The sequence below is a fragment of the Oryctolagus cuniculus genome, chromosome 2 (assembly GCF_051225735.1).
Source record: "Oryctolagus cuniculus isolate XC-2025 breed Fujian yellow rabbit chromosome 2, ASM5122573v1, whole genome shotgun sequence".
Taxonomy (NCBI): domain Eukaryota; kingdom Metazoa; phylum Chordata; class Mammalia; order Lagomorpha; family Leporidae; genus Oryctolagus; species Oryctolagus cuniculus.
The window spans coordinates 161,322,472-161,442,927 of record NC_142868.1 but is presented as its reverse complement, the minus strand read 5'-3'; the positions used below and the strand labels follow the sequence as shown (position 1 = coordinate 161,442,927).

General features: G+C 48.7%; 4 protein-coding genes across 13 annotated transcripts; 2 read left to right on the top strand and 2 right to left on the bottom strand.

Annotated features, from left to right (window-relative positions):
• Nucleotides 1-21,932: 21,932 nt before the first annotated feature.
• ATP6V1E2 (ATPase H+ transporting V1 subunit E2) lies at nt 21,933-22,930 on the bottom strand. The gene has a single exon (XM_051842950.3). The coding sequence runs from the start codon at nt 22,839-22,841 to the stop codon at nt 22,161-22,163; it is 681 nt and encodes a 226-aa protein (XP_051698910.2). The 5' UTR covers nt 22,842-22,930; the 3' UTR covers nt 21,933-22,160.
• Nucleotides 22,931-41,840: 18,910 nt separating this feature from the next.
• On the top strand, nt 41,841-78,042 carry RHOQ (ras homolog family member Q). 4 transcript variants are annotated; one of them, XM_051842945.3, is made up of 5 exons: nt 42,084-42,743; nt 43,211-43,269; nt 68,324-68,488; nt 68,740-68,835; nt 72,251-78,042. In XM_051842945.3, the coding sequence occupies exons 1-5, from the start codon at nt 42,602-42,604 to the stop codon at nt 72,404-72,406; spliced, it is 618 nt and encodes a 205-aa protein (XP_051698905.1). In that variant the 5' UTR covers nt 42,084-42,601; the 3' UTR covers nt 72,407-78,042. The 4 variants fall into 4 exon arrangements, with proteins under 4 accessions (XP_069925278.2, XP_089183826.1, XP_089183827.1 ...); XM_070069177.2 differs by lacking the exons at nt 68,324-68,488; nt 68,740-68,835; nt 72,251-78,042 and adding an exon at nt 53,457-54,016 and having other exon boundaries at nt 41,841-42,743; XM_089327700.1 differs by lacking the exons at nt 68,324-68,488; nt 68,740-68,835; nt 72,251-78,042 and adding an exon at nt 43,587-45,293 and having other exon boundaries at nt 41,878-42,743.
• Nucleotides 72,498-109,219, bottom strand: PIGF (phosphatidylinositol glycan anchor biosynthesis class F). Of its 7 annotated transcripts, none has more exons than XM_008254442.5 (7): nt 109,080-109,217; nt 108,216-108,311; nt 107,337-107,581; nt 105,123-105,214; nt 103,388-103,504; nt 83,545-83,653; nt 72,498-72,890 (listed from the first exon to the last, which is right to left on the bottom strand). In XM_008254442.5, the coding sequence occupies exons 2-7, from the start codon at nt 108,229-108,231 to the stop codon at nt 72,777-72,779; spliced, it is 693 nt and encodes a 230-aa protein (XP_008252664.1). In that variant the 5' UTR covers nt 108,232-108,311; nt 109,080-109,217; the 3' UTR covers nt 72,498-72,776. The 7 variants fall into 7 exon arrangements, with proteins under 7 accessions (XP_008252664.1, XP_089183829.1, XP_008252665.1 ...); XM_089327703.1 differs by having other exon boundaries at nt 105,123-105,210; nt 109,080-109,132; XM_051842949.3 differs by having other exon boundaries at nt 72,582-72,890; nt 83,541-83,653.
• Nucleotides 109,220-109,351: 132 nt separating this feature from the next.
• CRIPT (CXXC repeat containing interactor of PDZ3 domain) lies at nt 109,352-117,402 on the top strand. The gene is made up of 5 exons (XM_002709887.6): nt 109,352-109,437; nt 111,126-111,191; nt 111,845-111,899; nt 116,058-116,161; nt 116,500-117,402. The coding sequence occupies exons 1-5, from the start codon at nt 109,422-109,424 to the stop codon at nt 116,562-116,564; spliced, it is 306 nt and encodes a 101-aa protein (XP_002709933.1). The 5' UTR covers nt 109,352-109,421; the 3' UTR covers nt 116,565-117,402.
• The last annotated feature ends 3,054 nt before the right edge of the window (nt 117,403-120,456 follow it).

Here is a 120,456-nt window from a genome sequence, read left to right as displayed (position 1 = left end):
TGCTGCATAATTTAGAGTCTGGCTTGTTTAGACTTAATTAGCCAGAAGAGCAGCAGGTGCAGGGTTGGTAGTCAGCGCTTATAAGCACTCTCCAGGGGCTGGTGGGCTTTCAAGAGTGCAGTTTGGACTTTAGGTTGGCAAATTTCTTTTGAGATTTATTTATTTATTTGAAAGAGGTACAGAGAGACAGAGATCATCCATCTGCTGGTTCACTCCCCACGCAGCCACAACAGCCTGTGCTGGACCAGGCCAAAGCCAGGAGCTTTATCCAGGTCTCCCACGTGGGTGGCAGGGGCTCAGACACTTGGACTGTGTCCTGCTGCTTTTCCCAGGTACATTAGCAGGGAGCTGGATTGGGAAGCGGGGCAGCTGGGATGTGAACTGGCACCCATGTGGGACGCTGGCACTGCAGGCAGCAGCTTTACCCGCTGCACCACAGTGCCAGCCCCCATCTTGCAGATTTCTTACACTTTAGCAGGAGGGAAGTGCAGATAGTGCCAGGAAATAGGCGTTTTTGTTCCTCAAAAAGAGCAATCGGGTGGCATCAGAAGGCCTGGGTTCTAGGGCAGATCTCTGCAAACCGCCACAAGTTGGAACGTCAGACCCTCACAGAGTTGTGTGACGGTGCAATCGGGGTGCAAGTGCATGGCACGGGTGGAGCTACACAGAACCCAGGGGCATTAGCAAGAGATGAGCAGAGAGTTGAAGGGATTGCTGGCCTGAATTTCAAAGACCCAGGAGAGGTGGGGAGGGCTGGCTCCAGAATGTGAGAGGCCTGACGCAACAGGGCCATGGGTGCGGGGTGGCGGGAGGGGGGGGTGCCTCGTTTTCAGCGTATTAAGAATTCCAAGGTGGTGACAGCAGAGAAGTGAACCAGGGCCCAGTGCCGTTGCTCTTGGAGCCAGCCCTGGTGGTGGGTCCATGGTCTGCTGCCATCCTTCTTAAATCCCACCCGGAAAGAGACTGCTGTTGGTCCCCACTCCTGCAGGAGGGAGGCGCAGGTCCCTTGCGTATTGAGGGGTTTGGGGTGATGGGCAAGGAGCCCCTCACCTGCCCCCAGCTCTGGAAGCAGGGTCTGGCTGGGCAGGAGGCCGCTCTCAGCATGCAGGTCACACTCTGGGCCGCCAGCTGCTAATCAAGAAGCTAACAGAAGCCCAGGTCTCCAAGTTGGTGGCATTTCCTCTCCCTCCTGGCTTCCGCCCCAGCCCCATTCAGCTGACCGTTTTCCTCTGGACTAGAAAACCCAAAAATAGGAGAAGAAAGCCGTGCTTTAACCCCCCTGAGCCTCTTGTATCAAATGACACAGCCACTTTGCCTGTGACTTGTCATCAAAGGAGCCTTTGTAAGGTCCTGGGGCAGAAAGCCGGCTTTGGAAGACAGCCACCGGGAAGCCGCGCGGCGCGGGCTGAGCAAGGAGACCCTCGGTGGAGGAGGGCGGGGGCCGGTTTCAGGAGCTTCCCTCCACCCCAGCGCCTCATGCTTGCTCCCAGGACTGCTGTCTCCCAGCACACCGCTCTGAAGAAGGCCAGAGCCGCTAACAGGGCTGCTCCTTGGGCCACCCCATTGCTGGGCACCGATAGGGAGTCCATGGGTGCTTAGGGAAGAATGAAGAAGCATCAAATAGAACCACACAGTGGGCAGCCCAAGAAAGGCATCTGATGGAGGCTTCTGAAAAGGGGAAACCCCGGAGGGTGGCGCCCTGCCCATGCACCTGTGTCACCTACTTCATGCCACGGCCGCACTAGGTAGGGGCACAGTCCCCAGCCCTACTTCTTAATCCACTGGGGCCACACTAGCGAAATGCACAGCCTGGGGGTCCTGAAACAACCAGCACTTGTTCTATCACAGTGCTGCAGCAGACAATCCAAGGTCAAGGTGTCGGTGGGTGGTTGGTTTTCTTATGAGGCACCTTCTCCCCATGTTCTTCTAGATTGAGGCTTCCTTTCTCATCACGTCCTTAAAGGCCCTGTCTCTGAGGGCCTGCGTGCTAGGACCTCAGCCTGTGGGTGGGGAGGGGAGATGCACTTTGGCGAGCCATCCCCGCCTTGCAGGGGCGAGCACAGCTTCAGAGCGTCAGGACTCGCCTGAGTGGACACAGCCGGACGGTGGCAGAGACGGAGCATGGCCAGGGGCTGAGAGCTGATGCCAAGGAAGCTAAGACACCTGCTCCGCCTTTGCTGTCTGGGCTGTGGGTGAAGTTGCAGGCCTGCCCCGGCTGCAGACATGGAGCGAAGCGTCCGTGTCGTTCACTGGGCCCAGCACACGTCTCTCCACCTGCACAGCTTCAGTGTTTTCTGCTTCTAATCCTACCCTTTTCTTCTAGACAGTCTCTCACTTTCCCCACCAAAGGCTGAGGACGACAACGTCCTTGAGAAGGGACAGGAGGTGTGAGTCCTCACCCACTGCTCACCTGTTCCACACACCTGTCGCCACTTTGAGTGGCAGGAGAGCCATGCTCCAGGGCCCGGAGAGTTTCCTCTGGCCCCCAGCCCCCTTCTCTATGAAGCACCCACAACACAGGTGAGTGAGCATAACTACACCTAGGGGATCTCCCTCCTAAATCGGCCGGGCCCGATGCCTTTTCAGGAGACCAGCAGGCCAGGACTCGTCCTGAGACAGGAGCAGTGCGTGACAGAAGGGGAGGATGATCAGATGAGAAGAACAATTTCAGTCCATTCTTACTGGCTTTCACTTCTGGGAAATGTCTATATCCCCCATCCACCAAGCCCCTGGGAACCCAGCAGGCCAGAGTGAGTGCCTAAAAATTGATGAGATTTGATTGGAAGACTTGGAAGCACAGAGTGTAAAAAGCTCACCTGCTCTCAATTGTCAGATCAACGTCAAAGGAATTCCAGGTGACTGCCCTAAACTCACCACACACATTGTAGGATAACCCTGTGCTGTGGCATAGTGGGTTAAAGCTAGCATCTGTGATGCCAGCAGCCCCTATGGACGTCGCTTTGAGTCCCGGCTGCCCTGCTTCCAGCTAATGGCCCGGGAAAGCAGCAGAACATGGCCCAAGTGTTTGGGCCCCTGGCACCCTTAGGGCACCTGGATGACGCTCTGGGCGCCTGACTGTGGTCTGGTTCAGCCCTGGCAGTAGCAGCCATTTGGGGAGTGAACAAGCAGACGGAGGATCTCTCTCTCTCCTTGTCTCTCTCTCTCTCTCTCTCTCTGTCTTTCAAGTAAATAAAATAAATATTTTTAAAAGAAAAAAAGCAAATCAGTTGAGGTGGGGGTTAGAAGCTTGAGTAGTGGGAGAGCTCAGGCAGCTGGCTCACCATGGGGAGGGGCTGGCATTGCGATGCCGCTGGTTAAGCCAACACCTGAGATGCTGGCGTCCCTGTCACAGCACAGTTCTGAGGCCCAGCTGCTCCACCCCCAGTGATGCGCCTGGGAAAGCAATGGAAGACGGCTTACATGCCTGGGCCCCTGCATCCATATGGGAGACCCGGATTCATTTCCTGGTTTTCGCCTGGCCCCGGCCCTGGCCCTGCCCCAGCTGTTGTGGCCATTTAGGGAGTGAATCAGCAGATGGAAGATCTTTTTGTCTTCTCTCTGTCATTCTGCCTTTCAAAAAATAAAATAAAATCTTGAAAAGCGGAGTGGGAGGGATGCCGGCCAGATACAGCTACAGGAGAGGAAGAGCCAGTGAGGCAGGCAGCCTCCTCACCTCCCTCCCGCCCACCCACCTTCACAGTGGGAGATGCAGGTGCCAGGTCCCGTTCAAGGGCATCCAGCATGCAGCGTTCTGTGTGATACCTGCCGGGGATAAATGTTGGCTTGATTTTCTTGACTCGCTCCATGAACCCAACAAGTCTGCAGGCCCCTAGCTCACAATCCCTGAACTTGAGGTGTTATTTCCTCCATGGAAGGGTCTCCGTTTCACTCAGAGACCCACGAGGGGCAGAGGTTCCTCGAACAGGAGACACTCGGGTGCACAAATAGCAGGTGGCTCACCCCCAGCACTGTCTGGGCAGAAGCTTCTTCCCCTCAGAAACGGCCTCACCTTGAGGTGTTTCAAGAGACTGATTTCTAAATGCATTTCCAATCGGGTTAGAGTGGCAGAAATCTAATTTTCATACAACTTCTTAAAGGAAAATGGGAATTTAGTAAAGCCTGCATCAAGATTAAGGAAAGTGCACAGCCTAGGGGCAGGAAAACGAGGTGGGAGGGAGGTGGAGCTGGATGCCCAGGCTGAGTGAGGTGGGGAGCCAGACAAGACTGGAGGGGCCTGGGGCCCTAGCGGAGCTGGAGCTGGAGAGGGAAGAGGAGGAGGGAGCATCATTAGTCGCCATGGTGATAGAAGAACAAGGAAAGAGGGAGAGAGCGTGAGGACCTCAGGGAAGAGCTACGTTGTTTTGCCGCCTACAGCAAACTCTCTCTTCTCTGTCTGGGCCCCTGGTCTGTAGCTCCTTGGTCTTGATTCTGACTCTGTGCAGCCCAGCTGTGAATAAATGACTATGAAATTAAGTCAAGGATACTTGGACCCTAAGCATGGGGTTGCTGAGTGGGCACCCGCTTAGGGAGACGCTGGATTTCCAAAAGCCTTCTTGGATTCAAAATATTTTCTCCACCGCCCTGCCATTAAGTCTGCAATTCCTATTAGGGCAGCATTTCTTGGACCAAGGCTTTATTCATTTCTGTTATAAATCTCCATTAGGAGGAACAATATCTCGGCTATCAGTTTCTAGAACCTCGGGAGGATGTAATTTATCACACGCAGCTGAGATCTCAGCTTCAGCCTGGGCAGGTCCACGCCCAGGGCCCCGGCACAACTGAGTGTGTGCGATAAATAAGCAGGGGTGTGGGGAAAGGCAGACCCCGGATGGGTGAGTTCCCAGGACAGTTCCAGTGACCTCTGCCATGTGTGTCCAGCAGGTAGCTCCCCCCAATTTTCTTTTGGGGAGTTCTTCCAGGTAAGTTCATATACACTAAAAGGTGGGCCCAGGACAAAGCCCTCACCCACCAAGAATTCCATCTTGTGGCCAAGACAATTGGTTCCTTGGTGAATGTCTGACCAATGAATCTGAAACCTGGGACTTTTGCTGGAACTCTGGGGAAAGAGAACCTTGCTTTCCCCTGGGAACTACAGTAGCGGAATCCATGTCCAGAGTCCCTGTGGTCATCCTGTTCCACTTGGGATGAGCAAGCCTGAAAATAAAGCAGACGCTGACAAAAACAGAGCAGGAGAGGAGACACAGACCTGAGGGCTGGGGGGGGGGGGGGGGGAGGTGTGTGAGCTCTTGATGGAATGATCTGAGCCCCTGGATCCCGAAATAAGAGGCATCCCTAAGCTCCATGGCTCCTGCTCTTCCCGTTAGTGTTGCCTTTTTTTTTTTTTTTTTTTTTTTGAACAGGCAGAGTGGACAGTGAGAGAGAGAGACAAAGAGACAGGTCTTCCTTTGCCGTTGGTTCACCCTCCAAAAGCCATCGCGGCCGGCATGCTGCGGCCAGCGCACCGCGCTGATCCGATGGCAGGAGCCAGGTACTTATCCTGGTCTCCCATGGGGTGCAGGGCCCAAGTACTTGGGCCATCCTCCACTGCACTCCCTGGCCACAGTAGAGAGCTGGCCTGGAAGAGGGGCAACTGGGACAGAATCCCGTGCCCCGACCGGGACTAGAACCCGGTGTGCCGGCACCGCAAGGCAGAGGATTAGCCTAGTGAGCCGCGGCGCTGGCCTAGTGTTGCTTTAAATTGGGTTGCTGTCAATGGGACCAAGAGATCGGAATCACGCGAGGGCTTTCCCAGTGTATGTACTGGCACTTGAGCTTACAACAGCTGATAGAAGACATATATCCTGGCGTCGGTTCTCAGCCCGTTCATTGGAGAAAGATGTGGCAATTAACCTAGGCGGGGGAATTTGAGAGACACTGAGATGAAGCAGAGCTCGGGAAGGGAGCCATTTCCCTAGTTCTTGGGAGAACACAGCCGTGTTCTAGAACCATGAAGGCATGGGGCATGGGTGGAAGTGCCAAGGGAGTGGTGGCAGGAGCTGAGGGGGACACCAAGTGGGAAGTCCACAAACAGCAGTATGCAGGGCACTGCCAGCATGCAGAGCCCTGTGCCCTTAGGAGGATCCAGGGATCCAGGGAGGGTCTGCAAGCAACCCAGATGCCCATCAGCTGATGGGTGGATGAGTGAAGTGTGGTGAAACATTCCCTGGCAACAGAGAGGAGTGAGGTGCTGATTGCTACCACAGCATGGTTGAGCACGGAAAACGCTATGCCAGCAAAAGAAGCCCATCACAAAAGCCTGCAGGGTGTGTGGCTCCATTTACAGGCACATCGAGAGACAGAGCGGTGGTTGCCTAGGCCTGGGGGAGCAGGACTTTGGGGTGTCAGTTAAGGCACACGTGGTTTCTTTGGGGTTGCTGAAGTCTAAACTTGTGCGCTGTGGCACAGTGGGTTAAAGGTGCAGCCTGCGGCTCTGTCATCTCATGTGGGTGCCTGTTCGAGTCCCAGCTGCTCCACTTCCGATCCAGCTCTCTGCTATGGCCTGGGAAAGCAGTAGAAGAATGGCCCAAGTCCTTGGGCCCCTGCACTCACGTGGGAGACCTGGAAGAATCTCCTGGCCCCTGTCTTCAGATCGGCCCAGGTCCAGCTATTGCAGCCATCTGGGGAGTGAACCAGCAGATGGAAGACCTCTCTCTCTCTCTCCCTCTCTCTCTGTCTTTACCTCTCTGTAACTCTCTCTTTCAAATAAATAAATCTTTAAAAAAATAGTCTAAACTTGATTGTGGTGGTGATTTATACTAAAATCCATGCAACTATACCCTTCAAATAGGTGGATCGTATCTCAATAAAGTTGTAACAATAACAAAAAGGCTCCTGGGGTTCCTGCCCAGGCTGTGTGTGGTGAGGCAAGGGCAGGGGCCCTGTAGCAGCTGCCACTCTGGAAAGCACAGCTGCCCTCAGAATGGGGCAAGAGGTGATGGGGGGGGGGGCAGAGTTAGATAGGGTAGATGAGCTGGAATTCCTGTCAGCCCTGCATTGTAACTCCGCCCCCTTATCTGTCCATCTACTATGCCCACCTTCCCATGATGCACCTGTCTCATCCAGGACCAGGAAGGAGGAGACACCATGACGGCCACATGGAAGTTAAACTCCCCACGGAGGCACCATGAAAATCTCAAAAGGGTTTATGCACACTGAACTCTACCCATTTCATATATTTAATTACGGTGCCACCCCCTGCCTCATAAGAGAAGGGCCTTCCTGCTCTGGCCTTGTTGCCCCCCTCCTCAGAGGTGACTCTGGTCCGTTCATGAAGAGCATCTCCCCGTGGGGCTGCCCACACTCACGTGTGTGTGTGTGTTTCCTCTCTCTCTCTCTCTCTCTCTCTCTTTCAAATAACTCCTGCTCTCACTTGTGCACTGTATTATGCCTCTGCTTTGAAACCTTATCTTGGTGGGGGTGAGAACCTGGAATAAAGGCTAAGATGCGCAGGCCCATAACAGAGGGACCTTGCTCTGGGCTGGTGTTTCCTGTGGCCTCACCCTTCCCCACAGGCAAGGAGTCTGCGGGAGCCCGTGGACGTGTTGATGTCCACCCATGCTCACACATCCTCCTAGGCCACTGGCTGGCTGTAAGAGACACTGAGATCCCCCACCCCAGAGCTTCTTCCCCAAGTCCATGCTCCCTGGAGCAGATGGAGCAGCTGGTGAGAAGCTAAGAGGTAAGCCTGGAACATAGATATGCAGGGAGGAACACCCATGTCAGGCCCCACAAAGGTAGAGGGAGAGCTGGGGGAGAGTGGAGGAGAACGGGTGTCTCAGTCTGATCACTGTTGTGGTGTCTGAATACCCGAGACTGTGAAATTGGTCCAGATTGGAACTTTCTTTGGTTCATGGTTCTGGATGCTGGGAAGTCCAAACACCTGTGCCCACTCTGCTCAGCACCTGGCTAGGGCCTTCGGGCTGCACCCTAACATGGCAGAAGGCCCCGCACGGCAAGACAGAGCAAGTCGCTGGCTTGGGTCTCTCCATCATCTTACAAAGCAACCAATGCCAGGGCCAGTGCTGTGGCACAGTAGGTTAAAGCCCCGGCCTGCCGTGCCAGCATCCCATATAGGTGCCAGTTTGTGTCTCGGCTGCTGTTCTTCTGATCCAGCTCTCTGCTATGGCCTGGGAAAGCAGTGGAGGATGGCCCAAGTGCTTGGGCCCCTGCACCTGCATGGAAGACCTGGAAAAGCTCCTGGCTCCTGGCTTCGGATCAGCCCAATCTGGCCGTTGTGGCCATTTGGGGAGTGAACCAGAGGATGGAAGTCTCTCTCCCTCTCCCTCTCCCTCTCCCTCTCCCTCTCCCTCTCCCTCTCCCTCTCTTTCTAACTCTGCCTCTCAAATAAATAAATCTTAAAAAAAAAAAAAAAGCCACCAATGGACCACAGGGCCCCTCCCATAATCCTAGTTACTTCCCAGAGCCCCCTTCCAGATGCCATTAGCACTTACCGCACCTGTGCTTTAGGGCAGGAAGCTCAGTGAAGCCCCGTAGCAGGCATGGACCCCGGGAACAGGGGAAGGGGCTGGGAGGGCCCTGCAGCCAGCTCTCCCTCTCCACCACGTTGCGGCCTGGCCATCTGAGGAGTGTAAGACTTCAATTCAAACTTGACCTTCCAGCTAACTAGCAGGATTCCCTTGCCGAGAAAGGAGGCTGGAACACTGCAGTTTGTTCGTTTTCCTTATAATTGCTCCGTATTTAAACCCATTGCCTGTGGGCCTCCCTTGGTTTTCTTGTCCTGGGTCCCCACACATATCAGGGCTCACCTTCTGGAAGTTGTCGCACTTAAGAGAAAAATCTATCTGGGCTTTTCTTTCTAGTGGGTCGTGGTGTGAGGTTTTCCCAGGCTGCATTCACAGACTGGGGAGACACAGGTCATAGATTCCTTGTCCAGGCTAATGAGAAAGCTGACGCTTGGCTGCCTGCAACCTTGACCTTTAATGATTCCTCTCAACAACATCTTCTCAGCTCAGTGCCAAGACTGGGCATGTAAGGAGGCAGGGCGGGAAGCTGGGGTGGTTCTGGGAGCCACACAAAGGCTCCATGGCCTTCTGACATGTATCCCTCTATACAATACGTAATAGAGTCCAGCTGGCCAGGGATTCCTACCGCAGCAGCCACGGGCCAGGCTACCAACAGATGGCAGAGAATCAGCTTTGTTTTCCACCTCCTTCCAGAACATCCACAAACCCCCCAGGCCAGAGGGAGGGGCCTCCACGAAGTTTGAGAAATTACCCTGACACTGAAGTCATTAAAACACAATTTTTTAAAAAGCCACAATTTAACTTAAGGTGCAATACAAAGTATTTTCAAGACTAAAGATCATCTAACCCAGAGTTTCTTTCTTTCTTTTGAATATTCATTTATTTATTTGAAAGAGAGAGAGAGAGAGAGAGAGATCTTCCATCTGATTCACTCCGCTGGGCCAGCAGAAGGCACAAGCCAGGAGCTCCATCTGGGTTTCCCACGTGGGTGGCAAGGGCCCAAGTATGCGCCATCTTCCACTGCTTCCCCAACACATTAGCAGGGAGCTGGATCGGAAGCGAAGCAGCTGCGATCCAAACTGGTGCTCTGATCTGGTGAGTTGGTGTCCCAAGCAGCGGCTTGACCAGCTGCGCCACAACACCAGCCCCCAGCCCAGAGCTGGTCAGCCTCAGCACTAGTGATATTTTGGGCCAGATAATTTTCTGCTGTGTGCGCTGGGGAGGCAGGGCATGCTGTCCCGTGCACGGTAAGGTGGCTGCTGCATTCCTGGCCTCTGCGTGCTAGACACCATAGCAGGCTCCTTGCCCCAGCTGTAGTGACCAAAACCATGCCCAGGCACTGCCCAAGGTCGCCCCTGGTTGAGAGCCCCCCGCTCTAGTCCGGTCCCTGTCTCCCGTGGAGTGACGAATGCCTGTGACTCTGTACTGCGGGAAGCCACAGAGCAGGAGGTGACATGGGGCTGCAGGAGCCTGACCTCAGGGAGGAGGTGGTGGCATCTGAACTGGGCTTCTAAGGACAGGGAGGACTTGGCTCCTGGTGAGGATAGCACTGGAGGCAGCTGCAAGCAGCAACAGCATGCCCCATTCAGGCCCAGGCCGTGCAAAGACAAAAGGTGTCCGGCTCAGCAGAGACGTGGGCGCTGCAGTCCGGCCCAGCCTCCCCTGGCCACGCCGTGCCCCCCAGGCACTGGGGGCGTCTGTCCCCTGGAAGAGGAGCCTGTGTCTTCCTACAGAGGTGTCTTGTGCTCCCCCCCTGCTGGGCTCATGCTGCTGCGGTTGCCCCAAAGAGGGCCTTTTTTGAATGACATAAAGGCGCCTCAGAGGCCAGCGCAGGCCCCAGGAGGGGTACCCTGGGACAGCAAGGAGGAACAGGTCAGCAAAGTGGGGGTCGCAGGACTGAGTCCAGCTGACGCCTCCCTGTTCCCCTCCTGCCCTTCGGGAGCCCTGCCAGAGAGAATGAGAAGTGGGTTCTCGCGAGAGCTCCAGTCAGGGTGAACCAGAAGGAGGAGGCAGGCCCTGACAGGACAGTCTGACCCGGGGCAGACCGGCGGCTGCACGTGTCTCTGCAGTGACACGAGAGCCATCACAGAGAAGGCCACAGCCCGCAGGTCACTCTGCCCGGGGCCCCTTCCCTGCACCCCCGCCCCCTCACCACCCTCCCTCTGCTCTCCCACTCAGCAACTGGCCTGTAGCACCCAATGACAGGCACCCTGGGCACATGTCATTTTGTTCATTTCCAAAAGGTGCATGATTTGGCTCAGGTCATTTTACAAGACTCAAGCAAGTCCTCAGCTTCCATGAGGGCCCTGTGGTGCAGGTGGCCTGGCTGTGCACACGCATGTGATGGTCCTGCCTCGTATCACTGTCACCTTTCTCCCGGCTCCTACCCATCCCAAATCTTGCCCGGTGCATTGGCTTGGGGGCCAATGAAGGAACAACCCAGACCCTTGTGCCGATGTTGAGAACAGGAGTGTGCAAGTCAGGTGGCTTTTGAATCTGCCTTCGTTGAAAGCGGAGGAGACGCAATGCTGCTCGTCACTGAGAGGTGTTTCATCTACCCCTATGATTTTTGGGCTGTAACTCTAAAGGAGTTTGTATCATTCATTGAGTGACATTGCTCTCAATCAAGTCCTTGCATTCCTTTTGTAGGCAAAGGGAGAAGTTTCTGAGCTCAGCTCTTATACCAATTAAAAAAAAAAAGCTAGATTTCACGCTGACCCTCGACCCCTCCCAGTAATAAATAGCATTCATCCAAGGTTGTGTGAATTAATGGGGATGGGGAAAGTCTCATCTCCTTTAAGAGATGCCTTTCAAATTAAATTTTATTTTTATGCTTCTTTCTTATCTACTGTAGTTTATAACAGTGTTTGTTCTGATTGTATACTGGTACAAATCCCCAAGCAAAAAAATTTTTTTTAATTTATTGGGGCCAGCACTGGGGCCTAACAGCCTGCAGTGCCAGCATCCCATATGGGTGCCGGTTCAAGTCCTGGCAGCTCCACTTCCAATCTAGCTCTCTGCTATGGCCGGGGACAACAGTAGAAGATGGCCCAAGTCCTTGGGCCCCTGTACCTGCATGGGAGACCTGAAAGAAGTTCCTGGCTTCTGGCTTCGGATCGGCACAGCTGTGGCCAATTGGGGAGTGAACCATCAGATGAAAGACCTCTCTCTCTCTCTCTCTCTCTCTCTCTCTCTCTTGCCTTGCTGTCTCTCTCTGTGTAACTCTGACTTTCAAATAAATAAATAGATCTTTTAAAAAAATTGATTTATTTATTTGAAAGGCAGTTACACACCCATACACAGAGAGAGAGAGACAAAGAGATATCTTCCATTCCCTCGTTCCTTCCCAAATGCCTGCAACAGCCAAGGCAGGGCCACGGGAGAGCCAGGAGCTTCATCCAGGTCTTCCATCTGGATACAAGAGCCCAGGGACTTGGGCCCTTCCACTGCTTTCCCAGGTGCATTACCAGGGAGGTGGATTGGAAGTGAAGCATCCGGGACTCAAACCAGAGCCTATATGGAATGCTAGTGTCGCAGGTGGTAGCTTAACCCACTATACCACCATGCCAGCTCCAACAAAATGTCCTTTAATGTCTGGAGTTTATGGTCATAGCAAATGTTTAAAATGAATTCACTTTATATAGTTTTGCTGCAGAGAAGTACAATGGGGGATATATGAAAAACTTTCAACCATAAATATACACAAGCTAAAATCCTGAAGGGGAAGTGAAATGGAAATGTAAGTTTAAGTAGGAAAAAAAAAAAGAAAGATGAAATGTGTCCAACACATTCATGTATTTTTAAAAAGGGATACTGGTGGGATCCACTCACTCTAGTGTTGCGTTTAGAAACATATTTCAGAGTACTGTAACAGTTTTATTTCAAAATGTCAATATTTGCAATATACAAGAAAGGAGATTCTGTGGAGCCAAATGTTTGAGCCTAAAAATGTATAAAAGGGGGTATACCAGTTTCCAAAATTCCTTTAGGAGTCTGCAAGAACATTTACAGCACCAGGATCAGAGGGCTGGCGCTCCAAGGTGGGTGTGCCTGGAGTGGGTGCAGGATCAAGGGTTGCAATGTCCCTGGGTCTTTAGGGACCCAAGGATACCTCAGAGCCAGGGGTGACTCTCCTTGGCACTGGGCTGGTGGGATAGCAGCCGTGGGCTCCCCACCCCCCACCCCCTGGGTGCCAACACTTCCTCTTGCCAGTTTTGTTTGCTTCCTTGTTTTATTTTCAAAGTTCCTCTAAAATCCCAGATGCCCTGACAAATCAGACAGAGCCTTGTTCTGTGCTCTGCCAGCCTGCCTCACCTCTTCCTTCTTCCAGGAAGCGCTCTGAGCCAGCGCCCCCAGCTCCCCTCAGCTGAGGGTCGCTAGGGCCCAGCCCTCACTGTGTCCCCAGCAGCAGGAAGTGGAGCAGCCATAAGCTGCTTGCTGCTAGATGAGAAGCCAGGACTGTAGCCAGAACAGAGCCCCTGGCTGCACTGGGCCAACACTTGCTACTGGCATGATTACATTGTCTCTGGCTTCCCAGCTGCAGGAGAAGCTGGGCTCCCTGGGAAGCGGGGAAGAGTTCCCAAGCCCCCAGGTCCCCTTTAAGTAACTTGCCAACTTGTGGTGATGAAATCACCCTCTCTTCCCTCCTTCCGCTGCCTTTGGGTCCGTCTAGAGCTGTGAGGTCATGCTCAGACCACGTGACCGCTGGCACATCTGTCAACTGTGATACAATTACTAAGACAGCCGGGGAGCTCATGACATTCAAACCTGCTTTCTCCTCCTCCTCTCCCTCTGCCTCCTGCCAGCTCCTTTCCTACCAAGGGATCATCTCAAAACTCTACGAATCTGAAAGGAATGCTACAATTTAAGAAAGGAGGGACGCAGGGGAAAAGTCCAAGATTGGGCTGGCTGCTGCAATTGGAAAACCAAGCTTTAAAAATCCTTTCTAGCAAGTAATTTAGTAGATGTAGTAAGAGACTTTTCAAATGCATTATAATTTAACCTGTTAATTACAGTTCAGTATGCTTGAGTATAAAAGTTATCCAAACAGGGACAAAGGCTCAGGTACGTAAAATTCATTGCCTTATTATTGAAGCTAACAGAATATCTGATGAGACTGACTAAAAGAACAACATGCAGTCCTCCCTCCTTTCCCACCGCGAATCGATTCCAGAAGCTCCAGGGACGCCAGTGTCCTCAGCTGTCGAAGCCCCTGCTGGGAAATTCGGTGGCATCTGCGTATAACCTGTGCACATCCTGCTGTGCACTCTGAGTCCCCTCTACATTACCCGTAGCGCCTAAACAGCACACACAGCTGTTATACTGTATTGTTTGTGGAGTGATGATGAGGAAAAAAAGCCTCACTATGGACACAATTTAAAATATATATATATTTTTTTTTTTTTCAGGGTGGGCATTGTCCCACAGCTTGGGACTCTGCATATCAAAGTGCCTGGGATCAAGGTCTGGCTCCATTTCTTTTTTTTTTTTTTTAAGAATTATTTTATTTATTTGAAAGACAGAGTTACAGAGTCTTTAGAGCCAGAGAGATGTCTTCCATTTCGCTAGTTCACTCCCCAAATGACTGCAGTGGCCAGAGCTGAGTCGATCCAAAGCCAGGAGCCAGGAGTGTCTTCCAGGTCTCCCACATGGGTGCAGGGGCTCAAAGACTTGGGTCATCGTCTATTGCTTTCCCAGGCCATTAGCAGAGAGCTGGATCGGAAGAGAAGCAGCCGGGACTCCAACGAGAGCCCATATGGGATGCCAGCACTGCAGGCTAGGGCTTTAACCCACTGCGCCACAGCCCCGGCCCCTGGCTCCATTTCTGACCCAGCTTCTTCCTAACGTGCACTCTGGGAGGCAGCGGATGAGGGCTCAGGCACTAGGTCCCTGCCACTCATGTAGGAGACCTGGATGGAGTTCCTGGCTCCTGACTTCAACCTGGCCCTACCTGGCTGTGCGGGACATTTGGGGAGTGAACCAGCAGATGGAGGATCTCTCTCTCTCTCTCTTCTCTATAACTCTTATAAATAAATACATGCATACAAACATACATACCTTGAATTTCTCTAACATTTTTCTATTGCAATAAAAATTATTTCACCGAGTTAATAGGCAGTATCAAAATCAGCGTGGAATGCGTGGGAACCTCTTTAACCTTTTTCAAGTATTTTCTGTTTTATCTCATTTCACTGCCAAAAGACCTCACCAAAAGTAGGCATTTTTCTCTCTCGCTTCGCATAAGGGAAAGTTAAGGCACAGCAAGGGTGAGTGAGTTACTTAGAGTAAACTCGCAAATGAATGCCAACCCTGGAACTAGCACTCAGGCCTGAGTGTGCCCTACAAGCCACATGACTCCTGCATATAAAGGGCGGAGTGGCTCTGCTATTAAGTCCCCAAACACTGGGATCCCAGTGCGGATTCTCTCCAGGGGTGAGCCGGGGGCAGGAAGCTCGCCTTAGTCTTGCTCTTTGTCTTCAGAGGGGGACCGCCTAGGGCCTGAAGCATTCCTGCCACACCCCCAACCCAGCACCCACACACACAGCCACCCTTGTCCCCTTCCTGGGAACATGCCCTGCCCCTGGAGAGAGAGGCCAGCCAGATCTGGAGTTCACCGGCCCTCACACCCTGCCCAGGACCTCAGTGGGAAGAGCAGAAACCTCCCCAGAGCCAGGGTGTGCCACAGGCCAGCAGCTAACCAAACCAGTGCCAGTGAGGCAGTCCAGGCAAACAGATCAGCAGAGGTCAAGGGCAGGTGATGACCAGGAAGCCAGCTGGGAGGCTGGAGGACTGGGGAGACCCAGGGAATTGGAACAGAAAGCAAGGGCACTGATGATACAAAGCAAGTAGGGAGAGTTCAGCCCAGATTGGACAATTCTGCTGGCAGGGCAGAGTCAGTCCCAGTGAGAACAGTGGGTGGGGATGCCTGGGCAAGTGATCTGCTCACCTGAAGGACTTCTGCCAATACTGCGTTTCACTGGGGTGGCAACCGTGGACCCTGCTCTAGGTAAGGCACAGGACAGCATGGCCCCCCGTGCTACGTACATGGACTTTTCAGGGGAAAAGGGAAGCTTGCCCTGCATAGAGCCTTGCCCTGGCCCCGCCGCTGCCCCGACTTTCCTGTGCCTGCAGAGATTTCTCCGGAGCGAGGAAGGCAAGGGTCAGGTGTTGTCTTTCTTTGGGCACCTGACAAAAATGTGTGCATGATAGGATGAAGTCGTATGCCTTCCAGGCCTGCAAGCTCTCCGTGGTTTCCCCCGCCCTTAGAGTAAATTCAAATTCCTTAAATGCCCCCCACCAGCCCCAGCCCGGCCAGATCCAACCCAGTGCTGGCTTTCTGCACCCAGCTCAGCCAAGCCCCTTTGCTCCTCTTTTTGATCCTCAAAGCAGCTTCGCTCTTTCTGCCCGGATGCCCTTGTGGTTTGCGCGTTGCTCTGATCTGAACATTCATGTCACTCCCAGATTCCCAGTGTGCTAGTGTCGGCCACGGGGCTTGGGAGTGAGTCGAGGTCGTCAGGGCTCTGCCCTCTTGAGTGGGATCAGAGGAAGACGGCTGGGGGAATGGGGTGGGGACGGAGGTCTTGTTCACCATCTGTGAACGTGGAGCCTACCAGTGCCCTGAGCTCCTCCAGACAGCGAATGATAAATTTCTGTTTTTATCAATTACCCCCATCCAAGCTATTTCGTTACTGCAGCCCGAATGGCCTGAGTGTGGGACTGGTGGTTGCCTCTGCCTAGAATACCTTTCTCACCTCCCAGTCTCCCTCTGTCCGCATGCTGTGTTTGTGGCTGGCTCCTTCTCATCCTTCCATGCAAGCGAGAATTGGGAAGAAGCCTCTCTGTGCATGGGTCATGGAAGGCCTTGCAGAGCATAACTTCTCCCCAGCACACAGATCAACACAAAATCCTCCGCTGTCCACTTGGCCAGTGTCCCCTCCCCAGCCCTGACCCATTCTCCCGGTGCTCCCCGCCAGCCCTATTAGAATACTGCTTTGCAAAGACTATGACCTTGACCATCCAGTTCACCAGCACGACACATGGCCTGGCCCAGCACCTGACACCTGGAAACCACTCAGTAGATATTTGTAGAATGAATGAATGAATGAATGAATGGCTCTGCTGATTTCAGCGTAACCATGGGAAACCCAGGGAGCAAAGACAAGAATCTGCAGATACTCCCTGTTGTTCCCCTGACATCAGTGGAGGCCCAGCCCAGTTTGCTTCTGCTTTCTCCTCTCCTCTCTATTCCTCTTGCTTTCCTTCACCCCTCTCCTTGTCTTTTCCGCTGACATTCAGCGGCACCTGTCCTGAGCCAGCCTCGGGCTGGGTGCTGTGTGCTGGATGCCCCCTGCCCACCCACTCAGTGTGCCCCAGGGCCCTGAGTTTGCATGGTCTTTTCCTGTCACCCATAGCACTCCTTCTCTGCAGGCTTTTGCTGTGACCGAGCCCCGGGTCGGAGCACCCTGGGAAGTGAAATGAAGCCCTCGCCAAGGTCCCCGCTGTGGCCATGCCTTGGCTGTCGTACGTGTCCTGCCAGGAGCCAGAGTTCTCATGCTTCCTCAAAACATCACATTTTTCATAAAATGATGACAACCAGTCTTTCTGGGCTTCTCGTTAGTGGTCTCGGGAGCCCTATGAGCCTATTCCAGCCCTGGGTTCTTCCTGGCTGCCGCTGGGCTTCAGATTCAAACCCACATTCAGCTCACAAGGCCCCTTTGAGCTGTAAACCTTCTAACATCCCCAGGGCCTGAAGCCACTCAGGTGTCTTTGAGCTGTAAACCTTCTAACATCCCCGGGGCCTGAAACCACTCAGGTGTCGCAGCAGACATGGCAAATTGAACAGCTCCCTGGGGGTGCTCACCCCTCCCCCCCCCCAGTGATGGAAGAATGTACTCAGGGCCATCACTCCCAGGAGGAGGAGGGTGTGGGTGGCTGGGCTAAGGGTCTGCCAGCACTGTGTCTTGGGGGGTCTCCTTATGCTGTGTGTACAGAAAAGTGGAATAACCTACTGCCCAATGAAAGCAATGCTGAGCTGCAGGTCAAGACGGCCAGGGACGAGTCAGGAAGTCGGCTGAGTAGCTAAGACAGATAGCCACGGCCCACATTGGATGCCTGGGTCCAGTTCCCGCTCCAGCTCCTGACTCTGCCTTCCGTTAAAGCAGACCCTGGGTGGCAGGCAGTGATGCCCCCAGTAATCAGGTTCCTGCTACCCACAGGAGCGTCCCTGCTCGTGGCTGCAGCCTCGGCTCAGTCCTGGCCATTGTGGGCATTTGGGCAGTGATCCAACACATGGGTGTTCCCTGTCTCTCAAATACATAAAACAAAAATTATTTTTAGAATAAGAAGGCTCCTGGGAGAGCTGTAAGCCGTGCAGGGAAGTGTAGTGTAGGTGCAACGAGGGAGCGAGGATTTGTCCACGGTAGCACAGAGCATGGCGGGGCAGACGTAGGGGGATGGACGGGTACTTCCCGGTGCTGTCAGTCACAGGTGTCACTTGTGAGACCATGAATTGGGAGTGGCACAGGGAAGAATACTACAGGGAGCACAGGAAGGGCTCAGAGACCTGAGCGACGTCTCCAGCGAGTCCAACAAGGGACCACGGTTACTGCCCCCTGCCCCAGACTAGGCCTGGGGCAGATGTGCCCCCCGTTCTGAGGTCCTCCGATCCCAGGGTCCCAGAAGAAGCCCTGCAGCCTTTGGTGTCTGCAGGTCTGGGCTCCTTGCCTTCTCGCAGGTCCCACCTGGTGGGCGCAGCTTCTCCTACATCTCTGGCTCTGCAGGCAGCACAGGATGGGCGCTAATGCTGCAGTCCTCCACCTAGCTACCTGCGGCCCAAACTCATGGTCGGGGAGGCAGAGGGCAGTCTCTGTGTAGGACAGGGGCCTCCCCCGTGCTACCCCCCCCCCCAAGGAGTGAGCCTGCAGCAGTCATTGTCATTGTCAATGTGTGAAGAGCCTCACAGCTTCCCTTGCACCTCTGGAGGAAGTGCTAATGAGGAGAGCGCAGTGGGGAAGGGTTGTGCCTGCCCGCGGCTACAACAGTTTGTTCATTGGGCTGGTTGGGACCAAGGAGCTTACACAAGGAGCACACCTTGCAGAGGGCAAGACACTCCTGGAAAAAGAAGGAACACACCCACCCACCATCACATCAGTCAGCCCACAGAAAGTGCCTGGGGCAAGCACTCCTAAAGCAGACTCCCAGAGATGCCTGACCCCAGAGGTCAAGTGTTGTGTTGGGGGCCACACATGCATACAGGCAGAGCTGTGCCTCTCCTACAGCTGAGACACCCCAGGAGGACACGGAGCAGGCCCAGGCCCCCAGCACAACTTCCTACTTTTGCACCATAGTGCAAAGCAAAGCCACTCCTCCCATTTGTTTCCCGGGGAGGGCGGGGATGCAGTAACTCCCTCAGCCTGCCCAGGAAGGCACTCACTGGACTGAAGTGAGTCGGGGGGCAGATCCGGCCTTGGGCTCAGGCCTTTCCCCAGGAGCAGTGAGAAGAGTTTTCTTGTCTAGAATGATCCCTGGAATACAAGGCACACACCATCCCCCTGACCCCCATCTTCTAGAATTGTCCCTTCCTACGGCCAGCTCTGGGCTCTGTGGTCCTCCACATTGCAGGCAGGGCCAGGCCAAGACAGAAGGCAACAGCCACTGACGCTTGTCCAGGCCCTACCGCTTGCACCTGCAACTCCAGGCCCCAAGACAGCAAGGCCGCAGGGAAGAAGAAAGACTGGAGGAGCTGCCTCTAAACAGACAAGGGAAGGAGCCAGGGAGACAAAGCAGCTAAAGGCAGTGCCCGAGCAGTGCTCAGAAGGGCAGCCCGAGGCCAGGGACTGCGGCAGGTCAGGGCTTGATGAGCCACTGGCGCAGTGTCGCTGAGGGGTCGAGGTGCATGAGTCAGCTGTGTCACCATGATGATGCCGCTGCGACACCTAAACAAGCAGGAAAGGTTTCTTTGGAGCTGCACAGTCCAGCCCAGGCAGGCGCCATCGGCCTGGGCTCTGATGATGGCCTCCTGAGATGGCACAGAGCTTTGGGGGACAGAGGGAGTGCCCGCAGTGGACAGACCACGTGGTGGCTAGGAAGCAGAGAGAACACTTGTGCCCCTCTCGGGCTTTTAGCCAACCCTCTCAGTAGACTGCCTCCGAGGGCACGCCCCCAGTGACCGGGGAGGCCTCCCACTCAGCACACCTCCCAACTGGGCCAAGTTCCAGTCTCCTAGTACCATTAACTTGTGACTTTGGGCACCAAGCCTTTAACACATGGGCCTTCCAGGAGGGGCGGCGGGAACGATCATCCAGGTTGGTAACAAAACCTTAGCACATGGCGAGGCTGGAGCCTGAGATCCACCAGGTGGGGAGGCTGGGGAGGTGGGGATGGGGAGACAGAGACACAGGGGGCAGCTCCAAGAGAAATATCTGGAGAACGCAGAGCAGCTTCCGTGGGACTTAGGGGAAAACTCACCCCACAGGCACCAGCTACGCTGCCCAGAACACTTTTCACACAACCTACTTGACTGCTCATTTTATGAAAATGAGTTCCTATCAGGGCTGATAATACTCAGAGGCAGGCTCAGAGGGCCAGAGCAGGTGCAGGCCAAGGGGCTCAGACACTCTTGGTTACAACAGGAAGTGGGATCTAAGCCCCCAGCAGGGCAGGCAATGATGCCCTCTCAGCAGAACGGATGCAAAACTTCTGAGTGGCGTGGGCCACGCCACACACGCAGGCCCTGCTCGCCTTTCCATTCTCACCGACGACCGCTTCCTCCTGCCTTTTCACCCTGCGCTCCACACGGTTCCTCTAGCACTGGCCGCTCCCCCACACCTCAGGGACTCTGCACTTGCTCTCTCCCTTTAGCCTGGAGCGCCTTCCCTAGCTCAATTACCAATACCCGGGAAACCTCCTGTGACCCTCCCCGTGTTTCCCGGTGTCTTCCGTCAGCACCAGACCGGCCTTTACCACGTGCTCTGCTTATCTGTGACTGCAAGGACAGGACCAGATAACACTCTTGCCTGTAGCTCAGCTCCCAGTACAGTGCCTCACTGACCACTGGCCTTCAGAAATGGTCACTGAGCAACTCAATTCCAAGATGAAAACAGCCTGCACAGAAGATGCCCTCCAGGGAGGCTTCCAGCCCACAGAGACCTTGCTTCCTCCAAGAACTTCCCCAGACACCAGCTGACCCGAGAGGACACCTGGGCCTGTGTTGTGGCCCAGCAGGCCAAGCTGCCGCTTACAAAGCTGGCATCTCACATAGGAGCGCCAGTGGGAGTCCCGGCTGCTCTGCTTCAATCGAGCTCCCTGCTAATGTGCCTGGGAAAGCAGCAGAGGAGGGCCTGAGGACTTGAGTCTCTGCCACCCATGTGGGAGACCTGGAGGGAGTTCCTGGCCCAGCCCTGGATGTTGTGGGCATTTGGGGAGTGAACCAGCAAATAAGAGATTTCCCTCACTTTCTCTCTTCTGCAGTCTCTTGACTTTGCATGGTGTTTATTTGCTATTCAATGTCTTCCTAAGTAAGAAAAACTGAAAATGTTAACTGACTAGCATGAATGTTACCATTCTTTTTTATATAGCACAATGCCCATATGCTGATGACAGAAATGGCATCATCTGAGTTTCTCGGCTTCTCTAAGAGGATGCCTCCAGCTGGCTGGGAGAGAGGAGCCCGAGTGCACCCAGCCATGCACTGGCCACTAGGCACGGGGATACTCTATGGCATCAAGTCTGATGCCTGTTGCATTCCCCTGCCCATCAGCTGCCTGGCCTAAGCCCCAACGGCTGGGCCGGGATCAGAGGATAGTGGGGCACTGGCTACTGCACAGCACACAGGGGGCTCTCGGGGTCTTTAAATCTCCACTCCAGGATGTGATCAGATCTGGCAGGAAACAGTCTCACCCTCCCTGAGTTGCCTACTGAATGTGCCATGTAGTGGCCAGCCTGGGTAGGGATGGCCACCATTATGGCTGGCCCTCAGACTCTTGGGGCGCACACACACACACACCCTGTGACCCTCCCCTGCCAGAGGCACAGGGTGTGATGTTCACCAGGTGAGACAAGGGAGGACTGGGCCTCAGGGCTCCCAGGAGCTGGCAAGCAAGGGCTTCAGGCGTCACTACCACACAGGAGCCCAGATCCAACCTCTTGATGCGTGCATGCTCCAATGTCCCATCCGGGCTTCACTTCCAAAACACACGCCCAAAAGTAAAGTCAGGACTTGCAAGGCAGTGGCTACCGAGCATTAAACTCCAAGTAATGGGCCCTTCTGCGCGTGCACCCCTGTGTGATTGCCCTGGCCCCACATCCATGAGGTTGGCCCTGTATACATGAGGAAGACCTCTGCTCCTCAAGAAACCACATACGTGTAGGTGCTTAAGTGAGACCCAACCCATCCCATGCATATTAAAGAAGCCGAGAGCACCCGGAACCGCAGGCCAAGACTGCCCCTCCCATCCCACCCACAAAGGCCAGGCTGACAACGGGCGGCCTCAGTCCCTTCATCTCAGACTGCAGGTTGGACCACAAGCCGCGGCACGGACGGGTAAACCGGCATCTGATTCCTGAGCGTGCATTTGAGCTTTATTCCAAAGTTCACACTAGATAATGTTCCAAGAGCATCTCCTAATGGAAGACAGGACGACATCAGAGTGTCAAAGAGGATGACACTTGACCTTCACCTTAGATAAAGAACTTCCTGTTGGCGTTGGCTCCGAACAAGGCCGTGCGTATTTCTGGCATCTGTTCCTGGGCTGACAGATCCAGCCGACTCTCCAGGGTATTGGACACCTTTATTCTCTGGTCGCTGCTGTAAACCTCCACGCCTCCAGCTGCGCTCGCGGCCAGGTGGGCCTCTTGATCCAGGTGAACCTCCACAGGTTTTTGGCAGACCATCACGTACTGGGAGACGGCTTTCTGCACCGCAGCCTGCACCGGCAGCACGTCCTGGGGCCTGCAGCGCACGATCACCACGGGCTCCAGCAGGCGGAGCAGGGCTTGCAGCGTGAGCTTATCCAGAAGCCCCTGGTAGACCTGCGGGTCCTCCACAAGCCTGCCAAGTCTCAGCTTCGCATCACTGAGCAATTCTGAGATGAGGTCATCCCGGGCTCTCAGGACCCTCAGCCTGGCCTGATTCCTCAGGGTGGACATCTGGATTTTCTTCTGCTGCTCTATCTGCCTCTCCTTCTTCTCGTAGTACTCCATGATCTTCAGCCTCTGGGTCTGCACGAGGCGTCCTTTCTCGATGTTGAACTCTTCCTCGGCCTTGGCGTCTATTTCCTCTGACTTCTCGTTGGCTTCCTGCTCGATGAAAGCCATCATGTGCTTAATCTGCTTCTGCACATCAGTGTCACTCAGGGCCATGGCCGTCCTGCAGAGGAGGTGGAGCGAGAGCTGGTGTGCCTCTGCTCCCTTCCGGTTAGGGCAGAGTTTCAGCAGTGTCTCCAGATTCTACTTCCTCAGCTGTGGGTGCACAAGAGGGAGAAAGAGAAAATCAGAGCCCATGGGCAGGAGTCCCGAGGACCACCTAGACACCCCTCGTTTCGCAGGGGCTCAGAGAGGGAACGCAACTGTCCAAGGCCATAGAAGAACAGAGGTTGGAAGCCGGGTCTCCAGCGTTCCCTCCCTGCCACACTCACACTCACACCATCTCTTTTGTCCTCAAATGAGACGGTTAGGGCCAACCTGATCCTGGCAGTGGTAGCCTAAGAATCAGGTAGCAAGCCAGAAAGATGGCAATACCAAATCAACCTGTAAATGAAAAGTATAGACACATTTTGAGGCTAGAGGACTGGGAGAGTCATTAAAAACAAAACAAAACAAAAGCTGTGGCCAGACAGGCTGTCTGGAGGTGGAAGAGTTTCAGGAGCTTGCACATTGCATAAAGAGGTAGAGTACTGCTAGGCAGGTCATGGAGCCTTGCAGAGAGCTGGGAAGTAGGAGAGGCTGACAGCAGTCTTTTCACTGAAGTGGTTTTGAAACCTTAACATAATACATCTCAATCACCAGTGGAGCCTTTAAAACCCACCCACCCCCACCTAGTCAATCAGAATCTCTACAATAAGGTCTAAGATTCAGAATCTTAAAGAGGCTCCCTGGAATGCTCAATGAGCTCAGGAAAATGATGCATGGATAAAATGACAACAACCATAAGGAGGGAGAATATACAAAAGAGCCCAGGGCCTGCCTTTGGTCCAGCGGGTAAGTCATCAGCTGGGATGCCCATCCATATCATAGTGACTGCTCCAAGTCCTGGCTCCTCCACTTCCGATCCAACCTCCTGCAATGCATAGCCTGGGATGCAGCTATGATGGCGCAAGAACTTGGGTTCCCACCACCCATGTAAGAGACCCAGATTGAGTTCTGGGCTCCTGGATTCAGCCTGGGCCAGCCTCGGCTGTTGCAGGCATTTGCGGAATGAACCAGTAAATGGAAAACCCATTCTGGCTGTCTGGCTGTCTCTCTCTCATTCTTTTTATCTTTCAAGTAAAAACTTTGAATATGAAAATGAACCAAATTTTGGAGCTGAAGAATATAATACCTGAATGGATATTAACAGCAGACTTGATCAGGCAGCAGAAGTTATCAATGACCCTGAAGACAGGTCATTAGAGATTATCCAAAGGAGGAAAAAAAGTGTGAAAAAGAGTGGAGAAAAGGCAAAGGACACACAGAACATCATCAAGTAGACCATTATATGCATAATCCGAGACTCCGAGGGAGGAAAGAGAAAAAGGTCACTTTCAGGGAATTATTGGCCACAATCCCCCCAAATCTGGGAGGGAAAGTGTGTGATACACTGCATTAACAGAATAAGGACTGAAAGTCAGATCCACAGATGCAGAAAGGCACTTGACAAACTCAACACTCTTTCATGACAAAAAAAAAAAAAAAAAAAAAAAAAACAAACAAAAAAAAAAAAACTAAGGCTAGAAACTATCTGAACATAATAAAGGCCATATATGGAAATTCCATAACTAACATCTTATTCAATGGAAAAAACTGGAAGGTTTTCCTTTAAGATCAGGAAGAAAGCTAGAATTCTCACTCTCGCCACTTTTATTCAATGTAATATTGATGTCCTAGGTAGAGCAAACAAGCAAGAAAGGAATTTACATGACATTCAAAATAATAAAAGCATAATGATTTTTTTTGCAAATTACATGATATAGAGAACCCTAAAGATTCCACCAAAAAGACTTGCTAGGAATAATAAGCAAATCCAGCCAAGTTCTACATTACAAAATCAATATGTAAAACTTCATTATGTTTTTTAAAAGGTTTATTTATTTATTTGAAAGGCAAAGTTAAAGAGAGAGAGAGAGAGAGAAAGAGATTTTCCATCTACTGATTCACTCCCAAAATGGCAACAATGGCCAGGGCTGGCCCAGGCCCAAGCCAGGAGCCAGGAACTCCAATTGGGTTTCCCGTGTTGGTGGCAAGGGCCCAAGCACTTGGGCCATCCTCCACTGCTTCCCCAAGCACATTAGCAGGGAGCTGGATTGGAAGCAGAGCAGCCAGGACTTGAACCAGCACTAAATGGGAGCATGTGTTGTGGGTGGTGGCTTTATCTGCTATACTGCAACGCCAGCTCCAGTTATGCTTCCATACATTCATAGACAACTTAAAAAGAAATCAAGAAACAATCCCATTTACAGTAGTATCAAGAAGAATAAAATACTTGGGAACAGATTTAATCCAGATAGTGAAAACTTATATTTTGAGAACCAGAAAACATTCCTGAAAGAAATTAAAGACATAAATGAATGGAAAGACATTCCCCACTCATAGACTGGAAGACAATATTGTTAAAATGTCCATATTAGCAAAAAAGGGTCTACAGATTCATTGTAATCTCTATCAAAATTCCAATGATATTTTTGGCAGAAATAGGGAGAAAATCCTAAAATTTATATAAGACCACGAAAAGAACCCCAAATAGCCACAACAATCTTGAGAAAGAACAACAAAGCTAGAGAGTATCCACTTTCTATTTCAAAACATATTACAAAGGTTAAGTAATCAAAACAACGTGACTAGCATAAAGACAGACAGACCGACCAATGGAACAGAATGAAATGCCCAGAACTAACGCACAAATGATTTCAGCAAGAATGACAAGACAACACAATGGTGAATGGATAACTCTTTAACAAATGACGTTAGAGAACTCAGTAATTGTATGCAAAAGAATGAAATTGAGCTGTTATCCTATATAGACACAAAAATCAATTCTTAAATTCTTAGACACAAAACCTGAATGCCATGAAAGTCCTAAAAGAAAATGTAGGGGGAAAGCTTTCATAACGTTGGTCTTGGCAATGAGTTCTTGGATATTACAGCAAAAGCGCAGACAAGAGAAAGCAAAAATAGGCAACTGGGATAGCATCAAATTAAGAAGCTTCAGTGGAGGCAAGCAAGACACACAGTGAAGGGGTTATCTGTGGAATGGGAGAAAGTGCTTGCAAGCCATATACATGACAAGAGGTTACTATCCAGAGGATGTAAGGAACTCCTATAATGCAATGGAACAGCAGACAAAAACCAACAATAACCTGATCAGGAAAATGGGCGAAGGCCCTGAGCGGACATTTTTCTGAAGAAGACACACCAGTGGCCAGCAGGTGCATGGGAAGATGCGCAGCATCTCTACTTGCCGGGGAAATGCCAGTCAAAACCACAGTGAGATACTGCCTCACTTCTGTTTGGATCGTCATTATTCAGAAAAGAAAAAAGAACATAAGAAGTGTTGGTGGGGCCGGCGCTGTGGTGTAGCAGGCAAAGCTGCTGCCTGCGATGCCAGCATCCCATATGGATGCTGGTTTGAATCCCGGATGCTCCACTTCTGATCCAGCTCTCTGCTATGACCTGGGAAAGCATTAGAAGATGGCTCAAGTGCTTGGGCCCCTGCACCCGCGTGGGAGACCCAGAAGAAGCTCCTGGCTCCTGGTTTCAGATGGGCCCAGCTCCCGCCATTGTGACCATCTGGGGAGTGAACCAGTGGATGGAAGACCTCTCTCTCTCTCTCTCTCTCTGTTTCTGCCTCTCTCTAACTCTGCCTTTCAAACAAATAATAAATCTTTTTAAAAAGAATGAAATACCAGTGACTCAGCAATCCCACTTCTGGGTATTTATCCAAAAGAACTGAAAACAAAATCTCGAAGAGATATTTATGCACCTGTACTCATCGCACCATTATTCACAATTGCCAACAGATGAAAACAACCTAACAGTTCACTGATGGATGACTAGAAAATACATAGTGTGTAGATACGAGGGAGTGTGATTCAGCCTTCAGTAAGAAGAAAATTCTGTCACATGTTACAATGTGGGTGCACCTTGGGAACATCATGCTAAGGGAAATAAGCCAGTCATAGACAAATACTGCAAGAGCACCCTTGCACGAGTTGTCAAACTCATAGCAACAGCAAATGCAAAGATGGTTGCTAGTGGCCAGGCATGGGGGAGTAGCTGCTGTGCAGTGGGTACAGAGCTCCAGGCACATGGGATGAGAGCGTGCCAGTGATCAAAGTGCGTACAGCTAGCGACGCTGTACTTACTGTATGCCTAAAAAGGTGATGAGAAGGGAGATTTGGTGTCATATGTATTTATCACAAAAAAAAAAAAAAGAGGGAAAAGGATCCTGTCCCAGAATGATGTACTAGTATCACACTCTGAGCGTGGTAGAGAAACAAGCCAGGATTGTGACGAAGACCAAAGCTCTTGGGTTTCACCTAACAGCTGCTGCTGGAAGTTAATAAGAACATCATTTAGCCTGTTCCTTCCCCATTATTTTAGGAGGTACTTGGGGGGAAAAAATCTACAATTATGTCAATATATTAAAATATTCTCTGCTCCTAAATAAGACAAGTCAATGAGATGGTGGAGTGGGGATGTCCCCAAGGCTCCTCCATAACTCTGCTGATCACTCTCCTTCTGTGAAAGCAGAGGGGACAAGACGCAGCATGTGCTGGGTTATGTGGGTAGAGGAGAAAACACACCAGACAGACCCTTACCGGCCCCCAGCCTCCAGCCCGCCTTGGCTCTGGCGCCGGGAGTCTGCAACAGAATGTGGAACTTGGAGCACGCACTGGAACCTGGCACTGTTGCCTCCTTCTTTGTGCAGACGACCCTCACAGTCCGACCAGGCGGCTTAAATCCACGGCCAGGCTGTCGCTGGGGGAGGCTGGCCAAGTCTGCCAAGAAGAGGCCAACAGGGACTTTCTTGGCACCTGGGCTGTGGCTGGGGGCTCTCCTTGCACGCCCAGAATCTTAATGAATTTGGCACATGGTGGACTTCAGGTCGGGGGTGGGCTTGCCTTAATAGATATGTGTGTGTACCCAGACAGCTGGTTTATTGATTTACTAATGAAAAATACAGCTGTCGTGTTGGTGTGTCGCGGTCTCTGTTTTTTGAATTTGGATGGTGCAGGGAGCCAAATCCTATGGTTGTTTGATGAGAAACAAACACAAGCAAAATTCACCAGGTGGATAAGGTGGATACCCACCCCAGGCACTCCATCGAAGAGAGAGGGCACCTCTCTGTGTCCATAACAGGCCTTAAGGGGGCGTGGTCTCCTGCCGTGGAGCTGGAAGTCACGTGCTGGTTCTGCACTGACCATTTGTAGGCCCCTTTTCCTCATTTACATAATGGAGATAATGCGTCCACATCACGGGATTATTGTGCAGATGAAGTGGGAGAGGTGAGCGGTTAGCACAATGCTGGGCACATAGTTCGTCTTCCCACCTGGGATTGGCCTTACCATCATTACTGTGCCTTCTATCACCTCTTCTCTGCTCTGGTCTCGTTCCTTGTGCAGAGATCTGATTTCCACTCACTAAAGTGGGAACACATCCCAAGCTTGCTTCCTGTGTAAAACTTGGAGCTCAAGGGACCCACCCTCCTAACACTCCATAGCACCTTTGCCCACGTCCTTGGTGATGGGAGTAGGATGGAATCGTCTCACAGCCCACCCTCACCCCTGTCCCACCCTCTGCAGTGCCCCCTCTCTGCACCCCCACTAAGCAGTTAGTACAGGGACTAAAGGCAGCTGCTGGGCGGGGCGGGATTCGGATCAAGGACTGAGCAAGCAAGTGTCTCTGCAGGCTCACGGGTGGCTGTGTAATGTGTCTGGCAGATGTAACTCCCCGTCTGTCTGGGATGGTGATTACGAGCCCACATAAGCCTGTGGCTCGAGCAAAACAACACAGCAAACCCAGAAATGTGAAACACACATGTCTGCCCTTGCCTGAGGGCTCAGATCCCCGCACTCCACAGAGGCAGGCGTGTGCTCTGAGCCACGTCCACCCTGCCTGAGTTGGGGCTGGGGGCAGCAGGGACAGCTGTCCGAGCCAGAGCCCCACCCCCACAGCTACTCAGTACCATCAGCTCTCTTCATAGTCCCGCCCCCCACCAACACATCAGCCAAGTCCTGTTTAGCATCTTTAGTTCCATTTCTTTGCTCAGCTAAAACGCTTGGCTCTGCTTGCCTGCACAAACTAAACCCCACCCGCATGTCAGGCTTCGCTGAAGTCCTACCGCGTCCTTGGCCCCTACGCGCCTCCTCACTCTTCCCCCAAACAACCACAGCATGGTCTGTCTTCCGGGTACAGTTCAGCTGGATTCAGTGCCATTGCTTCTTCCAGCTGTTTTGCTTGCTCCAGCAAAGTCCTGGGGGGAGTGAGATGTCCACTCCTGAGCAGGGGCTGGGTGTACAGAGGTGCTAGCTAAACACGGTTGATTGGATGAAGGATTTGGAGTTGGAGAGAGGACTTTCTTTTAGTTTGCCTTTTTTTGTTATTGAAATATAATACACATTGGATAAAGTACGTGGAACAAAGTATATGGTTTAATGAGGCAAATACCTAAGTCAAGAAAAAGGGCAGTGTCCATGTCTCAACCCAGAGAGCCAGTTGAGACACACTGGGTGTGAGAATAGGGGAGCCGATTGCAGCTGAAGTGAGGACGGCCACCCGGGAGTATGGACTCCAGTGGCTCCTAAATGGCCTGCAAGGGGTTTGCTCTCACAGACAAAACAAGGGACCAAAGAAGGGGTGACAGCAAGGTGGTGGTTGCAGCTACTTTGGTCTATACGAAATACACAGACAGCTGCTCAGGGACTGCTTCCCTTGTGTTGTACAGTCCCGGGGACAGACCGCGAGGAGCCGGGATAAGCGCTGCTCAAGGCATTTGTCACACCCAAAGGCATCACCTTGCCGGAAGAATGGTTTGGTTGCGATTAGACACCCTTGGGGGCCTGGTGGACGTGAGTGAGACCTCACCGCTCACGCTGCTCTGAGCCAGCGGTTTTAGGAGCCTGTCTTGTCTAACTTCAAATTCCTTCCTCACTGGCTTCCCAGGAGCCCTTCCATCTGTCCTTGGGGAAGGAGACATTTCAAGCCTGGTCACTTCACACGCAGGTGCAGGAAGGGCCCCGAGAGGAAGTGTGAGTGGGGAGTGTCCCTGCTGGGGACTGCAGCACCCTTAGCACCGTGGCGAGAGGGGGCGGCAGCAGAGGTGCGGGGCGGGGGGTGGGGGGCGCGAAATGTGCCTCTCAGCCCACAGCCCTACACAGAGGGGTGGGACATGTTCCCCATTGGAGAGAGAGTGAGACAGAGCAGATGGGGAGAACACGTGGACATGGTGGCAGTGAGGCGGAGGAGGATGCAGTGGCCACATCTGCAGACATTGCGGTTCCACTGGAGAAGGCTGCAAAGGTCAGGCTGAGAGCTGGGGCTTTAGGCAAAAGGGCCATCAGAGGCTTCCGAGCAGGGTTGTAAACTGACCAAACCCTGGTTTAGAACCAGTAGTACAGAGGTGGCAGAAGCAGGGAAGTCCAGCCATAAACCAGATGCCAGAGAGAGACTGGACGTGGATGAGGGCTGGCACCAGAGGCATCGGGAATGGAGGAGGAGATGTGGCACAAGACCCAGGTTCTGGTCCTCACAGGGCAGAGCAGCCGGCTGGGGTGAAGGGCTGTGTGCTGTGCTCCCCCAGGAACTAGCCTGCGGTGCTGGAGAAAGCCAGAGCCAGAGAGTTCCTGTGGTCCGCACAGAAAAGGAGACCCCCAGGGAGAAGATCAGAGGCCCTGGGAAGCTTCATCTCTGCTTCCGTTGCCAACAGCAAGGGGCCACACACAGTTTTAGTCCAAGAACTCCACCCTGGAAGCTAAGCGGCTTTGGGGTTTTGGTTCTGGCTGGAGAAAGCAAAGGCCACAGGGGCAGGCATGCGATCTCCAGGAGAGAGCTAGGCAGGGAAAGACACATCGCTCCAAAAATAACGTCCACGAAGTGTCGCAGCTTCTCCTTCCACATCCACAGGGAGGCTGCTTCAAAGCAGGGGTGTTCTCCCCAACAGCAACACACTTCCTACTCGCAGAGTTATGTTTCCAGGGGAATTTCCCCCTACTCCCAGAAAGGCCCTTGGGTTCCATCCTTTCTTATCTAAAGGGGCAAACACCACCCGGGCCCAGGCCATCTCTGCCTTAGAGAAGGTAGACTTGTGGTTTTTCAGAGAAGCTAGAAATCTCATTTAAAAAATAAAGCCCATCTATCATTTTGGTGTATTTGTGTTAAAATACACATGTAAAACATTGCATTGCCTTGAACTCATTTATGTATTTGTGTATGTGTGTATGTGTGTATGTATGTATTTGAGAGACAGACAGAAATAGAGAGGGAGAGAGCTCACATACTCTGGTTCTCTGGTTCATTTCCCATATTCTTGCAACTGGCTGGGGCTGGAGCAGGCCAAAGCTGGGAGCCAGGACCTCAATCCAGGTCTCCCATGTTGGAGGGGAGGGAACCCAATGACTTGAACCATTACCTGCCACCTCCCAGGGTGCACATTATCGGAAAGCTAGCATTGGAAGCAGAGGCCAGGACTGAAACCCGGGTGCTCCAACACGGGATGCAATAGTCCCAACTGGCATTTTAACCAGTAGGCCAAACACCTGCTCCCAAATCTTGCCATTTCAACCATCTGCATGTGCCCAGCTCTGCAGCATTAAGTGTATTCATTCTGCTCTGGCAATCTCCAGAACTTTCTCATCTTCCTAAATGGAAACCCTGCCCACTCTCCCCAGACCCCAGCTCTCAGCCACAATCATTCTATTTTTTGTCTCTAGGAATTTGACTAATCTAGCATCTCACGCAACTGGAACCATGCAATATTTGTCCTTTTAGAGTTAGAAACATGCCAGGGGATTCCAATTCAACCCCATCAAGGTAGCATGTACAACGCCATCTCACTAGTCAAAGTGATCAGTTTCAGTTCCCAATTGATCATAATGAAACGATTGAGAGTCAAAGGGATCACATAAACAAGACTAGTGTCTGCTAATACTAACTGAATTAACTGAAAGAATGATCCAACATGGGAAGCAGGATACACAGCAGACTCATAGAATGGCAGATGTCCTAAACAGCACTCTGGCCTCAGACTCAGCCCTTAAAGCATTCAGATCTGGCTGAAGAGCCCATGGGAGTATTTCAGGCAATTGAAAGCCAAGACACTCTGGCAAAAAAAGAAAAAAAAAAAAACCCTAAATGAAAGATCTCTGTTGAGTGAGATCCCAGTGGAAAGAACGGACCATCAAAGAAGGAGGTACCTTTCTCTGAAGGGAGGAGGGAACTTCCACTTTGACTATGAACTTGTCTAAATAAGATTGGAGTTGGCGAACTCAAAAGGCTTCCATAGCCTTGGCAACCCATGACAAAAGCCTAGGGTGATTACTGATGCCATAAACAAGAGTGTTAATTGTTATGTCAACAACAGGAGTACCTGTGCACTTACTCCCCATGTAGGATCTCTGTCCTTAATGTGTTGTACAATGTAAATTAATGCTATAACTAGTACTCAAACAGTACTTTACACTTTGTGTTTCTGTGTGGGTGCAAACTGTTGAAATCTTTACTTAATATACACAAATTGATCTGTATATAAAGAGAATTGAAAATGAATCTTGATGTGAATGGGATGGGTGAGGGAGCGGGAGATGGGAGGTTTGCAGGTAGGAGGGAAGTTATGGGGGGGGGGGGTAAAAGCCATTGTAATCTAAAAGCTGTACTTTGGAAATTTATATTTATTAAATAAAAGTTTAAAAAATGTCCTTTTTTCACTGGCTTATTTCACTCAGCATAATGTCTTCAAGGTTTGCCCATGTCACAGCATGTCCTAGAACTTCCTTCTTTTCTATAGCCGAATGGCATTCCCCTGTATAAATACACCACATTTAAAAAAATCCACTCATCCAACAGGAAAGATTTATCTAGGCTGTTTTCCACCTTTTGGTGAAAAATGTTGCCAGAACAGGGGTGTACAAATATCTGTTGAAATGCCTGCTTGCGGGCCAGTGTTATAGCCTAGCAGGTAAAGCTGCAGCCTGCGACACAGCATCTCATAGGGGCGCTGGTTCGTGTCCTGGCTGCTCCACTTCTGATCCAGCTCCCTGCTGATGGCCTGGGAAAAGCAGCAGGAGATGGCCCAAGTGTTTGGGCACCATACCCATGTGGGAGACCTGCAGGAAGCTCCTGGCTTTAGCCTGGTCCAGCCCTGGCCATTGCAGCCATCTGGGAAGTGAATCAGCAAACAAGATCTCTTTCTCTACCTCTCTCTCTCCCTTTCTCTCTGTAACTCTGACTTTTAAATAAATAAAACAAGGCAGAGTGGATAGTGAGAGAGAGAGAGAGACAGAGAGAAAGGTCTTCCTTTTGCCATTGGTTCACCCTCCAATGGCCGCCACGGCTGGCGCACCGCGCTGATCCTAAGGCAGGAGCCAGGTGCTTCTCCTGGTCTCCCACGGGGCGCAGGGCCCAAGCACTTGGGTCATCCTCCACTGCCTTCCCGGGCCACAGCAGAGAGCTGGCCTGGAAGAGGGGCAACCAGGACAGAATCCGGCACCCCGACCGGGACTAGAACCCGGTGTGCTGGCGCCACAAGGCGGAGGATTAGCCTAGTGAGCCACGGCGCCGGCCTAAAACAAGTCTTTAAAAGAAACAGGAAAAGCCTTTAGGGAACATTCCCAGGAATGGAAGTGCTGGACCACATGTGCTGTGGTCTGAGTATTGGTGTCCCCCATGAAGTTCATATGTTGAAACTGAACCCCCTTCTCCATAGCACTAAGATGTGAGGTGGTGAGGTTATTAGGGCAGAGCCCTCACGAATGGGATCAGTGCCCTCTAGGTTAAGTTCAGAACAGTCTGTTTGCCCCTCCCTGGAAGGCATCCTCCATGGGGAACAGGCCATCGCCACACGCTGAGCTCCTCGATACCTTGATCGTGGACTTCCAGTCTACAAAGCTGCGAGACCCCGGGCCAGGGTCTTTTGTTGTAGCAGCCTGAATGGCTAGGACAATCATGCTTTGAGCCCCTCCATGCCATTTTGCACAGCAGGTGCCCTATTTTACTGTCACATCAGCAGTGCCCAGGTTTTCCAGTTATCTCCACACCCTTGCCGATGCTTGCTATTTCCTGGCTGTTCGTTGTTCGTTTTCGGCTTTGGTTATAGGCATGCTAATGAGTATGATGTGGTATGTCACTGCTGTTTTGGTTGGTCCTGGCAATCACATGCTTATCGGCCATTCACATGTCTTCCTTGTTCAGTGTCTACACAGGCACTTTGCCCATGTTGAAATCAGACTGATTGTTTGCCGTTGAGCGGTGGGGGTTCCTTATCTTTCTGTGATCCTGAGCACTTGCTCCAGCTTCCAGCCAGGGTACTTAGCAAACAGCCCTGTGAAATTATTCTGCAGCAGCAGACACGAAGCCTAATGGAACAGGAAATCTAGAATTCATTCCAGTAGTAAGACTAAGTATGGCTTGGTCAACCTTTTTTTGGTTATAGGTATACGCTTATACACATGCATATAAGGATATCTCAAAGAATTCATAGAAAATGTTTATTTTGATGCAAACATTCTGAAATCCATGCATAGTTTTTCATAATGTCCCTCCTCTGTATGATATTCATACGTGGTTTACAGTAAAAAATGCACTTGCTGCTGTGATTCGCAGCACAAAACATTGGAAAAATCACTGCCCTACGAGTTAGCTGGAAACACCCTCCTTAGGGAGCAGTTAAGCCGCCATCTATCTTTTAATATTTTTATTTATTTATTTGACAGGTAGAGTTACAGACAGAGAGAGAGACAGAGAGAAAGATCTTCCATCTGCTGGTACACTCCCCAGATGGCCACAATGGCCGGCGCTGCGCCGATCCGAAGCCAGGAGCCAGGTGCTTCCTTCTGGTCTCCCATGTGGTTGCAGGGCCCAAGGTCTTGGGCCATCCTCCACTGCCTTCCCGGGCCACAGCAGAGAGCTGGACTGGAAGAGGAGCAACCAGGACTAGAACCCGGTGCCCATATGGATGCCGGCGCTGCAGGCAGAGGATTAACCAAGTGAGCCACGACGCCGGGCCCCTATCTTTTTTTCTTTTACGATTTATTTATTTGAAAAAGCAGAGTGATAAAGAGGAAACGATGGAGCAATATATCTTCCATCCACTGGTTCCCTCCCCCAGTGACCACAATTGCTAGAGGTGGTCCAGGCCAAAGCCAGGAGCCTGGAACTCTAACCAAGTGTCCCATGTAGGTGGTAGTAGTCTGAAGACTTGGGCCATCTCCCATTGCTTAATCAGGTGCATTAGCAGGGAGCTGGATCAGAAGTAGAGCAGTGAGGACTCAAACCGGTCCCCACAAGGGATGCCAGTGTTGCAGGCAGTGGTTTAATCTGCTGCGCCATAATGCCAGCCCCAAAGCAACCATCTATGGTGACTTAATAATAATGGATGGTTTTATGCACCCACTCAATCCACTCACCAAAGTATTTGCCTCAAAACCAGGCATCCTCTAAGATGGGGAAGGGGTGGGGAAGAGCGTTCTGAGAATCTGGCTGCATGGTGCATAAGCAGTGGATATGGTGAACAGTTACTGAGCACTGTGCTGGGTGGATGGGAGGAGCACTCATAGATGAAATTAGTGCCTTTATAAAAGGGTTCAGAGAGTGAGGTTGACTTATCTCGTTTGCCTTTCTACTACATGAAAACAGCGTTCATTTCTTCCCTTCCAGAGGACACAGAGCAGCCCCACCAGACACAGAACTGCCAGACCTCTGACCTTAGGCTTGAGACAGTCGAACTGTGAGAAGGAAATTTCTATTATTTTTAAATTCTCCAGTCTGAGGCATTTTGTTGTCATAGCAGAAACAAACCAAGATAACCTTCAAATGATGCTACACCACTTAACGCATAATGTAAGGGTTTCACAAGAATATACTTCTATTTCTGTTTTTCTATCCTGTGTTATTGTTGTTCTAAATTTTACCTCTACATGTGTTTTAAGCCAGGCAATATATGGCTATTATTTTTGCTTTAAATGGTTAATTATTTTCTATGGAAATTTTTAATAGGAGAGAAATGTCTCCTGTTTATCCGTATATTTACCGTCTCTGGTTCTTTTCATTTCTTTGCATAGATCCAAGTTTCCATCTGCTGTCATGATCTTTCTACCGCCAGAATTTCCTTTAAAGTTTCTTGTAGAGTAGCTCTTCTTTAAGCCTTTGTTGTCTGAAGAAAACGCACACACACTTATTTTAACCTTCAATTCTGAAGGGTAATTTTTGCTAGCTATAGAATTCTAGGTTAGCAATGCTTTTTCTTTCTCTAACCACGTACTGTAAAGATGCTATTCCATTAAGTTCTAGCTTGCATTGTTGTTGAGAAATCAGCAATTATTTCTATCTTTGTACCCCTGTATATGTTGTATCTCTTCCAGATTTTGCACCCCCCCCCATTTGTTACTGCTTTAGGGATTTAATTATAAAGCGCCTTTCTTGATGTGGCTTGCTTGTGTTCATTCTGCTTTGAGTTTGCCGAGCTCCTTGCGTCTGTGAGTTAGTAATTTTCATTAAGTTTGGAACATTTTTGGCTATTATGTCCTCAAGTCATTATCCCAGTCCCTATCTAGGGCTCTAACTGTATGTTTTGAATCATTTGATACGGTCTTATAGGTCATTGAGGTTTTGTGTTCCGTTCTCTGTGTGTATGTGTTTTGTTTTCAGTAGTTGCTATTGCTAAGTCTTCAGTGTCAAAGATATTTCCTTCTACAATGACCAATCTGCTGTTATGCTCAGATAGTGAACTATTCATTTCAGGTGTTGTATTTCTAAACGGCAGAAGTTCCATGTGGTTCTTTTTTTGTATCTTTCATTTCCTTCTTCACTGTATTCATGTGTTACGACTTGTGTGTATTTTAAATGCCCTTTTAAGTCCTTGTCTGCAAATTTCATTACCTTCTTCATTTCTGAGTTTCTGTCGATTACTTTTTTTTGTTACATTTCCCTCCCTATTTGCATGTCCAGTAATTCTCACATTCTGAATTCTACATGTTGAATGGTATCGTCCTTTAAAGAGGCTGAAATTTGTTTGGCTGCCAGTTATCACAATAGTGGATGAAATTTTTTTTTTTTTTTTTTGAGGCTTATTTCGCAGCCATGTTGCGGGGATGTCTAGAGTTAACCCTGCTCTGGGGCTAATTTAGCTCTTCTTTTAAGGGGGATTCCATTGAATTCTCTGGACATTCGAGCAGAGCACTTCACTCTGGCCAGTTGAGACTCCACATCTCCCAGTCCTATGAGCCCTGGGACTCCATCAGCTCCCAGCTCCCTGGACGTTCTTTGCCTCGCATTGTGGAGTTTCACCCTAAGCATATGCAACTTAGAACTGTGCAACGGACTCAGAGGAATCCCAGGGGCCATTTTTGCTGCTATATGCCCCCCACCCCCGACACTCTGACTTGAAGTTCTCCCCAGCTAGCTCCTGTACTCGACAAGACCATCCTTCTCTGCTTGGGCTCACGGCGCCAGCACTCAGGAACTAGTACCAGCAGAAAGAGTAGAAGGAGGGATTAGCTCTTTTTCCCCTTCTTTCAGTCCTGTGCTATGTGCTGTCCTATATCTGAAAACAGTGGCTTTGCATATTTTATGCAACGTTTGAGTTGCCTACATTAGAAAGGTAAATCTAGTATCGTTACTTGGCATGGTAGAAGTGGAAATCTTGACTCTCTATATGAAGCACATACAATACCGGGCTCTGCTTCTGCAACCCTTCTCAGGAGGCTGGGCTGCAAGCCAGAGAATCCATCTATGGCTGATTCAACAGGCATTGTAAAGGAATCACGAGTAGCCCACTGGATTGTGGGACGGCTAGAGTAGCTGTTCGAGACAGGAACAGTGCCCATCTGCCTCAGGAGCTACTCTGATGAGAAAACCACTCTGGCACTATTACTGTCACCCAACTGCAGTCAAGCCACATGTACAGTGGTCACTTCTACACTTGACCTTAGCCAAAAGGCCGAGACAGGGGTCACTTTTTAACTAGGAACTCCGTTTTACCACCATCATCACGGCCACCTGCCCCGCTGTGCCTCTTCTCGCATTAAGAACTGAACTGTATCCCTACCACTGAAGCTGTGACTTGCAGGAGGCTGCCCTGCATTGATGTCTAGCTTCACTAGCTCTCAGGTCTGACAAGGAAGGCCAGAGTCCGTAACTTCCAGCTGCTTTAAAGGATACTCTTGGCCAGCGCTGCGGCTCACTAGGCTAATCCTCCGCCTGTGGCGCCGGCACCCAAGGTTCTAGTCCCGATTAGGGCACTGGATTCTGTCCCGGTTGCTCCTCTTCCAGTCCAGCTCTCTGCTGTGGCCCAGGAGTGCAGTGGAGGATGGCCCAAGTGCTTGGGCCCTGCACCCGCATGGAAGACCAGGAGGAAGCACCTGGCTCCTGGCTTTGGATCGGTGCAGCACACCGGCCGTAGTGGCCATTTAGGGGGTGAACCAACAGAAAGGAAAACCTTTCTCTCTGTCTCTCTCTCTCTAACTCTGCCTGTCAAAAAAATAATAATAATAAATAAATAAAGGATACTCTTTTCTTCTCACCAAGACTTAGAGGGTAGGAAAGCTCTCCAGCCTCAGAACATGGCTCTTACACACAGGAGCCAGCCCATCTTCCCCAGAGGAGCGCCTGCCCCAGAGAGTGTCGGGTGGTCCTCTGGCACGCTTAGTACAGCTGCACTGAGTACCATCACTAATGTCAGTTCTGGAAGAGGGAGCCTCGTCCCGGCTCCTTTGGAGCTTAGGGAGGAAGCGGTCCATGCACTTCCTCTAAGGAAGTGGCCTCTCCACAGCTGAGCAATGGGTGGCAATGCCAGGGGTCACGATGGCTGGTCTTCTCCTGACGTCCACTGCAGCAGAAGACAGTGAGAAAGGAAGATGTGAAAATAGTGTTTAGGGTGCTTGAGCCAAAATCCTCAGAAGCTGGGGCATGCTTAGGAGTTTCTGGTGGGCAATGACCAGAAAAACGGATCTAGATACATTCTAACTGGAAATGAAAACCAATGAAGCCAATCTCACTGGCTCTGTCATTCTGATCATCAGGGACCACTGACCTTCAAGAAATGGCTGCGATGTTTACACCATTAATACCTTAGTCCAAAACCCTTGTACAGTGCAGCGTCCACGACGTCTGAGCCCTGAGAGAGGACGATGCAAGCAGGCAGCTGGCGGTGTTTGCAGTGGGAAGAGACGGAAGGAAGGGAAGGCACAGGCATGGTGCTATGAAGGCAGGCAAGGGGCAGTCAGAGAAGCTCTGGGAGCAAGGAGCCTGCATCTGAAGACGCCAGGCATGCGGGTGAGAAAAGCAAAGAGGAGTAGGCAGGCCCAGAGCAGGATGCCAATCATCTTAGCCGCCTTCTAGAAGGAGCTTCAGGGAGGGAGCAGAGGTCAGGAGATAGGGTTCAGAGTGAGCAGGACCCCTGGGCTGAAAACCAACTGACGGAGATGTGTAATGAACCTTGGATGTCTCCTGGATCTTCCTCACCTCCCTCTCTGCCCCCCACCCCTCTTTCTCATCTCCCTCTCTCCTAAAGTTCTTTCTTTCCAGGGTCTTGTGGGGGAGGCTGTGGATCTCTGGTGAGTATTACAAGGATATAATGGGTAGATCTGCCACCCTCTGTGCAGAAGCTATACAACCTAGTTTGGAGGGGGGCCAATCAGGATGGTCCCAACCCATTGTCACAGTGATGGGATAGATAGCAGAGACAGGCCTAAGGTAACAGCCACTTGACATCATGCTGGCCACCACGATGGGCTCAGGGCTGAATTAAGTAGTGTATGGGCCAGATTTCTCGTCCCATAGTACCCTGGGCCCTAGTCTATGGTGCACAGAACGCCCAGCCTGGGTGGGGTCCTGAGTTTACCTTCTCATGGCTTTCAGCTGGAGGGCTGTGGCTGCACCACATGGCTCCCAATTAAAAACAAGCAAGGTCCCCACACCACTCAGCCTGCTCTCTGCCCACCCTCTTCCCCCCGCGCCCCCCCCCCAGCCCAACCCCTACAGGGATCTAACTTTGCCAGGCATTCCTGTCTTACTCCTGGTAGCTTCCTAAGGTGCAGGCCCAGGCCACGGCTCCCGCAGCGCCCTCCTCAGCACGCCCAGAGCTGCGGAGGAACGGCGCCACTGCATTCCAGAAGCCTGGGCAGGGTTCTCCAGCACAATGCTGAACACCCTGGATGGTGATCGGCCGCTCACACATCGGTTCCTGTCCTCCTTCCCCGGCTCCGGGGACCCTGGCCTGCCAGCTCTTTGCCCCTGCCCAGGAATGAAGCCGGGCAGATAGCGGCTTTCAATCGATGCTTGTTAAATGAAATACTGAAAGGGAACAATGAGGAGGAAGGAGGCGGTAGAGGGAAAAAGAGAAGAAGGCTAAGTAGCAAGTTCCCCGTTCTGGCACAGGCCTGGGTCTGCTTCGGCATCTGCGGTTACAACAAAAGGAAAAAAAGCAAGCAGAAAGCCTCGGAGATACTTAGAAAGGAAGCTGCTTCCTGCCCTTGCACTCCCGACTTCTGAGAACTGCCTTTTCCCATTTGAGGTGTTCATTTCTTTGCCCATGGGAAAGTGAGGCTGCTGTTGGGATGCTTCCAGTGTTCATGGGCCCGGGTGGGGGCACCCCAGGTCGCCTCCTCTCCCCATCCCACAGTCATACTGGGTTGTCACCCCCACACCGGGGGGAGGGGCTGGCAGTCTGGCTGTGTGGCATTTCTGTGGTCCAGAGGAACGAGGTTGCTGTCACCAGTGAAGTCACCCTGCATGATTCATCCTGCACACGGCCTGAGCTGATATTCCCAGAGCGGCTCCTGGAACTTCCAGAACTGGGAGGCCCTGCCCAACGAGCAAACATTTACAGCTGAGCAGTCTGAGGCCCTGAGAAAGGAAGAGCCACATCCCGGGCAACGCTGCTAAGCCGGGCGGAGCCGCGGCCAAATGCAGCCCTCCAGGACGGAGTGCCCTGCCCCAGGCCCTAACCTCTCATGACCCACCCCACCTTTCAGAACAGGAGTCAAGGCCCAAAATAAAGGGGCAGGTCCCCTTCTCTTCCCCTCTAGGAAGAGTGGAGAAGGCCTTGACCCTGACCCGACTCCTGCCTCCCTCGATGGGTCGTTCAGAATATACAGAGTACCTTCCAGACTCACTGTCCCATCTAAAGCCGCAGTGCAAACGCTCACACGCAAATGCAACGGGCTGGTCTGGTCCGATGCTCCGTGTCCGTGTCAATCGACAGGGAACTACCAGAGATCCTGGAAGTCTTCCTGGGAGAGAGGCAGTCTGAGCTGCTGAGGCCTGGGAAGCAAGGGCTGGGGGCCTAACAGTGGGATTTCCCAAAGTCGTGCACCGCAGGACGTGGGCTGCTGAGTGGCCGGAAGCCTTCGGATGCCCACTTGGCCGCTCCGGGCGGGCGTCGGTTCATTCGCCGGCCCCACATACCTCCAGGCTGCCTCTCACCCTAGCGTTTTCCGCGCACAACCGACGAAAGGCAACGTTTCTCCCAGGTCAGCAAGATGGAGGTGCGCGCGCGGCGGCCGCGTGGAGGGCAGGCCTGACCCGCAGTGCGGTGTGGGCCAGACAGAGGGGCAGAAGCCGCCGCCCCGACGGCAGGCCGGGTCCTGGAGCGCAGGGCGGGGCGCTTCTCCGGGACCACAACCCAGTCCGTTCCTTGAAGGGCCGCTCGGGACGGAGAATGGCGCCTCCAGGGGGAGCACAGGTACTGGGGCCAGAGCCAGCGGGCCTCCCTCTCCTGGCTGGTTGGGGGCGCGTCAGGGGTTCGACTGCTACATTCCCCTTCCCGCCAGCTCCTTAGCAAAGGATTCACGCTTGCGGTGCGCAAGGTGTGGGGTGGCGGTGGGGGTGGCAAGCGAGAGAGTCAGGGTCCTTCCTTCCCAGTTCAGGGACCCCACCCCCGCGCTCCGTTAATTTTTCTAAGCCCCTCGGTCTTCCTGATTGCTAGTTTCGTTGCGCATTTAGAAGCCAATAGGATGGCTGCTGCCTTCCGGGTGCAGTTTAAATACAGATGGATAATTCTGCATGACTTAATTGCGTCATCGTTGAAGTCGTCGTGGTTCCCCAAGAGGCCTCCGCGTCTTCTCCCAGCAACGGGGCCTTTGGACGCTTCTGAGCGCTGCGGGCACTTGCGCGAGGAGCCCTGGGCCCCTGCCGAGCGCTCCCCCGGCCCCTCCTCCGCGCCCTCCGCCGGCCGCGCCGGAGTTAGGCTCCCGGGAGCCGGCAGGGCCGCGCGGCGGCGGCAGCGGCGGCGGCGGCGGCGGCGGGGCGCGGGCGCGGAGCCGGCCGGCGCACTCGCAGGAGGCGCCTGGGCCCGCCCTCCTCGGGCCGAGCCGGGCGGGGAGAGCCGCTGGCCCCTCCCCTCCGCCGCCCTCCCCAAAGTTGCCGTCTCCCCCGGGCCCGGACAGTCTTATGATCCAGCGGATCCTCCCGGGGAGGCCGGGCCGGGCAGCGGGCGCGGGCGCGGGCGCCGAGCGGCGGGGGCAGCAGGCGGGCGCGGCGACCCGGGCCGGGGCGGGGATCCGCGCGGGGAGCGCAGCAGCGGCGGCGGCAGCAGCGCCCCGGGCCCGCCGCCCCCTCCCCTCCCGCGAGGGGAGCCGCTGCATGGGGCCGGGGGGGCGACCCAGCTGCGCCGAGCGGCGGCGACGGCGGCGGACCCCCCCGGCGGGCGGCGGCTGAGCCCGGGGCCGAGGCGGGGTCTCCGGGGGGACCATGCCCGGAGGCCGGCCGGCAGCAGCATGGCTCACGGGCCCGGCGCGCTGATGCTCAAGTGCGTGGTGGTGGGCGACGGGGCGGTGGGCAAGACGTGCCTGCTCATGAGCTATGCCAACGACGCCTTCCCGGAGGAGTACGTGCCCACCGTCTTCGACCACTACGCAGGTGAGCCGGGAACTGCTGAGTAAGGGCCGCTCCCGCCGGAACTTTGGAGCAACTTTGGCCGAGCCCCCCTGGGCTCCCCCGAGCCGCTCCCGCCCCTCCCCCGCCGCGCGCGGCCCCGGTGGCCCTGCACCCCTTGGCCCTGCCTCCAGCCGCCCCGCGCCCTTCGGCCCGCGCCCCCCACCCCGCTCGGCGCCCTGGGCCGACCTCCTTGACCTTCCCACCGCCGCCTCCCTCTGGCCCCGGGCTCTGGGGGAGACGTGGCCACGGGACTCTGGAGGAGGGGTGTGGGCAGCTTGGGGGCCACTTCACGGGGAGCCGGGTGCAAGGGGAGAGGGGTGACGTCTCCCGGGGCAGCGCCCACGTGCCCCTGGCCGGCGGGCAGGGGAGGGTCCCGGCGGGGAACAGACTAGCCGCCAGAGTCCAGGTCATTTTGAGCCTCTCTCCCCACCCCCACTCTGTCCTTGCAGTCAGCGTCACCGTCGGGGGCAAGCAGTACCTCCTGGGACTCTATGACACGGCCGGACAGGTGAGTGGCCTGGGCCTCGGGCCGGCAGCCCTCCCGTGCCCCGATCCCGCGCGCCTGCGAAAAGGCCCTGGAGACTGAAGCTCTGGGCGGGAGGGTGTGTCTGCGAGGGGCTCCCTCGGCACCGGGCTTCAATTCTTTCGTCCAGTCAGCAAATTAGGAAAACGGACACAAAAGCGCGCCCAGCCCAGCCCACCCGTGTGGGAGCCCCCGGGCTGCGAAAGTTTTCGCCCGTGTGGGTCTTGTGTGGCGCCCGGTGTTGGGTCCCAACTCCTGTTGCAAAGTGGCAGCGGCCAATCCCGAAGCGCCCTTATTTTTAGTTGCAGCTGACCAGGTCTGCCCCTCGCAGCCTCTGCCTGGTCCCTCATTGGTGAGTGGTCGGCCTGCCCGAGGAGCCTGATTGGTGAGAAATGGCATCATCGAAGATGATGGGAAGGCATTTGGTCCTGGTTATGTTTATTACAACATCACTGCACCCTGGGACTCCAGTGGCTGAACACGTCATTTGTGTTAGCAGAGGACCACAGGGAGACAAGCAGAGAGACAGCAGCCGCCTGGCCACTCCCTGGGGTGGGCGGAGAGGCGTTCAGTGTGAATCTTGGAGGAAGAGCCCCCCTCCCCGCTCAGCCCACCCAGGTGACTTTGCCGGGTTTCTCTGGGAGAGACGACTGAGGAGGAAGAAAATGGTACGCGTCTCCCTTCAGCCTCTGGCGACTCTGCAGAGGGGGCCAGCCTTGTCCCTGCCTGTCCAGTCCCAGCTCCACCCTCTTCCCTGGCCACACACGTATTGGTGTTGATGATGAAGTTTTGCAGAATCGGCGCTGGGATCAGACCGAGGAGTCAGACAGAAGTTTGCACGCTCATGCAGACTGGCTTCCTGGAGGCCATGTGTGCAGCTGAAGGGCTTACGCAGATCCTGTAGTCCTGCTATCTGATGAAGAAAAGGAAAGACAGAACCCTTGTGCAGTGTGCAGTGTGCTGGGGGCGTAGCGTGGCACACACCAGGCACCCAGGAAAGGGAGTGCAGTGTCTTAGCTTGCCTGGATGTGGCACTCAGCACTGTGGTACTAAGTGACAGTCTGGGTTGGGTTCTGAGAAACAGCTTGTTGGCCGGAGGGGTGCCTTGCGGTGCCGTCTGGGGTCTCAGCTGGCAAGCTGGAGACCTGAGCTCTTGGCGCCTTTCCCTGAGAGGGCCCAGGTTGTGCGCCCCCCAGGGCCTCCCGCTTTGGTTGCCTGCCTTATAATAGTTGTTACTTCTACCTTCATCAGAAGATGTGGAAGCCAAGAGGCAGGAAACCAGCTTCTAAGTGGTATAGCTGATAACCACGCGGTCCACATTAGAAGTTGACCAGAAGGAAGTTTTGTCTGTAATTTTAACTCTTCTCACCACCTGCTCTGCTGCAGCCCCTGTGCTTATCACCATGGTCGTCTTTGGCCTGTGGGACCTATTCCACAGGGTGTGTTATGTGGGTCATCCTGCCTGCAAACCCAACTAGTATTTCCTGGAGTCCCTTCTGGGTATCAGGCATGGGGCAGCCACGTGCAAGTGCTACCTGCGTTACTCTGTAAACCACTCTGCGAGATACGTGGGATCCCATTTTTGTAGATGACAGAACTTTCTCAGAGAAGCTACGCTGCTTGCCTGCTGTCACACAGCTGCTGAGCGTGGGGGCGGGTCTAAATCTGCTCCGGTTTGCTGTGGTTATGCGTTATGCTTATAGGCGTTCATGGTCAGCTGTCTCCACGGCTCGTCAGATGGTTCGTGTGCCCATGGACACGGCACCTGGCATCATCACGGCTGTCTTTTGAGTCAGGGTCATATGCCAACTTTCCACAGCAGAAAAGTCGAATCTCAAGAGTCATGAAGTTGAGCCCACTCAAAACCTGAGCATAATCATGGAAGGACTGTGAGATGTCTACCGGCTAGGCTCAGCCTCTTAGTAAGGCTCGAATGGACTGCTTCTACCCACTGGTGGGACACCTGCTCTTGTGGCCAAGGTGTGTGTTAGGTCCCCTTGGCATTTCTCCCAGCACTTGCACTTTTTTTGCTTTTGATCAGAGTTAGTAATTTAATTCACCTTTCAGCAGTTGAGGGTTTGTTCATGATGAGCAAACTTAGTAATGATGAGACCACCTGGCAAGTGTCGACCTAATACCATATGTAAGTACCTAGTACTGTGCTGAGCTCCTGGGGAATGCAAAAGAGTAAGCTGAAGATAGGGATCTGCCTCCCTAATGGCAGCATAGGTAGAAGTGTCTGTTAGGTGTGTCAGGTAGGAGATTCCTATGTTGTACTTGGTCATTAGGACTGCATGCCGCTATGAATCAGTAACAATAATGTTAAATAAATGCACATCACATATATATACAAATGTGTACACAGGTACTTCAAAAAGTTCATGGAAAATGAGGTTTAAAGAAAAGTTTAGGGGTAAATATTTGGCACAGCAGTTAAAGCTTCTTGGGACAGTTGGATTTCAGAGTAGCTGGGTTTGAATCTCAGCTCCACTTCTGATTCCAACTTCCTGCTCACATGCACCCTGGGAGGCAGCAGGTGATGGCTCAAGTACTTGGGTCCCTGCCACTCACATGGGAGACCTGGATTGAGTTCCAGGCTTTTGACTTTGGCCTGGCCCAGCTCCGACTGTTGTGGGCATTTGGGGAGTGAATCAGCAGCAGGTGGAAGATCACTCTCTGTCTTCTCTGCCTTTCATATAAAATGAAGATAATAAGAGGCAAATAAAATAGAGATGTTTATCTTGTACAATAATTCTGAAATTCACATATAATTTTTTTCTTCATTCTTCATAATGTGTGGAAAATTTTAAACCTGATGGGTAGCCGTGGGGTTAGAACCAAGCAAGTGTGGGTTCCGGTCGCAGGCTCCAGACCTGGGATTCTAGCTGTTCCTTACTTTCTGTGTGATCTATCCCAGATCTATGGAGCTAGCCCAGTCTCCACTGCAAGCTTGGAGGCTGGCTTAAATGCTTTCACATGTGTGAAAACAGCTGCGCCCCCCTCCCCCCCCATTCTCCAGGCATACGAAATATTGCAGTAGATTATCCTGGTGCACTGTGGGGGCGGGGTCACAGGTGGAAGAGGACAGTGCACTATGCCTGGAAGGAATAGGAATTCTGCAATGCCAGCCCCTAGAGCCTTTCCAGCACAAGTGGGGCCAGCTTTCCTAGCCTACACCTCCCATGAAGTAAGAAAAATCGCCAAGAGTTCCGGGTTGAACGTGAGAAATGCGTCCATGTGTAAGTTTCCCTGTGGTTCTACTTTCTGGGAGGAAAGCGACTAGGGGAGGCTGGCCGCACTGGAAAGCGCTTCCTTTCTTTCTAAGACGTTCAAGTGGACTCCCAGTGTTTCCACAACAGCAACAGCGGCTCCCTCTGGCTGGGGCCTCTTGGCCTCATGGTAGACCCTCGTCAAGGTCAAAGCCACAGGCCTAATTTACGTGTTCGGCCAAGGGATGATTACAGTCGGTGACCTTTTGCCTTCCAGAGCAGGCTGCGGTGCACTTGACCTCTGCTGCCGTTAGCAGGGGTGTGGGGAGGGTGCAGAGTGTGGGGCTCAGGCCCTGAGCTTTGCTGTGCTGGGGACATCCTCCAGGATCCCCAGCATGCTCAGTGTGTTGCCGATCCCAGGGAAGCCCTCCCCGTCTCTTGGCCTAGCCCCCGGGTGGTCCAAGGTCAGCGGGTGACGTGACAGTTGGTCTGCCGTGCATTTCAGAGTGGCACTTTGCTCCTGGCCGGGGGCCTTGCGGGGAGCGCTGGCTTCCTGCCTGGGCCTCTGCACTGCTTCTTCTTTCAGCGTGGGCTCTGCAGCAGCCCCAGTGTCTGCTCAGGGAGGGCCTGGGGAGGCGAGGCTTCCCCTCCTGCCTCCGTGCTGTGGGGAGCGAGGGGAAGTGGGAAGAGCTCTCCCTCTCTGTCCAGACAGGCCAGCAGGGAGCTGCCTGGCAAGCTGTGGGCTCCAGGCCGACCTCTTAATCGTTGGCAGGAAGGCAGAACTTGCTGCCCTGGAGAGGGGAGGACCGAAGCCCAGTTTATCTTCAGCCCCAGAGTGCCCGCCCCCAGGAGCACGTGTGCTGGGTTGAGTTAGGGATCCCTGGAGCTGCACACTGGGCCGCCGCCTCGGTGTGTGGAAGTTCCATGTGCATCTTTTGGGCACGCCGTTGCTATTTCTGTCCACTCAAACGCACAAGTTCAGGGATGCGTGCACGAGAGCTATAAATACCCTTTACTCCAGTGTCCCTGGGCTGGCTTCTGCAGCCATGATGAGGGAGATTTGTTTCACACTTGACGCGGCCCAGCAGCTGCGGGCCCTCTGGGTGCCCAGGCGGTGCTTCCCCTACAGAAGGGAGCCTGTTCCTGCACGCCGCACCGGAGGCCTGGCATGATGGGCAGGGGAAGAGGAAGTCGGGAGGGCGTGGACTTCTGGGGACCAGACAGAGAAGTGCTCAGGAAGCAGGGTTTCCCTCGTTGGGAGAGGACCTGCAGGAGACCTTTGGCAGAGGGATTAAGGAGTGCCCAGGGGCCCCAGGAACAGGGGCTGCAACAGGTAGGATGTGGGCGCAGAGCAGCCCGGTTTCCCTTAGAAACCTACTGCAGACCTGTGGTCTTAGGTGCATTTTGCTAACCTTTTAGAAATATTTATATCCGTAGCCCACATGGCATCCATGGGAGTGCTGGTCTCTTCCTGTGCCTGGGAAGGTGGGTGGCCTCTGCTGCTCCCCAAGGCCCTGGCGCCCCCTCCTGGGTTTGGGATGTGGGTCCCCTGGGCAGGGACTGCAGCAGGAGGCAGTGCCCAGCAGCTCTGGTTGGCCCCTGGCTGTGCCCCAGCCCGGCCCTTCCCCTCCTAGGCCCCTTGATTGATTGGCTTCTCCACTGCAGTGGAGGTTTGGTGGGATTTCCACTCTTGGGTGGTGGGAGGCATGAGTGTGCCAGGTGCGCCGTGTCTCAGACACAGGCCTTAGTATGTTTCTGGGGACCTCTTGCTCCTGATCTCCATGGGAGAAGGCAGGTTGGCAGTGGAGCATGTGGGTTTGGGGTTCTCCAGGTGGACTTTGAATCCCAGCTCTGCCTCTTGTAGCTGTGAGAGCATGGGCCTGTTTGCCCTCTGTGTGAGAAGGAAGTGGTCTCAACCTTGTGAAGGCGACTGTCAGAATTAGAGATTGTTCGTGTAGTGACCCCATGGCTGGGGCCCCTCAGTGGCAATGAGGCCCAGGCCTGCTTGGGGGCTGCAGGCCAGTTTGGTTCGGTTGTTGTTGATTCAGTTCCCGCTTGGTGTTTTCACCCATTCTGGTGGCTGGGATTGTAGGGGGTGTGGGGGGATGGGGTGGGATGGGGATAGGGGGCCACTGTACTACTGGGAGTGCTCATCCTGTGAAATCCAGGGCTGTGTGGTCCCATATCGGACGTGGTGGCAGGGAGGAACTTGGAGGAAGGTCCAGGCATGCAGGAAGAAGCAGGTGGCAGTGGCACACTAGTGGCCAGCGTGAGTCCCTGTTTGGGGCTGCCTAGGTCCAACTGCAGCTCTCCACTTCCTAGCTGGAGGCTTGGCCTCCCCAAACCTCAGTTTCCTTATCTGTAAAATGGGACTTACAGTCGTACCTCCGTGTTGGGTTGTTCCAGCTCCCAGCCCAGAAATTTGCTCAGTGTGCAGGGCATGGACTGTCCCTTCCAGCTGGAGCAGTCTCACTTCTGTCACTCACCCTGTGCGCCCTGCCTGCCCTGTGCTTGTCTGCACCATCTGTCTCAGCTTCTCTGTGCGCCGTGAAGTGGAGGTTTGGGGCAGGTCATGGGGCAGGAAGGGCAGGCTTGGGGGCATCCCCCATGCATCTTTCTGGGGCTCCAGTGCCTGCCATGGTGTCAGTCTAGGGAGCAGGCTTGATAACTGATTTATGGAGTTTTTCACCCAGTGATTGACAACTTAGTAATTAGAGAGAGATTGATTTTAGTAGAAGGAAAAGAAGGTGGGGGAAGGGCTGTATTATTGTCACTGCTGCTTTTCGAACAACTGATGGGAGCCATGAGCCAGCTGCCTCTCAGATGCATCTGCAGATGCCTGGACTCGCCTGCCCTTGCCTGGCCTAGGTAGACATTGGGGCTTACGGACAGCACACTCAGTGCTGAGTGGTGGTTTTGCTGAGTGCATTGCGTGTTGCGTCTGGTACCTGCTGGAGGCCCCACACCTGCTCCGTAGGTGCAGGGAAGAGGTGTTTGCCTCGTTTTGCAGGCGCAGGGAGCTAACAGGACTTTCTCCTGGCCACGCAGCCCTCTGACGCTGAGGCCTGGGCTCCTCATGTTAAGTTGTTCTGGTCGTCCGGCCCACGGGAGACGCCTCCTTTCTGTGGCATGTATTCCGCTGTAGCAGGAATATGTTGTGTTCCTCAATGGACGAGTTCAGAGAATGGCTTCCTTAGAGGCTACCTGAATGGATGGGGCTGTTGGCAAAGGGACTTCTATGAGAACTTTGCTTTCTTCTGAAGTTAAGGTGCTTTGTCAAGTTGTCCGTAAACCACCATGCCTTCTGCCAAGGTGGCATCTGCAGCCATGTTGCTAATGAGTGGTGGAAGAAGCTCTAGCCCGGCAGGGGCAGCGGGGGGATGTCCTGTGTTGAACTGTAAGGGAACCCTTGGTGTCCCCTCCCTGTCCCTGTGGCTCCCTCTGCAGCCTTGACCTGACATCAGCTTATTGTTAATGGGTCTGCCGGGCAGGGTAGCTTTTGCCTGCAAGTGGCAGGTGCCTCTTCTATCCCAAGGAGCCATGCAGGCCTCTTTCCTCCCTCTAAGAGTTTTCATGTTTAGGGGAAAGCCTCCTCTTAAAAAATGTGCATCCCTCCTTCACCCGAATATTTCCTGAATAAACCCCAAAACTGTCACTGCCCCCTGCTGCCGCTTGTCTGCCTTCACGGGCCATCCCTCTGTCCCCCGCCCACGTGGCTCCCAGATCCTCCTGGATGGGCTGTTTCCCACGTTGACTCTCGAGCCTAGATGAGAACATGCATGCAGCCGGTCAGCAAACATTCCCGACATCCAATCTGGGCTGGAGCCTGTGCCAGGGACAGAGGTTACAGGGGGGTCAGGTACAGGCCCTGTCCCCAGGAGCTCACAGAGGCGCAGTGAAAGGATTGGGTCAGGAGTGGGCGGAGGGAGGGCAGCTGGGGGGCCCTGGGGAGATGGACTGCTAATGAGAGCTCAGTTCAGTAAGGTGCCCTCCAGGTGGGTTCCAGGGAGAAAAGGGGCTTGGGCTGGATGCCGAGGTCTACCGGATGCTCATCCATCAAGGGTTTGCACCACTGCCCCGGCGCTCAGAGTGAGGTCCTCCAGCCAACATCTGTCTCCCGGGAACCTGGTCGGAATCCCGGCTCAGGTTTCACCCCAGATCTCCGCAGTCGAAAACTCTGGCACTTCCACGCGATTATGGCTTCCAGACTGAGATGTCAGAGCCGCCGGGTCAGTGATGTGCACTTAGGTGGCAGCCTGCCCCGTGCACTCCTACCCTATACCCTGAACCCAGCGCTCAACATGGAACCCCCTCTTCCTGATCCTGTGAAACACCACTCCCATACACCCCCATTCCTGATTCTTTGCACGTGGTTGGGACTCTGTATTCGCTGGTGTGAACTGAATTAGTCAAGGGGGCTTCTTCCCCAGCCCGCCTGGTAGACGTGGGCCTCGGCACTCTCAGAATTACATGAAGCATGCTTGGCTCCATCTGCATTCTGTGTCTGGCCTAGGGCTATGCATACAGTAGGCTCCATGGGTATTCCTTGATGTAGCCTACCACCAAGCCATCTTCTCTCCTGCACCTTAAGCAGCCAGTCAGGAGGCCTGGCTGTCACTGCCCCTGAGCAGATGGCGGGTTGGTGTGTGCTAAGTTAGTTCCAAAGCCTCCTCTTGGTACTGAAGCTCCCCAGGTGGGCTGGGAAGAGTGGCTGGGGGAAGAGCAGGGGCTGTGGTTCTCAGAGCTCCCCACCCTCCGCACCCTGCTTCCCTGGCTGACCTGGGCTTCCGATGTGCTTGTCTCCCTCTCCCTCCAGTCATCCAATCCACCCACCCCTTTGCATTTTTTCTTTCTTTCTTTTGTGCAAACTTGTTCCAGTCTAGAAAAAGCATCCTCTTTCAGATGGGGTAGTGGTTGGGGTTATCCCTGTAAGTGAGCAGGCTCAAGCGTGCCCTGGCTCAGGGCTGCTGCACAGAGAGGAGAGCCTCAAAGAATTCCGACGTCCAGTCCACTTTCCATCCTCGCGCTGCAGCTGGCTGACCGATGGCCGCCTCCCCCCACCAACTGGCCCGGGGCTTGCACTTGCTGCCTGCCCTGCAGGGCCAGGGAAGGGACTGAAGGTAAGGAGGGCACAGAAGAGGGAGCCAGGTCCCCGCTTCTCAGGTGGCAGCTGCAGGTTTTCCGCTCGGCCACTGAAAGGGAGAAGGTGGCCCAGGGCTGGGGCCACCTCCACTGTGCCTGCAGCCCCCTGCAGCTTGAGTCTCTGGATTTTCCCTGAGCTAATTGGCTCCCGGCTGTGCGTAAATCTTTACTCCCTACTCCGATCGCGGGGTCCCAATGGGAGACTGCCCATGGCACACAGCACTTGGCATGAGGTGTGTTGGATTTAGAGGGGGCTGTTGGCGAGATGACCCTGTGACTGTATCCCCTCTGCACTGGCGTTCTCTCAGCTTGTATGACTTGAGTAGAAGTTACCAAGGGGCATTCAGATCCGGTCCATGAGGTTATTTTTTTAAAGATTTTATTTATTTATTTTAAAGATTTTATTTATTTATTTGAGAGAGTTACAGACAGAAGGACAGAGAGAAAGGTCTTCCATCCGCTGGTTCACTCTGCGAACGGCCACAACAGCCGGAGTTGCACTGATCTGAAGCCCAGGAGCCAGGAGTTTCTGGGTCTCCCATGTGGGTGCAGGGGCTCAAGCATCCAGGCCATCTTCTACTGCTTTCTCAGGCCATAGCAGGGAGCTGTATCAGAAGAGGAACAGCTGGGACTCGAACCAGTGCCCATATAGGATGCTGGCTCTGCAGGCAGAGGATTAACCTACTATGCCACAGCGCCTGCCCCACAAGCGTATTTTAACGCATCGCTCTTTTACACGCAGTGGGAGAGGCTGCAGATCTGGATAGACTGTTGGCTGTGGGCAGGTGCTGTCTCCAGTGAGCCCAGGCCTGTGGGAGTCCTCTGTGTATGGTTCATGTGTGACGCCTATGCATCCAGGGTGGCCTGTGGCCCTCTGTGACAAACAGGGAGTCAGGGATGTGGTGGAATGGCCAGCAGGCTGTGCTTCTCCTTGATCGGGAGGGAGACCCCGTGCCTCCTGCTGCCCAGATAGGCCTCAGCGTCTAGGCAAGCCTATGTTAGCGAGAAAGTGATTACTTGGAGGACTAAACACTTGATAGGCAAATTTCCTTTTCTAAAAGTCAAGATGGAAGTCACAGCATATGTTCATCACCTGCTCCCCAGAGAAACCCCCTGCCCATTAGCAGTCTCTCCCTTTTTCTCCCTCCACCTCCACTAATCTCCGTATCTGTGGATTTGCCTCCCGTGGGCATTGCACAGAGATGGAGTCATGCACACTGTGCCCTGTTGTGTCTGGCTGCTTTCCCGTATTGTGTTCCCGAGGTTCTTCCATGATGTAGCACGTGTCCACGTTCCATTCCTTTTTATGCCCGAGTACTTCTCTGTCCTTTCTATTTCTGGCATGGCCATTTCCCCCTCCGCTCTCTGGAAGGGTTTCTGGGGGCTCCCAAGACGAAAGTGAAGCTCATTTCTCGTGCTGCCTCGGGCCCTGCTCGGGGAGGGCTGGGGGCTAATCTTCCCTCTGCCCCCTCCCATGCTCTTGTTCTGTCCACGCCTCTGTCAAGTGGCGAGTGGGACGCATGAGCAGTCAGAAAGCTGCTAGACTACCTGACCACCTGGCCAGGACCTCTCAGACAGACGGGGCTCCCGTGGGGCCACCCAGGTTAAACAGAATTTTATTGGAACCACGTTTACTCGTAAGAGATCCAAGTATAAATGAGGTTGCCAAAGGGTTAATCTACGTGGCCCAAGGGGAATAAGGGACAAAAGACATAAACCAATAGTTCACAAAAGAAGAAAAGCAGCATCCAATGAAAACATGCTATGGAAAAATATGCAAATAAAGTGGTTTTTTTTTTTCAATTGATCAAATTGGACCAGATGGAAGAAATTGAAACCCGGAAGACAGGAGCGGGAATGCTGCCTGCTGTGTTGCTGGGAGCGATGGCCGACTCTCTGAGTTTGGAGGCTGGCTGGGCAGAGACCCTCGGGTCTGCAACGATCCATTTCTGTGAATTTATGCCAAGTAGACAATCAGAGCGCACAGATTTACAGAACATGGTATTGTTCCCAGTGTCATTTATGGCAGTGAGGAATTGTAAACACACTGGTATGCGGTATAAAGGGGACTTATTAAGTCATAGGATGGTGTGTATTAGAATAATAGCAGCCTTTAATATCTGTGCTTTCAATAAATATTTAAAGGAACGTGAGGAGGCTAAGGTTGCATTCAGTGTGGAAAAAAAGCAAGAGTAAAGCTGTATACTTCGGCGCAACTGCAGCCTTGCAGGACGAGCACACATCTGATACACAGAGGAGCAACCAGGACAAAGGAAGCCGGTGTTACAGTGGTGCCTGAGGTGGTCAGCAGAATCATTTTAGACATTTCTTCTTTCCACTTTGTTTTGTTCTCCCCCAGTTTAAAAAAAAAAAAAACCAAACCCTCATTTTATTTTTTAAAAGATGTATGTGCAGACGGCTTAAAGAGACAGCAGCCCTATGAGGTCCTATGGGAAGAAAGGAGAGGTCCTCGCACTTCCCCTGCAGGAGGGTAGGTCCCTCTGCCCGGGGACACCGTGCACCTCCCGCCGTGACCTCAGCTCTCTTCGCCCCGAGCTGCGCGGTAGTTTCAGCCTGAGCAGGGATCCGCGTTCACGCCTATGTGGCCGTGTCGTCACCGCTGAGCCGTGTGGTGTGTCTGCTCTGCCCTTCTTGCATGACTTCCTGTTTCTCTGGAGTTAGGATGATCTCGTTTCTTTCCTGGCTCAGTCTTCACTGCATGTCTGACTGTTTCGCCCTCAACTCGCCCCTCCAGGCCACCAGGCGTACCCAGTGTTCTGTCAGTTCCTTCTTCCTGGGGCCAGCCCTGCCGAGCCTGCCAGCCAGCTCCAGGCTGGGCTGGTGCCTCCCCCGCTGCCCAGCCGCGACCCTGGGGTTCCCTGTCATCGGGCTTCTCTTTGCCGCTGTCTCTTCTGGTAGATTCCTGTCTCCAGGCTCTCCTGTCTTCTTGATTTATTTCCTCACCTTGGTGGGAGTGGGCTTCCTGAGAAAAGATTAATTGTAGGCAAAATGTTTGACGCTGATTATGTTTAAAAATGTGATTTCCGGGACCAACCCTGTGGTGCAGCAGGTTAACGCCCTGGCCTGAAACGCCGGCATCCCATATGGGCACCGGTTCTAGTCCCGGCTGCTCCATTTCCAATCCAGCTCTCTGCTATGGCCTGGCAAAGCAGTAGAAGATGACCCAAGTCCTTGGGCCCCTGTACCCATGTGGGTGACCAGGAGGAAGCTCCTGGCTCCTGGCTTTGGATCGGTGTAGCTCCAACTGGGGAGTGAACCAGCAGATGGAAGACCTCTCTCTCTCTCTCTGCCTCTCCTCTCTCTGTGTAACTCTGACTTTCAAATAAATAAATAAATCTTTAAAAATACATAAATAAATAAATAAAAATGTTATTTCCTTATACCTGATTGAAAGTTAGAAAATAGATCGGAAATTATATATTTTTTTCTTCAGACATTGTCCTGGCTTCTGTTGATGAAACGGAGAAGTCCCGTGCCCATCTCATCCTTGTTCCACCATCAGGAGCCCGTTTTTCTTCCCTGGATACTTTGGGGGTCCGCCGCTGTACCCTCATGGGCTTTGGGGTGGGGCGTGGTTGGCCGTGGAGGCTTTGCCGTCTGAAAGTCCACGTCTTTGGGTTCTGAGGCGTTGTCTCTGTTTGTTCCTTTGATTTCTTCACTTCCTGTCACCCCCATGTTCTGTCAGCCTGGAACTTGCAGTTTCTGGGTCCGGGGCTCCTGGAACACGCCCGTTTCCTGTCTCTCTATGCCTTTCTTCCCTTTCCCTGTGCTCTGGGGCGCCTTCCCGGTTGTATCTTCCACCCCCTCTCTTCCGCGTGATTCAGGTTTTAATAGCGTGCGGGAGCCTTGCCTGTTCCCTGGGTGTTTGGTTTTAACCGCGTCTGGGTTTCGTCTGGTTTGTTTTGCACGGAGCATCTTCGGTCCCCTGCGACTCTTCTCTCGTCTCCATCTCTGTTCTTCAGGTAGCCCCTCCTGGCCACGAGAGTTGCAGCCAGGTGTGAGAGAAGCCGGAGCCCGCGGGGGACCCTCGGCCTCCCCAGGGGTCAGGGTTTCTCAGTGTGGCCCCGTTGACGTTCATACTGTAGGATGTTCTGCTGTGTCCCTGGCCCTTTCCCACCAGGTGGGGCCCCTCCTCCACGTAGGACAGATAGTGCCAAAGGTGCCACCCCACCCCCACTGCACCTTTTCCTGGGCATCTGTGAATCCTGGAGGTGCTCATCTCTCCTCTTGGACTGGTCATGTTCCCCAGGGAGAATTCCCCACCTTCCTGACTGAGGGGCCCGTGCAGAGCTGCCAACATCCTGGGAGGCAGGTGGGAGTCCCAGTGTGTGGTGTGTGCCCTGGCCATGCGTGTATGGCGTGCACCTTGGCCATGCTTCTTCAGTGTGTGCCATCTAGGTACACAACATGTGGGTCTTGCTCTGTCCTCTCTGGAGAGCACATACGACTCCGTCTTTTGCCAGAGTTGGGGAGACAGTTTACCCTATAGGGAAGTGGGTTGAGGATTAAACTGTGTCACTGCAGACCCCCGCCCCACAGCTCAGGCCCGGCGGGGGAGGGGACAGGTACCAGGTATGTATTCCTCTGGCCACTGGCTCAAGAGTTGGCCTACGATCCACTTGTTCTTTTACCTTTTTTTTTAAGATTTATTTTATTACTAAAAAGGCAGAGTTATATAGAGAGTGGGAGAGACAGAAATCTTCTATCCACTGGTTCACTCCCCAAATAGCTACAATGGCCGGGGCTAGGCCAGGCCACAGCCAGGAGCCAGGAGCTGCTTCTGAGTTTCTCCGGTGGATGGCAGGGGCCATCTTCCACTGCTATCCCAGGTGCAGTGGCAGGGAGCTGGATCGGAAGTGGAGCAGCCAGGTCTTGAACTGGAGCCCATGTGGAATGTGGCGCTGCAGGCCAGGGCTTTACCTGCTGCGCCACGGCGCCAGCCCTGCCTTCTGGCTTCTGCAGTGCTGTTCTGTGCTGTCTGCCTTCCTGTTCCGTCCTCGTGGCTCTGAGCCCTCCCTTAAAACTTGCCGTCTGTGTTAGAGGGTTTTGGAGAGATCAGAGATAAATGCATGTGTTTAGTCAGCTGGCATTTAACTGAAGTCCCCCCCCCCCCTTTTTGTATAATTAGAAACATAAACACGAAGAACCAAGTCACAATGGTGGATGTGTTTCTTCAGTGCCTGCCTCAAGCTACTTGGGAAAATGAATTCACAACAAACTCGCTTGGCCTCAGGCTTTGGACCAGAGCGGGTGGGGACCCTGGGGTGGGATGGGGTGGAGGATCTGGGCTTCCTCTGGGTCCCCAGGCCGCACACTGGAAGAACCCTTTCTTCCCGAGCCTGCTGACGTAAACGCTGGGGAGTGCCGGATCACTCTGGTCGCTCGATCCCGCTGGGCCAGGCTCACCCGGAGCCATCTGCACCTGGACTCCTTAGCTAGCGTGTTTTGCAGACAGGCTGAGACGTGCCGCATGTGCTCTGGGCTTTGTTGGGTGCGTCTCAGTTGGCCTTGGTCAGATGGGGCTGTGTTCGGGTGCCCCAGTCGTCTCAGTGTAGCCCACACTGAGATGAGTAATAACCTTTACGGCTTGGCTTTAACCCTTGGAAGCCTCAAACCGGAGCCGGGTCCCCGCCGACTGTGTGTGGTCTTGTGGTCCCTCTGCAGATGTGAGCTGCAGCACAAGTGTCGGTGACGTGGGGTAGGGCTGGAAGGGGAAGACTCCTCGGTGTGGGGGACCAGGGCGGACAGGGGTGCTGGATAAGACAAGGCACTACCGGCTAAGGAAAGGGGCACAGAAAGGCTTACAGGGGAGGTGGGCGGTAGATGGGGAGCACAGGACGCAGCCTGGGTTCATTGTGGCGGCAGAGAAGGTGGTCGTCGGGGAAGCCATAGAGCTGAGTTTGAGGAGGGAGCCCAAGGGGGCTGTGGCTGCCCTGCCTGAGTAGGCTGAGGGCTTCGGACCCTGCAGAGGGTGCCGGGGGTGCAGTGCGGGGAGACTCACAGCATGGACAAGCGTTGGGTGGTGCCGATCTGGCCACGTAGCCCACTGGTCCCTCAGGGTGCACTCGCTCCCTCCCTGCATCCCTTAGCACCTGCTTCCATCACTCATCCTGCCGAGCAGTGGAGTCCTGCTTGGGGCCTGGTGACTCGGTTCATCATAACAATGACCTTATGAGGCAGAAGAAGTCATCCAGCCCTTGCTTTCTTTCTTTATTTCAATGATGGGTGAGGAACTAGGCTCAGAGCCTCTGAAGTGACGTATGCAGGGTCACACTCCTGCTTCTGGTGATGTTCCTTGCTGCTGGCGTCTCGCTGGGTCACAGGGTACACGCCTCTGACATGGAAACCACGCCCCCACTCCCTGCCTCCCAGGCAGCTGCTCCAGAGTAGTTCCAACATGGCCTGGCCTCACACCAGAGGGTGCACCTGACTCTTCACTCCTCGGGGCCATGGTTGTGTTTACACATACTTGAGGTATATCCTTGAGGTCTTTTTTGTTTCCTTGTTTGAAAGTCAGAGTTGAGGAGGGAGGGAGAGAGAAAGATCTTCCACCTGTTGGTTCACTCCCCAAATGGCCACAACAGCCAGGGCTGAGTCAGGCTGAAGCCTGGAGCCAGGAGCTTCCCCACGATCTCCCACGTGGGTGCAGGGACCTAAGCACTTGGGCCATTTTCTGCTGCTTTCCCAGGTGCATTAGCCGAAGGCTGGATTGGAAGAGGAGCAGCAGGGACACAAACAGGAGCCCTTGTGGGATGCCGGCGTCATGGGCAGTGTCATTGCCCGCCATGCCACGGTGCCGGCCCCTGGTTGAGGTCTTATGTAGGTATTTTAATAAAATACCCACTTCAGCCCTTGACTTGATTTAAACCAGCAAAATTTCCAAAAGTCGATTTCATCCTCAGTTCTCATTTTTCACCAGTTTTTCCCTCTGCCCCAGATCTGTAGCCCAGGGAAGGGGGCGCACTCTGGGCGGGCATTATGTAAACCAGACGGCAGGTGTGCCGAGTGCCTCTCTCCTCAGCACCTCACATCTTCCAGCCGTGTAAGCACGGGGTCTATTAGTCGTCCATCTTACAGGTAAAGGGAACAGGAAGGGGCATGGCCTGCCCCACACCACCTGCGTTAAACCTGTGCTCCCGCTCGCCACTGCCCAGCTCTGCACGTGACTTGGGGCCACAGGTGTGAGCTGCCTGGAGCCCGAGTATCCTCAGAAGTGACATGGGCACTGCTCCTTGACACAGGCTAATGGCGAGGGGCCAGTGGGGGGAGTTGGGGTTCATGCGAGAGCAGAATGAGGAACTCTACTCAGGACTGTGAAGTTAAGTAAGCTGCCACCGTGCAGCGAGGTGTGTTCCATGCCTGGGACAGCTCCTCTGGGCACCGCATTCAGTACAGAAAGGCCAGAGTGGGAGGGGAGGGGAGGGGAGGAAGGGAAGTAACAAAGCAGGCAGGCACGGAGGCAGGCAGACATGTGCCGTGCTTGGCACTGGGGAAGTGTGCGGTGGTGAGTAATGCGGGGTGGGACCAGTCACTGTCTCCCCAGGGACTTCCTGCCGGGTGCTGTGGGTGGCACCTAGAGACATTTGCATGAGTGTGTGAGTGCACCTGCCACATCACACCTTCACACACTCGTGGACTCCAGTGTTTCTTTTCGATGGAAGTGAAATTCACATAATGTATGTGTAACCATGGGGAAGTGTGCAGTCCAGTGGTATTCGTACAGGTGTCCTGTTGTGCCACCCCCACCTCCATCTAGTTCCGGAACATTTCCATGATCCCAGCAGCGAGGGTGTGGACTTCTCTGCGAGTGTATCTGGAGTGTATCGGAGAGCCGCATCAGGCTGCCCCTGATTCTGCCGCCTGCCCAGGAGCCTTCCCATCCTCAGCGGGTGGCACCCAGGGTATGTGGCCAGTGGAGCGTGGTTCAAGCAGTCAGGATCCCGGACAAGGCTGCTGGTCATGGTGGAATGCCGCCATGCCGCTCAGTGGCTGTTTCTGGCCACGGAGAAAGGCAGCCTTTCAGGCAGGAGCAGGTGCCTGTGCCACATGGGGTCTTCTCTGGGCTGCCCGGAGCATTCAAAGGACGTGTGGGCACGTGCATGGCACCCAGAACTCAGCCTGTGTGGTGCATGTGTGGAGAAGCCCCAGAAGGCTGCTCGTGGGGGTGGGGGGTGCCAGGTCTGGAACCCATGTCCGCTGAGCTGTCTGGGGGTACCCAGAGACCAAGCTCTGACCCAGGTGGAAAAGGGCCATGGTCTCTATGAGCTGCAGAACCGGGGCCTCTGAGAGGTGATTCCTAGACACTGAGGGGCTGAGGAGAGAAGAGGACAAGGACCATCAGTAGCAGCAGCAGCAGTGCAGGGGGCAGCAGCTCCCTTGTGCAGTCTAGGCAATGCCTCTTTCTGATTGGGCAACTCAGGCATATGATGCCTGTTCACAAGCCAATGACTTTGCAGGAAGGTGGGGATTAAAGCTCAGTAATTGGTTGAATCCAGCCAGGGACTCCCTCTGTCATCAAAAATAGGGTCAGAGTCCTGGGGTATGTGTCTGGGTGGAGGAGGGGTGAGTCTTGGGGTTTTGGAAAGGAGGAGGTAGGACAAGGATGCTTGGTAGACTATCAACAATCAACAGTGTTGTCCATCCCTAGTAAAATAAATCTCAAGACAATGCAAAAAAGGGCTGTGGTGAAAAATAGTAGCAGGAACTGTATGTTGAGTCTCTGTGTCTGAGGCTGTCCTGTTTAGAGCCCACGTAATCCAGGCAGGTGGACTGGACCATTGGTGCACCCCAGACAGGCAGCCCTGGTCATGGGTGACAGCAGCCTGTGAAATTAGCCTGTTCCTGCGGAGTCCAGTTGCTGATCCAGCCTGCAGCTCTGTAGCTGGCGAGGAGGCGTGGGCTGCAGCCGCGTAAGCCGCCTGCCTTTCCAACTTCACGTTAATTCAGCAGGACTTTAACAAGCTGCTACCAAGCAGGTTCGGGGGAAAGGGCCTTGCCTATCAGGAAGCCCTGTGCAGGGTCCAGAGAAGAAAAAAAGAAGTTTTACAGCCGGGTAAGAGAGGGAGAAGCCGCGGTGATCCTGAGCACGGAGTGTGGAGATGCCGATCTGGACGAAGTGATTTGTGGCCCAAAGCCTGCAAGCCTGGTAGGAGCCGCCCAGGAGGAGGAGGAGAAGGCCCAGCAGGACTAGCGTGGTGGTCGCTCGGGGTGTGTATTGGTTGGCCTGGGGCTGCTGGTGAGGGCCTCTGGACTTCCGGCTCGTGCAGCCTGATCGAGTAGTGAGGTCTTCTACTGAGACGGGGAACACAGCAGGAGCTGCGGAGTGGAGGGAGAAGTGAGTTTGCTTTAGACGTGTTGCATTTGGGATGCTTCTGGCTCAAGCAACGTACAAGTAGAAAGTTGGGTCTGGAACTCGAGGCAGAGGCCGCCCACCTGCTGTGGAACAGCTCCAGTTGGATGTGTCACGGACTGGCCTCTAGAGTTCTCTCCCTGGCACGCTCCTCCACCTCCAGGCTTCCTTGTGAAAGATACCAGTACTGTGCATGCCGCTGCACTAGCCAGGACCGGACTGTTCCTTAGCCCCACACCCAGCCTGTACCCGAGCCTGGATGGGCTGCAGATCTGTCTAGAAATCACCACTTCCTCGCCTGCCCACAGCTGCCACTGATTCCCTCCCCTGGACCGCTGTCGCTGTCGGAGCCTGTCTCACCTCGGGCAGTGCTACTGTGTGTCTGTGGGACGCTTGGGGCACATGGGAGGTGTTTTTAATCATCTTAATGAATGGGGCAACTCTCCTGGCGTGGCTGAGGAGGTTGGCGTGGACCAGGGTGCTGCACAGCGTGTAGAATGGAGACTTCCGTGGGGCCCCCCAGGTCACCGTCCTCAAAGCAGCCCGGTCTCCCCTTCTGACTGTCCCTCCGATCCCCCTGCCGCCCTGGCCTCCAGGCCCTTCAGGAGCTGGGAGGGCCTCTCTGCTGCCTGTGGCTACCTCCTAACCATCCCGTCGGCCTTAGCTTCAGCGCCGCCCCTCAGAGAGGGCCTCCCCACTGCCCCGCCTGAGGCTGGGCTCCCGGGGGTCCCCTCTGCTGCCTGGCTCCTTTCCTTTACCGCACCTATCCCAGTGGGCATTTCTCGTCATTTTTGTCCCTGTTCGTGAAGTGCCTGATTTAGTTCCTTGCTTATGGCCGACCCATCTCCTCCTTATCCTCAAGTGAACTCTGTAGGTGATGTGTCCCTAGACATATAATTTTAAATCAGTGTAGCATCCTAGCTGTACCGTGAAGGAGAAATGAAAGTGATTCATCCTAAAAATATTGGAGAATTTAATTCCTCAGTTCCCAGGACCATGAAGCCCCTGAAGTTGTATGGAAGTAGCCAGGTGCCTGTGCCTGTGCCTGTGTGTGGAGTGCATGTTGATTGATGGAGTTGGGTTTTACTCTTGGCTGGGGTACTAAGAGCCGTAATGTTCTACCGTGGAAAGCAACACCTGCGATTTTTTTTTTTTAAACAAAGTACAGTCTTTGTCCTTCCATCTGGACCGAGATTACCTTCCTAGGAAATTCACAAAAGTCCCAAGGAAAAGGAAAGCCACCTTGTGCTCATATATACAGACAGCAGAGTCGGGTTCATACATGTAACTGTAGAGGGGTTTTTCATGTTGGCGAACGCCTGGCGTTGTAGTCACAATCCTGGGGAACCCAGGGCTGTTGCTCACCCAGGCTGGGTGGCCCCCTGTCCCCTCGTCCATTTGACAGAAACACCCCCCACATTTCCAGAAGGCCCTGCAGTTACAGTAAAAGAGCCCTCGCCTGTTCCTCTATCAGACCCAGAACCCCAGCAGGGCCAGGCCTGCGTATAAGCCGATAGCCCGTCAGCGTGCCATGTGTGCCAGAAGCGAGGCCAGGAGTATCCCCTGTGGAAGTGGGCCCTGCCCGTTGCCTCTGGCCCCTGAGTTGCAGGAGGAGACTGATAATTCTCGCTGCAGACAGGTGGCATCTGGGCTGTGAGTCCCTCACGGCTGGGGCCGTGCCCTCCCCAAGGCTGCACTGCCCCTGCGGTTGTGGTTTGTCTGTTTTTGGAAAGCTCCAAACACTTGACCAGCTCTCATTTATCTAACATGTGTGCGCTATATTTACCCTGCCTTCGCAGATGCGGGAAGGAAGCCTGCCCAAGGCCATATTTAGCTGTCTCGGTCCCCGGCCTTAGGGGTCAGCTTCGAAACAACAGAATCCTAAGCCTTACGGCTCAGTGGGGCGTCCGAGCCCCATCCCACGTGAAGTCTGTTACGGGATGCTGTGCACCGTGCAGCGTGGCCATCTGCGGCTGCTGCTTTCAGAGAAGAGGAAGCGCCGGCGCAGACCACGGCGGCCACAGCGCGCAGGGGCAGGGCCGGTCCTCTCCCTGGGTGGCTTCCTGTTACAACACATGCACATTTTCTCTCCTTTTTCTCCAGCTGACCTAAACAGGAGTTAACTCAGGAGCAAAAGCAAGGTGCAATGGAGAGGAAGCCCCAGATAGGAGCGACTCGCTCCTCGGTAGTTGGTAAATTATTTGGAAAACTGATTATTTATAGACCAAAATAGATGAACATGACAGTTGCTTAAAGTTAGAAAGTAAACCTTGTACTTCTTTTTTTTTTTTTTTCAAAGATTTATTTTATTTATTTGAAAGTCAGAGTTACACAGAGAGAGGAGAAGCGGGGAGAGGTCTTCCATCCAATGGTTCACTCCCCAGATGGCCGCAACGGCTGGAGCTGTGCCGACCCGAAGCCAGGAGCCAGGAGCCTCTTCCAGGTCTCCCACGTGGGTGCAGGGGCCCAAGGATTTGGGCCATCATCCGCTGCTATCCCAGGCCATAGCAGAGAGCTGGATTGGAACAGCGCCCTTGTGGGATGCCAGCGCTTTAGGTCAGGGCTTTAACCCGCTGCACTTCAGCGCTGCCCCAAACCTTGTACTTCAGGAATTCTGATGTGCTCAGGAAAGCAGCACAAGATGGTCCACGTCCTTGGACCCCTGCTATCCAGGATGCTCCTGGCTCAGCCCTGGCTGATGAGGCCATTTGGGGAGGGAACCAGCGGATAGAGGCTCTCTCTCTGTGTCATCTGCCCGTCTAATAAATGAAAATCAGATTTGTTTTGGGCCAGTGTTGTGGCATAGTAGGTAAAGCCACCAGCTGGTTCATGTCCTGGCTGCTCTACTTCCAGTCCAGCTCCCTGCTAATGGCCTGGGAAAGCAGCAGAAGATGAGCCAAGTGCTTCGGCCCCTGCCACCCATGTGGGAGACCCGGAAGCAGCTCCTGGCTCCTGGCCTAGCCTGACCTTTGCAGCCATCCATGGAGTGAACCAGTGTGTAGTAGATCTCTCTCTCTCTTTCTCTTTCAAATACATAAATCTTTAAAAAATTTATTTTAAAAAAATTCTTCTACTAAGATTTAATCAGGCCAGTGACATATAAATATTATTTCACAGCCAAACTGAAGATTGAGGAAAAAAAAAAAAGAAAAGAGCAAATATTTTAAAAACAATGACCTCTTAGGAGTTTGCAGCACCTTTTTAATATATATATTTATTATTTGATAGGCAAAGTTGGTGAGGAGGAGAAATAGATCTTCCATCCACTGGTTCACTCCCCAGATGGCCACAGTGGCCAGAGCCAAGAGCTTCTTCCAGGTCTCCCACGTGGGTGCAGGGGCCCAAGCATTTGGGTCATCTTTCACTGCTTTCCCAGGTGCATTAGCAGGGAGCTGGATCAGAAGTAGAGCAGTCCAGTCTCAAACCAGAGCCTGTATGGGATGCCGGCGTCACGGACAGAGGCTTAACCAGCTGCACCACAGCGCCAGTCCTGTTCACAGCAATTTTTTTTTTTTAAAAATCCTTTCTCTTCCCCAAATTTCCTTTAGTCTGCGGTGGGGGAGGTGGCAGGAGCTGGTTGGCAAATTCAGTAAATCCCTCGCTGGTGAATTTCCCAGTAAACTTATCACAGTGTCACCACTAGTGATGCAACAGCTTCCGTGACAAGCAGTATTTTTAAGGCGGTGGAAGGTGGTATTTTCATTTCCCATCGTTAAGTACAAGATGAACCCAGACGTGACTAGCAGGCGGCTGTAGAGGCAGCCCCAGCGCCTAGGTTGGGTTGATGACCAGACACGGCATTTCCAGAAGCCAGCTTCCAGCCGCGCGAGCTGGTGGCCACTGGGTGGGTGGGCGTGCTTCCAGAGGCCGGCCGTGCCTATTTTGGGCTGCTCTGTGGAGACAGATGTTTCAGAGGGAGATTGCTGCTGTGTGGGGAAGTGACCCAGGGGCGCTGCTTGCTACGCCACAAAGCCACGAGTCATCGGCACCAACCCTGTTGTCATCCGCTTTAGGAACTTCTTAAAGTGCTCAGAAGCCGTCCTAGACTGTCCAAGGCCGAGGCTTGCCTTGTAGAGCCCTGGTCGGCCATGGCCCCACCTTTTGTTAAGCTAGGTTGCTTGGAGGGAAGCGACTGGGTCTCCTGAGTCAGAGACCCCCGCAGGGTTGTTAGAGACCTTTATGTCTTCAGAGCTGGTGGCAAGGGCTCCCTTTGTAGACAGAGAAACCAAGGGCCTGAGAAACGGGGCTTATCCAAGGCCACAGCGGTCCAGTATGTTCAAGTCCGAGGCTCAACCCCAATCCCTCTTCTGAGAGGTTTTCCTTCACGTCCTCTACACTTTGGGTAGTCACCACACTGTAATCAGAATAATGCGATGACACGCGCCTTGTCTCGCACATCACGAGCTTCCTGTGAGCAGACTTGACACCTTCAGCCGTCTCCCATCTCACCCCCTGGCTGCGGCAGGTGCAGGGAGGCCCATCCTTACAGGGATGTGTGCATCCTCAGGACATCTCCACGGAGCCCTGCTGCTGCTCCCAGGTGGCCAGCACCCCTGCTGGCCCCGTGAGGCAGAGGCGGCCCTGCCTGGTGCCCACGGCTTTCTGAAAAATAACACGCTTTGGATTTGTACTTTAAAAGACGCACAGCCCAGCAGCCTGTGTTTTACTAACACAGCAGGTGTTAACACTAACGCAGCGGGTCCACCGAAGGGGACAAGAAGAGAACCGAAGCAGAGAGGCTGCTGGACACAGCTGGCCCCGTGGGACGTGGAAAGGGGGCTGTGGCTGGCGGGCATTTGCTGAGATTCAGTGTTGTAACTCGGTCTTGGGTTTCCTCGAGTGTGCCGTGTTCTTCCAGGGTGGAGGGCCTTTGGCGCCACCAGGACACGCATCTGGAAACCCGCGCCTCTCATCCTTAGCCAGTTGGTAAGAAGCCGATGTGTTTGCTGAGCAGCCCAGCGAGCCCGTTGGCCTCGGCTTTGCCATCAGATCCCTGTCATTGGTGTGCGTCCACACTCCCGAGAATGCTCCAGGGACCCCGCGGACGCGTTTCAGGACCTCCTTTTTGATCCAAGCGCAAATAGAATCGGTCTGTTAATTCGGAGGGCTCCGGAGAGTCGGCCACGAGGTTTCTGCTTTTGGAGCAGGGGCAGGTGCTGCACCTGTGTGGGGCCAGCGCCACGCGGCTCCTCCAGGGGGCAGTGTCCATGCCCCCACGGATTATTCCCAATCCGACTTTCCCGCATTGAGCTCACTCAGGAGGCTGGGCAGCAGTATAAACAGCTTTACGTAATGCCAGAGACGGCATGCATGGGGAACTAATTTTCTAAATTTCTTGTCTGTTTTTAGACTTTAGCCTGCGTGGCTACTACTCGTCCTCGTAGTAACTGCCATTTGCTGGAAGGAGTTCATCCTGGACAGTTGAGAGGGAGGAAGTTACTTTTCTTTCCCAGGAGTCATAGACTTGCTTGTTTCATTTTTTTTTATTTTTATTTTTATGACCCCAGTTCTTCCCATTCTAATTATTCTAACAAAATCTGCAGTGCAACACATGCATAGGAAATTCACGTGCATGGGTGAATTTCCCGAGGAAGGCCGGGCCCCATTGGCTACGGAAGGGATCGGCACAGCAGGTCTGTGTTGGGCAGAATGTTGGGGTTCCTACTGCGAAGCAATGCTGGAGAACCTTGGCTTTGGCTGCTGTCTGGTCCTAGCCATCTCCCACCCCCACCCAGGGGAGGGAGCACACGGTTCTTTTTCCCTGATAAGGCGGAGTTGCTTGAAAAGTAAAACTCTCATTAAAATTTCAAATTTGGCGTTCTTACAGACAGCTCCACTTTAGGGAGTGGGAGGGCCGTGGGGTGCCCCGCTGACTGCCTAGTGCCCCAGTTTTCATACGGCCTGCTCTCCTGCTCCTGAACACGGCCCCACCCCCTGAGGCCTCCCTGCGTTGGTGTGTTCTGATGCCAGCACAGACAATTTCATTTTTCATCCCAGGTGCGTCCCCTCGGTGGCTGGAGGGAAGAAGGAAGCCAGGAAAGGGGCGGCCTCCTGGGGGCCTGTGTGGATTTTTGCAGGGAAATGAGTGGGAGAGTCAGGGTCCCAGGGGATAGGGGATCTCCATGGGCAAGTTCTCACATGTGCCTCGGCTGTTATCGCTTGAATTCCTCATGACCCCGTGGGGTCGCATCCCCGCTTCTATTTCCGTGAGTACTGGCGGACGAGAAACAGCTGAGTGGGTTTTAATGCGCGCACCCATTCCTGGACCATGCCGAGGGCAGCCCTGCCCAGGAGTGTCGGCTTGCAGGGCAGGGCGCTAAGATGGAAGCATTTTCTCCCTCTCTCCTAGGAACTTGCAGTTCGGAGGGACAAAAGAGGACAGGAAGTATATCGAGTGCTCTGACTTGTCGGATGTTGTCTTTTCGTATGGTAGCAAAACAGTCCCCGGGAGTAGAGCTGTTGCGTGGGACATGCGGATGAAGTGGCAGGTTAAGATAACGTGGGGTCTGAAGTGTTCCGGTTTGGAAGGGTCTCCAGGATGGACGGGGCGAGGAGGGGGCAGAAGGTGCACGCGTCTTGTAGGGTCTCGCTGGTGTCCGGACGTGTGCACGTGTGCAGTGTAGACACACAGGTGCTTGGAAAAACAGCTGGGCGGATACTCAGGAAAGCATCTGGGCAGGGAAATGGAAGCTGGAGAGGAAAGCCGGCGGCAGGAGGTGGATTTGCTCTGTATGTTTCTATCTGTAAATTCTCACCTGCACACAATCAAGAAACCTGTATAAACAAGGAGAGGCAAAGGCCTGGCGCGGCTGTAGAGGTAAGGGCACCCTCCTGATCCCAGCCCCTCCCCGCACCCGCCGCACCTCCCTACACGTGCTGTCGCGCTTCCGTGCCTCGGTTTACTCTAACGGATGCTTGCGTCGCACGGTTGTGGCGGGGATTCAGCGAGTCCTCTGTGGACGAGCTGGTCTGTACTGGACACGTCGCAGGCACTGAGTCTACGTCCTTTGTTAGAACGCGCAGCGCCTGGCTCCTCAGCTGTGGGTGGGAGCTCCTTAGCTCGCAGTCTTCCCGGGGGCACCGTTAGTAACCACAGTGTATCTTCTCAGAGTGCTCCTGGCGCTCGTTCACCGTCCTGTCACGTGTGGTGGGCGGAGCCTCCGGAGTGACACAGACAGAAGGGGTCCGCGCTGCTGTGCGGGGAGAGCTCGGGTTCCAGTGGGGGAGCACTGCTGACCTGGAGCGCCTCCCCGGGTGTGCAGCCCGCGGGTCAGCCACAGACACACACGGCAACGCTGGGGTCTTTCTTGCTCCTTAGGAAGACTACGATCGTCTGAGGCCTTTGTCTTACCCAATGACTGATGTCTTCCTCATATGCTTCTCCGTCGTCAACCCAGCCTCGTTTCAGAACGTGAAAGAGGAGTGGGTGCCGGAACTTAAGGAATATGCACCAAACGTCCCCTTCTTGTTGATAGGAACTCAGGTACGGCTGTGGGGTCTCGCCATTCGCGTTTTGTGCCCTGTCTCGTTGCGGGGAGGGGGCTGCTGACACACAGAGGGAGCCCAGGTGTAGCAAATGATGGAAGTGTTTCGTCTGGGCTGCAAGTTACTGAGTTTTATGCTATTTCTAGAAAGCACAGCGCCCAAAGAAAGCAAGCAGTTGTTTTTGCAAATTCAGTTGTCTCATTCAATCTGTTTTTGGTAATATTATGGGATGTTATTGATCTTTCTTAGATTGATCTCCGGGATGACCCCAAAACGTTAGCAAGACTGAATGATATGAAAGAAAAGCCCATATGTGTGGAACAAGGACAGAAGCTAGCAAAAGAGGTATGGAACGTTCGCGGACTTTAAGAGAAGCTGAGATGATGCCAGAAGCCGTTATTTCTTGTGTGCTTACTGTGTGCCGGGCCCTGCGCTGTGCTTGACCCGCGTTGTCTCCTGTGATCCTCGTGCTGACTCAGCGAGGGGAGGCCAATCGTTTCCCCCATGGGCCAGAGAGAACTGGGCTTGGAGCTGACCAGTGACTTGCCCAAGGTCCTGCAGCTCAGACCAGAGCCGGAGGCCAGGGCCCAAGCTGTTACACCTGCGCTACATTGCCAGCGGTATTTCCTTAAAAAGTTGCCTACAAAGGTCCTTTCAAAAGTCCATGGAAAAACGCTGCAAAAAGGTTTTGAAACCCATGCATAGTTTTGGCATAAAACACGTCCCCATGAACTTTTTCTTCAACTACCTCTTATATGCATGGATTTCAAAAATGTCTTTGCACCCAAATCAAGTTAATCTTTTCATTCCATTTTCCACTGGTTTTTGTGACACCGTGGTGTAGAAGACGCGTCCGGAACGGTGCTGACGGGATGCTGTCAGCCCTGCTTCCCCGCTGCTGCGTCTTCAGCCGGGGCTCGCGGCGTTAAGGCGGAAAAGGGCCAGAAGATGACAGTTTGAATTTGTGGGGAAAAAAAAAAAAAAGATTATAGCCAAGTTTGAAAAGACATGTGTTGAAATTTCCTCCAGTCTTTTTATGAAAAGAGAACTGAAAACGTGAGCCTTCTGAAAAACGATGTGAGGTGATGCATGCTGTATCTTCTCACTCACAGCGTTCCCCACCCCAAGGCTGGGGGCACTTCTTATCCGCCGGCCCTACCGTTAAGAAATTCGTTTTTTTAAGTGCTGTGACTTTAGTAGGGCTTTTGTGGAAGCAGCATCTGATCGGGGCTTTCTGGGTGTACTAGGAGGAGGCAGAAGACAGCCAGAAAGCTTTGGGGAGGACGCTGCTTCCTAAAGCAGATGTAAATGCCCCGCTGGCAAGTGGCTGTAGGGATTCCACGTGTCCTGTTTTGTAATTGTGGGGAGAGAAGGAATTTCTAAATGCCCTAAAGGTAAAAGTCGTAAGTGGAAGATAGTGATGATTTAGCTACCTAGAAGTTTCCTATCACACGAAATGCCAGGAACAAAATGTAGAAGGCACGTAAACCAATTTGACAAGTGTGGCAAACCAATGGGTAAGCATCCTCCGTACACCGGGCCCCTGGCATGTGGATTAACCAGAAAAAGACACTCACCCTCAACAGACAAGTGGCCAAGCACCAGTAGTGGGAGCTCCACAGCAGTGGGAATTGCAGATTGCATCGAGAGGAAATCTGTTCAAACTCATTTAGTAATCAGATGTCAGTTTAATTTCCACCTAGCAAATTGGCAACAGATGAGAAATGAACCGTAGCCACTGTTCCGAGGGTGCAGGCAAATGGGCGCGCCGCTGGACTGTGTGTTGTTGAATAAAAGCAATCTTGACAGCATGCAAAAGCCTTTAACCTCACGCTCTCATTTGAGCCAGCAATTCTGTATGTAACCATTTATCCCAAGACAATAATTAGGATGTTGGTCAAAGGATATACAGCTCAGTTAGACGGGAGGGATGGAGCTTCTGAGCACCGTGGCACAGCACAGGGACCACGGTTCAATGACGGTGCATTGTGTGCTTCAACGCTGCTGAGAGTACATTTCCAGCGCTCCGAGCACAAAAGATAATAGGTATTTGAGGCGGCAAATGTGTCAGTGTGATCTAATCATTCCGCACTGTATCCACATAGCAACACTTTGCACCTTACAAGTATGCGCAGTTGTACTTTGTTGATTTATAGTAAGAAAAGGAAATTGTTGGGGATGTGCTCAGCGAGACAGCTCGAGATGCTGCGTTGTTCCTAATGGCAAAAAATGCCCTGCCCCTGTGAAAAGCCTGCTGCCCTATCTGCTGAGATGTTCAGATCAATTATGTAGTCTCAGGGAAAAAAAAAAGGGGAGTTGCAAAACACGATGACCCCATTTCTAGACCTGTCAGCAGGCCCTGTTGGTCCCATGTTAAAACATTTTCTTCACTTGCCTTCCTCAGTTCCTCTCCTCGGCATCTCCTCCCTCCTCACTTCCCTGGTCCCCAGTATTGGTGGTGCGGGCCCCCGCATGCAGCATGGTGGCTGGCTTTTTCTTCCTGGGGTTGCTTACGCCCTCTGCCTGTGGGAGCTTCCCAGGGCTGTATGGCTTGAACAGTATCCGGCTGAAGGCAAATCGATGTCTGGCCTGGACCTTGTCCCTACACTGCCAGATGTGGCTATGCAGCCATCATCAAGTGGCTGGACATGTCCAGTGCAGGATTCTTAAGTTTCACCCCCGGGGCCTGTCCTCCCGCTTACTCAGGTCTGCCTTCAGCGCTGAGCCTCGCATTTCAGCAAAACGTGCCGCTCTGCCTTCAGACCACACTCGAGTTCAGACACTTCGTCCTGGTCATCTCCCGCTGGCCTGGATTCACTCCAGCGGCTCCTAACTCACCTTTCTGCTTCTGTGTCTGGACCCCAGGATGACCTGTTCTCAACTCGGCAGCCAGGGTGGATCTTGAAGTGTACGCTGGGTCAAGGCACTGTTCTGCTCAGTCCTCAGAGTAGCCACCCAGGCCTGGCCCCAGGCCCCTGCCCGCCTCTAGCACTCTGGCCTCCTTGCTGTCGCTCCCTGAGTGGGCATCACTCACTCTCACTGCTTGCAGGGCTCTGCTCCGAGCTCACTCAGTGTGACCCTGCTTACCTCCCGTGTGGTCCCCCCCAGTGAAGGCTGACCTCCCTCTGAAACACGGTAAGGCAGGACAGGGTCTTCATGGCTCCCTGTGTGTTCTCACAGTGGGCCAGGAAAAGCAAGAGTCAACTGTTGGTGACCACGGGAGGTGAAGTTCTTCGGGCCCTCCCTGGCCTCACTCCCCACCACGCCCACTTGCTTACTGCTCCTGCGCGGGCATCTCTGCCTCCCAGGAGCGCTGCCCCAGCTGTCCCTCACCCTCACCGCTCACCTCGCCCTCCCGCCAGCGTCCCCAGGCGTTCCAGGCCCCTCCTTTGGCCTTTCCTCCCTGGAAGGTCCCTCCAGCTGCTTGGCAGTCCCTTCCCGTGTGCCCCTCTCCCCCGGGAGAACCTAAGCCAAAAGTAGGTGCGCACAGCAGCGACTGTGCCCTTTTATTCAGCCCACTGTAGGGTCTCAGCATCTGACCCCAGCTTGATGTATATAAAAGGTGCCCAGTGAATGACGAACGGATGGATTTGGCATCTGGAAAGTGTGCAGGGCTGGCCCTAGTGTTTTAGCAGTCAGTTCGCCCTGCTTCGCTCACTCTCACAGCTCTATTTTATAATTTTGCGTATCGCGATGTATTTGTGTCACACACCAGTTGTACAGAAAAGGTTTTATAGCTCTCTGCTTTTTTCCCTCGCAGATAGGAGCATGCTGCTATGTGGAATGTTCAGCTTTAACCCAGAAGGGATTGAAGACTGTTTTTGATGAGGCTATCATAGCCATTTTAACTCCAAAGAAACACACAGTAAAAAAAAGAATAGGATCAAGATGTATAAACTGTTGTCTGATCACGTGAGAGCCATCTGCGGTGGCCAAGGGAACTGTCCACTTCTCAGATCGCGTGCAAATGCCGCAGCTACACCCAGACCTCTGAAAGAAGGAAGCGGTTTCATGTCCTCAGAATTCTACAGCGTTTATTAAGAATGTTTCTTAAATGTCTAAGAAGCAGCAAACAGCATCTGAAGCCACAATCTATTATAAATACTTTATTTCAACTAGAAGATACAATCTCTCAGGGGTTTCATAGTTTAAAAAGCTACAATCACATCATGTTAACTATGTAAAAAAACAGTGCTGTAAATGGAACTGCTTGGCTTTGACCGTAGACATTTCTGCACAGCCCTTATGGAATCTGCACAAAGAAATATCTTCTCCCTTTGCTCCAATTAATTGTTCTTGTATGTAAGTTGCTTTCTATTCCGGTATATCCAGAGTGGTGACAGAACAAGGCCAGCCACGTAGCCAAAGGTCGCTCCGAGCGTACAGGAGATGGGCCACACCTGCGGAGAGAATGTATGAGATCAAAAAAGAACAAATGTCTTCTTGAGCACAAGTTAAGTGTATCCTAAGTATTTCTATATTAAAGCTTAATGTGCTTTCTTAAAGAATGCCAAAAGTGTAATAAGGTCATACCTGCATTTATCATGAACACTAAAAAATGTACACATTTTAGTTAATGTGCATTCAATTGTATCAAGGCTTCTGCGAATTGTAGATTTAGTTTGCTCCCCAAACTGCATGAGATACAGGCTAAAGTTACAAATTAAAATTTTGGGTCAGAATTTGCCATAATACTGGACTCAATTTAGCTTTCTGAACTAGCTAGTGATTTAAAAAAAAAAACAAATCTCATATTGGCTGTGTATATGAAATGAAATGGCAAGTGTGTATGCTGACCAAACCACAACAAACTTTAATGTCGTTAAAGAGGAAAGATGTAGAATTCAAGCATGTTCATGGAATTTATAACAGAGCAGCTGCTTCCACAAAACTCTGTAACGTTCCAGATATAGCACGGGAACTACAGCAGAAGTTATAGAACTGTAACTTGCGTATCCACACAGACTGTAAGTTAAACATAATACTGGCTTCCAAACACCCAGTTTTCTCCAGCCGCATTACATCTCACAATATGACATCAAGCCAGAAGTAAACAGTGTTGGTGGATTTCATCTAGATCAGCGTGTGTCGGTCGCTTGTAAAAGGCTCCGTTTAGAACCACAGTTGGAGACAAATCTTCCTGTTCACCTGGGAACTCACGCCGTATACTGGAGCCATCTCTGATCTCTGTCTTGGGGGAACGGGCCATACAGCTGTGCAGGGGTGAACCATCTTACTCACGCTTCCTTTTACCTGACTCGGCTTCCTGTTTGGTCTGCTGTGAAGCTCTGCCTTATTCCAGACAATAGTGTTAGACACACTTCATTGAGAACAGCATAATGCAGTTTAGAGACGTGTAATCAAATCCATCATTTTTCCAGCTTTTCCTACATTTCAACTTGCTGTTGCCTAAATTACGATTTTTTTAAGTCTTTGGTGAGCTTCTGATAACTTCCATGACTTGAGCTTATAGCTATGTCTCTTGCACAGATTGGGTAATGGAACACTAAACTTTTATACTTGAAAATGATAGCCTTAAGTGCTCCTATCAGTCACAAACCTAGGATGTACTGTCTTGTTGTATGTGAGCTTTGTAGAAATTTTTTAAAATAATGAGCATCATCTTCCCTAGTGAAGATGGAGAGTCTACTGGATAAATGGTCTGGAGCTTTCTCTCTGAGCTAGACATTGGATATCTTCTTTCTCCCAAGACATGGTGGTTCACATTAAGTATCATGGCCTTAAATGTGCTCAAGTGAATCTTAAATGTAACCTTCCATTAAATTTTGACCTAATATTTTTAGGTAGAATTGACAAAAATTGCATAAACCAATCAACATATTAGCTAAGCTATCCAACTTATGCTATAAAGGAATTAAGACAGTAAAGTATTATACATTCCCAAGTTGCCTTTGGGGATTTGATGGGATTTTTTTTTTTTTCTTTTTCAAATTCACATCTCTGAAACCCTTCGCACTTGATTTGCTAGCCAATGAAAGTTAAAACCTAGACTCTGTTCTATTCTAAGAGAAACAGATCAGGAAGCTGGAGACATAAACTGGTGTCACCTGTTTCTTGGCGGGCCTCAGTTTCCTCACCTTTCACAAATGGGAGGAAGAACATGATCTCCAGTGTCTCCCGTCAACCCTTAGATTCTCACCTTTCTTATTCACAATAATCATTGTTGGATGTTAACCTTTTGGTTTCACATTCTCAAGATGGTAAAATCATATATTTAGATTATCAGAACTCTAAAGCAAAGATGATTGTATCATCTGAACCTGAGGTGCCTTAGGTACTCTATTGACCTTGATGGGGTTTGGAGTTTCCCATTGCTTATTAAGAGTGTTTCAATTGCTTTGGTTCTTTACTATTTCTGTTTTGCAAAATCCCTTCTGGCCACTTTAACTAAAAACCAAAGATTTGTTTTCTTCATAAGCAAATTGTAGAAAAATTGCCTTATTTGCAGAAGCATGTCTTCATTAAAGGCTTAGGTTTCAAGAGAAATTCAAACTAACCACTGGAATGACTATTTCAAACTAGCGAACTATCTGGGAAATAAAATACTTCAAAAATATCTGATTGACATGAACTTTGCTAGTGAATGCAAATACATTACTTCAAATAAGGTCATGTATGAATGAACTCATAAGAACTTTGTAGTTAATCAGTTTTGCATAAAGAGATTTACCAGTTCTTAAACAATTTTTGGGGCTCCCTGAAATCTTATTTAATACTTTGCTAACTTATACCCTTATTCTATCTCTATAGCTACATTTTAGGTTAGTCTGTGTTGAATTACTGTGTTTCCAATAAGCAGAGCTTGAATTAATGGTTTTTGTTATGAATTATCTTAGTTAACTTACTACATACTGCTTCCATTTGACTTTCATTATTTTCAATACCAAATTAAATACTGGTTTGTTGGTTGTTGCTTTTTAAGTGATTGTTACTTTAACAGTGTCCCTCCTTAACATATGGGGTTACAAATAAAATAATATGCATAGTTCACTATCTATGTAAACCACTGAACTTCTTAGTTTGTATTTAACATTGTATGTGAACATTTGAGAGAATATTCTTTCCTGTTTTCTCATGCTTGTGAGTCTCCTTGTCATCGGCCAAGGGTGAGCACCTGCACTCCCTTAACAAGCTCACTGTCCAGGTGTTGGGAGAATACTAAACCCTGGGGAACGCCAGCTGGATTCTGTGTGAGTCACTGTCACTTCAGCATTGCTTTGTCCTCACACACTTTCACAGACGTTCCTTAAACCACCCAACTTCACCTCCACCTGACAGCCAGATATGAAATCAATGTTTTAAAAGTTTTGTCTAATGCAAGGTTAAGGCTTAGAATCTTTGCTATTTAATGTTATATAAATCCCAAGGAGTCCATGCCATCAGCAGAGTAAAATGCTGGACTGACTTTTAAGATTGTTTGCTAGTAGTGGATCCGCCTTTGTACTTAAAATAATATCTGCTTGACTTTCCTGAAATAAGCAGTCCTTAATTATATCATAGGCATTTTTAAAAGATAATTTAATTTTAATTTTATTTGAAATGCAGAGAACTTCAATCCACTGGCTTGCTCCCCAGGTGCCACAATCAGGTCTGGGCCAGGCCAAAGGCAAGAGCTCCATTCAGGGCACCCACACAAGTGGCAGGGACCCAAGTACTTGAGCCATCTCACCTGATGCCTCCCAGGGTGCACGTTAGCAGGAAGCTGGATTGGACATGGAGGAGCTGGGACTTGAACCCATAACTCTCAGAGGGGATGCAGGCATTCCAAGTGACAGCTTACCCACTGTTCCCTGAGAGTTTCTTTATCTAACGGCAACATTCCTGCTTTTTGTAGAGCAAAATTTTTTTAAAATGGCAAAAGTAGCAGCTCAATAAAGGGAGATAGCAAGACTGCCTAGTGAAAACCACTCCTCGAGCAATTTCAACTAACTTTCTTATTGCTTTAAAGATTTGAAAACTGTATTATGGCAACGGAATTCATATTGACTTGTCAAGCAATCTAGCTTCCTCATGTGTCTTACTAATTAGGTCTTAGGAGCAAGCATTTGGGACAGTGGTTACTCCCATCAGACTGCCTGGGTTAGAGCCTCTATTCCAGCTTCCTCCTTATTTGCATCCGTGGGAGACAGCAGGTGGTGGCTCAAATACTTGGGGCCCTGCCACCCACTGGGAGAGAGACTGAATGCCTGGTTCAAGGCTTCAGTCTGGCCCAATTGCCATAGTGAATGGGCATTTGGAGAGTGAATCGGTGGATAGGAGATCTCTCTGCCTTTTTAATTAAAATTACTAAAAATCCGATCTTAAAATTTTCTGTCTTTACGTATAGAGATTTTTCTATTCAACATTCTTCATGGCACAAATAGTATTTAAAAATACATGCAGTATATGGGGCTGGCACCATGGCTCACTTGGTTAGTCCTCCACCTGTGGCGCTGGCATCCCCTATGAACACCAGGTTCTAGTCCTGGTTGCTCCTCTTCCAGTCCAGCTCTCTGCTGTGGCCTGGGAGTGCAGTGGAGGATGGCCCAAATCCTTGGGTCCCTGCACCTGCATGGGAGACCAGGAGGAAGCACCTGGCTCCTGGCTTCAGATCGTCGTAATTCTGGCCATAGCAACCATTTGGAGGGTGAACCAACAGAAGGAAGACCTTGCTCTCTGTCTCCCTCTCTCTCACTGTCTAACTTTATCTGTCAAATAAAAAAAAAATACATGTAGTACCAAACAGATGACTCAGTTGCATTACCACAAACATTTCTCCAAATTCTGTTTAATGAAAACAGAAAATTTCTAACAGACATTCATGGAAAGGAAGTCGTTCACAAGTGTTTGACACCAAAATGACAATCTTTTCATCCAGTTTTAAAAAATCAAATTTTTGGCCAGCACCACAGCTCACTTGGCTAATCCTCCACCTGCAGCAATGGCACTCCGGGTTCTAGTCCCAGTTGGGGCGCCAGTTCTGTCCCGGTTGCTCCTCTTCCAGTCCAGCTCTCTGCTGTGGCCCCGGAAGACAGTGGAGGATGGCCCAAGTGCTTAGGCCCTGCACCCGCATGGGAGACCAGGAGGAAGCACCTGGCTCCTGGCTTCAGATCAGCGCAGTGCCGGCTGTAGCAGCTATTTGGGGGTTGAACCAATGGAAGGAAGACCTTTCTCTCTGTCTCTCTCTCTCACTGTCTAACTCTGCCTGTCAAAAAAAAATCAAATTTTTTAAAAAATTATCAAATAGAATAACCCTTGTTGCATAAAAATACAATACAACCTAAGTGGGTACAAATGAAAATTACCATGAAAAAGAAACCCTTCTAAAACCTGAGTGGCTGGGAAGGAGAACTATTATCTATTATTGTCTTCTCTCTGCATCAAGTGACTCCTTGTTATGTATCTTCCATCATAAACTCAAAAAGGCCAATATTCTCTTAAAATAATTATGCTGGAAAGCGGTTCTTTAAAAAGTTCATGAAAATGTGTACTGGAAAAACTCTGCATGGATTTCAAAAAATTTTGTGCCAAAATAAACACCTCTTATTTCCACTTTTGCATGAACTTTCTGAAGTCCCCTTGTGCGTGTGCAGAGAATCAACCTGGCTGCCGTTCTCTGGCTATAGAGCGTACTGCTGTGTGTCCTCCAAACACTCTCTAAGGCCAAGAGGATCTCGGGAGAGTTATACATGGGTCTCCAGGCAGAACTCCTGTCCAAGTCTTGCTACTAGGCCTGGCCCCAATTCATGCAAATAGGTTGGCCTGGCGGGCACTACTCTCACAGGACTGATCCATTCACAGAGCACAAGCAACGCACATACTGTCACAAGCAGCTTTTAAATCCACAACTGCTTCCTGTCAGTTAAGTGTTCTATGTGCCCCTCCCTCCTGAAAACATAAATCATATTCATACAAATTAATATTTTATTTGGGTCTAAAACAATACAATCTCTTTGGTAAAAAGAAATACCAATTAACCTAAAAACATGCAACTCTTCAATCAACCAAATCTATAATCTTATTTTTATCTCTCCTTTCTGCAATTTGCAATAATTCATTTAGTTATAATCCTATGATTTCAAATTTCAATATAAGAAATTATCTGCCATCTGTGACTTAAGAAAATTCATATATCTGTTTGACAAATATTAAATTTTCTCCTGGTAAAACTGGAGGGAAAAATTTAAATACAACAATGTCATATTTATGTGGTATTGGATAGGAATACGTACAAATATTTTTAACAATTTAAAATCTTTAAAATATCAGGTGTTTACAATTCCAAAGTTTCAAAGTCAGTTGATTATAATATTTTACTATTATTAAATCAATTTTACTTTTTAAGTTTAAGAACGAAGTATCTTAGAAAAGACCTGATTATCTGGTCTAATTCCTTTCAGAGGTAGTGACATTGAAGTCCATTGTTTAAACACATTTGTGGGGCCTGGGGGCACAAAAGCATTGTATATTAGCTTAAATCATCCTCCCAAAGACATATTAAATTATGGCCTAAAATTCAGGCACCACCAGGGTGGTCCTGGCATTTAAAGGAAACAGCAAAGAAAAGAAATGCCATATAATAATTACTTGGGCTATACCAAAGAGATCCAAGCTATGGCCATCTTGAACAAAGGAAAGCTATGTTCCAAGTCTCCAGGGATGAAGGGGACCATGTTGCAGTGGGGTTCTTGTTTGAGTTTTATGTCTCTGGCCAGCCAAGTAATTCTAAGCAAGATGTGTTCTCCTCCCTCCCACACTTTGACTTTCTAGTATATAAAAAGAAATGAAAGTGGTCAGCATTCAGCTACCTGTGTGATAGTGCCAAACCGCATGTGTGGCACACTATCTGCAAATGTTACCCTTTTTGCTGTTATCTCCGAAGTCAAACAGGATTGAATATTATGTGAAATCCAAACAGCCTGAACCAGTGTAACAATTCTAGAGAAACCAAAAAATTAACCATCAGCTCAACTAACTGAAGTGCTGCTGGGCACAAATAAAACAGAGACAACACAAATGAAACCTCAACTAATGCAATTTGCATTTTTGGGGAGGAATGCTACAAATATAATCATTAAACCACTTTCATAAGTCACAAATGCCTACAAGGTTATGCAGAAATTATCAGATGCTAAGTATCTTAGAAGGATTTTATAATTTAAGCCTCATTGGCTGGTGCCGCGGATCACTAGGCTAATCCTCCGCTTTGGGGCGCCGGCACACCGGGTTCTAGTCCTGGTCAGGGCGCCGGATTCTGTCCCGGTTGCCCCTCTTCCAGGCCAGCTCTCTGCTGTGGTCAGGGAGTGCAGTGGAGGATGGCCCAAGTGCTTGGACCCTGCACCCCATGGGAGACCAGGAGAAGTACCTGGCTCCTGCCATTGGATCAGCGCGGTGCGCCGGCCGCAGCGCACCGGCCGTGGCAGCCATTGGAGGGTGAACCAACAGCAAAGGAAGACCTTTCTCTCTGTCTCTCTCTCTCACTGTCCACTCTGCCTGGCAAAAAAAAAAAAAAAATTTAAGCCTCACTAGCAAGTGGCAGAGCCAGGATTTGAACTCAGTGATCTGTTACCAGAGCTCTTAATCATCATGTTATCTGAGTATCTATTAACAAAACATGTGAGTTTAAAAACCTCATGGTCAATTTCCCTTGCTCAGAATAACCAACAACACTTCTTATCAGATCACTATCTTGGCCAGCGCTGTGGCTCACTAGGCTAATCCTCTGCCTGCGGCACCGGCATCCTGGGTTCTAGTCCTGGTTGGGGTGCCGGTTCTGTCCCAGTTGCTCCTCTTCCAGTCCAGCTCTCTGCTGTGGCCCGGGAAGGCAGTGGAGGATGGCCCAAGTCCTTGGACCCTGCACCTGCATGGAAGACCAGGAGGAAGCACCTGGCTCCTGGCTTTGGATCGGCAGAGCGCGCTGGCCGTAGCAGCCATTTGGGGGGTGAACCAATGGAAGGAAGACCTTTCTGTCTGTCTGTCTCTCTCTAACTCTGCCTTTAAAAAAATTTAAAAAAAATAAAAATAAATATTTTCTAATATGACAAAGACGACCAACAACAGAGGGTAGCACCCTACCGTATTCTCTTTATCAAATGCCCTGCTGCCTTCTACAGAGAAAGGCTTCCCCCAACTATACAGACTGGACATTACTTAAAATCATTTAAGATTTATATTAAGAAAAAAAAACTTTTCCACAGAAAAGACATTTTCAAAAGGCCTTCTAATTCAATGAAGAAATAACTTTTAAAATACAAATATGCTAAAATGTCTCATAGAACTCTCATCGTTAACCATCTTTTGCTTGTATTCAGGAACATTATACAAAGTCAAATTTGAGTTCAAGGTAGAGAAAATGGATGAAAACATGTTAACAGCTGATGTGGGATGTTGGGTGTGTGTGCATGTGTGGCCTTAAAGAAAGTATAACTGCTTAACCACACACTCTGGTTTCTCTGACTAGACTATAAATAAAGCCAGGCCACAATCCAGAAATGCTTGCTTTACCAAAAATCTATCAAATATGTATTAGGTTACAAGGCACAGAGAACTAAAAGCCTTTAAAATAGTTTAGATAATAAAGTTTATGAAGTATTTGCAATCTTGTGAAACTTTGCTTTGGCATAATCTTCATTTTTCAGAAATGCCTTATTCTTTCATATGATTACTACTTCTCTGGTAGATTCTGTCAGTGCCAGAAGCCATACTGAACACTGGTTCTGTGTAGTGAGGGTGATTAGTATACAAATAACAGCAATAAGAACAAACGGCAACCAGGTTTGCTAAAAACAAAAGCTGAGAGAGAAAAATAAAAACCTCCTCATTTCTCTAGTTGAATAGCACATAGCTGCTAAAAGGCAGATGGACAGATGAGTATTAGATGAATAAAAGATTTTTAATTATAGACCAATTCCATCATTCCCTTAACAGTGTTATCATAATTTAAAAAGATGAAAGTGAACAAGTGGGTCATTAACTTAGAATATTCTAACCTAACAGCAAAGATGATTGAACAGCCAGTATTATTCCAACTGAATGAACCATTCTTAATGAGACCAACATTTTGTTATATATGTAAATTAGCTAGCTGGAAAAAGTAATTCAAGTGGAATTCTACATTAATCTTAAAAGTCTAATATTGATTTGGTTCCAGCTCACCCTTACTGTAAATAAACACTGAGGTAGAAAAATGAATCAATAGCTGAAAGCCTGTACAAAAGTGAGTAATTGGCTTTTAAATAATTAACATACACATTTTCTAAGCAAACATAAACCCACATTTCATATGCACATCTACTTCCTATGATTCATTTTCTACTATCTGCATGGTCTTGGAAATAGAACACTGAAATGTGTCTAAGACATCAAACTTTTACACTCTAAAATATCCCATCTATTCACACACTGATACATGGAAGATGGCCCAAGTGCTTGGGCCCCACACCTACATGGGAGACCCAGAAGAAACTCCTTGCTCTTGGCTTTGGATCAGCTCGGCTCCAGTTGTTCCGGCCATTTGGGGAGTGAACTAGTGGATGGAAGACCTCTCTCTGCCTCTGCCTCTTTGTGACTTTGCCTTTCAACTAAATAAACAAATCTTTAAAAAAAAATTTAGAAAAATCCTTGAAGTTATAGATTCAAAGATGCTAATCACAGTAGTGCTTATTATAGTAATATATTGGCATAATCTAAATGGTCAATAGTGAATTTATTAAACTTTATATTGGCTTACTACAATGTCTTTAAAAAAATCAAAACAAATTATCTACTAGCTCAGTGACCTTGGAAATGTTCCTTATCATTTAGGTGTCGGTTTTGTCATCTGTAAAATGGGGATAAAAAGAGTACTTATTTGACAGTACTTTACCAAGCATATTGACTTGACCCCATTATGATAGGAAAGGAAAAATCTGGTATTTACTAGCTTCTTCTGATATCTCATACCTTTACTGCAAAAATTACTGTGCTATATGCTTTTTATTTTTTAAAAAAGATTTATTTATTCATGTATTTGAAAGAGGCAGAGGTAGAGAGAAACAGAAGTCTTCCATCCACTGGTTCACTCCCCAGATGGCTGCCAACGGCTAGAACTGGGCTGATCCAAAGCCAGCAGCCATGAGCTTCCTCTAGGTCTCCCACACAGGTACATGGGCCCAAGGACCTGGGCCATCTTCTACTGCTTCCCAGGCCATAGCAGAGATCTGGATCAGAAGTGGAGCAGCCGGGACTCAAACTGGTGCCCCTATACAATGCTGGCATTGCAGGTGGTGGCTTTACCCGCTATGCCACAGCGCCGGCCCCACTATATGCTTTTTAAGATCAATATTCAATTTGGCCATCAATCAAGTTAAGAAAACATAAATCTAGGCCGGCGCCGCGGCTCACTAGGCTAATCCTCCGCCTTGCGGCGCCGGCACACCGGGTTCTAGTCCCGGTCAGGGCGCTGGATTCTGTCCCGGTTGCCCCTCTTCCAGGCCAGCTCTCTGCTGTGGCCAGGGAGTGCAGTGGAGGATGGCCCAGGTGCTTGGGCCCTGCACCTCATGGGAGACCAGGAAAAGCACCTGGCTCCTGGCTCCTGCCATCGGATCAGCGCGGTGAGCTGGCCGCCGCGCGCCGGCCACGGCGGCCATTGGAGGGTGAACCAACGGCAAAGGAAGACCTTTCTCTCTGTCTCTCTCTCTCACTGTCCACTCTGCCTGTCAAAAAAAAAAAAAAAAAAACATAAATCTAAAACAAAATGACAGTAAACATAAAAGTTGATAATAGGGAATTTTGGCACCTTCCCTCTGAATTATTAAAATTATCTCTAATATGTAGCCACAAAATAAGCTTATTTATTCCTACATATATGTAGAAAAAAAATTTAAAAGAAAAAAGGCAACCTAGATGCTGTGACACTGGGACAAGTCCCAAAGAAGCAGCCTAGAATACAACAACAGAGGGAGTCAGTATCTCTCCTTAACTGAACAACAAACAGGATACACAACAGCTTGCTTCATCAGCTTTGGGATCATTGTACAAACAGGTATCTTGAAGCTTTAAGTAACTAACACCAACCTGCCATGGTCTTCCCCAATCCAAGGGAATAGGAAATGCTCCAAGCCATGCTCCTATAAAACTAGCAATTGTAGTGATCTGGAGACTATTCTCCCAAATGGATGAAACTCTGTAAAACACAAATATGCAAATCATTAGTGGTATACCTGGGTATCTTAGCTGCTGGAGATTAAACAAGCAGTAACACAAATGAATATGTTTTCTGTTCATTTAAAATGAACATCTCAATTTGACAAGCAGAAATTTACCATCAACTGTTGACAATTAATTAGTAAGAAGATATAAATGTATTTCCATAATACACACTCAGTACAAGTCAAACATTATACAAGCGCATTTGCAGTGATACCCAAGTCTTCCTACCACTCTTATCAATTCCTGGTTTCCTGTCTCAGAGACTACTGCTGTTACCAAACTATTACATATCCTTGCAAAAATATTTTATGCATGTACTAACAGTTTCTTTTTAAAGGATATTCTATTTGCATTAAGTGCAATGCACACATGTAATATATCCTCCCAAACAAAACTCCAGTGCATCATGTTATAAATTCAATTTTGTTTTTTTCTTTGTTAACAGCTATAATATTATTATACTGTTTCAGACAGTACTCATTTATTCAACTATTCTTTCTTATGATACATTTCACTTACATAAACCAACTGTACAAATGGTGTACTGAAAGTACACATCCAAGGCTGGTGTTGTGGCACAGCTGGTTAAGCCACTGCCTGTGACACTGGCATCCATATGAGCACTGGTTCAAGTTCCAGCTGCTCCACTTTGGATCCAGTTCCTTACTAATAAGCCTGGGAAGGCAGCCAAAGATGACCCAAATACTTGGGCACCTACCACCCACATAGGAGACCCAGATGGATTTCCAGGCTGCTGGCTTCCCCCTGGCCCAGTCCCAGGCTTTGTGGCCTTTTAGGGAGTCAATCAGCAGATGAAAGATCTAATTCTGCCTCCTAAATAAATAAATATATCATTTTTAAAAAATGGAAGTACACATCCAAGAGTGTAAAGGTGAAAAGACTTGAATCTTCCATTCTCTTAGGAGGTTTTAGTTTTAGCCTGCCCCTTACATGCAAACTATCACATTTAAGATGAGGCTGGACACAGTACAGTAAAAGCCCCCACAATGCAGTAAGCAGGGTCCAAACATTCAATTACTTAAAAAGCAGAGTGGAGTTACTGTGAAGTTTAGAAAAGCAGCATGTTCTGACTAGAAAACGTTTTGCTGGATGATTTCTCTCATTAGAAATAGGCCAATTCCGGCGCCTGCGGCGCCAGCACACCGAGTTCTAGTCCCGGTCGGGGTGCTGGATTCTGTCCTGGTTGCTCCTCTTCCTGTCCAGCCCTCTGCTGTGGCCAGGGAGTGCAGTGGAGGATGGCCCAAGTGCTTAGGCCCTGCACCCGCATGGGAGACCAGGAGAAGCAACGGTGCGCTGGCCACAGCGGCCATTGGGGTGAGAACCAATGGAAAAGGAAGACCTTTCTCTCTGTCTCTCTCTCTCACTGTCCACTCTGCCTGTCAAAAAAAAAAAAAAAAAAAAAAAAAAAAAAAGAAAGAAAAAGAAATAGGCCAATTATTACACACAAAATGTGTGCTGAATTAAGGAATTTCCAAATGATAAGTCAGTTGGTACACCAATCCTTCTGTCACCTGTCCATTTTACACCCCTACAGGCACAAGGTTAGAGCCTTAGCTTGCTTCTGTTGAGAAGAACTGGGGCTTAAAGCAGTCATTGTATATCCAAGTTTGTATTATTTGCTGGCCTTTCCTGTTCTTCTTCTTTTTCTTTTAGATTATTTATTTGAGAGGCAGAGTTACAGAGAGGGAGTAACAGAGAGATCTTCCATACACTGGTTCACTCCTCAAATGGCCGTAACAGCCAAAGCTGGGCTGATCTGAAGACAGGAGCCAGCAGCTTCTTCCGGGTCTCCCATGTAGGAACGGGGTCCCAAGCACTTGGGCCATCTTCTGCTGCTTTCCCAGGCGCATTAGCAGGGAGCTAGATCAGAGGTAGAGCAGCCAGGACTTGAACCCACATCGCAAGTGAACACTTAACCACAATGCCAGCCCCATCTCTTTAAATTTATATAGTAGCTATATTTAGAGTCATGCAGTAACTATCAATCCAAGTCAGTTTCTTCAACTAGGATTCAACAGAACAGAAATTTGTTCCCATCTTGGAGGGAGAAAAACTGGCTGAGTCAAATGTAAAGAGAGAACTGCACTGCTCAGGCAAGTTTCAGGATTTTCTAGGGTAATTTTGGATGATACATGGCTGCAAATGCTGCCCAGCCTCCACTACACACAGCTCCTATGTTCTGCAGCACAGAAAATGAAGTTCTTGGAGAGACAGTGTGGGAGGGGAAGAACAGAGTTTATTCTGTCAGGGAGAGTTTACCTTCTCTATTTTATGGCAGAGGAGCAAGTTCAGCTGGCTTTAAAAAAATAGGCACTACTAGGTATGGAACTGGAGAACTGGAGAAAAGGCTGCACTGCACTTCAGAGAACATGGGTAAGACTGGGTGAGATCACAAGGCTGGAAAAGGAGGTTAGCGTTAGGATGTTTTAAAATATTAGATTTATTGAGCCTGGTCAAAACTTATCCTATAATTTTTTTTCCAGCCATACAATTCACTCCTTTACAGTTCACAACTCAACGGTTTTTGTACATTCACAGAGCTGTGCAGCTACCACATCACTCCAAAAAGAAACCCTTTACCCATTAGTAGTGACTTCCTATTTCTTCCTCACCCTACCCCCAAACCTTCCTCAGGCCCAGGCAACCACTAAGCTCGGTCTCTATGGATATGCCTATTCTGGACATTTCACACAATGGACTCACACAATGTGCAGTATTTTTTCCCCACTCAGCATCATGTTCAGGGCTCCTCCACGTTGTTACCCGTGTCAGTGCCTGCTGCCTTTTTATGGCTCAATCCTGTTCCCATGGATGAACATTCCACATTTTAGCCACTCAACAGTGGACATTTGGGTTGTTTCAACTTTGTGGCTACTATGAATAATGAAGCCATTGACATTCACGTACATGTTGCTGTGTGGATGTGCATTTTGATTTCTCATGGGATTATAACCCAGAAGTGAATTGTTGGGTCGTTTGGCAACTCTATGTTTAATGTTTTAAGGAACTGCCGACTGTTCTCCAAAGTGACTGAACTATTTTAAATTCTCACAAGTGGCATATGAGGGTTCCAGTTTTTCCATATCCTCCTAACACTTGTCATTACCTTTCTGGATTATAGCCATTCTAGTGGGTGTGAAATGGTATCTCACGGTAGTAGATTTAGGAACGTCTTGAGTGTCAAACTAAAGGAGCCACAGAAGGTCCCAAATCAAGGCAGTAAAATGATCAGAACTGTTTCAAAAAGACTAATATGCATTCTCACACTTCTGAACTCTATGATCCTTGGACAGGATATGGGTCTTCACATTTTTCACTGTTTCAGCACCTCTGTGGATATCTTATGCTATTAAAATAAAGCATGGGGCTGGCGCTATGGCCTAGCAGGTAAAGCCGCCACCTGCAGTGCCAGCAAATGATATGGACGCAGTTTGAGACCTGGCTGCTCCACTTCCGATCCAGCTCTCTGCTCCTGGCTCCTGACTTCAGATCAATCTCTGGCCGTTGCAGCCATTTCAGGAGTGAACCACTGAGTGGAAGACCTCTTTCTCCTTCTGCCTCTGTAACTCTGCCTTTCATTTCTGCCTAAACTCTCCTAAGAATGTTTTTCCTTAGTCTTTTGCTTGAAACTATTATTTTGAACTACTCTCTACTTCTCTAACCTTTTAATTCATTTTCCCTATCTCTGCCTTTTTGTTTGACTAAGGGATCTTTTCAACTTTGTCTCTACTTCTGTTCAATTTCTTTGATGCCCTATTTTTATTTCCCAAGAGCTTTCTTGTTCTCTGAGCATTTCTTTTGACCGCCTCCGTTCACACTTATGGATGTAAAAATGTAATTTTTTGAGAGTTATGATTTTTTAATCTTTGTATTGCCTTTATCTCCACTGAGCTTCTCATTGTTTTCATTTCTGGATTTCATTTGAGGCAGTCCTCAAAGTGGTGATTCTTTATTTCTCTTTCTATTAAAATGTCATCTAGGAAATGTAAGACTGGGCAAACCTAGAGACAGAAAAACCCATCTGTGGTTGCCTGAGCTGTGGATGGGGGAGAACGATGGTAACAGGGAATGGCTGCTAAGAGAACAGCTTCTTTTTGGTGTGACGAAATGTCACTGACCTAGACTGTGCCAACAGCTGGATGACCATCTCTACTAAAAACCAATGAGTTACACACTTTAAGTGGGTGAATTTTATGATGTGCAGTTACAACACAATAAAGCTATCTAAAAATAAGAACAAGGCAAAACACTAAACAAACCGTTGACTTGAGGCTCACTCTGTGTGAGTAGGATGATTCAACCCACAGGCTGCCCTGAGAGGACCCTCAAATGCCAGTTTTTGTAAGTTTTCTTTTGTATCATTTTCCCCAGAGTGAAATATTTCAGTGTTCTACCTAGATGGCATAAACCTGGCTGCCAGCATGCTGAGTCAAGCCAGGGAAGAGGTGGGGCCTCTTGTCTGGTGTGCAGAATTCCATGTCAGCTTTATTTCCTGAAGAGGCTGCACCAAACAGGCTCAGCAACCAGACACAGCCAGAACAACTGGGCACTTGGAGGATACAGTTAGATGTTCTCCACCTCCCTTTCCTCCTCACGTCTTTTCTATTTTGTTCTGCAACCCTAATACTATCAGTTATTTAATTACTTTCTTGATATTGTGAACCTCTTTAAAGTACAAATCTGAACAATTCTTTCATTTAGGGAAACTGTCTTCTAGTTCGTCCTTTTAAAAAAATTTACTAACTTATTTTTATTTATTTGAAAGGCAGAGCAAAAGAGAATGCACATACAAGAAAAAAACAGAGACGTGAGGGGGTAGTATTCTTCCACCTGTTGGCTTACTCCCCAATTGTCTACAACACCTGAGGCTGGGCCAGGCCAAAGCCAGCAGCCTAAAAGTCAACCTCCTCTCCTGAGCAGGTGACAGGGACCCAGGGACTTGAGCCATCACCGGCTGTCTCCCAGGGTGCACATTAGCAGGAAGCTGGAATTGGAAGTGAAGGCAGGACTTGACCTCAGGCACTCCTATGTGGGATGCAAGTATCCCAAGTGGTGGCTTAAATAGCTGTGCCACAAAACCCACCTCAAGTACACCTTTGAATTTTTTTTCTTGTTTTGCATTTTCAGGGCACTAACTAATCTTAAGTTTGAATATCCTTTGTCTCTTCTCTATATATTCTTCCTAACACCCTCCCCTACACCTCACTGTTTTAAAAATAAAAACTTTATTTATTTGAAAGGCAGAGTTAGAGAGATTTTTCCATCCACTGGTTCACTCCCCAAATGGCCAAGAGCCTAGAACTCTGAGTCTCCCCCATGGGTGGCAGGGGTCTAAGTACTTGGGCCATCCACCATTCCTTTCCCAGGCACATTAGCAAGGAGCTGGATCAGAAGTGGAACAGCCAGGACTCCAACTGGAACTCACATGAATGTTGGTGCTGCAGGCATCAACTTTACAACACTGGCCCTTCCTGATTCATTTTATTTATTTATTTATTTATTTATTTATTTATTTATTTATTTATTTTGGGCAGGCAGAGTGGAAAGTGAGAGAGAGTGAGAGTGAGAGTGAGAGTGAGAGAGAGAGAGAGAGAGAGAGAGAGAAAGGTCTTCCTTTTCCGTTGGTTCACCCCGCAATGGCCGCTGCAGCCAGCGTGCTGCGGCCAGCACACTGCACTGATCCGAAGCCAGGAGCCAGGTGCTTCTCCTGGTCTCCCATGGGGTGCAGGGCCCAAGCACTTGGGTCATCCTCCACTGCACTCCCGGGCCACAGCAGAGAGCTGGCCTGGAAGAGGGGCAACCAGGACAGAATCCGGCGCCCTGACCGCGACTAGAACCCGGGGTGCAGCGCCGCAGGTGGAGGATTAGCCTACTGAGCTGCAGCGCCAGCCCTGATTCATTTTGATTGGCTCAAACCTTTACACAATGCTAAAATTTTATTTTCTAACTTGTCTATAATTTCGTTTTTTTAAATGATTTATTTATTTACTTGAAAGTCAGAGTTACATAGAGAGAGAAGGAGAGACAGAGACAGAGACAGAGAGAGGTCTTCCATCCACTGGTTCACTCCCCAGTCGGCCACAACAGCTGGAGCTGTGCCAATCTGAAGCCAGGAGCTTCTTCTGGGTCTCCAATGTGAGTGCAGGGGCCCAAGGACTTAGGCTATCTTCTACTGCTTTCCCAGGCCTTAGCAGAGAGTTGGATCAAAAGTGGAGCAGCCAGGACTCAAGCCGGCACCCGTATGGGATGCCGGCACTGCAGGCGGCAGCTTTACCCTCTATGCCACAGTGCTGGCCCCTATAATTTTATTTTCTAACTTGTCTATATTTCAGTTTCTTGATGTCTGTAACAGTGTGGCTAGGATTCTCATCTTATTTAATTAATTCTGTAATTTCATTAATTCTGTAATTCCCCAACTTATTTTGTTTCATTATCTCATCTTTACTCTTATTTTACTGAATGCATATCTTTAATAACATATTTCTTTATTTGACAGGCAGAGACAAGAGCTCCTATCTGTTGGTCCATCCCCCAAATTCTCACAACAGCCAGGGCTGGACAAGGCCAAAGCCAGGATCCCTGAACTCCACCAGGGTGTCTCACATGGGTGGCAGGGACCCAACTATTTGAGCCATCACTGCTGCCTCCCCCAAGGCCAAGGTATGCACTAGCAGGAAGCTGGAATCGGAGAGGAGTACCTGCCCTCTTAACATCTTTCTACGATCATCTGCGTGGAGCACTGTTTTTGTTCCTGGCACAGCATTTTTTCTAGTCTGGACTATCTTCTGTATGCTCGTTTTGCTTCTCCTGTGGTAGGTTTTAGGACTGCTGTGCCATCTTCCTTCTTACTGTACACACCGAACATGGCCAGGCTGCTGAGACTATTAGCACAGATAGGTCGAGCGAGTTAGCCCTGAAGATGTCTGGTCATCTCAGCTGTCACCCATCTTTCCTGTCTCAAAGCTGCATTTTGAAGCCTGGATATTATTTTCTATCCAGTTTGCTGCAACAGGAGGAGGCAGAGGGAAAGACTGAAGGTGGGGGCAGAGTAAGGGAACTGCTATCTCTGGGAATCAATCAGTAGTGTCCAGCTGAAATTTATTAATTGGTGTTTCTATAAACTCAAACTTTAAAACTTTGTGGCCACAGTTTATGCATTCTATTAGGCACCAGATGAAGTTACTGTCACCCTTGGCAGGTCCCTTGTAGGCAAGAGACCCGTGAGATTGATTAAAGAGTAAATAGGCCTGATGGGAAGTGAGGGAAACCAGCAGTCTGTTCAGAGGAATATACAAGAGTATGCCAAAAAGTCTGTGAAAAGTGGAATTAAAAGACATGTTTATTCTGGTGCAAAAAGTTTTGAAATCCATGTACAATTTCTTATGAGTTTTCCATGAACTTTTTGAAGACCCCCTTATTTTCATGGATTTCAAATTTTTTTGCACCAAAATTAATTCATCTTTCAATTCATTTCCATGAACTTTCTAAAGTAGTCTAGTATATAGAGATATACACATTATTAAAATTAGAACTTCAGGTTGACAACTTCTGTTCATCTAGGAATTCTACTCCAAGAATCTTAGCCTACAGAAACTCTTGGCACAAATATAAAAAATTAAATGAAACAAAGATGTTCATAATATTATAATTACAGAAATATGATAATATTCAATAGGAAATTTTAAAAAATTATGGCATATGGAGTACTTACAATGATGACAAATTATTTGATATTTACCTCAGCTCTACTGATTAGACCAATGAAATCACGGTGAACCCAGTCTTACTCCCAAGGATCAGTTTGGGAAAACTAAAGAAGCTGCTGCTACCATCTCACTCCCAGCCTGAGGATAAGAACCAGAAGATCCATCAGAAGCATGGCCACGGGGCCGTTGCTAAGCCTCCTCCTGTGGCACTGGCATTCCATATGAGCACTGGTTAGTGTCCCAGCTGCTCCTCTTCTGATCCAGCTCTCTGCTGTGGCCTGGGAAAGCAGTAGAAGGTGGCCCAAATGTTTGGGCCCCTGCAGCCATGTGGTAGCCTAGGAGGAGCTCCCGTTTCTGGCTTCTGATTGGCCTACCTCCAGCCATTGCTGCCACTTGAGGAGTGAACCAGCAGATGGAAGACCTTTCTGTCTCTCCCTCTCTTTTTCTGTAAGTCTACCTCTCAAATAAATCAATCCTTAAAAAAAGAAGAAACAGAAGAATCATGGTCACACACTTTCAGTGCCCTGACCCATCTGACCCTATTATGTGACATCATCAGTTTCCTTACTGTTAAACAAGGTAAGCTGAAACTTAGTGTTACTCCTAATACATCAAGATACACTAAGAATACCATGCAAAAGAGGGATGATACATACCCACACAGGTAAAGATGTTCATAATATGTTAGTAGAAAGAAAGCAAGTTCTAAGGCAGTATCTGGGGCAGTCCTTTAGCATAGCCGTTAAGATGCTGTTTGGGATGCCCACATCCTATACTGGAGACTCAAGCCCTATCTACATATTGGGCTTGAGTCTTGGCTCACCTTCCAATCCCAGCTTCCAGCTAATGCATAGCCTGGGAGGTGGTGGTAATGGCTCAAATAGTTGAGGCCCTGCCACCCATGTTGAAGACCCAGATTGGGTTCCTAGTTCCTGCCTTCAGCTTAGCCCAGCACAAGCTTTGGTAGGCATATGGGGAATGAACCACTAGATGGAAGATTTCTGTATCTGTCTCTCTCTGCTTTTCAAATAAGTAAACAAATAATTTTTTTTTTTGGACAGGCAGAGTTAGAGAGAGAGACAGAGAGAAAGGTCTTCCTTCCGTTGGTTCATTCCCTAAATGGCCACTATGGCCAGCGCACTGTGCAGATCCAAAGCCAGGAGACAGGTGCTTCCTCCTGGTCTCCCATGCAGGTACAGGGCCCAAGCACTTGGGCCATCCTTCACTGCCCTCCTGGGCCACAGCAGAGAGCTGGACTGGAAGAGGGGCAACCGGGACAGAATCTAGCGCCCCAACCGGGACTAGAACCCGGGGTGCCGGCGCCGTAGGTAGAGGATTAGCCTAGTAAGCCGCGGCGCCAGCCTAAATAATTTTTTAAAGCAGTAACTAAGCATTTTCATCTTAAAATTACAGACATGGGGGCAGGCTCTGTGGTACAGTGGGTTTTGTTGCTGCCTGAGATGCCTACATCCCAATCAGAGTGCTGGTTTGAGCCTTGATTACTCTGCTTTTGATCCAGATCCCTGCTAATGCATCCAGGGAGGTAGCAGATGACAGCTCAAGTGCTTGGGTCCCTGCTATTCATGTGGGAAGCTCAGATGGTGTTCTGGGCTCTTGGCTTTGGCCTGGTTCAGCTATGGCTGTTGTGGATATTTAGGGAGTGAATTAGTGGATGGAGGACCTCTCTTTCTCCCTCTCTGTTTCTCCCTCTCTCTCTCTCCCTCCCTCCCCCTTTCTCTTTCTCTCTGTTGCTCTTTCAAGTAGATGAGAATAAACATTTAAAAAACGACACGTTACATGCACAAGAAATTAGAACATATAAAATCTATTAGTAATCATTGCCTCTGACAAAATTAAGATCCTTAATTTTTTATATTCTATTATTTGAAACTTTAATTTTAAACATAATTTGTTACACATATATATTTATGTAATGCATATATTACATACAAACACACTCATCTGTAATGTGAAAGTTGGAGTCATTTGTGTCAATCCTAACAAAAAGTAAAGCCAGGAGGTTATAAAGGAAGGGTTCTTACACATGACTGCCTGCAGTGACTACTGCAAAGACTCTGCCAGGACCACAAGCTTGCACAGAGATCATCAAAACCTTATTCTAAAAGTACAGCCACAAGGGCATCTGCCCGGCAACTGTCATTCAACCTCAGACCAGTGTCATGCTGGTTATTAATCACTGCTCCAAAATATCTATGTAATTGTCCTCATCTTTGCTTTTAAGCACATCTTCTTGCCTCACACTCTGAATATGTTCATAGTTTACTATGGCATGCATATTCCTATTGCAATGCTTTGCTATTCCCAAGTAAATATCATTATTATTTGGAGAATCTCTGTAATTTCTTTGAAGTTGATAGCAATAAAAAAAAGATAATGATAAAAAGAAACAAAATAGGTAAGTTCTATTAACTACTTTGTAGCAGCACTGGCATTAGTTTATTACCATTGTGTAAGTTTCCATAATGTCACCAAAATTCTACTGTTATTGGATAATTTTTTCCACAGTTAAGAAACATAAACACATAGTCCATACAGATGAGAAAAGAATAAATGGCTTACTGTATTACTGTAACCTTGTAACAGTCAATTTTCATGACAATGAGCTCCAAGTACAAACTGGCTACACTATAATTCATTCTATCAAGATTAACTGGGAGCCAGTGCTGTGGTAAAGCCGCCTCCTGTGATACTAGCATCCCATATGGATGCCAGTTTGAGTCCTGGATGCTCTATTTCTAATCCAGCTCCCTGCTAATGGCCTAGGAAAAGCAGCAGAAGATGGCCTAAGTGCTTGGGCCCCTGCATTCACATGAAAGACCCAGATGAAACTCCTGGCTTCAGCTTGGTTCAGCCCTGGCAGTTGTAGCCATTTGAGGAGTGAACCAGAAGATGGAAGATTCTCTCTTTACCTCCCTCTCTCTGTAACTCTGACTTCAAATAAATAAATGTTTTTTAAAAATTGAATAAATAGACCATTTTGAGTGTTCACTATGTGCCAGACTCAGTATCAAGCATCTGAGGGCAGTTAACAGTAAACAGTGGTGGTTTAGATATGTTGTCATTAAAGTGCTGTTTAAATGAATTTGATTTTTTAAAAAGATTTATTAAAGATGTATTTATTTATTTGAAAGTCAGAGTTACAGAGAGGAAGAGACAGAGAATCTTCCATCCATTGGTTCACTCCCCAAATGGCTGCAATGGCAGGGGCTGGGTCAGGCTGAAGACAGGAATCAGGAGCTTCTTCTGAGTTTCCCACATGGGTGCAGGGACCCAAGCACCTGGCTATTCTTCACCGCTTGCCCAGGCACACCAGCAGGGAGCTGGATTGGAAGTGGGGCAGGCAGGTTTTGAACAGGTGCCCATATGGATGTTGCAGGTGGCAGCCTAACCTGCTAAACCCTAACACCAGCCTCAAATTTGATCTTTTATATCATTTAACTCATCAAAAAGAGAGAGACAGACAGACAGACAGACAGACAGACACGGTAACTACTCCTCCTAGTGGCTAAGCAGATTTTTCCTTTTCTGTTGAATAAATGCCTCTTGGCCAATAAATTTTTGTGTCCATATTACCTCCTTTTTCTATGAATAAATCTTTGGTTCACAATGTTTTTTTTTTTTTTTTCTCCCAATATCCATTTCAATACAAACATGACACAGAGAGGCCTGCTGTCTTTATCTACACAAATTGGTCTAACTGTGATGCTTTCCCCTGGGCAAAATCACTACAGATTTATATTTATTTCTTTTCAGGAGACTACTTAGTTTACTTAAAGTGATCTGGTCTAACTTACATATTCAATAACTACATTTAACTGCTAGCACATCCAAAAACAGACTTCAACGAAAACACAGGTGTACAGTAGTCAAATTATTAATCTGCCTTATAAAGAAGTCTATATGTTTTTTAAAAAAAAATTAAAATTTTAACACCAAGGCAACAACAAAATGAACTGAAGTAGCACAAATTTTATATATTTAGTATTAAGTACACTCATTAGATGTTGACAGACTCTTTTAAGAAACCAAATGACTCTTTTATCTTCAAGTTTCTTTATAACAGCATTCTTTAGTTTTTTTGTTTTGTTTTCCTAGAACAGCTTTACACTTACTTTAAGGAAAATCTTGTTAAAACGGTGTCATTGAATTGTGAAGTAAATCTCAATAGTATCAAAATTGATCCTTATTCACGATGTAATTTCTACACACTTCTTAAAGTTTTTGTGTTCTCAGTCTTCATGATTATCATCTACTCAGTATTAAGTTTTCTATAAATGTGCAAATACATAAAAATGATTATATACCATTATTTTGCTAAAAATAGTAATACTTTTATATTGACTCTACACTACCACATCATGCCAATTCAAGGCTGGCTTATTCACACTGAACATCTCAGATACAGTTCAATTGAGTCTGCTTTATATTAAAACACTCTGGTATGTTTTACATATGAAATATAGGATGAATACCAAAAGAATTTAAAGCTCAAAAATCTTTAATCAGTACTTCAAGTATTTAAAAGCCATTCCTTAAATTATAACTATAGCAATATAAACTTCAAATTAGAACTTTAATTTCTTTTCCAGTTATTGAATATGAAAAATACATATTCTTCATATATTTCATATACCTTCCTTAAATAATTCTTCGAAATTAAAGTTTGATGGAATACTAATAAGTTAAACTATATATTGAAACTGTATTTCAATATAACATATGGCTAACTGTTCTTACAGATATTTCAATAACCATATCTTTGAATTTTATATTTCTGCATAAAAGTGAATATTCAAGAAGGCCAACTCTAACATTAAGCAAGTTAACTCATCAAATTTTCTTCTAGCTCAATCAGTATCTGACATATTCGCTAAACTGAATTCTTGAAAAGTATGATAAAAGTATTGGGAAGAAATTGAATTAACACTAATGTGTGGTGGAGACTTCATGAAGAATTGAGTTTCCCTGTCATGGCAAAGTGCAAATGAACTTCACATGAAATTAACCAAAAAAGGGGCCAGCGCTGCAGTGCCAGCATCCCCTATGGGCACAGGTTTGTGTCCCAGCTGTTACACTTCTGATCCAGCTCTCTGCTATGGCCTGGGAAGGCAGTGGAAGATGGCCCAAGTCCTTGGGCGTGGAAGACCTGTATGAAGCTCCTGGCTCCTGGCTTCAGATTGGCCCAGCTCCAGCTGTTGCATACATTTGGGGAGTGAACCAGCAGATGGAAGACCTCTCTCTCTCTCTCTTTCTTGAACCAGCAGATGGAAGACCTCTCCCTCTCTCTCTGCCTCTCTGTAGCTCTGCTCTCAAATAAATAAATCTTCAAAAAAATTAACTGAAGAAAACACTCTCTTCTAATCCATGGTTGTGAAAGTGCTGCACTCTATGATCTGTTATACAAAAGCAGGAAGAAGGACCGAGAAAACCTGCAGTCAGCACTGGCTGTGCACCTATTTGACTTCACTCATTACCTCCCTCAGTTCTGAAAACTATCCTGCAAGTTACATGTTACTTATATTCTAGTCATATTACATATGTGGAACCATGAAGTTAGGAACCTATGGCCACCATACTGAGAAAAAAGGAACCCATTTTCTACCCTCAATTATAATTTCTATACTGTCAGATGATCTAGATTCAAGTCCCAGCCCTAGCACTTACTGGCTATAGAGCTTGAGAAAATCACTTAACCTGTCAGCTTTCTAGTGTATTCCTCTAGAAAAGAGTGATAGTAAGAGTATCTCACCAATTGCTCTGAAAACAATATAACATGAAAATGTTTTAAAAGTTACTGCAGTATCTTTTGCATTAGTATATCACATCATGTCCTGTGTGATACTAGATTCTACTGTTCTGCATTACAAATGGACTGTTTTTAGCCAAAGTACTCTAGAAACTGAACTGTTCTCCAGCTGCATGATGAAACTTTTAGGACAACCTCTGTTGTCCACTAAGCTGAGGTGGCATCAGAGAATCTAGGAGCCTCTCAATACAGGCCTAACTTTCAATAAGCAAGGAGTAAGACATGTATTAGCGAAATCTAACTTGTTATAATTTTCCTTTAATGTTAGAAGTACATTAGTACGGTTCAACTTTCCAAAGACAGCAGAGGGCATTCAGTGGAAACTTTCCTCGCTTTGCCTCCTGGGAGACAACCAAGGTCTGTCAGCTTCATATGTGCCCTTCCAGAGACACAGGCACTGTCTACCCCCAGCCCCCACCAATGGGTAACATAAATGGTGATATTTTTGCACCTCATTTTTTTCCACTTAACACAGAGTACATAACAGATTTTTTTTCATGTGTAGTTTTATAGCCATATAGTGTTCCATGATGTGGATTAAATTTAACTCAATTAGGTGCTGGCGTGTGGTACAGCAAGGTAAGCTGCCACCTGAGATGCAATGGTTGGAGTCCTGGCTGCTCCACTTCTGATCCAGTTCCCTGCTGATGCACCTGGGAAAGCAGTGGAGGATGGCCCACATACTTGGGGCCCTGCACCCAAGTGGGAGACCTAGCTGGAGTTCTAGGCTCCTAGTTTCAACCTGGCTCAGACTGGCCATTGTGACTATTTGGAAAGTGAACTAGCAGATGGAAGTCCTCTGTCTCTCTCTCTCTCTTTCCCTTTCTCTCCCTCTATAACTGCTTTTCAAATAAATAAATAAAATTTTTACAAAAAATTTAACTATATCCCTTACTAAAGGACATCTAGGTTATTTTCAATGGTGAAATGGATAATCTCATATATCCAACATTTGCAGGTATGCAAGTATGTATACCTACTGGATAATATCCTAGAAGCAGAACTGTTAAAGATATGTATTTCCAATTCTTATAGATATAGCTGTCCCTTGGTATCTGAGCGGAATGGGTTTGAGGATCCCCTACAGATACCCACATCAATGGATATTCAAATCCCTTATATAAAATAATGTAGTGTTTACATATAACCTATGCATATCCCCATATACTGTGAATCATCTTTAGATGACTTATGATACCCTTTACACTGCAAACATTTGTTACACTGTACCATTTAAGAAATATAAGGAAAAAAAAATCTGTACCTGTTCAACACAGATGCAATTTTGTAAAAAGTATTTTCAAATCCGTGGTTGGTTGAGTACCTGTGGAGTTCACATATGTGGAGAGCCAACCGTATCACTAACTGCCCTTCAGAGTGCCTCAACCAAGTGACACTTTGTAGAGTTTCAACACCACTGCTGGCTTCTGCTTCCCCAAAGCCTTAATGCTATCTATTATCAAACTTACAAATCTCTTTTCTATCTCTTGCTAAAAAATGGTTATCTCCTTTCCTACAATTTTTAGTTTTACTTTTGTTCTTTCTGAGAAGGGATAAAGTGCTGACAGGAATGAAAAAAAAAAAATCAGAGGATTTATTCACCAAGATTCAAAAGGCAAACTGTAGGATAATTTTTTTTTTTTTTTTTTTTTTTTTTACCTAGCAGAAAGCAAAATACAGTTCAGCCTAAAAGTAGAAATAGGGTTAAAACAGGTCCAGAAAGGGGCCAGCGCTGTGGCGTACTAGGTTAAGCCTCTGCCTGCAGTCTAGGTGTCCCATATGGGCACCAGTTCAAATCCTGGCTGCTCCGCTTCTATCCAGCTCTCTGCTATGGCCTCAGAAAGCAGTAGAAGATGGCCCAAGTGTTTGGGCCCCTACACGCACATGGGAGACCCGAAAGAAGCTCCTGGCTCCTGACTTCTGATCAACCCAGCTCAGACCTTTGCAGCCATTTGGTGAGTGAACCTCTTGTCTGTAACCCTGCCTCTCAAATAAATAAATAAGTCTTAAAAAGTATACATATTAATTTTATGATAAATTACTCTGAGAAACTAAGGATAGTTTCTGTTTCCCTTGAGTTTTAACATTAAATATTTTTCAATTTAAAAATACCAGGAATTTGGCCAGCGCCGCGGCTCAATAGGCTAATCCTCCGCCTGCGGCGCTGGCACACCGGGTTCTAGTCCCAGTCAGGGCGCCGGATTGCCCCTCTTCTAGGCCAGCTCTCTGCTGTGGCCTGGGAAGGCAGTGGAGGATGGCCCAAGTGCTTGGGCCCTGCACCCGCATGGGAGACCAGGAGAAGCACCTGGCTCCTGGCTTGGGATCGGCGCAGTACACCGGCTGCAGAGGCCATTGAGGGGTGAACCAATGGAAAAGGAAGACCTTTCTCTCTGTCTCTCTCTCACTGTCCACTCTGCCTGTCAAAACAACAACAACAACCACAACCAGGAATTTATACAGTCAGGCCTTCTACAATGTTTGTTTTAAAGATTCAAATCTGTAGTAGCTGGATTGCTGTACTGGGGAATGATTCTGTGAGACACAGTCAGTGTAAACGCAGACCACTACACCCAGCCACACCACACAGCACAAGAACACACAAAACACAAGTGTCCCTCCAAGCTCTGCCAGCCATGCAGGACAGCAGTACTGCCAGAGAGAAGTCCTAACTAAAGGACACACTGTTTCTTTCCAAGCTGATAAAACTTTCTAAAAGGGATTCTGGTGATGGTTGCCCATATCTTTGAATAGACTAAAAACCATTAAAGTGTACACTTTAAACAGGTAATGTGAATGACAGCTCAATACATTTTTAAAAAGAAAACAATTCTTCTCCCAGCTACCTCCATTTATCACTGGTGTCATGAGCCACACTCATCCACATGTGGTGTTAACTTTTGGTCAAATCTCAAACATCCACCCTTCACCACTTAATAATAATACAGGCTGAGCTTCTCTATTCCAAATATCCAAAATTTCAAATGCTCCAAAATCTGAAACCTTTTTAGAATCAACATGATGCCACAGTAGGAAATTCTACACCATGAAATTCTTTTTCATGCATAAAATTATTAAAAATACCGCATTACATCCAGGCTATAAATGGAAGGTGTATATGACATACAAACAAGCTCCATGTTAAAATTTGGATCCCATTCCTCATTACACACACACAACACTCTAAAATCCAATAACTGAAACACCTTGGTCTCAGGCATTCTGTATAAGGGATATGCAACTTGTTACTCAGTAAGAGGCACCTCCTGCTTCCAAACGCAAACTGCAGATCTTTTCCAGGGAAAGGGTCATAGTTACTACAATGTGTGTTTCTTAGCCATCTAACATGTGTAAAACCACGCTACCATTTTTAATACATTCCTGCCTTCTCTTTAGGTGTGAGTGTTGAGGCTTTTGAGCACAATGCCCCAAGCCTACCTTTCCTATGGGCTCTGTGGTTTTTACTGCCCAATTTTGCATCATGTGTTGATTTCTGGGAACATATATACCACATTATAGCAGAACTAACTGTAAAATCAGGTAATATCTCTCTCAAATAAACCATTATCATTATTAGATACAGAATTCAAAGCTGGAGAAACCATCAATCCCAATAAAAAATATTTCAACCAGTTTTCACTGTTTAATCATTTCTAACTAAATGCTAAAATAAATTAATTCCATCTGGCATACTATGCTAACAATATGGAAAAAAGCTTTTGGCCATCACACTGGTCTTGTTTTCCAGAGACTTTATGAACAGGAGATGCTTCTTAAAAAAATAATAAAATTGGGGCCTGCGCTGTGGTATAGTGGGTAAAGCTGCTGCCTGCAGCGCCAACATCCCATAGGGCCACCGATTTGAGACCCAGCTGCTCTACTTCCAATCCAGTTCTCTGCTGCAGCCTGGGAAAGCAGAAGATGACCCAAATCTTAGGCCAAATCTTAGGGCCCCTGTACCCACGTGGAAGACCTGGAAAAAGCTCCAGGCTCCTGACTTAGGATCAGTGCAGCTCTGGCTGTTGCAGCCAAATGGGGAGTGAACCAGTAGATGGAAACCGCCCCCCCTTTCTCTCTGCCTCTCCTTCTCTGTGTAACTGACTTTCAAATAAATAAATCTTTTAAAAAACAACATTAATCTCAAAAGATGAATTCTGTTATTTATGAAGCCTGCTATCCAGCATGCATCTTCTGCTCTCCAGGGGCTGTGCCTTTCCCAAGGACACAAAAACACCACTGTCATTTCCGTGTCTATGCTCTCGCCTGTTCCCCCTGGCATACAAGGTCTTCCCCTCTCTTCTTGGTGTCACCAGCTCCTACACTCCTGATCCACGTCTATCACAGATCACCCCCTCTTCAGCTCCACTCCTTTTTTTTTTTTTTTTTTTTTTTTGACAGGCAGAGTGGACAGTGAGAGAGAGAGACAGAGAGAAAGGTCTTCCTTTGCCGTTGGTTCACCCTCCAATGGCCGCTGTGGCCGGAGCGCTGCAGCCGGCGCACCGCGCTGATCCGATGGCAGGAGCCAGGTGCTTCTCCTGGTCTCCCATGGGGTGCAGGGCCCAAGGACTTGGGCCATCCTCCACTGCACTCCCTGGCCACAGCAGAGAGCTGGCCTGGAAGAGGGGCAACCGGGACAGAATCTGGCGCCCCGACCGGGACTAGAACCCGGTGTGCCGGCGCCGCAAGGCGGAGGATTAGCCTAGTGAGCCGCGGTGCCGGCCTCAGCTCCACTCCTAATTGGTCCCCTAGTCCTCTGTGTTCCTACATCACTCACCATTGGGTTTACACAATCTTAGTCTCATATTTTTTCACTCATTTCCTTCCTTACCCTTGAACATGCATACTACTCAGGTAAAGAAATCTTACTAAGACTTCAGAATCCACAAAGACCTCAGCATACATAGCATGGTGCAGAGTAAGTGCTCCAGAAGTTTCTGCTGATGGGGGATAAACAGAACAGAATTATGGACATCAGGGCTGGCATTAATGGTGCAATGGGTTAAGCCGCTGCCTGCATGCAAACAACTCATACCAGAGGGCTAGTTGGAGCCCCAGCAGGTCTGCTTCAGATCCAGCTCCCTACTAATGCCTTTGGGAAAGCAATGGAAGATGGCCTAAGAACTTGGGCCTCTGTGGAAGACCCGGATGGAGTTCTAGCTCCTGGCTTTGGCCTGGCCCAGCCCTGGCTGTTATGTCTGTTTGGTGAGCAAACCAGTGGATGGAAGATATCTCTCCCTTTGTGGCACTCTTCCGAATAAATAAAATAAATATTTATTTAAGAAAAACACAGACATCAAATAATTGTTTTTTTTCTAAGACTTATTTATTTGAAAGAGAGGAAGAGGTAGAGACAGAGAGAGAAATATCTTCCATCTGCTGATTTACCTACAAAGTGGCCTCACAAGTCAGGGCTGAATCAGGCTAAAGTCAGAAGCCACAGGCTTCCTCCAGGTCTTCCACATGGATGGCAGGAGCTCAGGCACTTGGGACATGGTCCACTGCTTTTCCCAGGCCATTAGCAGAGAGCTGGAGCTGGACTGGCACTCATAAGGGATGCCAGTGTTGCAGGCAGCAGCTTTACCCACTATGCCAACTCCATAATATGATTTTCTTAGAGATCAACCGTTTCTGGTTTTAACTTAACTATGCTGGAAAAATACATGCCTGCTAAGGAAATGAAATCCTATAAAACTAGCACTCTGTTTTCTTACCACAAAGAAAGGCTAAATAAGAAACTGTTGCTACACAAGACATTTTTAGATTATGGGCTCCATTTCTAGATTATAAAACATATGTAAGCAATTTTATTTGTGGCAATTTTATCACAGTGCCGAACTGTTGAAGAACAATGGTTTTCAAAGCTTTCTTTTGGTAGCAGAAATATTTGTTTCCAAACAAGAGGCTAAACAGAATTCTACCATACAGAAAAAGCAGAGCTGATCTTCACACAGTGGAGGAAGGACCTGTAGCTCTGCCTGCTTGGGTCCTCTTCAAACCATCTATTCGCTAACCCCGGTCCCTAGCTGCAGGGGCCCCCTCGCTGTACCTGAGAACCAACTGCTCTTGGGAAAATCAGCAAACTGCCACAAACAGAAAAACATTCCATTAGTTTTTTTTTAATTTCAAACATCACTAAAACATAAAATTAGAAACTTACCCATTTCTACTGAAAACTCTTAGCCATGCTTTGAGATTTGGTCCCAACAAACATAAACAAGGTACAGTAGTGAAGGTAGACAAAATAACTGCGAACAAAAATGTTTCCAACACCAACCTATGAAGAAAAAACTTCATTAATTTTTTACAAAGTGCTGAAGATGTACATTCATATACTTATGTAATCTTAGTTACATAAATAAAAATGTTTCTTTATATTCTACTTTGAAAGGGAAGGCGAGTTCTAACAAAGTGATGACTATAAATAATTTTCTAGCAAAATGAGAGCTTTGACAAGCAATCTAGAAATATATATGGATTTTAACAATTGATTTATAAGTGTTATAAACCCAAAGATTCGTACTGAGACTTCCACTGCAAGGAAGTCCATTTCTAGAAATTAATGTTCTCTTTATTAGAGTCTCTAGAACTTTCTCTACAACCAGTGGTTCAACTTTAATTTATTTGGAACCACTTGGAGAATTAGGTAAAGATTTGGGAGTCCCATCTCCAGAGTTTCTGATTGAGGCCTTAGAATGTGCATTTTGATCAAAGGCTGATGCTGCTGGTTTGAAGACCATACATTCTGAGAACCATCATTCCAGACACTCATTCTACTGTAAGATTAGACGGATACTACCAGCCCCATGACCAAGGTTTGTCCTTCCCTGTTTAGAAAATAACCTCTCAGGGGCCGGCGCCGCGGCTCACTAGGCTAATCCTCCACCTAGCGGCGCCGGCACACCGGGTTCTAGTCCCGGTCGGGGCGCCGGATTCTGTCCCGGTTGCCCCTCTTCCAGGCCAGCCCTCTGCTGTGGCCAGGGAGTGCAGTGGAGGATGGCCCAGGTGCTTGGGCCCTGCACCCCATGGGAGACCAGGAAAAGCACCTGGCTCCTGGCTCCTGCCATCGGATCAGCGCGGTGCGCCGGCCGCAGCGCGCCGGCCGCGGCGGCCATTGGAGGGTGAACCAACGGCAAAGGAAGACCTTTCTCTCTGTCTCTCTCTCTCACTATCCACTCTGCCTGTAAAAAAAAAAAAAAAAAAAAAAAAAAAAAAAAAAAAAAGAAAATAACCTCTCAGTTTGTGTCTACATACAACTATGTACAAGCACACGTAACTGTACTTGTACACATACGTCTTAATATATCTATCATCACTCATTTCACCATGATAGTTGATCCCTGGTAAACTGAAGTCCACCAATCCATAATAAACATTATGAGAAATATTTATGAATCTGGTTGTAACTGGTTTGAAATTGAACAGTTCTGAAAGAATTATTGGGCTAAACTTCACATTTAAATTATGAACACTGACTTATGAAGTATATAAATACAGAAATCTATTGACTTTCCTTTTAAAGCAAACTTTTTTCAGGAACATCAGAATCACATTAATCAAGAACTGAAATGTGAATCCTAACTAATTGACACATATCATTACAGTAAATTATCTACAGGCCATACATGTGTTGGTATGGTATCACATAGATTCTCTTCTACTTTCCCTCTTCCCAATACGTAACTGGGTAATAGAAGGCTAGGTAATAGAAGCATTTAATGAATTAAGTTATTCCATTGTTTTTAAAAGAATAAACAGAGCTAATAAAGGACAATGATGCTGTCCTTACTTGATTTGTTAAATACATCAGTTTTTCTCTAACTGCCAAAATGTCAGCATATTGTTTAATAAATTAGTGTTTTAAAATGTAAATTTGTTAGAAAATTCAAACTTACTCTATTAGCGGTGCTCCATATAGAACAAAAATTACATGAAAGGAGAAACAAGACATAAGAAAGTAGATACAGCATTTCAAAAACCTGGCTACCTGAAAGAGAGATGAATAATTTGAAAATTCAAGAGAATGCCTAAAGGATAAAAGTTCTTCAATTTTATCTACAAATACAACTTGTTCCCATGATGTATGAAACAGCTGAATGTTCTTTGGATTTAGATATCTTTGAGTCAGATCACACGTTCTGGGCTCAGTCAGGTATACAGTCCTTGATACAGACTGTTAAAAAAACTAAGAGGACAAGGCTATGTGCACACTCCCCTATATTCCACACAAGCAGCCAGCACTGAAGTCAAAAAGGATTTCTGTGTCTGTGGTATGTATTGAGCTGTACTATCAATATTTATGAAATACTTGCTGATAACAGAGTGCTAGGATACAGAAAACTCCACAAATACAGTCATTATGTGACGAGGCCTGAAATACCTGCAGAAAGTAGCTACCATTTTCCCCCATTTTAAAACAAGACTCTTGGGAAAATTACATCAAAAAAAAAAAAAAAATCTTCAAGTCATGTTCAAGTTATTCTGACTCACTGAGAAAAGATCTAACATCTACAAATAAGCACATGGGCCTACCACCTTAGAGCTCAGGAAACTAATTAGAAAACACACACTGAGTCTTCCTTATCATACAGCAGTAAAAGTTTTTTAAATTACCTAGCAGAGTTTACACAGAGTGTTAAATAATGTTAAATAAGGACTTTGTTAAGTAAGAGGCAAGTGTTACACTGCAATGACTATTCCAGAAAATCGGCCATGTTCAAACCTACAGTTACCATGGATGCCTATCATGAAATTACTAACAAATCCATTAAGTGTCTCTCAGAAATGCAAGAATAAATGAAAATAAACTGCCACGTTTTAGAAGATAAGGATTGGGTGGCACCGTGGCTCACTTAGTTAATCCTCTGCCTGCAGCGCCAGCATCCTATATAGGTGCCAGGTTCCAGTCCTGGTTCTCCTCTTCTAGTCCAGCTCTCTGCTGTGGCCAGGAAGGCAGTGGAGAATGGCCCAAGTGCCTGGGTCCCTGCACCCACATAGGAGACCAGGAGGAAGCACCTGGCTCCTGGCTTCAGACTGGCACAGCGCCCGCTGTAGCGGCCATTTGTGGGGTGAACCAGTGGAAGGAAGACCTTTCTCTCTGTCTCTCTCACTGTCTATAACTCTACCTGTCAAATAAATAAATAAATAAATAAAAAGATAAGGATTAAAGATAGCCTGCTACATGTATGTATCTTCAATAGTGGCATACAATGACTACAAGCTCACAATGCTAGGTTCCCCAATCAGTTATAAATCCACAGTTAATGCATGGCAAGGATCTATCAAACATTGTGGGCAGCCTTCCAGCATGTAATAGGTTACCGATTCGAAAAAAAAATCAGGATCTCTTTACTCACTGTAAATAACTCACAGAGAACTCAACTAATATATTCTTCCATTAAGAGAAACACCGGCTCCATGCCCAAACTAGTTAAGAAGAAGCAAGCAGGTGCAGGCAAGCAGAGGCAGGTGCTGTGGCGCAGCGGGTTAAAGCCACCACCTGCAATGCCAGCATTCCATATGGGCACTGATTCCAGTCCCAGCTGCTCCACTTCCAATCCAGCTCACTGCTAATGCACCTGGGAAAGAAGCAGGGGATGGGCCACGTGCTTGGGTCCCTGTCACCAACATGGGAGACCCAGTTGAAGCGCCTGGCTCCTGGCCCAGTCCTGGCCATTGCAGCCATTTGGAGAGTGAACTAGCAGATATAAGAGCTCTCTCTCTCTTTCTGTAACTCTAACTTTCAGATAAATAAATAAATCTTTTAAAAAATAAAATAAAAAGCTTTGGGGTAGTGCTGTCGTGCAGCATGTAAAGCTGCCACCTGTGACACCAGCATCCCATATAGGCGCTGGTTCGAGTCCCAGCTGCTCTACTTCTGGTCCCGCTCCCTGCTAATGGCCTGGGAAAAGCAACAGAGGATGATGCAAGCATCTGGGCCCCTGCCGCCCATGCGGGAGACCCAGGTGAAACTCCCGGCTTCAGCCTGGCCCAGCACTGGCTGTTGCCACCATCTAGGGGTGAAAGACCTTTCTCTCTGCCTCTCCTCTCTGGAACTGTGGCTTTCAAATACATAAAGAAATCTTCTAAAAAAAAAAAATAAACATTACCTTATGTGATGATGAACTTCTCTTGGAGGATACATTTGGTTTCACTACTAAATATAACACTAGATTGACAGCAGTTACAGAAACAGAGCAGATGCCCAACCACGTCAGGTGGGTCTCCAATATCGAGAAACTTTCCAAAAAGAATGATGGAACAAAGGTGCTCAGGATAACAGAAAGCACGCATAAAAGATGGGCATAAAATAGTCTCCTGATATCAGTATTTTTCATGGTGCTTCCTTGGGTGACTATATAATGAAAAACAAGAAAAGAAAAATTACATGTCATGACTTCTTCCCATTTTCAACATTTCAATCTCTAAAAATCAGCCATACAAAGTCAGTTTTCTGGGGGCACTGTATTGGTTCAAAACACAAGAAGATATATACATGTAACTGTACATGTAAGCTTAACATTTTAATTTTTTTAATACGGTACAAACATTTCAGAGACTAAAAGGGACCCTTTTACTCATTTCTTAAATACGTGTGGCTGGTTTCTGCCAAGAGCCACATACTAGGACCAGGTAAGCCACCCATTTTGAAATGAAAGGTGAAATCCACTGCATGAATTAAATGATCTGCCTCTGTTGGAAATGCAACCTCTGCTTTCTAGAAACCTCACAAATACACTTTGGCTCAAATGTTGGTGTCCCTCCTCATCTAACATCACGGTTCACATCTAGCAAATGCCAAGGACACACTGGAATATTCAAGTGGCAGCCTAGGCAACCAAAGAACTCAAAGAGCATTACCCTAAACTAAGGGATCCCTAGACTAGCATTTCCAAAATGACTAGGTCTGTTACAGGTGCTAGATTCCAATCAAGAATAAAACATGAATGGAGGCAGAAAAAATTTTACTGTCTCATGTATTTAGTTACCTGAGAGCTTATGCATTGTATTGGCAGTGTGGAGTACAGACTTTATTAAATAGTCAACGTGTTACACTGTGAATATTCCACCAAACAGAAACAGCCCTAAAAAATACATAAATGCATATGTGGGTGGGGAGAGGATGGAGCTCACTGGCGAATAGCTCTTATTTGATTCCCGCGGTCATTTATCAAAGGCAAGTAGTTTACTGATTAAACAAGAAAAACAAGTCAGGAGACTTGTTCCAAGCTCCCCAGCGCTACAGACATAAAGGGACACACGAGGGATCCGGTAGAGAACGGGCGACAAGCAGGGACAAAGTTTCTCAGACTCTCAGCTGCCTGCGGGTCGGGTAGGGGGAACAGAAATCCATTCTCTCAACAGATCCCCCTTACTTTCTCTGGGCCACCCTCGGAATCCCAGCAGCAGAAGCCACACTCCAGCGCCTGCTCAAAGAACGAAGGAACCCGGGCAGGTGAAGCGCCTGCCCTTCTCGGCGGGCCCACGAGGACACCTGCCGGGCGCGCCTTCGCGGGGCCACCGCCACGGCGCCGGCGATCTCGGCCCGCCCACGCCGGCCAGCAGGGCGCCGGCGAGCCCTCCCGGGGCAGCCGCCGCCCGGGTCGCGGACTTCATCCGCAGCCCCACCCCACACCGGGTCACTGGGGCTCGGCCCGTCAGCCGGCGAAAGCTGAGGGACGCGGGCAGGAACGCGCCTGAGAAAGAGGAGCGGTCCAGCAGGGGAGCCCCTGGGTCACGCGGAAGGAGGCCCTCCGAGGGCCGGCGGGGGCGCGCAAGCTCGCGACCACTCGGGCAGTTGGCGGAGGCGCCTTCCACACCTCCCAGAGGAGAACGCAGCCAACGGGGCTTACCTAACTCTCCCGCCCGCGAAGGGAAAGGGAACTACTGCCTCCCACCATCAAGGCACAACGGGCTGCCCCAGCCCACGCGCAGGCGCAAGCGCGCGGGGCGGAGACCCACGGTCGCACAGCCAATCGCAGAAGGGGATGGGCGGACAAACGAGGCAGCCCCGCCTACCCGCTGGCGTTCATGCCTCCCGCGGCTTTCCAGGCGTAGGATTGGCGGGAGCGGAGGATTAGGGGCCGGAAGTAGATTGACGTAGCCCGGAAGGAAAATTCTTCCCAGGCTGTAGTGTTGATGTTTTCAAGCTGCGGCTGATTCTGGGGCGAGGAGGGCGAATCGTCGGCGGAAAGATGGTGTGCGAAAAATGTGAGTTAAGGGGCCGCTTGTGTGGGGAGAGGAGGCTGGGAGAACTTACTCGGACTCTCCTGGGAACTTGGTTTTTCCTTTTCCCACAGGTCTCTAAGTCTAGCCTGTGTTCTCCCACCCTTGCCCTGTGACCCTTCCTGCCCCTCATCGACTGTGTAATCCCGTATATTTTGTCATCAGAATGGCCTTAGTTCTGCACCTTTTTGCCCATTGCCGTCGCCGCCTTCTGGCTCTCGCCTCATCAGTTACGGCTTCTCGACCGCCTCCGTCAGGCTTAAAATGGACCTTAAAAGTCATTTCTGTAGCGTGTGGAGTTGCGAGATCTAGCAATTCCAGACCTCCAATTGAATTTTAATTTAAGATAAACAACGAATACTTTTTTTTAGTGCTGTAAGTATGCCCCATTCGGTTATTTAGGACGTGCCTTACTAAATTGGCTTCGTTGCTTATTCTGAATGCATCCCATCCTATGAAAGAAACAGTATCTGGGTGGGGGAGGCTGGAGACCCCCACGACCTACGAAGAAGTCTCTGCAAGGAGGCATTGCTGGCTTGAGGAAAGTATTTTCCTCTGTGGTTGCCACCCAGTGTTTTTAATTCAAACTCTTAAGATTTGTAGAAAATACACCCTGTGGACCTACCAAGCTGTTTATGTGTTTAAAAGCAGCTGTCAAGTTCCCAAATCCTCTCCCTCTGGCTCTTCTGTGACAAGAGTTCCACTCCTCTTAATCCTGATTATGGTCTAATGAACATGACCTGTGGGCATCCCCGTGGTAGATGGATACAGTCTGGACACACAGACCCATGGCAAAGCTGCGTGGTGTTCCCAGATTTCCCATCTGAAAATGAGAACGCAACATAAGCCTTGGGTTTTTTTGAGAATTACATGAAATGACATAGGTAATGCCTGGTACAAAGGTCCCTAGTGTGTCCTCTGTCATAACTCACTACTGCGTGACACAGAATTAAACTCTGCTCCATATGTGGGCCAGAGTGCAACTAATGCCTCCCTCCTTCTGGATACTACACCACATACCATTGTTGCCTTACATTAAGCTTTAAGAAAATAACCATTAAGACGTAATTCACATGCCATGCAATTCATGCACTTTAAGTGTACAATTCACTGGTTTTCAGTATATTCAGAGTTGTGCAGTGTGATCATAGGCTGACCTGTCCATCCCTTCAGAAAGTGCATGATCTTACTTGACACTGACTGTCTGTAACTCTGCTTCATCTTGTACTTGCAGTGGTTTTTGGACTTGTGTGTGTATTTGAGTAAGTTTGAATTAAATATCTTTATATTATGTGCTGGCCCAAATGTCTCATCTCTTAGGTGTGGTTCTTAAATCTCTAACTTTGGCCTCCCATGTAATTTGTGTTAGTCTGTCACTTGGGATGCTTGTATCCCAGATTAGAGTGTCTGGGTTTTGCATCCTTGGATGTGAGTCCCAGTTCCACTCCCAACCAGTGAATGGGAAACCACCTGCCTCCCCAACCTGCATTTCAAACAAATAAAATAAAATTTTTTTAAAAAAAATCTTGAATCTCAGTTCACTAGCCTCTACCCCAGCATTAACAGGCTCCCACTGTAATATGACTGTTGATGGCATTGGGAGCCTTGGCACCATGTGGTGTATTTATTAACTAGCAAGTTATAATGCCCCTTTTACTATTTTATCACAACAGGTGAAAAGAAACTTGGCACTGTTATCACTCCGGATACATGGAAGGATGGTGCAAGAAATACCACAGGTATTTTTTTTCTTTTGGAAAACAGAAATTGAATTAAATACCACCTGTGAATAATATATTTTTACATTTATTTGTAAAGTGAGATGTTGTATTCTCAGAGTATCTTGTCTATAAAGAATATACGGGGTCCCCCAGTGATTTAATGCCTTCTCTCTAGTTCTCCCAGTTACATGCACAGGTTCCTAACATAGTAAGCAGGAGATAGCAAACCTACTAAATATTTTCAAGTGATGAGTGTGTCATAGTGTAGAGTCCGAATTTAATTTCTCCTCTCCTCACCTAGTTTTTATCTTCTTTATAAAAAAAAAATTACTTAAGCTGTTTTCACCAGGAAGGAAACGAAAGTTGAACTGGACTCAGAGTCTGTGACACCAAAGTAGTAACTTCTAGATTTTATAGTGGATGGAGTAAATGTAGACTCACCCCTAAAGTACTGCTTGCTGTCTGAGTAAGAAAACTGCATCTCACATAAACGTCATTGTTTCCCTAATATTTTCTAAGTAGCATCTCAAAAACTTAGCTATTTCACGAGAATTTAAAAATTTTGATATAGGCTATTCTAATGGTGGGAGGTCAAAGGATGAACTTCTAACTGAATTAGTAGGTGTGATGTTAAGTATGTAGAAATAACTTACTGAAATATTTTGATACAGAAAGTGGTGGAAGAAAGCTGAATGAAAATAAAGCTTTGACTTCAAAAAAAGCAAGGTGGGTAAGAGCCTCTGTGGAGCCGTCGTGTAAGTTCCCACTCCTGAGACTAAGCATGCGGGAGTGAATTTACTGTTCATCATTGCATTGTGCTCAAAGCATGAGAGGTCCTGGCAGAGGGAGCCAGGGATCTGGTGTAACCTGCTGGTTAGCACTGTTCCTTCTCACTGTGTCAGCCTCTGGAGATACCAGTGCCACGGTCTCTATAATTGGACCAGAAGACATGAACTAGCAGATGGGGGATCTGGGTCTCAATCTTTCCCTCTCTGCCCCCACCCCCACTTGTCTCTTTGTCTCTTGAGAAGATAAAATGAAAAATCCAGAGACCCCGCCAAAGCCAGCCCATTTCCTTGCTCCCTTCCCCTTCATGGCAGTGTTTTCAGAAGGCTTGTCCAGACACCGTCCATGTCCTTGAGCCTCATTCTTTCCTTCAGCCACTCCAGTCATTCCTTCATCCCCATCACTCACCTGAAACTCTCTTATCAAGGTGGTGAGTTACCTTTCAGATGGATGGCTGCTCTTCTGTTCTTACCTAACCTCTAGTAACTCTGTTTGGCACCCCTTATCCCCTTGGCCTCTGGGGCTCCTCACTGGCTGTTGCTTTTCATTCAGGTACCTTAGAACTTAACCCTAGACTTCCTTTTTCTTATAAATTTATAAAGTCTCCAAAAGTGACTTTAGTGTATTGGATATAAATCCAGGCTGTATATTCATGACTCCCAAATGTATCTCTAGTTCTGACTGCTCCTCTGAGCTCTAGGTGTATATCTGATGGTCGCTTGAGTTATCCAATTTGATGTCTAACAGGTAACTTCCTTCCGTCTTCGGATAGTAGGTGGCGCTACTGTCCAGTCCAGGTATTCAAGCCTGGAAGCCAGCATTCCTCACCGATTGCTCCCTTTCCCCCACTTCCCATACCTAACTCTAAGTTCTTTGAAGCTACCTCCAAAATATAACCTGAATCTACCTACTTCTATCCGTCTCACTACTATTATGCTGTTCCAAACCAGTTATTTCTTTAAAAAAAAAAAGATTTATTTATTTTGAAAGAGTTACAGAAAGAGGGAATGACAGAAAGATCTTTTATCCACTGGTTCGCTTCCCAGATGACCACAATGGCCAGCACTGGGCCAGGCTGAAGCCAGGAACCAGGGGCTTCATCCATGTCTCCCATGTGGGTGGCAGGTGCCCAAACACTTGAGCCATCCTCTGCTGCTTTCGCAGGCCATAGCAGAGAGCTGGATGGGAAGTGGAGCAGCCGGGACACAAATCAGTGTCTATAGAGGATGCTGGCGTCACAAGCAGGGGCTTTACCTCCTATGCCACAAAGCCAGCGCCCCCCAGATCAGTTATTTTTTACTTAGATACTGTAACAGCATTTCTGTCTCCCTGGCTGTCTGGTTTCCTACACCTCACAGTCTCCAGAGTAGTCCTGTAAAAAGGCCATGTAATTCCTTGGCTTAAAACCCTCTTGTGTGTGTGTGTGTTTTTTCACCCCACTTGGAACAAAGTCTAAACACACTTTCGTGTGCTACCAGGTTCTCCATGCTAAGAGCTGTGACGCCTCCTACTGCTCTGATTCCCTGTTGACCACACTGGCCCTCATTCTTCATTTACTGTCATCCCTCTGAAGAGGTCTGTGCACTCCTTCCTAGAGCTCATCCCTCAGAGCTTACTCATCTGGCTCCTTGCTGCACTGGTCTCAGCTGAAATGTCAGCTCCTCAGAGACGGCTCCCTCGCCAGCATCTGAACCAGTTCCTCTCTCCCTCCCCTCCTCTCTGGAACACCTAGCACTGTCGGAATAGCTTGTTCTATTAAATTGACAAGTTCCTTACTTCCTGCTTCTAGAATGTCGGCTCCATGAGAGCAGGGATGCTGTGTTTCATGGTCATCTCTGGTATTTAGAGTGGTAACTGGCACATAATAGGTACTCAGTATACATCTGCTGCATGAACAGTGTTTGTTTTGTGACATCATCCTGAAGATTCAAAATAACAAAAACAAGGCTTTTACTACATATAGTGCCTAGCACATAGTAGGTGCTTATTAAGTAATGTTTATAGACCAGCAGAGCAGATTGAATCTTCAATGCAGTGTCACAGTGTATATTCTTGACTGACTTTAATCATGCTATCTATGATCATTCAGTTTTTTGTTGTTATTTGAACAGATTGTAGGTTTTATACATCCTCAGGTCCTTTTGCTCTCAAACATGCTCAGATATCATTAGAAAGTTGCTGTGATTTTGGGGTACTCTAAGCATCTTGTTTTGGGAAGCATACCACTATATTGCATTGAACCCATGATATTTATAAGGTGCATTGTTACTTTAAGAAAAAAGAAAAGGCTTTGTCAATTAATTGTAATATTTCAAAGATTAATATATTCATTTTAGTATGGTAAAGTATGCTTTTAAGAAAAGGTAGTTTCCAAACATATAGGTCCAAACAAATTGAGTTTATTGGAAGGAAGAATTGTATCTCTCATGGGAGTAAAGTGATTTTCTTTTGGGCTTGGGAAAATTACCCTTTGCAGATGGGCCACTGTACAATACAAGGGAAAATGCCGGGTGTAGGACAATGCTGGTGTTCAGTGTATGAGGGCTTTACAGAAACATCATTTTGTAGTTAGGGAAGAAGTTTTAAATCAGCGTATTGTTACCAATTTCAGGGAGAATATTTCTTTCAAAGTTATTTTGCACTCCAGTCACTGTAAGATGACATTTTTATGTAGTAGAATCTTGTTTACCCAAAGGGATTGCGACAGTTAAATAGTTTATAAGCAGGCAATCCTTTAAAGAGGATATACCTTATTTTATTTTATTTTATTTTATTTTTATTTTTATTTTTTTGACAGGCAGAGTGGACAGTGAGAGAGAGAGACAGAGAGAAAGGTCTTCCTTTGCCGTTGGTTCACCCTCCAATGGCCGCCACGGCCGGTGCGCTGCGGCCGGCGCACCGTGCTGATCTGATGGCAGGAGCCAGGAACCAGGTGCTTTTCCTGGTCTCCCATGGGGTGCAGGGCCCAAGCACCTGGGCCATCCTCCACTGCACTCCCTGGCCACAGCAGAGAGCTGGCCTGGAAGAGGGGCAACCGGGACAGAATCTGGCGCCCCGACCGGGACTAGAACCCGGTGTGCCGGCGCCGCTAGGTGGAGGATTAGCCTAGTGAGCCACGGCGCCGGCCTCTTATTTTATTTTAAATCAAGGCACATACTTTGATATATTTATGCATTGATCATTAATATATTTAGGCATTGATCATTAATATTGAGAGAAGGCCTTTTCAGTATGAGTCTGCTGACAAGAGTTCTATATCATTTTCCTTCACAAATCATAACAAGTATTTATATTTTAATTATGTTTTATTTATTTATTTGAAAGGCACAGATACAGACAGAGAAGGAGAGAGAGAGAGAGATCTTCCATCCACTAACTCACTCCCCAAATGGTCATAGTGGCTGGGGCTGGGCCATGCTGAAGTCAGGAGCCAAGAGTTTCCTCCAGGTTTCCCACATGGGTACAGAGCCCAAGTACTTGGGCCGTCTTCCACTGCTTTTCCAGGTGCATTAGCAGGGAGCTGGATTGGAAGTGGAGCAGTTAGGTCTCAAACTGCAGCCCATATGGGATGCCAGCACTGCAAGCAGCAGTTTAACCCTGTAGGCCACAGTGCTGGCCCCTATTTTAGTTATCTTTAAAGAGGAGAAAAAACATACTTACAAAGTATAGAATCCTTGCACTTACAATTGTGCCCCAGTTTTGAACACTTGTCTCACACATTCCTAATTCAGTAGTAGTTGGAGTGAGTCACACTTAGCTGGTCATCCTAAAGCAGTCACGTGGTTTTATGGAATCAGAGACTTTCATCCGTGTCTGTAATATGTGTATCACACAAATAAGATGACATGCAGAACTGGTATGAACAGGATCGGGCATAAATACAGTTGTTTCTTCGTAAGCATACAACTTCCATGGAGCGGGGCGGGGGTGGGAAGTACGTATTACACAGTAGCTGGCCAGAAGGCGGCTATGCCCTTCAGTTGTAGAGTTTGACAGACAGCCTGGCAAACATGGATTAATCCCAAGTGTTGCCAGAGTGTGGTGATTTATGAGTGTTTCTGTTGTTTACATTTTGCTCTCTTTTAAAAAAAACTCTAGGTTTGATCCTTATGGAAAGAATAAATTCTCCACTTGCAGAATTTGTAAAAGTTCTGTGCACCAACCAGGTTCTCATTACTGCCAGGGCTGTGCCTACAAAAAGGGTAAGTTTCTTTTAACACCATTTTTCTATTCATACCAGAAGTATTTCATTTACTGCTGATTTGGGTAACAGGAAAGGGGTAGACCGACAATGGACAGTGTATTTTGATGCAAAAAAAACCTTGAAATGCATGCATACTTTCCATAAGCTTTTTAAAGTACCCTTGTATTAGTCAAATATTCTTCTTTTGTCAGGCAAAATAGAACTTAAAACATGTTTACAGGTAAAAGTATGTGTTTTCTCTCGGATGCTGTTAAATAGTGTTTTAAGCTTCAAGATTTACTTAAATAGACCAAAAAGTTGGTACTATGATTTGTTTATTTATATGTTTTGTTTCAGGCATCTGTGCCATGTGTGGAAAAAAGGTTTTGGATACCAAAAACTACAAGCAAACGTCTGTCTAGCTATATTGATGAGGTTTCTGGTTTTCTCTGTAATTTTGCTTTCTCATTTGAATTTTCAAGGGATGACATAGATGTTCAACTTATAAAATAACATGTTTTAAGAGAAGTAATTTACTTTACACTGAGAATGTTGATTGATATTCAGTCTTTAACTCTCAAAAAGTTCTGAACAGCAGCCTAAGTGCTTATTTCCCTCAGGAACATTGTTTTGAACTAGAATCAGTGGCAAAGTTAATGTTAACAGACCTCCCGGTTCTGTGTGCACTGTTTATTTAATATTATTCATGTAATTCTTATCCCTTCCCTCTATTCATAGATGTTGCAAAACTGGATCTGGAGCTTAATTCTTCACTCTGAACTTGACATCTAGACTTTTATCTCTTTCCTCATTCCCTTATTGTATAGTTCTTGAAGTCAGCAGCCATTTAATTAATTGCAGTTTCATAGAATATTTAAATGCTTGAGGCCATTTATTTCTGCGTGCTTCCTTAGTAATTTAGTTCTGAACCACATCAGACAAGTTGGATGTGGGGCTTTTTCAAAAATTTGTTCTTAAAGCCAGAGTTCCAGCACCTTCTGTACATGAACAAGAAAAGAAGGAACACCCGTATGTCCCTCTGAATATGCACATACTAGATTTCAGAAAAACACTGAAGACCTTGAACTCAAGTTGTCATGAGAGCCAGGAGAGGAGAGCAGTGTTCGTCCATGTTGACATGTGATGAAAATGAATCCCCACTCCTAGGGAAAGTTCTTTGAAGCAAAAACAAACTTATTTTTTTTATATCTATATATCTCCCTTCCCCCTTCCCCAAAGAAATAAATAGAACAAAGCAAACATCTTGACTGTGTGTGTGTGTGCTGCCTTCAGAGATGTAGCATGTCTGCTTCTCAGACCTACAGCCTATTATAGCTCTCCCTATTTCCTACTGCAATATGTATAAATACCTACCACTATGAAATTCAGAATACCATAGATGAGGTGTTAATATACCTAGTGTAGCTACTGTTTTGTCTTAAAATTGCTATGAAAATATTTAAAATTTTAACTTTTTTTTTTTTTTTTTTTTTTTTTGACAGGCAGAGTGGACAGTGAGAGAGAGAGACAGAGAGAAAGGTCTTCCTTTGCCATTGGTTCACCCTCCAATGGCCGCCACGGCCAGTGCACTGCGGCCAGCGCACCGCGCTGATCCGATGGCAGGAGCCAGGTACTTATGCTGGTCTCCCATGGGTGCAGGGCCCAAGCACTTGGGCCATCCTCCACTGCACTCCCTGGCCACAGCAGAGAGCTGGCCTGGAAGAGGGGCAACCAGGACAGAATCCGGCGCCCCGACCGGGACTAGAACCCAGTGTGCCGGCGCCGCAAGGTGGAGGATTAGCCTAGTGAGCCGCGGCGCCAGCCAAAATTTTAACTTTATCTACAAGTTTTTTCAAATAGTGACTTTTAAAAGTTATTTATTACATTTCTTTTTCATTTTTAAAAAAATTATTTGACAGAAACAGATGGCTGGTTCACTCCTCAAATGCCCACAACAGCCAGAGCAGTTGGGGCCTAAGCCCAGGAACTAGGAACACCATCTAGTCATGGGTGGCGGGAACCAGTTATGTAAGTCATCACTATTGCTTCCACGGTCTGACTGGGGGATGCTAGAGTGAGAAACCAGAGCTGGGAATCCCACCCCTGCACTCCAATGTAGGATGCAGTCAGGCATCTTAACCACTTGGCTAAATGCCTGCTCCTCAAATAGTGAGTTGTTTGGGATTTTCCATTAAAACCTACACAAGGAACTCAACAGGACCCCATCAGTGAGTGCCCCAGAGCCATTAAAATTGAGTTGACTGATGAGAAAAATCTGTTTCTCAGGGATCAGCTGGCATCTGGACTTGCACAACTCACATGTACAGTCACAACTCAAGTAGCCCCCTTTCATGAATGGACGCAATAGTCAGACTCAGGTTCTCCCATGAAAGTTTTTATTCATATTATACCTCAAAACAATGCAAGTAATATAAACCTTGTCAGATAATGTGATTGTCAAAATTTGGGTAGAAGTAGTTACTAGATGGGAAGGAAATCCCCAAAACAAAAATCAACAAATGCTTTTCCAAAGGAAGGCATAAAAACAAATTATAACAAAATAAGATGGCAGAATTAAGGCTAAACATAACTTTCATCAAAGTAAATGCAAAAGTGAGCTTCTATATGTTATGCTAAAATCTCACATTATATTAAATTATATTTATAAGGTGTGAATTAACTAATGAATACCTAAGCAAATTTATATATTTGTTCATTAGAATATGCAGTCATCAAAACAGAAGGATTACATATGTGCGCTGCAGTTTGTGTATTCATAGGGAAAACACTAACACTTTCGATACTTTTTCTCTCTGGAATGGAGCTAAGGGTTGAAAGAGAGATTTAGCCCCTTACATCCTTTTGCCAAACCCCTTAATATCTTTTAGCTCTTAGTTCCCTTATCTGGGAGAGCATGGAGAAGACTAATAATTTTGGTATCATAATAATACTAATAAATTTAGTATTTAATAAATAATACTAACAAATTTAGTATCACCTATTTGTTTTGAAAATTCTAAGTAGAAGAAATATATGTATACACATATACAGTTTACATACACATACATACATACACATGTATATGTGTATATATGTACACATTACATATATATATGTGTATTGTTCTGTACTTTGACTTCTTTTTAATGTTTCTCCAATTTGCACATTTTCTCCAAATACATTTTTTCTTGACCCATCTGAATGGGTGTTACAGACATTCTACCCTTTCTCCTTTAATACAACATGTATCTTTCATTAAGAACAAACACACCATCTGGCCCGAGCACAGGAACCGTGCTCAGGAATTTAAGTTTGGTGCAGTACTTTACAGCCCAATTTCATGTGCTGTTCACTGGTAATTTTTTTTCAGCTACAGGATCCAGTTGAGGATCATTTTTTATTATTATTAAGGTGACTGTTTAACCTGGAGCAGCTCTTCAGCACTTCTGGCTTTTGTAATACTGATATATTTGAAGAATACTGCAGGAAGAGTGGAATATCCTCACTGTGAGTTGTTCTGGCGGCTCCTCTCGGTTAGACATGGCTGTGCAGTGTGGGTAGGAATACTGGACGGCCCTTGGCCCTTCACTGGTGATGTGAATTTTGACCGCTTGGATAAGATGCCCAATTTGCCACTGTATAGTTGTTTTCCTTTTGGTGGGTAACATGTTAATAATTCTATTCCTCATCAAATCTACCTGTCCTAGATTCAGCATCCTGTGGTGATTCTTGCCTGAATAAATTTTACTAGAATGTTAACGAAATTGTGATTTTTTTTTCTAACTCCTCTACTCTTTGTCTAGTAGTTGTCCTTCTCCTGTTGGGGTGAGGTTTCCCTTTATCAACAGTGTAGAATAAGTGCTTTCCTCCTGAACCATTTGAGATTTGTTATAGATGTGATGCCTTTTTACCCCACATGCTTAAATCTATTTCCCAAGAACCAGGATGTTTTCTTATATAAGTGATACAATTATCAAAATCAGAAAACCAACATTAATATGATACAACTGTCTAAGCTCCACCATATTTCACTAATTATTTTAATAATGACCTTTATGAGAAAATAAATCCAGCCTGGGGTCCAGTACAGGATAACACATTCATTCTCACAACTCTAGTGTCCTTTAAGAAGGAACAGTTCTTCAATAGTCTTTCAAAAATGTCAAGGTCTTGAAACCCTGGGCCAGCTATTTTGTGTGACCCCTGAATTTGGGTTTTCCTGATGTGCCTTCATGATGAGACTGATGAGCTTACGCCTTCTTAGCAGCAATACCACAGAAGTGACGCTGTGTCTGTAGTGCATGGTGTCAGCTG

Bases quoted from the DNA above. Each gene is read 5' to 3' on its own strand.
- ATP6V1E2 (XM_051842950.3), bottom strand. From the start codon at position 22,841: ATGGCCCTGAGTGACACTGATGTGCAGAAGCAGATTAAGCACATGATG.
- RHOQ (XM_051842945.3), top strand. From the start codon at position 42,602: ATGGCTCACGGGCCCGGCGCGCTGATGCTCAAGTGCGTGGTGGTGGGC. The intron at 42,744-43,210 runs GTGAGCCGGGAA...CTGTCCTTGCAG, and splicing joins CGTCTTCGACCACTACGCAG to TCAGCGTCACCGTCGGGGGC. The intron at 68,836-72,250 runs GTATGGAACGTT...TTTCCCTCGCAG, and splicing joins GACAGAAGCTAGCAAAAGAG to ATAGGAGCATGCTGCTATGT.
- PIGF (XM_008254442.5), bottom strand. The intron at 105,215-107,336 runs GTAATGTTTATT...TCTCTCTTTCAG, and splicing joins GAAGTTCATCATCACATAAG to GTAGCCAGGTTTTTGAAATG. The intron at 72,891-83,544 runs GTTGGTGTTAGT...TTCTCTCCGCAG, and splicing joins ATTGGGGAAGACCATGGCAG to GTGTGGCCCATCTCCTGTAC.
- CRIPT (XM_002709887.6), top strand. The intron at 111,900-116,057 runs GTGGGTAAGAGC...AAAAAACTCTAG, and splicing joins TTGACTTCAAAAAAAGCAAG to GTTTGATCCTTATGGAAAGA. The intron at 116,162-116,499 runs GTAAGTTTCTTT...GTTTTGTTTCAG, and splicing joins GGGCTGTGCCTACAAAAAGG to GCATCTGTGCCATGTGTGGA.